We start from the raw sequence: 143,569 nt of genomic DNA, 5'->3' as shown, positions 1-143,569 counted from the left end.
AACTAATAGGCACTTTTTTTTACCATAACTTTAATATATGTTACAGGTTAAAATGTTACAGGTGAGTGCAAGTGATCACCATGAAACAATTGTGTCACAAAAGAAGAATATGAAGTGGACAACTTTTAATCACTAGAACATAGTGAGCAAACATAGAGTCTTTTTTGTTTTAAAGAAAATATTTAAGTATTTACTTGTTTCTATTACAGTGTTTTTTTTCATGGCTGTGATCCACAGTCAACGCTTCAGACAATGTACAGACAGAGGCTTCAGGGTCATGGCTCACTGCACATCTTAAACAGTTGCATTTGACTCAAAGTTGAATGGAGTTTGAGGGAAGGGGATGAGATCACTCCAGGCCTATTGGGGCACAGTCAGCAAAACCTTCGCTACATTTCTCTCCCACACTGAGGGATTGTGTCTGGCCATGGATTCGGAAACTTTTGACTTGTCAGCATCTCTATAAAAGAACTGTTCCACTGAGATTCATGGTAACTTTGTAAAACGTTACATAAAATGTGTGGTTTTATTTCAATTCAACCCATCACTAATGGGCAGTTTGGTTGTACAACATTTTGTTGGAGACAAAGCTCCTCTGGAAGCAGAAATTATATTATTAGTTGAATCAAAGCCCTGTCGGGGTTAAAACCAAGACAACTTTGGCTGGCTTAATAAAGTGAGATTGAACCTTAGTTGCCAGAAACTACTGTTATAATGGCTTTTACTTCCTGACTGATCTTTTTGTGTGAGCATAGACACTGATGTTAAAGCTAGGTGTACTCATGTACTAGGGGAAATTTACAACTGATTATCCAAATCGTATGTCCTGAAATCAGCTCCAACGAACTGTGTGCAGAATTAAGGAAACAAACATACTGAAGTGAAATATGGAAAATGATCTTGTTATCATGCCATTGAACTGATTCTCATAGTCCCTGGCTGGACCGATTTAATTATTTTCCAGCAGTCAATTCTGTAGACTTTTTTCAATTTGATCAATTTCCAAGTTGAGTGTAGACATCCTGAGGAGCTAAACCTGGTCAGAGAGTTTAGCTTGACTTTGGCATAGTGAGAGCACAGAGGGCAGGCTGAAAATTTGTGTGTGAGAGGGAGGGGGGAGAGACTGTAAAATAGGCATGGCGTCTATCCATGTTTAAGCTCAAAAGTGCTGAGAGGGCTGGAACAATAAGAGAAAAAGAGCTTTTCTAAATGATTGAGTGTAACACTTTTCCATTCATGAATACGGTCAACATTTTGCAGCCACATCACATACTGGAATCAGTGGTTCACCACTGCAGCATCAGACGACGACCAGGCTTCCTAAGTTATAAAAAAAAAAACTAAATTCCATTTTATAGGATCGAACGGGACATTCTTCATTACAAAGGATTTAGGGCTGCGTCCATAAATGTGTTTTTCATTTTAAGCGGTAGTTTGATTCAAAGTAAGATAACAGATGTCAGTCTCTATGGAAACATTCAAGTTTCCATGAAAACCCTTAAAGAAGAAGCAGAGGAAGAAAATGAAGTATAATGCTCTCCAAAACATAGAGAAATGATACTCAAGTTCAATTTATCAGTCATTGGATTTGCTTGTAATGTTCATATTTGAACTAGAAAAACAACTTCTTTTTGGGAGACAAAACAGCACTCACGCTTTCTTTCCACAGATGGCCCCTTGGTACCAGTTACGACAAGTGCTGAAGTACTTCTTCTTGGTCCCCATGACTTGCTGGAGCGCACAGACATTGGGTCTAGTGAGAATGAAGGGTGAAAAGGGAAGGCGAGGAAGTATTAGTTAACAGGTAAAACACATGAAATTCTTTGAAAACTATAAAATGTTATAACGTTTTTTTGGACAACTTCTGTAAGTGTTTTAGTTTGAATAATTACTTTGCAATGAACCTCCTACTTCTGAATATGAATAATGACTCTGCTGGTTTCCTCCTTTTATATGGGAATTTATTTTAAATCAATAAGATTTGTATGACTTTTGCCAGAACTGAACAATAGATATTTATGAAACAATTGTGAATAAATTAAAATTCAGCAGATTCCAAACAGAATTAAAAATAGAAATGTGAAGAAATTACAAGAAATCATTTTTCTAATGGTCAAGGTTAAAGCTATTTGCATGCAAAATGAAAAAAATAAATAAACTACATCACAAGGGTGTAACAAAAAAACAACCTTTAAAATAACTCTAATGCAAAAATGGATAAACTTACCCCTGTGTTCTCGCCCTGATGCGACTGTGGGCAACTATTTTGTCATAGGCTGAAGAGTCAGCTTTGTCAAATGTAGAGAGCACAAAGAGTGCAAAGGCAGCTGCAAAAAGGAGCTTCATCCTCGATTCCTTTGCCTGCTCTTCCAGACCCAGAGTAACGGGAGAGGACTCAGAGCAGGGGTTTATATAGCACAAGGCTTACCCTCCACTCAGGGAGGATGGTAACATTCATGGACCACCCAGTACCTCTCAATAACTTCATTCTATGTGCAAATGTACAGGGCTTTGTGATAGTTTTGTGATCATTTATATTAATTACATATAGTGTCAGATCTAGTAATTTCTAAGATGTTTCAAGGTGCATACATTTATCATAAAGGAATACAATATTAAATCATTCTTGTTAATTTCACTTGTTTTAAGAATAAATTAAAGAAACAATGACATTACAGTATAAAGTCAGCACTTGAGATTAATAAACGATTATTTAAATTAAAACGCTGACATTGCATTGAGTTAAATAAGCTGGACTCATTATCTTAGTTTAAAACAACATTTGAAACTAAAGGCTTTAGTAAACTCAAACTTCAGCGCACTGCTGCAAAGGAAAACTCAGCATATTGTTGAAATCCCTGGAGCTGCCATATTAAGAGACAAATAAAATAAGCAGATGGGATAGAGAATCCAGATTCATCATCCCTGTTAAAGTGTCACTTTTTTGGACCACAAACAAAAAAAAAACATTGCATAATCTCTGCTGTGAACAAATGCCAAAGCACTGATAGTACAAATATTTCAAGATGGAGTTGCTCCACCTAGTGGTGGGAGTGAGTGCTGGCAGCGAGTGACTTCTAATTCAGCATCCCCGATTGATGCAGACAACATTTTCCACATAATCAGTTTTAACAGTTGAGAGGATATTGATCTTGAGGTAAAACACTATTTAAATTCTAATCAAGAACCAGGAAAAAAAGGTGATCTTCAGTCTGGATTTGGAGCTTTGTGTTCTGCTCTAATTCTAAATCAGAAACGTGTTACTTGTATCGCTTCTTACTGAATCTGGATAAACTTTTGTCATATTGTAAAATGCACTCATTGCTGCCACATGTCTCTTAAACGTCTTCAGGTCTTTAAAACACAAGGACACAGACATTTGATGATAAAAACAGAAGTACAAATTGGCTCAAACTACAAACGAAAACACTAAGGAGATAATTGTCTGTGAAAAAGACACGTGATTATACATCTGTTACAGATTATTATTGTAAGATGCTGCAGCAGGACAACAGGTGTCCTGGATTCAGAGAAGCTTTTTTTGTTCTAAATCTTTTCAGTAATGAAGAAAATGAGACTTATTCTTGCTTATAAACTTATGAACCAGAACTTTTTTTTGCCACAATTGAATGACTGTTGAGTGTAGCTGTTAACAGTAGATGTTGTTATTCACAACATACCCACGTGGCATCACTTAAACCATTCGTTCTGCCACATGCTGTTCATCCTCTTGACAAGCCAGATGTTTTGAGTAAGATGAAAATGCCCCTCTGGCCGGTTTAGTCAATGGGCTGTAAAAACAAGGAACTGACACAGTCAGGATTCAATACAGCGAAGATTTGAGACAGAAAACCAGTGAACGTTCTTAGGTGTGTGTTTTATGTGTGAATGTTTAACCAGCAACCAAGGAAGTTTAAAATGTCAGAAAAGAAACCCCTTCAGCAAACCTCAAGTACACTGAAAAAAACAAACACTTTTTAAGGCAAGCTGAAACGTCATTGGTCAAAGCTTTCAGAAAAGCACTCACACATAGAACCCTGACCCAACCTGGGCTTTTCATCTCTTCTCAAATCCCAAAGACTGGAATACATTAACTTTACAGTCTCGACATTCCAATACGGAGCCAATTTTTTAAGTACTACACGGACCGTACTTGCTTGCACGGAGAAATATTGGCATCATATGATTATTAAATGCAGCGTGTATTTTTCACACTTTGGATGTGGACGCTGTCTGAATAGATGACTTTCAGAGAAGAATGGATGAAGTTTAGATCCCTCGTTCAGTTTCCTGGGTTTGACTGTTGCTTGTAATATTCTTTTAGTGGGAAAGATTCATCAGCAATCTACATTTCGTGAGCTCTTCAGATATAGTACAAAGACCAAACGGTGTTTAGACTGGTTTTCTTAAGATAGAGTGACTTGATTTCAGCTGCAATAGTAGTGCAAATCTTGCAACTTTTATTGCACTGAAAAGCTCAAGCTGTTTATCTCTGAACTTCAACATCTGTGCAAATAAAGAATGAATAGCTACATTTACATGGCATTACAAAAATTAAAACCTATACATATATTTATTACAATTAAATACTATTATTGCAGGAATATGTACAGCAGTAAGAAGACACCCAGTGCGTTTGTGGTCAAAAAGCACACATCTTTTATCAACATATTTGCACAGGTTTGGAAGTTTTCCTTTTTAATAGTACAAGTTATAGGTCTCTATACATCATAATGAATATAACATTTTTGTAAAGCCCAGAGCAGTGCACTAGTTCTTTATCCATCAATAGATGGCGCTTGTTGCCTTGCAAGTATAAACATCTTCACCAAGAGCTTACTGCACTTCTAATCACAGAATCATTCAATCTCTCAGAGTTGTTTTATTACATCACTGGATCACTGTTAGTGGGGAATAAGCATGTATTCAGCATTTGAATGTTGATTATAATCAAAGTAGAAATATTATATAATAGATCATCAGGGCAGTGTCAGCCAAAACAATACATTGAGTTTTGTATAATTATTGTACTTTGAATACTTATACTAAAACTTAAGCTGCAATTTAACCAGTGTGGGAAAAGCTATGAAACGTAGCAGAGGTAATACATAAATAAGTTACTTTCATTACACATATACATCTTATACATCATTTGTCACTTCAAATATGGAAAAAGTTTATTTGGAATATTGTAAGGAAGCCTGCAGTTCATTGTTAGAGCTGCAGATTTAAGAATAATTTAAAGTTTATACCAAAGGCAGAGGCAGTTTACAACTGAGTGGGCAAGCAGCATATGAATAATGCACCACATAACATTTACAGTATTCACTGAATAAGAGAGTGCAGCAGAGCCTTAAGTAATGCTTCTCTCGTATCTGACAAAAGTCTCTCAGGAGAATTTCAAAGTAAACTGTGTATGTGAGAGGGACTATTTTGTGTTCAGATCCAGATAGATTCGCTTTTTTGATCAGTACACAAGATGAGAGAGAAGATTTCAGCAGTTTTTATTTTTTCTTTAATTCTGTAAGTAATTTTGTGTGGGCCATTTTTGTCTTTAATGGATAGGACAACTGAAGAGAGAGAGGAGATGTTGGGAGGAGAGAGTGGGGGATGAGGTCATATTTGAATGGCTGTGGTTTATACGATGAGGGCTGTAACCACTGCACTATACTTACGCCCCATGAGGCAAATGTCATGACAAAATGTCAATCAATTAAGACTTTTCACTCATTTGCATCTGCATTCTTGTGCCTTATTCGCTAAATCTTAATGTTAGTTAAGTTAATGTGTATTTGTTGACGTGGGGAGTAACATGCATCAGGCTGAGAACTGAATCAGTTTGTTTTTTAAAGATTTTAAGTGGGAAGCACTGCCTTTTAAAATTTTAAATTGAAGATAGAAGTCTATGTCATGAAATTGAACACACAGATGACAAGACGGACCTTACACCTGCAATGTATAGTATTTGGTGTACATTTTGGAGGAGTCAATCCTAGTTTGTGTTACAAGAACAGAATTAGAAAAGCTTTCCCTCACTAAAACCAAGTTAGAGAAGCAAAGGTGTGAAAAAGAAGCTGACCTAAATTGTATTTCATAGGCGCCACATCGCTCATTAATCAAGTGGATACAATATTAACGCATTGGATACATATAAACCTGGTTATTGTCTTATTCCTCCCTCAGTTAATTATTGTTTTGAGGTTTATTTTCGGAGAGGCTAATTATTTTTGCATACAGATCTTTTGAGTTTTACTCCTCACAAGATATTTTTTTTATTTGAAGCATGCAAGGAGTATAACGTATTTTCATAAACAGAGATTGAAGACAGTGATACTTGTGCATATCACAGTGAAAGGACAGTTCAAGGTGGAAGACGAGAGGATATATGCGGTAGGGTGTAAGGGAATGATTGGACTACATGCTCAACTTAATGAATTACTAACTTGCTTTAAAATGTCGTGAGCATCAAGTCAGAACTCAGACTCCTCATTCAGTGTTGTACATCTTCTGTAAGTCACTGACATGGTATGAAATGATTTACTATCAGTTAACCTTTATATTAACCACAGAAAACAAAGGTTATTTGAACTGATATGACGTATAAAACAAATGTACTAAACAGCTGTTAAAGAGGACTCGGTCTTGTGGTCATGAATGATATTGCTCCTCCTCTTTGACTTTGTTTTATAGTCGGGTAGGTCGTATCCTGTACTGTATTGTGTTTTATTGTTGCGTTTGTTTGGTACTGTTTTTTAAATGCTGTAGTGTGTGGCAATGACTTACTTGCTCCATACTTGTCCCAACATGAAATAAATAAACTATTTATCAGAAGTGAATTCTCCATTGTAGTCTAGTCTACTGTGATTTTAAACAGGTTGATGAATGAATAAAAGTGACATAATTAAAGGCTTAAATATACAACATGGGGTTACATCGCTGACTTGTAGATTCAGATTAATTGTTGTATTTTTTGGGCCCATTTTTTACTTCCTTTGCACGCTCCGGGGGTCCAGTCTCATGAATGTCCTGTTTTTCCTCATCCACTTTCTTTATGACTTCAACCATTACTTTCTCAGTCTGAAGTTGTTCTTGGTATTGTCCATCAGATAACAGTGTCTCTTCATCTGGAATCAAATTTAAGTCGTCACATTTCTGAGAGAGGAGTCTGCTCTGCTCGGACGCAGCATCTGAAACATTCTTGGATAGCTCGTTATACGGTTCTCTTTTCCTGGACAGAAAAACTGAACCACTGGCTTGCCCTTTGGAGCCCACTGGGCTGGTGATGTTGGCAGCTCTGTTGTCCTGGACAGTGGTCGTCACATCAAAGAAGCTCAGCTTTATTTGAGGCTCATCAGTAGGGACGTTGGGAGAATATTTAAAGGAGTTTCCAGCGTAAGCCAAGGTGGAGCTTGCAACTTGACCTCCAACCCCCCCTTGTGGTTTACCCTTCATCATTCCAAGGACTTCATAGCGGAAGCTGGAGATGTCCTGCTTAAGCTCCTTACAATATATACCAGAGATATAAACAAAATCAATATAAAAACAGGTATTTAAGAGAACTATTATGAGTAACAGCCAAATTACCTTAAAATTCTCTTCTGTCAACCCTTCCTCAGTCTTTGCATCTCTGATCCTTGAAGCAACATAACGCTTTACAAGGTTTCTTAAAACCTCCTGGAAAGACACAAATTTAAGGTAATTTGAATAAAATATCAGATTTCAAATGTAGAAATTCAACACCAACAGATCATAAAATAAAACAAATTACTACCTGATACTCATGGTTTAATCTTACATTTACTGCAGCACGTCTCTGCAATCAAAGAATAAATTGTTATTTTACAAAGCAACACAGTATAGCAGTAAGTGCAGGGCTCTTTCAGTAGAAGGTCTTCTGCTATTTAATATCATACTGGAGCACCGAGTTCATTTAGGAAGAAAAACAGGCAATATGATGTAATATTAATTATTTCGGAGTCATCTGTTTGAGGCTATGACACGAGACAGGTATTGAAACTGAATGCAATGCAGTAGAGAGAAATAGGGTCAGAACAAATCTACAGTATGAAAACTGCTTACCCCTAATGTTTCAAAGGTTTCAAGCCGTATTAAATGGGCTCCTCTAAACAAATGAGCCTTTACCCATCCAATTAGATAATACACTGACTTTGGACTGGGTATTATATTAAATGGAGATGGCAAAGTCCCTCCTTCTTCAAAATAGCTCATCCATAATTTTGTTCTTGCAAATTTCCACTCTATATCTGCGTGGTCCTGAAAGAAAAACAAACAGCAATTTATTAAAACCTTTTGTAAAGAAAAACAAGAAATATTAGAGCAATACAACTCTGAAGTAGGTAGGTCAGCCACATAACTCACAGCAATGTTCTGGTAGGAGTTGTTCATCATTGCAATAAGCATGTTCAGAAGTACTACCAGTGAGATGACATTGTATGTTCCAAACATGGTACTGCCAACAAACTCAGTGAATTGATGGTCTGGCTCCACATTGGTCACATAGAGGGAAATCAGGCCAAATACAGACCAAAATAATGACTGCAGCGTCTCGAACAGCCTGGAACACAAATAACAATACATCACATAATGCACTGCTGAATTGAACATATTAATCATGAACAATGTAGATTTGTCTGGAAAAATATTTAAGCATTTCAACTTGCGTGGAAAAGGCATTGTTCTGTCCACTGCAGCGAATACCCTTGCATTCACCGACCTCATCTGTCTCATAATAAAAGTAGAGCTGGTTGAGGCCATTGGCAAAGGCTAACAACACTAGACAGTAGATGAAGAGGAACTTGAGTATGTCGAGGAGCATGCGGCCCAGTGAGATCTGTAAGGGGCCCAAATGAGAGTTGGCAGTAAAAAGGCAGATGAGGCGAAGTGAGCTGAAGATGTTGGCGATGGCAAACAATGCCTCGGCCACCAAAGTTGGGTGCCACATGTCCCAGCTGTTTCTGTCTTTTGGCCCACTAAACTGTAAAACGATGAAAAAGAGAACAATTAATGCATTGAACCATTAGAAACAGAAGTTGTAAAAGTTGAACTTAAAAGTGATACCATGTATTTGAAATTTCTCCCTAGAAGAAATCTATGATTAAGACTGGGGATAATATATACGTTAGGTATTTAATATCAGGTGCAAATTCTTCAATTGAGAAGACTGTTAAACATAAAGTACCTTTACATAAGCAACAATCTTCAGAGAAATGGTGGCAAGATACAGGGAGTTCATTATGAAGTCCATTAAATTCCACCAGTCATCCAGGTAGTCTTCTAAACCACTATCCCACATCTGTTTGATCTCAGTCCATACAAAACCTTGGAGATGTTAAAAACAGCAGAGGGTTGAAATGAAATGTAGCAAACAAGCAGTGTGGTGATCTTACGCATTGGCATGGTCACAGTACACATCTCAGTTTGATATCCTTTATATATGAATAATACCAGTGTGCAGATGTACAATGGGTAAGATAGCATGAACTTAAAAAGCTGTTAATTGGTGTGTGTTACCTAGCACCCAAGGCAGGATCATCCATTCCACTTTAGTGGGTGCTGGGCCCTGAAAGTTGGAGTCAGCATAGGTTATATGCTGAGAGGCCAGGAGGAGCAGGAAGAGGAAGGTCAGGTAGGAGGCAGTGTGACAGATGAACTTGATGAAGGGCTTGCGAATGAATAAACCATAGCGGCTTGTTGGAATGATCAGATAAACCATGGATAATAATGGGAAGAGGAGGCCTATGAAGATACATGTGATGAGCTTTGCTGCCCAGTGTCGTCTCCTCCAACCCGGGAATTCATCATACCACCGGGATGCCAAGAGCTGCTGACAGTTTGGCTGAGCAACAAACTAAAAAAACAAGCGAGAGACAAAAAATAGGCATGTTGACAATTTCAACTCTCATTTCTTCATCATGCTGTTCAACTATTAACAAAAATCCAAAGCTGTAAAAGCTGTATTCCAAATGTACCGTTCCTCACAATTTCCAACCAACAATTTTTAAATGTATGGCTATCTTGGCTTGAATAGTTTACGTGTGCACAATTTCTCTTTTGAACTTGAAATAAATGATATAAATAATATGCTGGAGAATAAGCATGTCTCTTAAAATTTTTAGAACAGTTCCTCGCCACTTCAACTTCTCCTGTTTATTAACAAAACTGCTTACTCCAGCACCACAAGGATAAGTGTCTACAAATAACAGGAAGGAGGATCCAAGATTGAGTAATGTTGATCATAGTAACCTTATTTTATTTTGACTATTTCTAAACTGCTGCTAAACTGCTGGTTTATATCATCTCAGATCTGATTCTTTGAGGTCCTTATCTGACCCTTACAGGACGATTAAAGGGCCTGAATCTCAGCTTTATGGAGAACTAGAGAGCTAAAACAATAAATACTCTGTCCCTACGAGTATAAAAACCACACACAAAAGATTTCCAATCATAAGCAGATTGTAAATTACCAGCGAACAGGGTACTATCTGGACCATTATGCTTTCTTATACACTAATGTAACTTGAATAGTTTACCAACAGTTTCAAACTCTACCTGGTACAATCATAAAAGTAACAGCAGATGTAACGGCAAATGTTAATAGCATAGATGTGTCTTGTAAGCATGCAAAAGTTTCAAGAGGGCTAACATTTCTTAAATGTTCTCATATCCTTTGTTAAGAGATTATTGTCAAATCTGTTTTCCATCCACATTACCCTGCCCTCTGAGATTTGATATACGTATCCTGTGGACATCTGCAGATGGTGATGGAACTTAATTTCAATTTAACCAAGTTACAGCCAAATGGATCCCAATTATGGTAGTGTGATGAGCTCATCTATCAATGCAGTGTCTGACATCTCTAATGTTTTCTTGTGTCTGTGGTGAGATGTTAACTTGCCTTAACATGACTGGAGGCAAAAGGTGGCATCTGGTGGGACCAGGATTTGTCAGAGGACAATTTTAGAAGGTGAAAATTGCCCCATTCACATGTCACAACAATCACCCCTTCAAAACAAGGAGAATTCTATCCTAAGGCATATTCTTAATTTTTTTTACGAACTAAAATACTTCCTCTGTTTCACACTGCAAATTTTGAATGGATATCATACGCATTTACAAACCAATGATACGGTCTGCTCACCAAATAAAAGCACGCATCTTTAGGACCCTTTATGTTCACAGAAATGTACAGAAATCTATGAGCGGCATCTCAAAAACGCATTCAGAGAATGTGTAATAACTGACGATATGATTACTCTGGTCAGAGCATATCGACTGCAGAGTATCAGGAGAAGAGATAGAAGCATCTTTCTTGAACAGATTAAGGGATCATTTTGACACTAATAATTTGCACATCCAGTAAGTGCTGTTGGTCTAGGGTTTTCATAAGTGAAGTTCTTAATAGCAAAAAACCTCAGAAAAGCCAAGCTAAAAGAAAGAGTGTTTGTTGTTTGTCTGGTTGTTAGCATAAATTGACCTGAACATTCAATGTAACGTGCCTAAACACATGGCACTGGCTGTACACAACATCTTAGCATTGGCCACCTCTGAGAAGTTTGGAAATGGCATGAAAACAATGAAAACTTTTGTATTTAACTTGTTGTACGAGTTAAATAATAACCTTGTTTTAAAGGTTCTCCATGAAAAAACTTTCTGACTGTTCATTCAGTTTGGGGCATCTGATGCATAAATGGCTAAAAATAAAGACAATTATTTTCTTTCTCGAAATGTCACCTACTTGAAAATATGATCTCATGTGCAATGATATCTTCATAAGGTGCAACAACATCTAAAGTTACAGCTTATACTATGTAAGACTGTACTGAGTAGATTTGTTTTCCTAATACTTTCTTCTTTCAATTACAGTATGGATGTGTATGAATGCATGGCCGAACACATTTGTGTATGTGGTGACTGATGTTATAATCATTATCAAAGTTAATTAGCGATATACAGCAATTAATATTGTACACTGTACAATGGCACAAAGGCATTCTATTCCACATTATTTCATGTTGAAATCAGAACAGTGTTAACTCTCACACACTTTTGTTTGTTGATAATAATAATAAAGAAGACTTCTGTGTAAGCCTGGGTCATAAACCACCCTCTTTTAGGGCAAGTCCAAACCTTAAGACTGCAAAAAGAAGCCACATTAATTTATGCTTAATAAACTATTTTGTAGAATCTGGTCTTCCAACTGGGTCACAATCAAACGTTTTTGAAGTGGTCCAGCTTATGCAAGAATTAGTCATTTGCGTTAATATATAGTGTGTTCTTTGTGCTGCAGCTTTTCAGGTGAATGCCATCTTTTTTTAAGTATTCTCAACATAGAATGTGCAGCACAATATGAGACACTGTGCTGTTGATGTTTTTAGTATTATAAGTTGATGTGGTAGTTAACACTCTAGATTGTGATGTTCAATGTAAAATGTGGTCTGAAATGATCAAATCTTGTTCAAAACATCCATCTGTGGTCACACCAATAGCCACTGAGCCCTTGAAGTTCATCTTTGAAACCTTTTGCCATGGAGACCAACTGTGTCACATAGAGCTTCTGACTGTCACACTGATCTTCGCTTCACACATTTCCAACTGTCTCGTTAAAAATATTACAGATATGCCATCAAGCATACAACATCTCTTGAAATGCTGAGAAAAGTTCTAATCATACAATCAGGAGGTCTCAACCTTTAACTGTTCAAATACTTAACAACTGCTGTGTACAAAGAAGAGCCAAAAGCTCCAAACAGGCTATTGGACAAGTGGAACAAAAAATAAAACCACTGAGACCTAGTCTGTATTAAGAGTTAGGGTCTGTTACCAGGAAATCAATAATTATCCATCTTACAATGGATGTGTCATTTTTTAGTAGCTCTACTTTCCATCGAATGACAGAAGGTTGTCAGTGCATCCAGGGGATGAATACAAGATGTAAAATGACAGTAAAAGGTTCCCTCCCTTTTAAAATATTGACTTTGTTTTTCAGGGAAGTGGCCATCACTTATTCCATCATAATCCCCAATTATGCAATTGTCATGGGACTGTCTTGAGAGGGCTACAGTAATGCACTGCTAAAAGACAGCTGGGCAATTACATGTTGTTCTCCCAATGGACATCTCCACCCTTCAAATGCCATTTACAGCTCATCTTGGTTTGTAATTGTTATCGAATCAATGTTGTGCTATCTGTAAATGCGATATTTCTTGTTGTAAAACTACATCAAGTAAACCTACAAACCCTCAGTTCTCAGTTGCTCGTGTGTGTGCGTATCTTGCCTGTGGCATCTTTTCCACCTTGAAGATAATAAACTGACTGTAGGTGATCACAGCCAGGTGACATCATCATCATCATCAACAAAGAGCTTACCTCTTTCTGACAATATTTGATAGCCAGCTTCAGTCGAGCTAGATCGTTATTGCTGTCATCCGACAGAGGGTTGATGTCGTCTCGGTAGTTGAGGACTATTTCCAATTCTTTGGAGCTTCGGGTCTGGTCTAAGAGGTCCTTAGCAAATTGTTTACAAATACGGGACAGCTCCTCGTACTCTGCCTTGAACTCATTTTCCACTGTGCTGAGCTCTATCAGCTCCCAGCTGAGTTGAAAAGCCGTGAGGAAAGGATCCTCACTGGAGACAGCTATGAGCGATGGGCTGGCAAGGGCCTTGTAGATGTTAAGTCGAGAGCGTGAGTGACGCAGGCCGTCCACATCTGAACTGGACCGGCACTCTACACAGTTACAGCGCACAGCATGTGGCTGAGGTATGGAAACCCCTCGCTGCACCAGCAGTTTGATAATTTCATAGTTGTTGGTGTGGGCTGCAAGGATGATGGGTGTGATGTCTGGAGTGAAGTCTGAAAACTGTTTGTCCAGTAGCATGGGGGGGACCTTTTCAATGAGCAAAAAAGAGGAAGAGACAAATAAACTGACATGAAGTTACAGTACATTTTAAATTACAACTTTAACCTACTATTTCAACCACCAACAGAAACAAATAGTTGATTGGGTTTATCTGTGTCTGCTCTTTGACCATAGAATCTAACAGCAAGCATGCAGGTAATGACTTGTGTTTCAAAGGGTGTCAAAATATCACTGGGACTGAAAACTAAATCCTGTTTTTTACAGATTTCAGATCAGCACCTCAAAAGGAATCAGTTCTTTTCAGCAGAAAACAGAATACTAAAACAACTATATAAACATAGACGTCTGATCGAGTGGAGATCATGTAATTATTTCTCCACTTTATCTCTTTCGCATCTACACTAAAGAATGAAATGACTGAAAAACTCTCACTTTAATTCACTCTGACTTCACATTGACCTGTATGGATATTGAGTGCCATCCTAGTAGTTTATAAGTCTGGTAAGGGCTCTTTGTATTTGAAGGATGGCAAATTCTGTTACCAGAATCTTTAACTTAAATCACATTACTTCTTATATTGTTGAGTTTGTAGAGTGCTCAGGTGTGAATAAATAGGACCAGCTGGTATTATGTTATCACAGATCTACATTACCTGTTTTTCCCCTCGTGGTTTCTTGTGGTTCAGCAGCAGCTCCACAGCCCCCACCACTTCTTTGCGGATGGCATGTAGCAGGGCATCACCCACATACACATTAAAGCTGAGCAGCAGGTCAATGATCTCCAGGTTCTCGTTATCAATTGAGATGAGCAGCGCTGTCCGTCCCAGAGAGTCAATGCAGTTGATGTTGATCCTGAAGTAGATCTCAGCCTCCTCCAGAGCCTGTTTCACACTGGCATAGTCCCCTTTTTGAACAGCGCCCAGGTAGGCCTTCTCCAGAGCGGAGAGCTCGGACTCTGCCCGCACAATCCGCAGCGGGATGCAGTCCCTGTATGAGGAGTTGTCAGCTTTCCTGTAATAAAGCTGTGACATTGCTGCTACAGCATCACAGTCGCAACTGAGAATGGATGAGAAATAAAAGGAGAGGGCGAAAACATGAGATCAAGTTTCAGTTCAAGCTTTGATTATTCAGACACAGCAGGACATATTCAACTTTGATCAATATACTAGCTAGTTAAAAAACAAGGATCATAACAGAAGGGAGCCTAAGCTTTAGGGGCCAAGACAAGATGCAGATAGTATTTATTAGAGATGATTACTGGATGATCACTGCTAAATTGTCTGTCCAAACCATGGTGTATTTAAAGGAGAGAATTTTAAAATGCCATAACATTTTTTCTAACTAACACATGCATTTCAGTTGTGAATTAGCTCATAATGATCTTCAAGGCATTTTGGCCAGAAACATTAATTTATAGTAATCATTCAAATATTATTAACGTACACTGTTTAAGTGGAAAAACGCAAAACTTCCTGTTGAAATCTTCAAGAGTAAACGCTAACAGGAACACAATATTAAACATGTTAAGCTGTTTTTTAGAAGAAAGAACATCTTAAACAAAGTTACTTGTTGACTTCCGCGAGGTAAAGATAAGCGCCAAATAAACACAAACACTTTACCTTTGCCCTGCTGCTCTGTAGTTGTAATTTCGTCCAAAAACAAGCAGAAATTTTCGACTGTCAGACAGGAAACTTGAATGATCGGATCCTCATCTATGACTGAAGTCTCCACTGGAGACGCAATGTAATTTAAGGGCATGTCATGTAATCCCCTGCCCACCCCCTTTCGCTCTCATGTGTTCGGCAAGGATATTCAGGATTATATTGCAGATTACTAACCTACTGTACACATTTCTTTACAAAATACACGCCACACATCTGTTGGGACAAGAAGTGACTTGCGGGAAATGTACTCGTGAATGAGCCGGGCGAGTCAAGGACCGATTTAGCCTTTTAATGTTTGCTTTTTTACAGCACACCAGGAAACTGTGATTGGTGGAGCCAAGAGTTGGTGAGTTGATTATCAAAGGTGCTCAGGAATATCGACAAATAAAAAAACCAAAACGGGATTCAATTATCAATTAAAGCAAATTTTAGGCATAATAAATTCATGGACGTTTAGATGCACACAAAAAGTCCCAACAACAACAACAACAACAACAACAAACATGAAACCACAGTCACATTTAAAAGTTACTATGGATTTAGAAAATACCTGAGCAGCAACAAACGAGAGAATATTTCTACTGGCATTCTCCCCCCTTCTTTGAATTGTCAATACGGAAATTATTCACTCAACTTCATATTTTTTTTGAATATAAAAAGAAAGGCGACAGACAGGGGCGTGTCCAGACTTTTTGACCAGGGTGGCCAAACTAGGCCACAGTCTGATGCAGGGCATTAAGCATGTCTGCTACGCATTAAATAAATGTGTTTATTTACCCATTCTCTCTCCAATGGACATACAGTAGGCTTAGCTATTTAAACTGCTCGTATTAAAGAATGATAGCCTACAGATGCGTTTACTTTTAACTTTAGAAAGTGTCACAGCATAGTGGCAAACACAGCCTATACATCTTAGATTAATTCCTCAGGACTCAAAATCAAGATATTTGTCTTAAGTAACAACTTAAAGTATTAGCAGATGGAAATGCAAAGAAAGCCACACACAGGCTGTCAGGTCACAACCCAAATAGATTATTTTAACATGTCCCACATGACCAGGCAAATAGCCAAAGGGGTGGAAAATCTGATTTTGGTGGGTTCACTTCTGGACTGATGACTAAACATAATCAGCTCTACCACAGTACAGTAGTGGTCGACCAAATAGTTAAAAAATGTACTTACTGCTACACTAGACACTATTACACTACCTCTAAACTCCATTCACAGACTTTGTATAGATATAGGAACAATTTATTTAATTTTGGGTGTTGAAATTGTTCTTTAAGTTAGTATTCAGGGTAGTATTGTCGCTTTTTTCAGCAGGTTTAGCTGTATACAGGAAAACCATCCATGTGTAGATCATAAAGGGGAAGAACAGGAACTCCGAAGCAATGCCTAGAGGCTAATATTGTCAGACGATAGCCAACTGGTTCTCCAATAATCTTCAATCTTCCATAAATATTAATCAATTAATCAAATATCATATTTAGCTGAAAAGGTCAGCGGCCATCAGTCACTGAAACATCATTATATGAATGAAAATTATGATTATCAAGCAGTTTGATGTATCTGATCTTAAAGGGAGAATTACTTACACATAATGATAAACAGTGTGTTTATTTGACTGGAAACGACAGCAAACCCAACACCTGTTGTTACAATAGTAGTGGAAGGGGGGTCTTGAGCACTCCATTTAAAACACTAAGCCCATCATATGTCCCCCTCCAAACACAAAAAAGTTTATTTATTTATTTATTTATTTTTTGTGGAATTTTGTTTTTAAGGCTTGAGGGGGGGGAAACTGACAATGTCATTGTTTACTAGTATCTTTCAAGCTGATTGAGTTTATCTAAAGTGAAAAGTATGATTCTGGACCTTCATGACATTTAAATGGTAAATGTTATTTTTTTTTACAATAGTTTCACCAGTTTAAATCCTGTTTAGGTAAGTTTACTCCCCAGTACTGCAGGCTGGTATTACTGCCTTAGTAGGATTCAGTTATCCAGACCTGCACACACACACACACACACACACACACACACACACACACACACACACACACACACACACACACACACACACACACACACACACACACACACAAATACACAGAGATGCAAGATGATGTTTAATGTCAGTCTTTCGCTGGCTAGTCTAAGCCTGCACAGTTGCTAAGAAACCTCTTGCGAAACCCTTTCTTGCACGTCCAAAGGCGAGAAGAACAAAAACCCCTCTGTGTGTTAGCGTTCTTTCCCCGCCTTGAGATATAACTAATGTCAAGTCTGCGTAGAAAAACGTTCATCAATGACTCTTTGAAAAAAAAGTGCTTTCATGTTCGCTGTTTATTCTCATAAAAAAAAAAATAGTTTTTACAAGATATGAAGAAGCCTATCTGAATGCAATCTTCTCCTTTGGGTGCAGCCATGCAGTTTCCCACAAATAAAACTAATTTGATCAATTTCAAGTGACCAATTACAATAATGCCTTACACGTCAACAAAACACAAAGTCAAGTCAATGTCAAAGTGATGATTTTACATTCTACATTTGCTTTGAATCCTCTTGAGACATTAGATAATTGTTGTCCATTTTTTTACCCTGTATTTGCAGATTTTAACAATGACGACTAATGAGCTTCACCGAGTGTGTCAGTTAGTATGAATCACAAGTTTTGCTTTCAGAATTTCTCCCTTTCTAATTAGCATGGTTCAGGCTCTGGAGAAATCAGTGTGCCTTTGTGTGACTTTCCATGCAAGAGGACAAAGTGTGTGTGTGTAAGATCAACGTCCCGTCCTCTGAATCAACAGATTGTCTCACTTACAGGAATTGTACCCATTATAATCGTCACTTCAGTTATTATCTAATCAAACTCATCGCCAATCATCTGAAGACAATCTGGTTAGTGTGTCATACCAGCTACGATTTATCCAGCCAGCACGATGGGTTTATGAACAGACACACTTTTCAGTGTAACATTTCTCTTTATGAATGTGTTGTGTGAACTCTTTGCTATTAAAACTAGGCTATTGGTTATCATGTTTTAATGCAACAAGTTGAAATGGATCAAATAATATCACCATGCTTGTGCCATTCCTATTTTAAACACAAAATATACATTGTTGAAACCACATTCAACATCAACATCAACTTGACATCAACATTTTCTTTAAGGATGGAAAACAAATCAAATCAAATCAAGTTTATTTGTGTAGCACATTTAAAAACAGCTTCATCTCACCAAAGTGCTTTACAGGAAATGCGTAAAAGCAAGAAATAAAACAAATAATCTATACATATGCACACATACATATATATATATACACATATACATGTACATACACATAATACACACACACAAACATATATACATGCAGCATACATACATATCACAAACACTACATATACCTGGGAAAACAAGGACACAAGATGTCAGTATTAACCAAATTAAAGCCTAAACCAAACTGAAACATAAAGGGTGTTGTATGCACATCAGTTTAATAAATGTCTACCCCTATATAAGTCTCTCTAAATCAGTGAATCCTTCTTTTTTCCACTTTAAAACATGGAGTTTTATCTTCATAAACTCTGCCTCATGGCTTGTTTTTACGTTATTGTTAGGAAATGTTATTTCGACTCATACTTTCGGACCATTGTTTTCATAATCGTAGGCAACATGACATAAACCAGTACAAATTAAAAAACACTGTAAAGCATTTTATGCTCTGAGAGAATATGGGCGGTGGGAAATGTTGTAATTCTCAGGAAAGGCCTTGTGATGGGAAGAAGATCACATTGCAGCCCAACCACAACTGAAAATGTGTAAACATCTTGACATCAATAATACATAAAAGCTTCCTGTTTCTCTGCTCTTTCATCTGTGAGTTAGATTCACATTCGTCTGCTTAGAGTCAACATTTATTTTCATGCCAATTGAAGCCAGGTTTCGATTGGTATTTAGTCTGATCAGGGCATCCTTTTTTGTCCGTCTGAAGTATCTTTTCCTTCCTTTATTTATTAAACTTATTTTTTTAATACAGAATATTTTTTTGTTAAACTAAGAAAGCCTCAAAGTATGACCAGCTACTGTATATTGTCCCTGTGCTTTAGATATGCAACCGTAAAGTTAACTTAAATATCCTATGTAGCCCTCACATTCTTTAAGAGTAATATCTTTTTTAAAGTAAAAAGCAATGTTTAAAACTTCATATTATCCATAAAAATCATTCAAAAGTAGATATGTAATTACATTAAAAAGTTTCAAATGTTGGGACCAAGTGTGCTCATGAGTTACAGTGAAAGAGATGTGTTGCACAATGAGCAGATGCTCCGTCCTCCATTTATGTCCTCTTGTTGCTTTCAGTGTTACAGATTTGAGGCAGCTGCAGTTCAGATACTTGCCCCGAGGAGCCTTCAGCAGAGCATCTTTTATATCTCCTCCTCCTTACAAATACATTTATTTTTAGACATTTGACATTTGAGTGCTGAAAGTTAAGGTCAGATTATATAATCATCTCATGTACTGTGTTTTTGATGCCCTTCTATAGAGATTTTAATGGACAGAGCTGACATCAGACTGCAGAGTCTGTGACCTGTACTGATTCATATTTCCTGCTCCTAGTCTAGACAACATATCAGGCAACAAACAAAGGTAAATCTTCTTTACTTCATCTTCAATCTTTTTTCTTTCAGGTAAAGGGACTCCTCCTCCTACCTGTATATTAGCCTTTCCAAATGTCATTGACCAAGAGAGCTGGCTCTAATGGTACTTCTTCAATCAAAACATGTATGAAGCAAACTTTAGACTTAATGTCACTCATTTTTAAACCACTGTCACCCACACACGTTCTCTATTTGTAAATGTTTTCGATTAATAACACAATTTATGATTACGTTCATATGCCACTAGGGGGCATAATGAGACTTTCTTCTCTGCTAAATCCTAATGAGTCTCATTTGGTGCCCAGAACTCCTAATGAGATTTATTTTTTGTTTGTTACCGATTTATCTGCGTTTTGGTGAAAGCTTCCTGCTTCAGACGGGGGAAAAAAATGGCTGTCTCCCCATGTGAGTGAAAAACCTTCCCCGAGAAGGCTCCCCGCTGAGTGAATAAACTTCCTACATAGGTCTATGTTCTGTGAGGTTTAGCATATCTGGGCCAAATGTTTGTTAATGATGTTTGCTATTGCCAGAGAGTCTTCTGACCCAGTTCCAGACATGTTTATTACTGCTTTAACTTTTCTTAAGTTTGTAATGACTCTCACTTTCTCTTGCCAGTGCTTGGGGTTTATGTCTTTAATCTGCATATAATTAGTAAGTAAAACTGTGTAACACTAAGAAATAAAAAGGGTATTCTCAGTAGTAAACTTTGGATTGGGTTTTAGATGTACAAGCTGCCAGCAATTACCAAAGACGTATAAACCACCATGGTTTTAATATGAAATGAAGAATGTACAATGACTTGTTGAAGCAGTGTTGGCAGAAAGATTAGTGATAATCCTGTCAGTTTGAATACATGTGTTTTAATTCATAATCTGGAGAATAGTCAAGAGGTTTTTTCTCCGTAGACTGCAACATAAGGTTGCACTAAATGCAGTGTTTTCTGACAAGGGAAACCAAATGTGATTTTTTTAGCTTGCTTTGGGGAGTCTTTTCTGTGATTTACGCTACAGCTTCATCTGATTTCAAGTCTTTTATGTGTGAGCACTTCACAAAAAAGCTTTAAATAATTTTACATCTTAGATCAGAACACTTACTAAACTTGTGCCTGACGGGTTTGACTTCACAGGAGGAGGCCCGTCTGTGCTGTACATGGGTGTAGAACACATTCAGCATCACAGTCCAGCTCTCTGTCAATTAGTCGTAGTATGTATTGGCCAGGGTTCGACCCTGCTTCTAAAAGTGAACACTGATGCAATAGTCAAGCAGGCAGCAGAAATTCAAAGTCATTAGACAAGGCCTTGAACTAATTAGGCTTGAGAGTCTTTCAGGAGCAAGACAACACAGCTACAGTATTTAGAATACCCACAGGGTGAACACAACTGAACTGGACAGGTATGGCTTTAGTGTTCAGCAATGATTCATATTCTCACTTAATGCTAGAGCTGAATGAAGAAAGACATTAATACAATTTCTCTACGCTCTGACTAAACATGTGATGAGCTATGTTTAGCTTGAGAAATCTCATGTTTATGATAAAAACAAAGCTTTTACTGTATTATACTTATCTACTGTAGAAAAATCAATCAAGCTTAACAAACGCAACACTCATTTTTTTTTTTTAATTCTCTACATTAACTCTACTTTGATTTTGCACATTTGATTATGTGTTCTTTATTTTAAGTCTCATACATCATTTCGTAGCTGTTGTCGTGGTGTTTTAAATGTATGACCCATCCACACAGCGTATCCTTTGCATCACACTAGATGTATAATGTGATATTGCCATCTTCTGGCAGTTACAGTGAAGTTTATGATACATCATCCTCACAGCTGTTGGTTGGATCATATTGAATTATGTTTGCGAAATTAGTTAATTTTAGTTCTCTGTCTGCTTTCTGACATGTAGAATAAATCGGGACTTTTCTCAATTTACAGGAAAGAAATCGGAATAGTCGTAACTAGAATTGTCTTCAAGTACTTTGCAAGAATATAATGTGTTTGTTTGCTTGTTATCATAAGGGTGAAGACAAATGGAGGTTAGAGGTGATATTTATGTCTGTCTGCATTGTTATTCACCAAACTCAACAAGATCAGCAGCTCCCTCCACCTGGAAACAAGTACCATTTTGTCAGTTTGTGTGCTGGTGCTTATTAAAACTGTCAAAGAGGACGTGTGTGTGTGTGGTACCCATGTATTGTATGTGTGCATGTGTTCAGTATGGGGGTAAAGGGTTAAAAATGCGGGTCTCATAGCTTAAACTCCCATCTATCATGTAGCATAAAAAGCACCTTGTTACAACAGTTAACTCTAACAGATGACAGCTGACTTATGCGACTTGGGGCTAATGGAAAGATTAAGTCAATTACAGCCTGGCAGGGGAGCTTAGAAATATTTGAGACATTCTCCAGATTATTGGAACAATAGGCACCCACAAAGACGCTGTCACTCGGTGGCAGTACATTTTAATATGTCACAGTAAGTCTGACAAAACGTACTTAGTTCGTCTTTCTCTTTAAAATAATTTTTTTATGATAAAGTCACAATGACGGAAGATGCAAGACTTTCTCTTGAAGTCCAAGAGAAAGTCACTGTCCCCCCATGTGCAGCGTGTGCAGCTTTTTCATGAGCATCCAGTGAATGTGCTCTGTTTCATCTAGTTGATATTGCTGCTGACTTAGTCCCCAACTTTAGATCAAACGGAGAAGAAAGAGAATGCATTCAGCTCAGCAGAAACTAGAAACTCAAAGGCTGCAGAGAGGGGTAAAATGAAACATCAAGGAAGGGCATAAAAGCAGCTGTTAACCACACACAAGATGAATCAGTTTAAATTCAGAGGAAACATTTGGGGAAAATCCTCATTCCTTTCTAAAATAATTACACTGTTTTTTGATTACTTAACTGCAGGAGAGATCAGATGAGTTTTCTCTCAATGTAAAAATTCATAGGCTGCACTTTTGTTTTTCTGCAGAAATCCCCTGATCAAACTGTCCTGCTGACAATGTGCAGATGTCACACAGTGACTCCCACCAGGTGAATACTCATTTGTCTTTCCGTTTGCGCAGTATAAATGAGTTAAGCCCGCAGGGTGGGCATACATGTTAAGTGCCTCTCAGCTTTAAAACTCATCAGGAGAAGGAAGGCCTGCGGCACAACTGGCAGCAATCCGATTAAATGATGTAACCTTTGACCTGAAGGCGACCACGTCTCCACAGGAAGCCCAAGATTTTCAGTTTTTAATAACATATAAAAGCCTGAAGTTGAAGATGTGGTTTTCCGTTATGGATGAAGGATTAAACGTCAGCTGGTTGTCCTATACTTGTGTCCTTAGCTGCCACTGTGTCACTCAGGTGAGTTAGAATATAATGAAAGCAGTTTTGACAGTGCCCTGTTGGCCCTACAATTGCTTTTGCACTGTTAGAGGCTTTTGGGCACAGCATTACACATCGAACTTCATTAAAATCTCTCTGTAACATGGTGCCCTAACAAGAGTGCCACAACATCAAGCAATTAATTTCTCACAGACGGAAACGCCGATTTGTTTGTGTTTCATATGTTTGATTTTGGCAGACACAAGGTTCATGTAATATAACAATTAATCTAAGGTGGTTTGTGCCATTTAATCACTTTAAAAAGACATCCATATGTTGTATCTAATTTAGTCTTTGAACACAGAAATCTAACAGTTTACAGAAACCCAGTGGAGAATAAAAATACTCTTATTTCCCCTGTTGTCATCCTGTGAGTCAAACTGATGTCATATAAATACAGTATATAACAAAAGTATATTAGCAGTTTTTGTATGAAATATCTTTAATGGCCCTCCTAGAAAATGGAGACTTTATTGCATTACAATAAAATTATTTGTATTCACTTTGATCTTTAGCCAGTTTAAATAATACTTGTACCATGCTTTCAGGGAAATACTACGGCATCCCTGAAAGTCCAAAAACATATTGATATTCATATTAACATTTGATTATCAATTTAAAGTGACGTAAACGTTGATTATGTTTATTTTTCATGACAATTTTTAAGTTTTTTATACAATTTAAAATTCTATGTTGACTCCAGACATCTTCGCATTCTGTTGTTGAGGTTTGGAATCAGAAGACAAGTGGATATTGTTCTGCTTACATCCTAAGTGCTAACAAATGAGTCCCATTAGCACCACTCTCCGTTTCATTTGTGGTTTTGACGCCTGAAGATTCTGAAGATGAACCTCTAAAGCCTGAGGTTGTGCCCTGCTCTAAGCATGGTCAACATAATGCTGCCTTAAAATACCACTTCTGACACACACACACACACACACACACACACACACACACACACACACACCATCAATGAACACACACACACACACCAATTTGTGTTCCCATTCTTATAGTGTTTCTCTGTTGTTTTGAAGTTCTTGGATTTATCTTCTTTGGCTCATTTGTTCCCTACAAAGCACAACGTTGAACGTATTTATTTAAAGCATGCTGTAAATAACCAAACTTGACTTGTTTTGTAAGCAGAATTATTGCTCCGGCCATACATTATCGTCTTAATACATGGGTTTACACACTCACCTGGGGAATTAAGGAGCGCAGATAAACAATATGATTAAACTTGACTGGTTCAGCTGCCTTTTTACTTCTGCAGTATCCCAAGAGAAACATAAGGTGGGAAAGATGGATTAGGCTGCTGGTTAGGTGTTTTTGTGTTTTCTAAGGGGTTACACAGTTTACTTATTAGAGCAGAACTTCAACGTAGCTGCTGCTACCATTGCAGCTTCAGCCATCACCAGAGCAGTCCCTGACAGAGACGTAATGAACTAAAATAGCCTTAATGAGATCAGGGAGACTGGGCTTGTATTCTCTGGGGAATAACCACCAACAAGAATAGTGCTGGTAAGTCCAAGCAATTGTTTGAATGGAGTCCCTTAAGCAACACAGAAACAAACATACAAGTGTCACCAGAGGAGGCAATTATCAAAAGCATTTCTAGAAAGAGAAATATTATTCATGGAAAGATTATTGATGTGTATCTTTGCAGTACAGAAGAAATGGAGCAAAATGCATGAGAATGTATTAGATTATCCATGTTTTTTTTTTTTACCATAACAGTTTTATTTCCCTTTTATGTCTTAAACTAAGCAGTGCTTTACACTGAAGAGCTATACAATATGCATGTAGTGCTATTTAATTTAATATAAAGATTTAAAAAAAAAAAAAAAAAAGATTGTAAAGAGTTTGCTCGACTGCAGGTTTGATCTCAGAATGAACAAATCCTGCAGCACCTCAATATGTCAGGTTGACTTCAAGTCCATTCTCACAACTCCATTCTTATCGCTGTTGATCTTGTTATAATAACAATGAAGTCATTGGCAGCAGAGCATGCAAGACCCTATAATGTTTCTCCTGTCTTCATGTCGGTGTATAGAAGACAATGCAGCATGTTCAGTGCAGAGAGACTTTAAACTTGGTTTTGCTGCAAACAACAGGATATTTTTAGATTACAGATGGTTCTATAGATGCATCTAAAATGATTTCATTCTTTTCTTTGATGCAGTGGGTTTCTTTGGGCTTGCTGGTAGAAGTACAGTATATTAATCCCTCACTAGAGCCACCACAAAGCAAAACAAAACGAGTTTCTGGGTTTAAGCATAGAAAAACTTTAGAAATGAGCTTCCTAAAATATTCGTTTGTCAATCTAATAAAATGTATGTGGTTTTCATTATGAGGAAGCCTTGGCATTTTAGCAAAGCCCGCTTGCGCTATGTACAGTAAATCACCTGCTCACCTGGGTAGACCGACAGTTCTATCTGCTTAGAAGGATTGGTCATTTACAATAAATTTGATATAAATGTGATCTGACAGAATATCATCAAACTTCCCTTGCCTCAAAAATAAGCCTGAAGGTTTGGGTCTGATCCAATTCCCTCTCTGCCATGGTTGCTGTCAGTGAGTTCTATTCATCTTCTTTTTCATTTTCTCTTGTAACTAGGAGCTGTCAAGGCCTGCGGGGTTTGCCTTGCAGTTTGCTTGGCTATATTTATAATTGGACCCTGTCAACAGTGTCCAGTGCAACTCAACTGCGCGCTTTGTTATGGCAGCTACTGTGTATAGATTTCAACACATGCCAGCTGAGAGACAGTTTGTGTGTCATTAATGCACAACTAGGTAGGTGCAGACACAATGGCTGCACCAGCAACTTTGTGGATGGAATGAAAATTATCTTTAAAGGAATCAGAGGGGGGGCACTGTTGAAGTCAAATTCTTTCAGGCAATGTAAAACTCTAAGGATACATTGACAGGGGAGCAAAGGTATGTGTGTACATGTAATATATACAAAGGCAGTGAGGTAAATCAAACATACAGAGCTGTGCCTGTTACTCTTTACAATGAATACAACAGTTGTGTTTGAGGGTTAGTGATGTATATAGTTAGAGTTAGTAAAAACAACATAGCAAATTCAGGGAATTTCATGGTTTAAAATCCAGCCCCATTCTCAGACTCCCCTATATAACTAACTAACTAACTTTGTCTGGATTTGTGTGGTTATGACCTGGATGGGCAGGGGTCCTCGCTGTGCCTGCTCTTAATATAAGTGATTCATTTTGACCCGTCCTGCTGTGCTTCACAATGTCTTTGTGGGTGTCCTCTAAATCAACACTGGTTCTACAGATGAGTAGTGCAGCGAGGGATCATGACCGGGCTTGTCAGGAGTCAGAGGAGAATGCTCTGCAGGGGGAAAGCGTCTGACACATGGAGGTCCAGAGTGATGAGGGAGCGGCATGGCAGGAAGGAGGGCATTGTTAGTGGTGACTCAAATAACGAGAACTTTTGACACATGCTATGAGAGTGGACTGTTGGCTATTTTGTAGGGTTAAATCTGTCAAGTGATGTACATGACTGCATACACGCCAAACCACTTTATGTTTTCTTAAGCAGCTATTTGAGTCCCTTGTCAAAAAACCCCCCCAAAAAGAACAAAAAAACCATAAGGGCCACACTTATGCAATGCAGAACCTATTTTGTGTCAGGAAAAAAAAGCAGTTGTTAAATGTGCACTTCATAGAAGTTAGGCCTATGGTGGTGTCTGTTTGTCATAAAGGTGTGTGGAGCATCCTCCCTCCTCAGCAGCTCAAACCAGGAGAGGGAGACAAAGCTTTTCTCCAGTTCAATTATGAGAGAAGACTTCTTTGTACGGCTGTACTTCTGAATGCTTTACTTTATTAGAAGTAATGTTCTACAATATCTTAATGTTATATAACAAAAGTTGATCATTTTGAAATATAAAGTAGCCCAGAGATTCGTTTTGCTTTAGAATTGTAACCTGCGCAGTTCATTTCCCCTTTCTTACTATTGGCTATTCATCTTGCTTTTTGCACCAACATCACCTTATTCGCGTATTTGACATTTTCCAATCTGAGAGATGAAGACCCCCACGCGGCATCGTTTTTTGTCTTCTCAAAGTGACACAAGCAGCGTCCATTTAAAACCTGACAAACGAATTCCAGCGGAGATATGAACCAATGGGCTGAGAGGAGGGCGTAACTCTCCTTACTCCAGCATAGCAGGAGTATGAAGTTTAGGTTATCAGTGTGCAGCTGCTGCGAGAGAATGGTGCACCTTAGTGTCCATAGGTGTGTTATTTTATCCCACCCTGATTTTTTATCTTAGCAACTTTAACCGCCATACGTAGTTTGAAGGGTGTGTGCACAAAGTTCAGCGTGTTTTCTCCGTGGTTCAACACTACAAATGGCTTGGATTATCCCCTCGCTGCTGCACGGGACTGGCGCTGCTTTATTGCTGCTTGCTGTGATTCTGACAGGTGATGCCGTTGCGCAGGTTTTTGACAGCTATGGATTATCTTACGCCTTGAGGTCTGAGCTTTCTGAGGACACGGTATTGGTCGCCAATAATGGGATCCGCGTGCCTTTCGGAAGATCAGTGTTCATTGATCCCATCAACGATTTGGTTATTCAAGTTCAGCCTGGTGATAGATGCAGCATTACAGTCCTGGAAAATGACCCCTTGTCCCAAAGACCCGGACACCTGTCTCCGAAAAAGTTTCCGTGTGAATTTGGCCCCAACGACGTGAAGTATTCCCACTTTGGCTCCAGGAGTCCTCCGAGGGACAGAGTGAGATTACAGCTCAGGTATGACACCCAAACGGATACAATTATCATACCTTTTATGATGGAGGTTGAAGTAATTTTCACGCAGCTGGAAGTCCTCACCAAAAACATGCCACTAGCTGTAGAGACACTGCTTGGCACAAGTAACCCCATCGACAGAAGAATTTTAGAATTCACCTATGACAGAAGTGCACAGCAATGCAAAATAGCGTCTCTGTCCAGTGGCAGCGTGCTGCCCAGATATGGGAAACTTGAGGATCAAGGCAGCCTGGGAACAATGGTGGACTGTGATGAATTTATTCAAATGAATATTCGGTATCAGCACACTTTTGCTTTGAAGTCACCAAACAGAGATTACATTCCCATGCTTGTGGAGTTAAGTGATAAGGAAGGCAATTTGCTCAAGCAGGAATTTTTCCAAATTTTAGTGAGGATTAAGGACGGAGAGGAGAACACAGCTCCAAAACCCAGCTTTGTTGCCATGATGATGATGGAAGTGGACCAGTTTGTAATGACAGCAATAACCATGGATATGCTGGCTGCAGAGGATGTTGAATCTAATCCTGATGAATTAATTTTCAACATCACATCGACCCTGTCCTTTGAGGAGGGCTACATAGTGAGCACAGATGATAGGAATTTACCAATAACCTCTTTTTACCAAGGAGACCTCAAAGACTTGAAAATCGCTTACAAGCCCCCTGCTGTGGATTCAGATACTGAGCGGATTTTCCAGATTGAATTTGAGGTTGTGGACACAGAGGGGGCTGTGTCAGACCCCTTTGCTTTCATGATTGTTGTTAAGCCAATGAACACATTAGCCCCTGTAGTAACCAGAAACACAGGCCAGTTACTGTATGAAGGTCAGTCCAGGCCTCTGTCCAGTTCACAGAATCTGGAAATCAGCGATGAAGACAATGTAGACAAAGTCAAAATCACTGTCATTGATGGGCTGAGGCATGGAGACTTAACTGTTCTGGGCTCAAGGAGGAAATTTTTCACCCCATCTGACCTCGACTCTGGAGTTGTAATTTATCAACATGACGGCAGTGACACTTACAGTGATAATATTATCTTCAGAATGACAGATGGCACCAATGAGGTGGAGTTTCTGTTTCCCATCACGGTTGTGCCAACTGATGACGAGCCTCCGATAATCAACGCCAACACTGGTTTGGTATTATTTAAAAACCAAATGATGCCAATCTCCTCACTTATGCTCAGTGCAGCAGACATTGACTCAGAGGATTCCTCTATAAAATTCACAATAGAGCCTCCCTTTTCTACAATTGGGCAGGTGCTGCTGCGTCAGTCTGAGGCCCCAGAGGACCCGTCAACCTGGAAATTTAATACAGAGGATGAACTATATGAGAAAATAGTGACTGAATGGCTGCAGCAGGATATTACAGATGGTAAACTGTATTACAAGCACATTGGGCCTCACAGCACCAGCACAGTCATGGACCAGTTTGTGTTTAGAGTGCAAGATGACAATGACCCACCAAACCAATCACATGAGAGCTCTTTTATTATCAAAATTCTCCCTGTTGATGACCTCCCACCTGAACTGTACCCTGGCACGACTCTGCAAGTGACTGTGCACGAGTATCAGATTACTTACTTCAGGAAGAAATTCCTTCGTTACACTGACCTGGACTCAGAGGATCGGGATCTCAAATACACAGTCATCCAGCCACCGACAGATACAGATGAGAACAGTCCTGTTGTACTTGGAGCTCTGGTATTAACTGAAAAGCCAAACACTGAAGTCACAACGTTTACACAGGCACAAATTAACCATCATAAAATAGCTTACAAACCGCCTGATCTTGAGCTTGGAATTACCTCTCATGTTTTGCAGTTCAGGTACACTGTGGAGGATGTTTCTGGAAATATTGTAGAAGGAGTTTTCACTATATTCTTACAGCCTGTAGACAACAAGCCGCCTCAAATAACAAACTCTGGATTTACTGTGCTTGAACGCGGCACACATATCATAACAAGTGCTGAGCTGGACACTTCTGACACAGACACAGATAGTAAACAGATATCCTTCACTGTAACTCAGCCTCCACTGCATGGCCAGATCCAGTTTACATTCAGCGTCATGACTAAAGGAGACACATTCAGCCTAGAGGATATTGGAAATGGCAGAATTTCATACATCCATAATGGAGATGAATCTACTGTTGATTTAATACAAATAGATGTCAGTGATGGGGTCCATGTCGTCCCAATTACTATAAAGATAAGTGTGAAGCCAATTGATGATGAGACTCCAAGAATTAGTCTCCCAGCTGGTACAATTGGCTCCTATATAGATGTACTGGAAAATGGAGCGACAGAAATCACAAGTAATGTTATTCAGGGAAGAGATGAGGACACTGATGACCTCCGTTTGACCTTCATTGTAGAGGACCCTCCATCATTGGGTGAAATTCTGGTGAGAGGCGTCCCATCTGGCACTTTCACTCAAGCTGATATCATAAATGGCTTTGTAGTCTATGCTCATACCAGTGGGGAAATAGGCTTGACTACAAAGGAGGACTTTTTCAACCTCACATTGACAGACATGTCTGATGAGTGGACTGTTGGAGGGAATAAGATCACAGGTGTCAGAGTCCATGTAACTATTCTTCCTCTGGACAGCCAGGCTCCAGAGGTCTTTGTGGGGCCACAGTTCACTGTTGTTGAGGGAGGGAAGAATGTAATTCAAATTCTTCATATAAGCACTGACGATGTCGACACCCCCAGCGATGACCTTCTTTGTACAATCATTGTACAGCCGACGTCAGGGTATGTGGAAAATATTTCCCCAGCTCCGGGCTCAGAGAAATCCAGGTCCGGGACAGCTATAAGTGCTTTCACCATCAAGGACATCAGACAAAATCACATTTACTATGTTCAAAGCATTCACAAAGGAGTCGAGCCAGTAGAGGACAGGTTTACGTTCAGATGCTCTGATGGCATCAATTTCTCTGAAAAGCACTTTTTTCCGATCTCCATAATCCCCTCTAATGATGAAAAGCCTGAGATTTACATGAGAGAGTTTGTCGTTATGGAGGGCATGAACATAGTCATAGACACTCCCATTCTGAATGGTGCTGATGCAGATCTGCCTTCTGATCAGCTCACATTCATTATCACTAAACCCCCAAAGCATGGATTTATTCTCAATCAGCTCACTACTGGCACTGTACCGGTCACTAACTTCACCTTGGATCAGATCAGGGAGGCCTCCAGTATTGTGTATGAGCACGATGACTCAGAGACCACGGAGGACAGCTTCGATATTGTTCTCACGGATGGAAAGTTCAGGGTGGAGAAAACAGTGATCGTTATGATTATCCCTGTGGACGATGAGACCCCGAGGATGGCCATCAATGACGGCCTTGAGATTGAAATTGGTGATGTAAAAGTCATAAATAGCAATGTTTTAAAAGCTACTGATCTGGACTCTGAGGATTCCATGCTGACTTACATTATTCGCTATGGACCTGGTCAGGGTTTTTTACAGAAGACAACTCCTTTTGGGACATTACAGAACGTCACAGTTGGGATGAACTTCACGCAGAGTGAAGTAGATCTGGGTTTAATAGTATACATTCATAATGGGCAAGAGGGTATCAGGGACCTGATCAAATTTGATGTTACAGATGGCATCAACCCTTTAATTGACAGATACTTCTATGTAACAGTGGGAGGCATTGACATGGTATTCCCAGACGTGATCAGTAAAGGTGTATCCCTCAGAGAAGGTGGCAGGGTTAGTCTGACAACAGACCTGCTCAGCACCAGCGATCTTAACAGCCCAGATGAACACTTAGTTTTTACAATCACTAGAGCTCCCATGCGAGGACATCTGGAGTGCACAGACACCCCTGGGATGCCCATCTCATCCTTCACACAGCTCCAGCTGGCTGGAAACAAAGTCTACTACATCCACACTGCTGACGATGAGGTGAAAATGGATAGCTTTGAGTTTGAAGTGACAGACGGCTACAACCCTGTGTTCCGTACTTTCCGCATTTCCATCACTGACGTTGACAATAAAAAGCCTGTGGTGACAATCCATGGCCTTGTGGTGACAGAGGGAGAGAACAAACTCATCACACCGTTTGAGCTAACAGTGGAAGACAGAGACACTGTTGACCGCCTCTTGAAGTTCACAGTCACTCAAATCCCGGTCCATGGTCGTCTGCTTTTTAACAACACTCTGCCTGTCACCTCCTTCACAAAGCAAGACCTGAATGAGAACATGATCAGCTACAAGCATGATGGAACGGAGAGTGCAGAAGACAGCTTCTCCTTCACAGTCACTGATGGCACTCACACAGACTTCTTCATCTTCCCTGACACAGTGTTTGAGACTCGAAAGCCCCAAGTCATGAAGATCACTGTCCTCCCTGTGGATAACGGGGCACCGCAGATTGTGGTCAACAAGGGAGCCCCAACTTTGAGGGTTCTTGAGACTGGTCACTTGGGGTTTGTGATAACCAGCAAGACACTTAAAGCAGAGGACAGAGACAGCATTCAGGATTCTGTGACCTTTAGAATTACTGTTTTCCCAGAGCACGGCTACCTTATCAACCTGGGCAGAGGAAATGCTACAATCACAACCTTCACACAGGGTAAGAGAACATCATTGCAGACAGCTTTGCAATTCCTTTGACATACTGATAGGTTTGTTATGTACTACAGTACTTTTTTAATTCCCCTGAGCCCAATCCCAAACTAATATAACATTTACTCACTCTGCTAAATGTACCCCTCTCTCATGTCTTTAAAAATGTTGAGTTCAAATGCAAAGGTTTTTGTTTTGACTCAAGAGACTGCCTATTTACAGAGATGAAATATGCCAGTGCCTCTGGCTGACCAACTCTCACTAGAGGAGTGCATTTTTCAAACAGTGCCTAATGTTTTCACTTTGGGAGAGAGCTGGTGGTGATTTGTCCATTACCAGAATATTATTTTCCAAACACAAGGGGATTACAGAAATTATGATATATCATAGTGATTTAATAGTCTGGCTTCTAACAGACCACTGGCTTTGCAAACATGAGTATTTCAAGCAGCACAATGAGATGTATTCGTAAATACCAAAAATCAGGGTAGCAGAGGCACTCTACAGCTAATTCCTTGTATTCACTACTTATAGTCATTGTGAGATGCTTTTCCCTCGAGGCCTGTTCAATATTTTAATAGTTCTCACTAGAGTAAACAGTATATTGAAACACCATCTCCCGGGCATTTGAAAATTGTGGCTTTGCATTTTGATGTTTTAGTCCATTCAAAAGGAAATGTTTTGACATGAAATATTGAAGACATTAAGGGCTGTTAACCTCAAAATCGTTCAGATCCAGGGCTACAAAGAATCCTGTCTGGTAGCATACTATCAGGATGGAAAACCAGCCCGCTATGATAAGAGTCCAGACAATCACGCAATTCTGTTTTCAGGAGTCTAATAGATAATACAGATTCCCCAAAACTTACATATCATCATCCTGCCTTTTTTTAAGCAAGGCTCAGAAGTAGTTATTGAAATAAATATTCCATCAGAAATAAATAAGGCATATTTACCCACTTGTTATTCAAGACAGATGACATGTAATCTTTTATGAGTAGAATATCATGGATATTTACAAAAATGTGTCTCCTTTTCAGCTGAAATTGATGACATGAACATATGCTATGTCCTGAGGGATGGTGACAACACTACAAATGACATCTTCTCCTTCTCCATCGAGGACAGTGGTGAGTTACTCTTTTGAACATGTTTTCCTCAAAATGATACTACACGGTGAACCCACCATTAATGAATGTCCTGTTATCCTTTATGAGCATTATGTAACCTAGTCTCACCCATGGCCGTGTGTACAAGGGTCTCCTGATTTAGAAATGAATGAGTGTTTAAAAAAGTAAGTAATAAGTAGAACAATTTGTCGAGACCTTCCTTCCTACGTAGCTATGCAATCAGGCAGGCTTAGGCACTGGTCTGAGGCAACTGCACTGGTGTTGGCGATTAGCAGACGCAGCGTGCCTGACTGTGTGCCCTTTTTGCTCCCCTTCAGCTGTGATGATTGAGCACAAAGGACTTCTCTAATAAGGGCCCTCTTTTCCCACAAGCACCTCAGAGGGCCCCCGTACACATTTTCTCATCTCTAGACTCAGAACTATATGTGGCTTCAGTTGAATAATAGACAGGTTAACATCAATGCCAACAGGTGGATGGGGCGCTGATGACTGATGTCTTGAATTATCAGTACCACTGAATAAAGGTGTGCTACCTGAGCAGCTGCCAAGTGCAGGGCCCATGCAGAGCTTTTTTTCTTTCTTGCAGTGAGGCTCAGCTGATACATTCATTATTGTTTCAATTGGGTTATTTGTCATGATCTCGTTGGGCTTCTTTCTTTGCTAGATGCTGGATAACTAGGTGGTACAATCTTTCACATTACTTTTATCCTTGATATGAAGTTTCACAACAGCAAATAGTTACGTGCTAAAATGAAAGAAAACTTCTAATTGGAATGGTCGGACACTTTATATATCTTGGGAAACTGTGCTTTATAGTGGCACATAAATTGCTTGACAAATGGATGGAGAGTTTTGTTGGATGACCCATCCATAAGGACTCGACACCTACTGCACTGCAGCTTGTGAGGCAGTCAGTGAACATTTTTTAATAAGATTTAAGCTGTACTGGTGGCTGCCCTAAATCCCCAGACAGAGCCTTGGGCTCTTTGAACAGTCGAGCTGGGGAGGAGCTGATGGTGTACACTGGCACACAGCTGCACTCTGTCATGTTCAGCTGTGGAAAACACTCTCCTCCTTGCTTTAGGTTCATTGGGAAATTTACCAACTGCACTTGGCTTTTTTTAGGGTGAAAAGTTACTTTAAATGTTGCAGCTGCTCACTGGGATTTAAGAAGTCAATGCTTACAGCTGTGATGATCTGAGTAAATACCTGAAATGTGTTTATGCCATTCTGGAGTTGGTCAATGTGATCACATTAACAGGATTTGAATTAGGGCTGCAGCTAAGGATGACTGATTATTATACTTTTTACTGGTTACACTTTCAGTCTTTAAATGTCTAAATGATGTCTGCCTTTGTCTGTTGGTTGACTGATGGATTCATCGGCTGTCACTTTGCTTCTTTGTGAGAATGAGTCAGATGTGCTGGGATTAGAGCCCAACACAACTGACTGTTACATAATTTCTACAGGCTCCTTTTTCAATCAAAAAAAACAATGTGTCTTTCAACCCCAATTTATCACAGGGTGGGGCACTCCTGGCATGTCTTACTGTAATAGGACAAAGAAAAGAAAGTGCCAAGCCATTCATTATGCTAAATCCAGACACATAAGGCACTTTGACTTTTGACCACAAGGTTGTTTAAGCTGTTGAAGCTAACCGTTTCTCTAACAGAGAGATTGTCTCGGTACAAATTTCTTTCTAGTAGCAATGCACATGAATATGTTATTTATACTTTAAATAGTGTTCAAAGTTTGAATATATATCTATTTTGGAATCTACTCTTCCTCTGTTGTTTGCACAGTTCTCTGTTAATTTGGCTGCAATGTTGACCTTGATTTAAGATATTCTTGTCTTATTTTTACTGATAAAAAGGTAAATAAAGCAAGATTGTTTTGGATTCTTTTTTTGTTGAACTTGATGGAATATACTTTTGTTATTTTAACTTTAGCAGCAGTTACCTTTTCACTCAATTCACCTGGATGCATCAAACAGCAGATGGCCTCTTTTTTTGCCACAAATAACAACATGGCAATTGGCCTCATCCCAAAATGCTGATTATTTTTAATCAGCATATGTAAAAAATAAAAGAAGGATCCATGGTGTGAATAACACCCTGCTTATCATACAGCATTGGCTTTGTATTGATCTAAAATCAAAGACATTCTCACATGTTCTGTTTTCACTTTATTTCTGATCCACAAAGGATAGCAGAGCTTATTTTGTTTGAGCAGCCAGCTTGTGTGAATTGGTATTTGTCAAGCCTGTCATAGCTTTGATTGAATAATTACATAGAACTGAATTTACACTTATTAATCTGTGGTTGTCTGTTTACTGTTTTGGAGTAACATCACACCTGGAGGGCAAAGACAAGAACAGAGGCGCTGGCCAAAATCCTCTTTTATTACTCTGAAAGTGCCGTGGTTGGAAAAAGATTGGTATCTGGACATGTGTGTGTATTTGTGTGTGCGCTGGGGATGGTGCTGTCATTCATGTCAGTTAATTACTGTGTGTTGGTGTTCTCCAGCCTTCCCCCTGTCTCCTGAGGATCAGTGCATTCAGGTGAGCTTACCTGAGCACACACATGCTCTGGCATTCCCAAGCAGTTGTTTGTGGAGCTGAATCCCTGTCTGCTTCTAGATAGTCAGTCAGCATCAGGGATGTTCCTATACTGACAGACACACTGCTGTGGCTCCCCCCCCCCCCGTTTAGGGACTCCCTGCTCTCTCTTTTTTCCCCTCTTTGCTACAAAGAGGAAGAAAAGACAATTGATTGTTCAGTTCATAAAAGTATACTTCCTCTGAGAGGGATCGAGACATTTTTATTATGTAAAGGGCATTCAGTCTGAAAATCAATAAGTTAGATTTGTAGTGTAATGAGTCTGCAATGCACAGAGCAAATTCCTGGCTGAAGCATTTTTTCTAACATGGCAGTCTTCAAAACAGAGAGGAATTGTTCTCCTTTTCAGTTTCCATCACATATCTGCAGCACCCACTTTACCAAGCAGGTTTTGTTTGTTATTCTGCTTCATGTAACAAGATAAATTCAAGTCACTGTGAGTACCTCGGCTTAATAATTTCACCGAACCATATCAGCCTGCGGCCACATCTGCCATGCAGATCTTCTACATCTTCCATGTTATCAGCGTGTAATCGCTTGTGACACTGAGTGCATACCTGAATCCATCTCTCTCGTTTCCCCTCCTGCCTAATCCCAGGTTAGGAGGGATTATCTTTCTCCCTATAGCGTGCAAGAGCACAAAAAAGTTAGGCAGAACATGCAGACACATGCAGTTATGAGGTTAATACAGACTTTGTGTATGCTATAATATTACCATCACAGTGCAGGTGATGACTCTGCAGTTTCTCTGTGTTTTTCTACCCTATTATTAATGAAATTGTCTCCCCTACACTTTTCTTGGGGGGTAAAACATTCGTCTGTCCTTGAGAACTGAAGTCTGAATCATATGCATAAAATATGTTGAAGGCAGAAAATTACATAGCCAGCCGCGTTGTCGAGTTTTAAAGGGGATTTTAGGTGTTATTTTTTCCTCACAGGCCATCTGTTCTTTAGCTAATAAAATATTAGGTAGTTATTTTAGTGTAATGGGCCAAAATATTTTGTGAGAAAACATCTGGGACCTGACTAAAGGAGCCATCCCTGGGTAACAGCTGCTTTATTTCAGGGATGAAAAACAATAACAGAGAATTTAAGCTAATGGTTTTAGATGGAGAGAGATTTACTCCTCTCTCTGGTCCCTCATGCCCTTAGTCCCCAACTTTGAGACATAATTTTTCAATGGCCTGCAATGCAGTGATATTTGCAATATTTAGCACTAGTCTTATTAATGTGTGTGAAGAGCAGAGATATTAAAGCATATCTTGTTATCAAACCATTTCAGGACCCTGCGCTCAGCAGTGAGGGGATGAAACATTCATTCTGAGTGGACAGACTTGAGTCAGTGCTTTTATGCTTCGAAAAATATTAAAAAGCCATTTTTTAAGATGAACTTATTCCACAAAGCGATATTTATGGCAGTTTTCATTGTGTCCTGAATTATTGAATTTGCAGATGAACGCTATTCAGGTTTTTATATCCCTTGGTGTTTCATGGCTCTCGAAGTGTGGTTGGATTACTAATAGCAGATGTCTCTAAGTATAATACTTTTGTTTCTAATGTTGTTTCTTTCGTCAAGAGTGCAGATTACTTCTAAACAGTCCACATTCAGGCAGAAAAGATGAAGGGTGTAGATGTGTGTTTGCAGGGACAGAAAAAGTGAGCCATGAATGCATTATTCATAGTAAATGTTTGAGAAAAGCACTGACAATCTCTTAAATGTTTTCTATCACGGAAGTGTTTGTATATTATACTAAATGGGGTAAAAACTGCTGAAGCTTGTACCCTTTCACAAAGCCCTCATTCCCCTTTGGTAGCAGAAGGGAAACCCATGCTGATGATTCCCTTTCATTGTCTTAATTAGCTTCCGAAGTAAGTGTGCAGCTAAGGTCAAAAAAAGAAAAAGACAAATTCCCAAAAGTATAGAAATCCCAGGCCCGGGCTTGTTCCCTGGTTGATGATATGTGTCGTCATCCCTGCCTTAGGATATCAGTCTAGCAGAACTGGGCTGGTTCAAGCACTGGGTTAGTAGAAAATCCTTCTTTTGTGGATAAAGCTTGCAGGCTGAAATTTGTGTTATCAGTTTTGAGCTTCGAGAGTCAAGAGTCCGATTAACTGAAAAAAGCTTATGGACAAATTATCTTTATCACTGGAAACAGACGAATGTGAAAAAGATGTGCAAGATTGAATATTAAAACGTAAATGTTCAGCAAAATGAAGCCAGCTGTTTATCTCATCGATAATTAAAGAAAAAAGAAAATCTCAGTCCTCTACCTAAGCATTCCATTTTGTTTCTTTATTTTTTGGCCTTAAAATATCAACTAATTAAATGAGATTGTTTTGATGAATCTGATTTTCCATATATATTCCATATTCAAGAAAACAGCATTCAATTCCCGGAGTCAGGGATGCTCTATTTGCCAGTGTGACATCTCTCTTTTCAAATGCAGTGGCAGAGCTTTTGTTCAATGTAGCAAAATCTTTCTGGATAATGTGTTTTTGGCCCCTGAGTCCCAGCAGTGGGCCAGAGCTGCTCGTCTCAGCCCGGCTGCATGATAAGCCTCCGACAGCTGGGTTAAGGCTGCAGTGTCATAGCTCTCTCCAGCTGAGCCCGGGTTTCAGCACTGAAGTTTGATGCACTGTGCGCTTCCTTTGCAGTCTTTTCATGCAATATCCTTCACAAGTGCATACACAGTTGTGCACACAAACCATCCGCCATCTCTCCATCTTGGGGCCAGCTGCATGATCCCATAATCAGAAGTGAAGCTGGCAGTGCTGAAATGTTGCATCAAGATGCTGGGCATCAACTGCATTTTAATTGTTGTCTTTGATTTCAAGCTGTTGTCTCTTTTGATTACAGTGCTGTTATGTGGGCCAGGAAAATACCAACTCCTTTTGTTTTTATATCATCAGCATCAGTTTGCCATGAAGATGCAAAGCGTCGGGAGCAGTCATACAGAGGGAAATTGAAAATGTTACACAGTTTGAAGGCAACTCTCTTGAGAAGGTTTGAATTTGATACACTCCATGTTAAGAGGGTGTCTTGAGAGTAGCAGAGCTCTCATCTCATAAAAGGTGTGAATGAAACCGTTCAGGGATTGAGCGTGTGAGTGTGCGTGTGTGTGTGTGTGTGTGTGTGTGTCACAACCACATCCACCAGCCACTTTCCTCTATAAGTGGAGGCTGATAGGCAGGATATGCGAAGGCATCTAGCTGAGAAATGGGAGGGAAGAGAAGTCAGAGGAGATGAAAGCTAGAAGTGCTCTTTTGGTCCTAGTATCGGTGTGGGGCAAGGCATCAAGCTGCTTCCTGTCGCCTGCAGCAAAGGCATGAATGTGCTGATGTGTGGATCACTCTCCAAACACAGCCTGTGTTGACAAGTTCTGAGGACTCTAGTGTAGTTGGTGAATTACACCGGAGACTTGATTAATCTCAAATCAAAAATAGACTAATCCTTTTTTTTTGCTTTTGAATCTTTTATATCTTTGAGGAACATTTGAAAAAAAAACATGTCTGGAACTATGTCCAGAGCTAAGATCAACCTGTCCTGCAATAAAGAAAACTGAGGAATGTCCTGCAGTCTAAAATCAACTAGACCATGCCTGGGCTTATCTTGGTTTTCCAGTCCATGGGCTAAGAGTTACATATTAGCAGGCAAATGGGAAACAAAGATAAGCTTCAGGGCGCAGGTCTAGACAACTGGGCTATCTCATACTGGGTACATTTAGCCCCTTAGATCCCCAAGTAATTGGCAGAAGCTATTTAAATTAGCACAACATTGTTCTGTTGTACTTGAGAGATTGTCACTGGTCATTCTGGTAGGGAAGGCAAATCTAGTGCCATTGGGGTCTTGGGAAACCTTCAGGATAGTCAGCAATAAAACATTAAATTTTCACTTATTTTACAGAACATTCAGATACAGAGTACCTTTTTTTTTTTAAAGGCATTGAGTTAAAATGCCAGAGATAGATCAGTAGCAGTCATTGCAGCATCTGTATGCCTCCCGTGTTTATCCCTTTTGACATTTAGCTTTTGTCCTTCAGATGGAATGTGTTTTTTTGTGCGCCTCTGAAACTGAACTCATCACATCTTATTACTTGATGCATTTCTCTGGGGATCCAGATGTTTGTGCTCCGCAGTCCAGGCCGTGCATCTTGATGGCATCTTTGAACACTCATGGTCTCAGAGAGCAGCTTTATCATTATATTTTTATTTTGTGGAAGACTTTCTGACACGTTTGATCCAGTTCAGAGGACATTTAGACGTGTCAGGGTTGTAACATAGTTGGAATATCTATCTCTGCCTCTCGCGTCTATCTCGTGAACAAGTTATTTTAAAAAAATGTTTCCATACATTATTAGAACATAATAGAGTTCATGTGTAATGCTAATAGGTAAGCCTCACGACCTAAACTAAACACAATCTTTCAAACTTAACAATCAGTATTTATTGTGCCCTGAGGAAGATTTGCATTCAAATATATTTAAATACACATCAGTTTAAACAACATTAGCAGCAGCAGAAGAGCTGTTGGTAGAAAGTATATCACATTTACTCTGAGGAACCATGGTGATGGTTGATTTAATGACCTTTATAATGCAGAACGGATCCCCAGGCATTTAGTTAGAAGTTCCTAACTCGAAGGCTAAACTTCTTCATAGCAAAGCTCACCCAGCATTACACAATAAATGGGACTCAGACATCTTTTCATAGAGACACAGTTAGACAGTACACCATAAAAGGTCGTCACATCACTTACAAAATGATGGCAACAAAGTGAGAATTCTTGAGTAATATTACTCCAGTAAAATTCACGAGTAGGTTAAAGTGCCACAACTGAAAGTAAATAGTATAGAATAAACTGTTTATGATTTAATAAGAAAATGCCAAATGACGAGATATTTAGCCAAAAAAATGTTTTTCAATCAAAATCATTTTCACAAGGAGGACTGATTTATTTTGACTGATTATTGTCATGTGCATGAATGAAGTGTGTGTAGGTGTTATGAAATAAATATATTATACAAATACATAATAAACATAGTAATAGGTACTGTAGGGGAGGACTGCAGAAGCTTAAGTAACTTCAGCACACATGGGCCATGGTGAGTTATTTTAAAAGTGAGCTGTAATGAAGCCACACCTCCAAGACAATCACCATGACAACAATGCATTGAAAGCACTTCATGATGACACTACAGGGGCCTCACAACCTACGACGTACAGATGATCTTCTAAACTCTGACATCTACACCCACAAAATCAGAGTGTCTTCCACTGTGCACTAAAAGTACTGAAGGGTTTTCACGATGAAACATATTCTACAACAAAGACATTCAAAGGTTGTTTTTACTATTATTTAAATTCAGGGGAAATACTTGCTGCTTTAGTGTCAAAAATGAAATTGTGTAAGCCTCCTTAGAGGTAATCTTCTTTAAACATACATGAACATATTTTTGAACCCTGGGTCTGCTCTACTGCACAGACGAATCTTGAGTCCAATATAACAAGAAGGAGACAATACCAGCACTAAATCCTAACACATTTTCTCCCCTCTGTTCCAGAATGAAGACTAGCATTCTTATCTTTAACACGCAGGTTTGCACAGTTCTACTTGAAGGCCCCTTTTCCCCAGTTGTAAACAAAAAAAACGAGAGTCATTTAAGAGTTCTTTAGGAATTACCATTTGAGCTTTTCATGGAGCAGTTTCCTCTCGGGCAGAAAGCCTTTTTACATGTGAGGATTTGCTAGTAACAACTGTGAAATGCAGCTGAAACATGTTGTTCTAAATGAAAGCAATTGAGGCCCTGAGAACAGCCTCGACAAACAGTCAGCTCTATTAGTATGGAGCGCATGAGGCTCGGGGACTGAGTTGGTTTTATATTCTATGGCCTCACACTGCTGCTTTCAGCAAACAGTCCGCCATTATTCGGTCTGACAAGAGAACAAACACAGCGCATTCAAGGGTCAAGAAAAAGCACGTCCCCCTCTCTTTATCGAGTCTCTTCATCCTGCATCCTTATGTTGCTTTGTTTTTTCTCACATTTTAACACTTCCGCTTGTATCTGCTTGTTATTTTACTTCTTCTGTTCTTTTCTATTCGGTCACCAGCAGCACTGGAGAGTTGATGTTCATTGAGAGTGTGTACTTTCAACAATGTAAGCCTTGCAGCTTTTCAGAGTTTATCTCTTTAGACTAGTGTGTGTATATCTTTGTCTTTGTTTAAGATAAGAGTAAATCCTTCTTTCCTTTTGTATACTTTTTATGACTTGCATATATTATTCTAAAAAGTCATGTAAGGTGCCAATATTCAAAGCTGAAGTGGTTCCAGATATATTTTTCATGGTTTTCCCTTTTGCATATAATTTACTCTTTTTCAGTGAGTCAGAAATCTGTTAAGTAACTTAAGCCTTGTGGCTGTCAGGGAGTTCATACTGTACATAATTGACTGATACTTTAATGAGCGAGAGACTCTTAATTTGAAATCCTCAATGACCTTTACAAGGCGAGGAAAGGCCTGCAGCTGCTAATTCAGCCTTTTGTTGTTATTTCCCCTGCTGCTGAGAGTTCCAGCTTTTGCTCTCTAAACTGTAAGGATGATTGTTAATTAAGACACTTGAGGCTGCATCCTCTCTGACAGACAGGAATGCCATTCAAGGGCAATCAAGGAGTACTTTGTCAATCCTCACCTACACAATTGAACAAAGCCACAGCCCAGACTTTTATACCCATGGGGTCTAAGAAATGCACATTTAATCTTTTCAGCTATTTGAGAAATAATCATCATCCTGCTGAAGAAGGCCAGGCGAGAAAAGGTTGAATTAGACACTCTGAATGTCAGTGTTATTACACTGTAGATTAATCAAATGCACCAAGTGTATTTAATAGGGGCAGGAAGATGTTTTCTCTAGTCTGTCAAGATTGAGTTTTTTATTCAAAACCATTTTGTTGGTCATAGAGGCTTAGCCAAAAAGAAGAAAATGCTTCGGGCTTGGTGCAGAGTGTACTATAGTAACTTGTCCCCACATAGTCTGAACAGCCTGTTTTCAGCACTAATGATGTTGCCATGATCAGGGATAAGTCCTGACTGTGGGCACTTGGCAGGACACCATGTGCCCCTGTTTGAAAACCAGCAACCCGCGACAGAGCAGATCATCTGCAGAGTCGAGCATGCAGTTTGCAACTTGCTAATCCTTAAGGTGTTGCAGGATTCTGTTTCAACTAATATTTCCAGGTGAAGCTAATAGGATTAAACTTGAAAACTTGAGTGTTTGCATGTATGCAATGCCAGTTATTTCTGGACACCAAGAGGTAGTGACCCTAGCAAAAATTCAGAGCATAGTCCATGGAGTTCATTTTCAATCATTTATTCGCTCAATGATTTGTGGGGTTTTTTTCCATGTTCCTTGACTACTTCAAAGATTGTCTCTCCAGCTAATGTGTGGTTTTGTTTGAACTGTTTTCTTCAATGGATGACAAATGACATCATTGTGAAGACCCTAGAGCGTGAAGCAGACTCCATCGATGGGAGTGACCTCCCCCTACAACCACATTGTACAGTATTTCCTCTGACACAGTTCTCTGCTGGGCCACACATAAAGAAGCCCCAACTGAAGTTGGACTTCTGGGAATGTGTCACTGCCTTTCCGCACAGGCGAGGGTGCTACTACTGTGTGAGCCAGGAAGAAAGTCAGTCCCAGCAACTACTGCCTGCTGCTATTTGAAATCAAAAGCACACAGTGTTGGAACAAGATGAAGGTTTTTGCTTTGTTAAGAAGGTTTTTGAAAGTCAGTGATAATGTGAAGTATGAAAACTGAAGCACAGCAACCCACTGATTCTGACACTTTTTAATGATGGATCAAAGTGTTGAGTGTTTTACCCAAAACAACTTTACACTGATCTTGGTTAATGATATATTCAAAATATATTTGTTTAAAGATTTCTGTAGTTTCTGTGATCATTGTACTACCTCCTTTATGTATTGATTCTGAGCAGTCAATGCAATATGTTTTCAATCTTAGTTTTTTTGGTTTTGCCTTCATCATGTTGAACAAGTAGAATAACATTTACATGATCGCCTACTTCCTACATAAAATTGCAGACATAATCCAGAAAGTCTGCTGAGTTTAACATAACACACTAAAGGTGAAGTAGTTAAACACCTCTCTGGTTTTGAATCTCTTAACCTTCTACCTATAGACTTTAAAACATTTTTTATTAAATGAATTCATGATAGGGTCAATGATAAGGATATAAAATGATCTCGCCATTATAGTTTTAAATAGTCTTAATTTAAACTAGAGCAAAAAGTGTTGAATCACCTCTAAAGTTGTGGTTCAGATGTTAATCTCAAAGAACTTTCCCCGCTGAGAGCAAAGCCTCGCCTGCTTTAAGCCTTGCATGGCTCTCTGACCCAGCACTTTTGTTCAGAACTGCCGTTGGCCTTTCTTTCAGGCCACTCAAATGTCGCCTCAGAGTGACCACTGTGTCAGAGTGGACACAGAGGGGACAGAAGGCGGAATGGCAGCCCCTGCAAAGCAGCCACATTTATGGCAGAGCTGTTCCCTGAAAGGCTGTGGTCATAGAAAAGGGTTTAGAGCCTGTGAAATCATAACAATTCAAAGTCTTTCAAGCCACAGCCAACTCGTTACTGCTGATACCAGGCTTAGAGTGATTAGACCATATCTCTCCCCCTCCCTCTCTCTCTCTCTCTCTCTCTCTCTCTCTCTCTCTTCTGCCATGTGCTTTCTTTCCTTCAACAGGATTATCATATCCCTTTTCCCTTAATTGGAGAGATGAAAAGTATGCTGGTATGATCTGGTACAATATGAAAACTAAAGACAATGTATTTTGTGGAGTTGTATTAAACTGGGATTATGAAATGTACTTTCAGTCATAAAAATGAAACTTCATTGTTGTTTTTCTTTGAGCCACTTCATGCCATTGGTTATTCTCTTCCTTCAATTTAAAGTTAGCTGAATATTTGGTTTCTCATTTCACGACCTAAAGGAAGTACAAGCTTCAACAACTGAATGAATTCCTTAGGAAGAGTTTTAAACTTTTCAAATCAAAAGTTGCCCTTGAGACTGGATGTTACATTACAATATTAACATACACTATGTAATTCTTACATTGAAGGATACTGTGACAAGCCTTACTGCCCTAAGGCTTTAAAGTGATAATTGGTTGCTGCACTTGGTGCTGGAGGGAGTGTGCTTAACTGAATTGCTCATCCGCTGTGGATCATGAACGACTACCAACAAGTTCACAGAGATCTGAAATTTAACTTGAAAACCTTGTTATGGACTTAAAATCAAAAATCTGAATGATACCTCAGAGAAATGGTGGTCTCCTGGGGACCTTGAATATTATTACATAATCATTAATCAACATTAAGATTACAGTCTGGTCATTATTTACTGGGCCTATATTCAAATATTTATTAGTGAAGGATCCTAGTATCTAGGGCTAAGGTCAAGGTTTACTAGCTTGGATAGTTAGCTAGCCTTAACTTCTCAAAAGTAAGTTGTTGTTAGTATAATTAATCTCTCTTTTTTGTTAGTGGGATAAATTTAGTGAGAGGCCACAGCTCTCAAAGTTAGTGCTTAGCTGACATTACTAATTCATGGTATTCCACTGCTGCTAATGCTAGCTATCATCACTAACTTGTCAATCAAGGTTTGTTGCTCTCAGCAAACGCTACAAAATTATACCCCTTCCTTTCCTTTTCTCCAGCATCAAAAGTGCTGTAACCTTCTGAGTCTTCCAATGCAGTTTTAATGCAATTCTTGTCTTGAACTTGCTCTGTTTTTCGCTTACTTGCTGAGCCTAAAGGAACCGTTGCTCTACTGTTGATGTGGCATTAATAATATTTCAGGAGCACAAGTCTTTTTGTTGTTTTCACAAATGATGTTTGTCTCAATGGCATTTGGAAACAACGCCCTGTGAATCACACACCTGAAACTAAACTAAAAGCCTGTGAGCACCTTGCATGCACAACTTTTTACCTTTTCATCTTTTTAGCACTGTTCCTTCATGTCTTCATATGTATGCATTAGTTTAGTTATGCAGGTCATGGAAACTGTTAGCACACCAAATGTGTTTGCAGCATATGGTCATTTAGTATTTTTAGCTGCATTGTGTCTATTGAACGGGATTCACAGGCCGGTCCCAATTTATCCTGCTTAATCAGTGGGTTGCTGGCTTTGTGGGCAATGTGCCGGCTGTCTCTCTTCCTGACTGAATGAACAGACGAGGGTCCACGAGGCATCAATGCCCTGCGAGGCTTGACGGTGACCAAATAAGGGCCGTCTGCTACATGTATGCAGGGAGGAGACAGAGGCACCAAGTTGGCACAGTCCAGTCTCTCACATTCTTTGGCCTCCTTCAAAAGGCTTCTGTCCATCATCACGCATCCACTAGCGCAGAAGTGCAGCTACATGAGGTGTTCAAAGGTTTCGGTGAAGAGGTGTGTGTACAAAGCTGGTTATTCTTTAGTTAAAGTAGTCGAGGCACTTTTATTTAGAGAAGATAACACAAGTGCCACAAAACTTCAATCAGCAATACAGGGTTTATTCATTCATTAGATTTTGTATAAAAAGAATAGCACTTACATAGTGAATAGTGATATGTAGAAATACAATTTAATACATAGGCCTTTTCACAAGCTTCTGTGCAACCAGAACATCTGACTAGTCTCTTGAATATAGCTGGCTACATTTTCCTATTGTTGATTCTCTAATAAGATAGTTTGACCAACAAGTTTCATCTCACTCTCCCCGTACATTTGACAAACACTCCGTCTGTGTCGACCTCAGCTCAGCTGAGTGCCGGCTTCAGTGTTCGACAAATATTAGTAGAAGAATTTAAGAATAGGAGAAGGATTGTATTTTAATGCACAGAGATGGTAATTGTCATTACCATGTGTCTTGATAGCATTATTCAATTAATATTCTAACATGTTTGGTTACGATAAAATGACTTTCTCATTTAAACACATTGTAACACACACAGTTAGTTATGTGTTACAGAAAACATCCGCCTCCGACATACCTTGAGACGCATCACAGGTTGCATTGTTGACTACTACTTGTATTGATAGTTATACGTTTAAAATGGGGTAAAACCAGTACTACAAAACCTGCCACTTAGTCAAAGAGAGAGCAAGACAGATACAGTTTAAGTTCAACATAAGCATACAAAATAATCGACCTATTTTGCTGGACTCTCTCTTTATATATTGTGTGTTTGGTTTTTAGTAAGTTTTGTGACTTAAGTTTTGAATATGACATGAAATCTGCCAGAAGCCACCAACTTTGGGCTTTTAATGACAAGATTTGTCCCGGACTGAAAACTCCATGTTTGTGGAAATCCTTGTAATATACCCTGAGCTTGCATATGACTGCTTTGAGCAGATTTAGCAATGTATTCATTGCAAATGATGTATGCTTCTGCATAGGACTGCAGTGCCTTGCAGAGACTTGAACATAAGAGACACATATATTGTTCACTGAATTCTGTCTCAGTGCCTTGAGTGCAGGTTAAAGATTAACTTTGGTGTTTTCCTTGGGGCCTCTTTGAAGTGGACTTACTTCAACCCCTGCTTATCTTAATTAGAAAGAAATCTGGAGGAGTGAATTGGTCCTCTGGAAATGAACACCTCCACTCTCCAGCCCCCCAGAAGGCCAAACTAAAGCTTTACTACATCTTTAAGACCTTTTTCAACTCAGTATTTTCTTATGTCATGGTGGAATTGTATTGTAGTATAAACTGAAAGTGCTGCTTTGCTCCTTGGACCTCCTGGATATGAAACATGAATAATTGATGGAACCACTTTATGTTTGTGAAAACTGTTGAAGGCAAACAGGTGTTTAATAGGATTCATTTTGAAAGGAAGGGCTGCCTCTTTGAGGTTTGGCTTGATGTGTTGGCTGTTTCTTGAGTGTCATGTAAATATTTATGCAAAACAAGTTGCTGTTTAATGCTGTTACTGAAATGGTATTTGGGATTAATCCCACCGATAAATGGTTTTCAAATGTCTCTGGCTTAGTGTTTCATCACATCATGCAAATCATTCATGTATGTAGTATTTCTCATTAAAATAATGTTTTAAGATCTGGAGTATCAACTATGTTATAGCTGCCAGCGTGTGAAGTCAGATTAATAGACCTTCTCTGGTTCCATTACCTCAGTGGAAGACGGCTCCTTCACGTCTCAGAGATCACACATGCAGTGTTTACTGGTGGCATGCGTGCCATGCTGCTGGCTTTAATCCAAACGGAGTAGGGAGGTCCTGTCATACACAGGTCACCTGTCTCCATTAGAAGGATGTGGAACACACAGGAAGCATAAACCCAACACTGTGGGAGACCGCGAGAATGTATCACCTGGGACAATTTCTTGCAAGAACTATTCATCAAGTCTCTCTTTACTACCTGAAATAATACAATAATGAGTCAACATCTACATTTGTTCTATTTGTTGCTGCACACATTATTGGTTCAAACATTATTCATCTTTGAAATATTTATTTTCCGTGCAAAAATTATTCAAATTTCTGTGCAGAAATCATATTTCTTGTTTTTTTTATTATATCAAACCTAATTCCACAAATCTAGCCAAACAAGCTTTCTAGCTATTGCATGCATATTCTCACTGATACTGCAACTTGGTTTTGGTGAGCAGAGGATTTTTATTTTATGTGTGTCAAAGTGACGAACACCAGCAGGAGACCAAGCATATCACACAACCTATAAAAAAAAGCTTTGATATTTAAGGAAACCCCACTTCTAAAAAGGCAGTCTGTCAGAAAATAGAAGTTTCACGAAATGAAACATAATTTAGTGGCATGCAGCCTTGAAGGAAATGTTGAGACAAATTCCTCTGATAGTATGAAGTGTGACCGAAACAAAGCTTTTAGCCATAATAAGGTCAGCGACTCATTAGCAACATTCAACCGTGTGGAAACGTGTGTTCCTGAAGATTTCACTTCCATCCTGAACGAGATGAAGCAGTGCTGGGTTCAAGAGAATTTCTTGAAAAGTACACAACTAAATGATTCAAGCATTTTGTAAATCTTGCAACGGAGAGAAAATAGAGCAGCTTCTTGTCTTGTTTTGCTCAAGCTTCAAAGCCTTTTGTCCCAATTACAGTTTCATGTTGACAGAGTCTTTCTGAGGTTCACCCTGAACAACAACCAGAAGTTGAAAGAATACCAGTATCTGACTTTCGTATCCTTTTACCCCCAACATTTCCAATGAAGCCTCAGGAGATCCTCAGCAGGTATACCTGAGGAAAAGTCATTTTTCTGTAGCTTCCAAATACATTTTTAGTCTTCTTCTGAACTTTCATTGTGGACATAAAAACATTATTAAGGAAGAATCAGTTGTTCATTTTGTATGGCTGTAATGACTCTAAATACAAAAACAACATGTCAGGGGCATTGGGATCCTATTTTATCTCTGTGAGGAATTATGTACACTATTACACCTTGAGAAAAAAAAACTCTTAACAGGTGCAGAGAACATTTAACAAATGCACACACACACACACACACACACACACACACACACACACACACAAAGATGTAAATGTATGCACCCTCACACATAATAAAACACCCAGGGTAAATGTGTGTTCGTCTCACCAAGTCTGTTGAGAAAAGGAAATGAACACAGTGGAGCAGTCAGCTGGACGTTACAGATTTACTGACCAGAACAGCCGGGTGGGGTCGGGGTAAAGACTCTCACTCGTCCAAAACACAAACAACAGCGACACACTTCAACCCCTGAACAAAGTCCCTGCACACTCCCGTCAGCTTGAACTTTTATTCTACAACTGTCAGAAGTGCCAGATGTTTAGTGTCTCAGGCATCTGTTGCTCAACATCCCTATCCAGTTCACCAGAAGGCAGTAGATCTAAAATCTGGTGGATGTGAGCAGATTTTTTGGATTACATTGTATTATCGTTTAGAAAATATTGCACTATCATTTCGACTATTTAAAGCTCTGGGTATGACAACTGTAGAATATGTTGTGGCTTCTGTAGCAAGTGTGTATGCCTTTGCAGATGTGTTTTGTCCGTGTTTGTGTATGTGTGTGTTTGCGTGTGTTTGATGTCTGTTGTTGTGGTTTTCTTTAAGCTTTTTACGGTCAAAAGGTAGCATAAGATACCCTCCAGGACTACAGCCTTGGCCTTTGAATTCAACTTCAAAAGCTGTGGGTAAAGTAGCCAAGTTCAGACAGGAAACAGGCACCTTTTATCTTAATTAGAAATGAAGCAATTAGACTGCACAAACTCCCTTCCTTTTGCATAAGTGCTATACCCCCTTCATACCACCCACTGAGTGCTGGCTAAGACTTCCCAAAGTCCAGTCCTTAAGGTATCCAGAGACGCATTGAGGCATTGGAAATATGCTCCACCCCAGAAACAAATAGCTATGTTACTTTTTAAAACCTTTTGGGGTTTTTAAGTCCCTCTCTGGCTTTTTTTAAAAAACTTTTATTCTGTTCCACGGCTGTGTACTGTAGTAATTTCTAAAGAGCTTTTTTAAGTAACATTAACACAACTGTCTGCTTTTTGTTTGCAGGAGGAAACAGACTGAAGAACCAGCAGTTCCGTCTGAACTGGGCCTGGATCTCTTTAGAGAAGGAGCACTACGTGGTGGATGAACAGGTCAAGTTCCTGGAGGTGGTGCTGAAACGTCGTGGCTACCTGGGGGAAACCTCCTTCATTAGTAAGCAGACGTGTCTCTGATTTCATGGTCTGAGAATACCATCAGAGGTCACTGGAAATATTCACAATGTTATAAATGTATTGGACAGCTTTTAGGGCTTGCATTATTCTTTCTTGTGGAAATAATTATATATATATTTTTTTTTACATCATTTTAGTGAAAGTGTGATTTAGTGCCAGATCAGGGTCCGCACCATTGACATGTTTTATAAGACGGATACAGCAATACAAAGGTTGAAACTAAAACAAAAAAAAGTGAAATAACATTAATACCAATATCAAACATTTTTAATTGAAGTTATCATAGGATACCATAACACCACATAATACTCCAGTACTGCTTTGCAGCTTAAACATCAAATTTCATGAAATGATCTGATACTTTTGAGGTATCACTATCACCGCCATTCAAACAAGCAAAGAAACAAACAAAAACATGTTGAACTAAAAGTCTTCTTGCCGAACAAAATTAGTCGGGGATTACCTTAAAGCATTTCTGTTCTGTATTTCCTAACTTTTTCAAAACCTACTTTAGGCAGAGTGCCATAGGACAAAACTGATTGGACACAATTACACATGCCTCACACAAAAACACACACACACACACACACACACACACACACACACACACACACACACACACACACACATTAACTTTTAGGAGGCAAGACATGGCGTAAAAGAACGACGTCCAATTGGTGGACGTTTAAGCAAAAGAGTTTGCAGCTGTACTGAAAATGTTTGCCTTTATATCAATGCTATTTGTAGAATTCACGACCCCCTCCTGCTCACCCTCAATATATTCCCCTAAATATTTTCTGCTAAAAATTTACTAGAGGGCTGGCGGACAAAAATAAATCCCAGTGAAGTTGGAGTGAAAATTGGGCTGTTTGCATTCACACATGCAGCTCACATCTAAAATTTCAGGAAGTTTTCAGGAGTTTTGTTAACATTTTAAAACACTAGAAGGTTGGCTTAGACACCCTTAGGGGTCACACAGGTCATGACCTTCCAACTGTCTTGTCTGCCAGTATTTATGTTCCAATAAGACAAAGCCCAGGACGATCCCCCAGAGACTGCATGCACACATTAAAAAGGTCACTCAAAGTTAGTGGCCAGGGAAAGGCGCCTCTCCAAATGTTAGTCCAGGCAAACTACCAACTGGAACTAAATGAACAATAACTGTACCCTGCCTCTCACAAATCCTGCCTGCTGCGAGGATTTATGAGTGGCAGGAATTCTAACTGCTCTAACTGCTGGCACCATTGGCCTTTTTAAAGTGTCGCCATTTATTCTGTCTATAAGAATGAGGTGTGATTAAAATGACCCGGTGTTAAAGGTCAAATCCAAAGAGGATCATTTTCTGTTCTGTCATCTGTATCTCTGTATGCCTCAGGATGTCAGACTAATGAAACATCTCTGAGGTGATATGCAAATTCTGCTGACCTTTATATGCCTCACACTGCAACGTATATCTACTCGACCTCATTAACTCAGTAAAATAGAAAAATACACATTTAAAGACAGATTTTTGAATATGCTCTACAAATATTATTTATTTATTCACAGACAGAAGTGGACTGTAAAATCCATGTGAACACATTTTGTTTATCCTATAGATAATGTAAAAGAACAAAAGAAATGATGATTGAAAACTGAAATGTGTATGTGATGACTGCTCGATGATCCCTTTGCAGATGAATAATAAACAACATAGTGTTATACTGGGAATGAGGATAAGGGCAAACAAACAAATAATCACCCCTGTTTGGCATTACTGCTGTTTTATTAATGCTTGCATTATATATTAAAAGAAGCCTTACTTTGAGCTTTGAATACACTTGCTTTTCGTTGCCTGGAGACAATAATGTCCAAAATGACTGTTCTGTGCTTTCAAGTCCAAACCCTAGCTTTATCACAATTTACTTTTCCTATGATTGAGGAAGGATGAAGGGGAATGATAATGGATGCGGGCGGATGCTGTACCTCTCTGTGGTGATGGAAAGCACACAAAAGAAGCTATAATTTCATTCCTTTTTTTCAAGTCAGAACAATTTTGTTTCACAATAAGAGGAAAAAAGTACCAATAGTAAAAAAAAAAATATATCTTTCTAAATCCTTGAGTGGTGAAAACTAAAATATTACTTTCATGTCTCATGAGAGCCAGTGGGTGCATCTTCACATCCTCAGGCCTTGATTGTTTTATTGTTCACCACAAACAGCAGTCTTAATTAACAGCCTAGAAAATATTCGGATTCACTTTTTTTAAAGCAAGGACAAAAACATTTGCTGATCAAATGAAAAAAATTAAAGACAAGAATTTTAGTGTTATACGTTCCTGTGTTGACCATTGATCTCTTTCTCGTAGTGATCATTTGAGTTTGTCCTTTTTCTCTGCTATTTTTTAAAATGGGAGCGAGAAAGTAGCAAACTGTTTGAATTAATCGGCATAAACAGGAGACCAGAGCAGCCCAACAATTCAAGCCCCCCATCTGTCTCAGTGTTGCGATGAGATAGCGACTGTTCCCAGGCCAGTGCCTTCTCATGAAGACTGAGGATTATCTGAGTGAACGGTGATCAGAGGAGCCCACTGGTGGTCCCTTGCTTCACTGGTCAACGTGCACAATGCAGGTGGCACAGGTTTGGAGGCTATAGTGAGCCCACCTGCCCTGCAGCCTCAGAGCGACTGCTGAGATCAGGTATCAATCCTACCCAGCATTGTGCAGGAGATAGCGTCAGGAGCAAAGCTTTCCCATCTCCTCTTCTAGCTACTCTTTGAAGACTGCTGATTTTTCAAGCTCCATTGAGCTTGACTATTTAATCTCAGCACATATGTGCAGGGTCCTTTTCCTTCTGTCCGCACTTGCATATCAAAGAACAGTTTTTATTTTAATCAAAGAACAGAATAGTAGTTTCTATGCATTTCTAAGTCTGTGTTTTTTTTTGAAGATCTTGTGTGAGGTCTTGATGTGATTTTTCAGTTTTCTCTTCACTTTCTTCCTCCTCCAGTTCATGGATGTTGTGAACAAACTGTATTTTGTTTGTTTTTAAGCTATAGGTAATTTCATGAATTCTTCTCATTTGGAAGCCTAAGGGAATTGGCAACAATCTTGTTTCTATTTGTTGCCAGACCCTTGCAGCGGGTTTTGTGGCCATTTAGCGAAGACAATGAAGAGTCTGTGTGACATTTCACCGGCCCCTGTGCCCCGGCTCAGCAGGAATCATACCAGTGTCACAACTATAGGGACTATAGGCCCCATCAAACTGCTCACATGCTGAAGGTCAGACAACTGCCAAGACCAGGCTGACATTAGGGGTAATTGGCTTTATTCCCTTCAGGACCATTTAAAACAGTGGAGGTGAGAAAATAGAGCAAAACGATTGCAGAAATTGTCAGACACATTGGGTTGTGACTTTTTCAGGGTCCCTTTGAATCTTACTAGTTATAGTTATGTTATATGTTATGTTACACAATGCAGGTTCCATACTGGATGTGGACCGGCTCTTTGCATTGGCAGGGTAGCTGGAGGGGAACTGGACTGGAGAATTTTCACCTAGTCTAAAAATTTTTTGGGGGATTTGGAGAAGGCCAAATCTTGTCCCCTTGAGCAGTCCTGAGGGAGGTACTTCAGGAAAATGAAGTATCTGGGTTGTTGCAGAGACCCATCAGGTCTCTTTATAAACAAAATTAGTTCTGTGTCCGTATCCTCGCCGCAAAGTCTGCATGTTCATGGTGAAGGAAGAAAGAATGACATCCTGTACAAGCGGCTGAATAAGTTACATCTGGGCTAACTTGTTTGGTCTGCTACTCGTGGGCCTGGCAGAAGAAAAGTGCAAGAAAAGTGATTGATGTACCACAGATATCAGGACAAACAAACAGCTTTTAACTGAAACATGAATTAATTGAATGGTAGATTACGAAATGTTAAATGTAACCCTATAACCAACCATAAACAAGCAAGGTGCTGACATTATCTGATATGAATGATGTATGATATTTCACATAAACTACCTGATAAAGATAATAACCCTTTTTCTCCGTCTCCTTCCAAAGGCATTGGAACAAAGGACGGCACTGCACAAAGTGACAAAGATTTCCGGGGGAAGTCACAGAAACAGGTGCAATTTAACCCAGGGCAGACCACAGCCACCTGGAAGGTGCGGATCCTGTCAGATAGCGAGTACGAAGTGTCAGAGAGCTTCCAGATCGTCCTGTCTGAGCCCGTGATGGCTGCCCTTGAATTCCCAGATATTGCTACTGTGGAGATATTGGATCCTGATGATGGTCAGTTTTGATTTCATTTTCAGGGACTTCATGTAATTTCAAATGTGCATTTAATCATCTTCCTTAAACCGTCTGTGCTAAGTTCCAGTGTGATTCCAAAGCCATACTCCAGACATAAGTCCTCCTTTTTTACCTTCTCTTTTTGGCATTCTAGAGTTTATTTGCTGATATGCATTCAGGTCAAGTCAAGTGAACATTATTTATATAACACATTTAAAAACAACCAAGGTTGACCAAAGTGTTTTACAAAGTAAGAAGGTCAATCAGAAAGCAGAAACACACAATACAGGTCTTATATTTGGTGCTACAGCAGAACTTTTTTTTTTACTTTCCATCCTTGTTATTGTTCTCATCACATAATTCAGAAGAAAATAATGTTTTGCTCAAATTTTCAAGTATCATTGAAAATTAATTGTTTAAGAGAGTATAAAGTACATTTTATTTTGAAGGAAGTGCACATCCTCATTGACTACCACACCCATAATACTAGGTGGCAGCAACAAATGATATAATGATCCAATCTGGCCTTTCTCTGTATGTTAAAACAAAAAAATAGAACAATACAGAATAAAGGTCCAGGATTCCCTTCATGTTAGCTGTATTCATGTTTTTTTACTAGAGAAGCTTCATGCTGCTCCGTCTGTCTGAGTGCATCAGAGAACAAATATTAAAAATGTATTAACATGAAACTCTACGCCAAGAGAAAAGTAACATCTTGAAACTCTATATTAATTATGAAACTAGTCATACATTGAGCATGCGTGTGCTGTCTCCCTCCCTCGAGTGGAGATAAGCAAGGTCAAAAGGACGAGATAAACAGGCCGACTCCCCCAACGTGTGCAATGAGTGCTGAAAGAGCAGATGAACTCCAAGCAGCTGGACGCTGACAGAAAACTGCATGACATAAATATTGATAATGCTTCTCCTTATCCCACAGCGCTTCATTGTGTGTGAAAAAGGGAAGAATTTACAATTCATTCCAAATAGCATGTTTAGTTGGCACTTTGTTTCGCAAAACATCATTCTCTGGAGCCCAATCAACCAGACTGGCAGCTGTCTCTCTGCAAGATGTTACTTTTTGTTTCTGTATGCCTCAACAGACGTTTAAATTCAGCCTTGCCTTTATTATACAATTTATTGTTTATGGTTTCTATATTTCAACACATTAGTGCCACTCAAGGTCAAACCAACTTTGAAGGCTTTTGAAATATTTTTTTCTTTCTTTTCAATAATAGCAGAAACATTGATCAGCCCAAGGGCAGCTACCGTGCAAAGTAGAGTTTTCACACCAGACAAGCTTAAGCAGCTCAGACTGAAAAGAGTGAGAGTTTTAAAAACAAGAAGTGGAGAACGGCCACATCGTTCCAAGCATTTGTTTGCACGGTCCACAGGACAGGAAAGGAAAGGTCAAGTTATGTTGACTCTCCAACACCTTGTTAATGATGGTGAGGGAGGCAAAGCTCCAGACTGAGCTCTGTGGATTTCATGGATGAAACGTTACAGCCCTATTACCTTCCTAGTTGTCATATGCAGCTCCGAGAAGGAGGGAGACAAAGAGATGGAGAGCTGCCAGTAAAAAAAATAACAATTGTTTAAAAGCTCTCTGCGTGCAAACGAAGCAGCCAACCTGTACAGGCAACTAACAATTGACGTTTGTAAACCAAAACAAATGTGTTTGAAATCGTTTGTTGATTTTTTGTTATTCTCTCTAGGATTTCTAACTCTGTTTCTAATCAGCATTTTCTTACAGAAAAAATTATCCACATCCTTCTGTATCACTAACTGGGTCAATTACCAGAGATGTCTCTCCGCATTATCAGTGTAAGCAGCCTCTAGGTTAGAATATTTACTGCAGATGAATCAACAGTAGAGGATGGGTTTTAATTAAACATGAAGGAAGCATCATCAGCGGAGCTGTAATAAGAGGCGTCATTGGTCCCAGTGTGTGAGCTGTTAGCCTACATGATGAAAGGTTTTGATTGAAATACTGTCACATGTGATTTGATGTTGTAGGGTTTTTACTTTTTCTTCATCCCGGATCATTCAGTTCAATTTAGTTGGCATTCAGTTCGCCAGAGATATGATTATGCCCAAGAGATTCCTTCATATCAAAAGTCAAACAACATTGAACTTAAAGGTATTTCACTCAAAATGTATCATTGCAAAGTGATAAGCTAACGTTTGATGTTGATTTGTCTCACATGCAGAGTCGACAGTGTTCATACCCTCAGCTACATACAGCATAGAGGAGGACATTGGTGAGCTGCTCATCCCCGTGCACAGGAGTGGAGATGTGAGTCAGGAGCTCATGGTCATCTGCTTCACACAGCAAGGTAACACAAGAATGACCTGTTTGTCTTCTCCTGCTCTCCATTTACTTGGCCACCATGTGTGTTACTCATGTTGATCCCCACTCTCCTTTGAAGCGATATCAAGACTTAGACAGAATGACTTTAACTTGTATCAATAAAAGTTTTCTTTTGTTGAGCAGCATGCACTAAAAGTGGCTGTGGTAATTATAATAATTCTCTTGGTAACTAATAACGCTTAAAATAATTTGGTAGTTTTGACTTGTACAATAGAAAGAGGAAACCCCAAAAGCGTATCCTCTCTCCAATAATTACCCAGTGGCTGTTGTCGTTACATAATGTTATCTTTAAAAATGGAGACAGATGAGCTGATACTGTATCAAAGAGTTTCTGTGAAATGTAAAAGGAAGACAGAGTAAAGGTCCCTGTCACTTGTTAAAGAGAGCTTGCACTGGGTTCTTGTCATATCATCCTGAGGGAGTGTTTCAGTGATGCATGTTAACATTTAGCATGAAAAGAAAACTATTATAGAGAACAGAGAAATCATTTTTATGTATTGAATTTTGACGGTGAAATTGCTTTTGCATCATTAACTTTGCTTTCTGTTGTTCTGTTTTCCTCCCACTCAGTTTCAGCCACAGGCACCGTCCCGACCGCAGTGCTCTCCTACTCTGATTACATCTCCAGGCCCGAGGACCATCACAGCATCGTGCGCTTCGACAAGGGTGAGGAGGAGAAAACGTGCCGGGTTGTTATCATCGATGACTCCCTGTATGAAGACGAGGAAAGCTTCAATGTCACCCTGAGCATGCCCATGGGGGGCCGTCTGGGCTCGGAGTTCCCTACAGCCAGAATCACAATCATGGCCGATATGGAAGACGGTAAGATGACATTTCACAGATCACAAGTGTGAAATTGACTACAATGCAGTGTGAAGTCTGTGCAGGTACAAGAAGTCAAAAGGTGTTGATTATTAAAACTTTTTGTCTTACAGAGAGACCTTTCATTTTTAAAAGGATTTTCACATCTCATTAATGTCTCAAGAAAAAGCTGTTGGAATGTATTTCTAGCTTAGAAGAGCTTTTCTGTGATGTTCTATTGGGTTTTTTGTGTGCAATGGACAAGCAGTAGCTGAGAATAAGTTTGGAAAAAGTGTCATAAATGCATAATATGTATTCAGCTGCACAAGTGGATTCAAAGAGAGGCATTCAAAGCCGGTGGGCAGACAGACAGCAGGTATGTTGTTGGTGTGCAGGTGAAGAGTGTGTTAGGATTTTTTTTTTCCTGGTTGTGTTTGTGCTTGTCTGACAATATCTCGGAGAGAGGGTGTTTGAGTGTGCGAGCCTCCTTCCTGGGGGCGAAGCCTTTATCTCATATCTGCAGGCTCAGACTGGAGGGCTGATAGTCTCCCATATCTTCCTGACGCCTCTTTGTTCCACGGCACCTGACGACCATTCCTCAGTTCTCTATCGCTGCGACGATCTCCGGAAGCACTGCTGTGAAGTCAAGACTGTATGAATGCACGCAGGCAACCCTGAGCTGAAGAAGCAGGATGATTGCGGAAGCATCTTTTTTTTTTGCTCAAATCAAAACCCCGGTAGAAGCTGAATAATTGCTGTGATGACGCAATATACAACTCAGCACAAGATCTAATTGCTTGATTTAAAAAGTCATAAAATCGTCACCTTAGGGAATGGAGTCATTTTATCATTAGATAGATGTTAGTTAGCTTCATTGAAATGTATTTTTAATCTTCTCCCACTGCTCAAATAACACCAGTTAGAATCTCCATGTGGCACGAGGATAATGATCACGAAGAGATCACGATTGAAAGGCAGTTGTTGAAAGTTTGACCTTTGACAAATATGTTTTGGTCAGTGACAGTGGTCCTTCCATTTTACCTTTCCTGAAGAATTACGACTCCTGAAAGATTCCCATTCATTTATGACAGCCTTCAGCAGCACCATTGAAGAAGAATCGATCTGTTATGTTCCCTCCTTAAGAAAAGTACTTGAACATTTCATGGTTGGTTTTAGATCCAGATAAAAATCTGAACTAATGATGAGACTTACCTGTCCGTGAACCTGCTCTAAAGAGGCCTTGTCTTCAGGGCTCTTGCAGCAGCAGTTCTCAGACTGTCTAACAGGTTTTTTCTCTCTCCTTCTGTTCCCTGGGGAACTCAAAGCAGACACACTGCAAGTGGATTTGTTTGCCCTGCTCGAGGAAGGAGAGGGGTTACGTGATTGTGTCCGGTGTAACCTGAGAGTGAGTACGGGGCCTTTTGACCTCCGCTGCTCCTGGGTATTGACTCGAGACTGCCGAGACAGCTGCTGAGACACACACGTTTTTAATAGGCTGTACAACAGTCGCTCCTTACAGCACTCGGGGCTGTTTCACAAAGATGTGCTTTACCGCTGAAGATATTCTATTTCCAGACAGTCGCACACTTTTTTTATGGATAGCTCTAACAGTGCAAGTACTGCTTGTCTTTACAACTGCCAGAGAGCATATTGATTGGAGACATTATTGATTGATCTCTTAGTATAACTGTCTTGACAGATTTCAGTTTCTTGCCGCTCTCATTGAAGGAGGCGGACAAATAAAAGCTCATAGATTTGTGAAACTATAATGGATAAGATAAGCCGGCTTGATGTTTGCTTTGGAAGTGGTCTCAGAGGAATAAAGGCGGCGGGTTAATGGTTTAAGAAACTATTTATTTAGTTTGACAGTTTCCTGTTACAGATAAAAAGCAGATTCATGTTGAAGCGTTTCCTAATTTCACAGCTTTACGGAGAGTTGTACGCTGTCTGATTTGCAAACTTAAAAACAATGACTTGCCTGTGTAGTCTAATTTATGTATATCTATTACACCAGGAAATGTTTTCACTCCACCAATGTGTGATTTCCTGACATGCCTTTGCCTTCATTAGAGGTCCTCTGTGTATTATCACAGAAACACAGGAGAATAGGAGGCTTTGTGCATTATAGGATTAACATGGCTCACGCTGACAACCAGCATTAACAGTCTGTACTCAGGTTTATTCTTGCCTTATCTGTAATCATGTTTTCTTTGTCTCTGCCTTTGTCAGGGTGGCTGAGATATAATCAAAATCACCTTATGCATATCAGTTGTCAGAAAGCACAAAACGAACAAAGGTGCCCCATACATCAGGGCCAGACTACAGCCTGCTTTTGTTCAATCTTCTTTTGTGTGCATTTTATTGTAATCCTCAAACTGTGATTCAAACTGTTGTCAAGACTTTCAATAAGTCGAGGAGAGAGACAATGCCTGGAGCTATTGTCCTCCAAGTTGGCTCCTTATTAAATCAACACGGATACCTGACATCAGATCAACTGCTTGGACACACAATGAGACATGCACACTCATGCCTTAAAGCACACACAATATAAGCGTGAAGTTGGCTCAGCAACACTTCCAAAGTCTAATTTGGATTAGGTGCTGGAGGTGTTTAGGTTGCCTGCATCCACTGAATAAATAGAACATGAGGAGCGGGTAAGGAATAAGATGGTGTCAAACCTTCATATCTCCCTGAAGGAGGTGATAATGAAATGGCGGGAGCGCTGATGGTGAAGTAAATGGTAAATAACTCTAAGGGAAGAAAAACAAGACAAATATCCTGTTTGGAAGAGCAGAACGGCGGCAGCAAATTTATCCGGATTCAACTTCAGCTATCCTTGCTTGGTATTACTTTAAAGGACATAATCCAGCTTGAACTCCACTCAGGTGTATATATATGGAGGGGAGGCAAACTGGGGCATAACATCCTTCTTTGTCACCCCTCTTAGCAGTAGCTGTCCAGAGGGGTTGCACAGGATGAACTGGTGCCTGGCTGAACACCTGTCTCTGCCTGTGAGAGGTCTGTGCGAGGGTTCCCCAGGAGGGCTTCAAGCAGCTACACACAGTCGTGGGCTCGAATAGTTCACACACCACTGCTATCAGCAAAAAGGCACGCTGCAGTAGCATATTATAATGAAACTTAAAGCCAAAGGGCACAAATGCACATGCACTCCCGGCTCCATGCAAATAGAGTCTTGGCCACCTACTGAGGTAGAAACCACACAAGGTGGAGCTCATATTGTCTGCCAAGGCTCTGATTTTAATCTGATGATTTATGGGGATCTTAATTAGAAATGTTTATAGCTTTTAGAACTGAATTAATTGAAATTTGCTGCACTAATAACCAGTTCAGTAGACTTGTGCTAAAGAGGACAAGGCATATTTCCTTTCCAACCAAAACATTAATTTCACTAATTAGCGCACCTTCACCCGCAGAGAGAGAGTATTTAAAATCTGCTTTGTTTGGAATGAAAACAACCCCACTCTTTCATGGCACTGAATTTGATATCTCTGCTTCAGAGAGAACTTTGTTGGCAAATCATTTCAGACAGAAAATGTAACCAAGCTCAACCAAAACCCACCTGGGTGGTCTGTAGACTTTTCCCTTAAGTACTGATTTTTTTCAGCTCATTTTAACTTTAAATAAATGTAGTCCTTAACCCTTCTCTATGCTGAAAGTTCAGTCATAACACTATATGGATGGACTCTGTGGACTAAATCCTCTGTCATTAGCTGTATGTAATCTACGTTGAGACTCTTAAAGTCATCACCATAACACTGAGAGAAAAATCCTTAAAATCCTTATTGCTGAATACATTTTGATTGTGTATTGACTATGTTTAGATTTCTAATTAGAGACAGAGATAGTAAAGCCATTGTTTTCATTGTATTAATGGTGTTAACTTTTTTTTTTTAACAGAAGATGAATTCTGTCATTCACGGTAAACTTTTTGACATATCATAACAAAATCGATATGTTACATTGTGAGTGAAAGCATAGACTAAAGTTTTAATCACCAGTTACCAGGGGGCATTAAGGTAGTGTAAAGTTCAGCATTTGCCCGAAGTCTCAGAGATCCTTACAGGATCCGCCTCCAACACGTCCAGACCCTTCTCCAAACACAATTGTCAGTCTACATGGGTCTGTTCGCTGCGATTCTGATCCCTGCTGGTTGTTCAGGTTGTCTGCTCAGCAGGGGGTGGATTTAGTAGGCGTTGTGTGAAACCTTGCATGTTAATAGTTTCTGAACATTACTCTGCAAAATCAAGGTGCAAATAATCAGCTGGTGTTTTTTTTTTTTAACAAGGCTTGATAACAAGGGAGGGGTAGAGTTTCTGAACTGACTGCATGGTCCATTCTGTCTCACTAGTGGAAATGTATTTATTTCTGCATGTACCAGATGATCACTGCTATAATTAGGTTGTTTTGCAGCATGGAGAAAGAGCACAGAATGGGAGGAACAGGTTTTAAAAGATGATGTAGATGCGAGCATGCTCATGCTGTAAGAGAGGGCCTCTCAGTGTAGATGTGGATATTACAGGAACAAGTTAACTACTAAACTCAAACAATGGAGAGGAGGATGTAAGACAAACAAAAGCCATAAGAATAGATAAACAATGAGGGGAAAAGAAGGAGTGGTAAACACACTCCAAATGATATCATAACACAACTCTTAAAGCTCCTGTGAAGACTGAAATGAATACTGATGCCCCTTGTGATCTACAAAGGCAAATGAAACCAGCAGGCTGTAGAAGCAGCCTTGGTTTACATTTTTCCAAAGAAAACATTTTCCAATAAGTGAGAAATTTTACTGTTAAAAGAAAGAAGGATAGGATTGTTTTTTAAACACTACTTTTACATGAGCTAGACTGAATCCGAAATGAGACAAGAGGCATTTCTTTGTCCGCAGGCAGCGCCATGAATGAACCTCTAAACCCATGCACTTATAGACAATCAGTACCATGGAGCTGCTGCTGAAGCTCACTGTTAAACAAGCTCATGCCTGATGTTGATATTTGATTAGTGTCTACAGCAGCGACATGAACCATCTATTCTTTTTTTCTGCATTAAAGTCTATCTTCTTGCAACTCTGCGTGTGAGTAGGTTAAGTTTACAAGCTTCCCATGCTTTCTACAGTAGCATGCACAAACAGCTGCTACCCCAATAACACTTGCTATTTTCTCAGCAACACATCTGCACACAAACAGCCACATCCTTATAGTTTCCATTCTGCTGCACTGGGTTTTTCAGAAACTTGTCCTTTCTTGCAGAGGTAATTGCTGTTTGATTTTGACTCTGCATCCGTGATTTTGTGTGTGTGGGGGTGTGGGGTGGGGGGGGGGGGGGGTGCTGTAGGACATGAAAATGCTTGTAGAGCAGTAGTCATGTATTTATAGTCTTGTGTCAGTTGCCTGTAAATTTTTCTCTGGTTCTGAAGGTGTGATTAAGAGCTGTTTTAAAGATGGGCGTGTGCAGCGTATCCTGGATTGCGATGAATCAAGAGGGGAACCCATCAACCCTGTAATTATGTCTCACCTGGATTCTCATTCATCCAGATATAAACAGATGTCTAGATTACTTAAGCAGAGAGGTGCCGACTTTAATCAACAGCCTTAAGACGCTCGATCCAGCACCTTCTTTGAAAATTGTGAATCTCACAGCCATTCAATGATTTGAAGTTTGATTATTCTGTTTCAATATGGTGCTGCTGCTTTTGTATGCTTTTGCTGTTGGAGGGAGATTTCTGAAGCAGAGGCTCAATTGAATCTCACCATTAGAGAAGCCACTTAGCTCTGTGGGAACGTCATGCAAAGTTCAAGTGAAATCAAGCAGTCAGTGGGAGTGTAACAGTCCCCTTAGGGATGCCTGAGTCTCTCCTGGTGCCTCTATATGTTCACATTCTGCATGCAACAGTAAAGAAATGTCCTTTTGTACAATATATTGGCAGCTGCATAATTATCTGTTCTCTGTGACATTTGTTTTAGATTTTCGATTTTCTTAAATGGAAACCAAGTAGAATTTGAATGTATTTTACTTCATAATAGAAATCATAAAAAAAACATTTAACTTGATCTTCTATTCGTTAAATAAGTAGAAGGAAAGAAAAGTTTTGTACCACACATCATTTTACATAACAGAAGTCTAAATGTGGAAGTTGTCCGTTTACATCCAGGTAACCTTAGATGTGATGTTTGGCGTAGACGGCTGCTGCTGATGGAGCCTCGGAGCCAGCGGTTTACCTTTCAGTTAATGGGCCGTAGCTCTTTGAAGCTCACTGTTTGTATGCTTCACAAACCTTATCTGATTACTTGGCGTGTACAACAGGTCCAAGTTCCTGGCTGCAAACCTCAGGCTAGTGGATCTGATTACTTCTCCTGTTGGGGACCGAGTGCAGGCAGCCAAAACCATTTTTGTTTGGTTTCTCTGTGGGGAGAAATGTTGGCAGCTGCACGCCTCCTGATACAACACTCTTGTTCTGCTTGTGCGCTCAGGATGGATTAGACAATAAAGGTTATTTGTCCTTTGCGTTTAGGAGAAATATTATTTTAGCCACCGGGATGACTTTTCTGAGCACCTCAAATCCCAGGAAGGCTTTTCCTTCAAGACTGTCTCCCTTCAGAACTTGTCTTATCTTGTCAGTGAGGGGCTGTTGCTGCATCAGAATATGCACACTCGTCTGAGACTTAGATTACTTGAAAAACTATGATGTGTAGAGCAAAATAATAATTACTTTGCTGCCGATTGGTAATTGCGCCTGGCAGCAGTGTTGACTGACAGTTAATCTGTTTTTATCCTGCCTTTTTTTTATTTTGGTTTCATCAGATAGCATAATAATCTAAAAGTGAAAACAGTATGTATTTGTTTTTGTGCAATGCTTTTATCACCCATTTCCATTTCCACATCCCCGGTCTCCTTTTTCTCCCTCGCTGTGTGATGAGAGACTCTTAACTACCATTTTGTAAATCTATTGTCATGGAAACCATAACTTTACCCATGGCCATCGTCATTCAATTAATTTATTCAGTATTTGGTCACAGTAGCTCTCAAAAGCACATGTTTTCCACTGCCTTGTGGTGACTTGTTCTCACTAGTCATGAAAACAAAATGAACTGGATGCATTAGAATGTGTTTATTTCCTCAGTAACAACTGCGATTTTATCTCAAGCTAGTTATCGCTTTTGGTTGCCCTTATTATTTCTCCATCACTGTAATGGACTGTGATGGACGCCCTGCTGTTTGAGTCCATAAATAGAGTCTTTGTGGTGACAGTTGTTTCAGTGTAACAGTGGTTGACTGCACCACCTTAAGGGCACGGATACAGAGGTTGAAGCCCTTAAGCCTTTGTTGCACGAGCAGCATGACATGTTGTGCATTGCTGCGAGAACACCGGCTCTGAAAGGGTTAAAAAGAATAAAAAGTGTGTGCTGGCTGCAGTGGAATCTCAGCTCATAGAACACTAATTGCGGAGAGGCAGGCCTGGGCTGGCACATCGAGCTCTACATCCCCCAGACCTCCTGTCGGGCCTCCTGTCTGCCTCTTAGACCTGTCTCTATCCAAGTCAGATCCACCAGCAGACTCATCCACAACAAAACCAGGAAATGCAGCTGCTTTTTATTTTTTATTGATTTTTTTCCGGCTCATTCAAGTTGCACATGTAAAAATCCCCCCCAAAACATCATTCCAGGAAATAAGAAAGTGTTTGTTTAGCAGCTGTAATTACAGCGTTTCCTACCTGCCTGCTGGTGTTTGGATGGAAACATGTCCTCTAGTTCTCCTGTAATCAGGGGTAATCTTACTGAGCATGCTAGCTATTACAGATTCAGCGCCACAATTACAACTGACACATCCTGTTGTGAAACTACAAGATGATTATGGATTACATCCCTTTATGTGTTTTCCTCATTTCTCTGTTGTTTTTTTCCCAGCCCCCGTCTTCTACTTTGGCAACACAGACTACCACGTGGATGAGAGCGACGGCTTTGTGGAGGTGCAGGTGTGGAGGACGGGGACTGATCTGTCCAAAGGAGGAACCGTCACCGTGCGCTCCAGAAAGACGGAGCCTGTCTCAGCCGAGGGTACGTGTACCATGCGTGACGCCCTTTTCTGACAGCCTCAGCTTGTTTCTGTTTAGAGAAACGTCACCCGCAGAGAACAATAGTCTTAAGTCGTCACCCTGTCACTTGTTGTTTTCCTGAGCTCAAGAGTGCGGGGAGACGTTAACGCCTAATATGTGGGGTGGATGGCCTGGGGAATGTAAACATTGTTTCAGGTTAGAAGGCAAGTCAGGGCTCTTCTGTTGGACCTCTGCCTTGTAGGCATCGGATACTCACAGTGTGGTGAAGATAATGGTTGTTTGAGTGAGGATGGAGCTTTAGGAATGCATACTGATTGTTCTACACATTGGTAAGAGCTTTGTACTCCAAGAACTGCTTGCTATCTTTTCAAACCTTCCCTGCAGCCTCTATTATCTCCTCGCCCCAGGCAGCCTTCTCTGCCTTGTACTGATTCCTAACATCTCTGCTATGGCCCACATTATAACTGTAAAAAATAACTAGAATCTAATCATATGCAGCATGGTGGAGAAGCAAGCCCACAATTATGCACATAACTGGGTCACAAGTACATGACAGGAGCCTGTGGCCAAAGGGCGAGCTTTCAATGCTCTTCAAAGAATGGCAAATTCATAACCTGTTTGCGCTCAGGGAGATATCTAGTTTCTCTCGATTTCTCTTTAATCATGAAACAAATTCTAACTGTTCACTGCTATCAACCACGACAAAGTAGGCGTCATTTTTTCAAGCATGTGGGTTAGGTTCTTTTATCTTGCTCGCTGCCTGAACACTCAAAGATGAATTATGAAGTAACATGAGAACCGCTGTCTGAATAAGATCAAGCACTGTAGTCCATTTGCACTCTATCCATTTCTCCAATAAGCACTCTGATCTTTGAAACATGTCTGACCCATATTGTGTTGTGGAGCAGCTGGTGTGGATTATGTCGGGATCAGCCGCAATTTGGACTTTGCACCCGGGGTCACCATGCAGACGTTTCGTGTGACTATTCTGGATGACCTGGGCCGGCCGGTGCTGGAGGGGCCCGAGAAGTTTGAGCTGGTGCTTCGAATGCCCATGAATGGGATCCTTGGGGAGCCGAGCAAGACCACCATCCTCATCAATGACTCTGTCTCAGACTGTGAGTGAAAATCAAAGTTTGTATCAAAGCTATTTAAGCGTATTACATTACATTTCATTTCTGATCTTAAGTTTTGGGATGGATTCTGTTGCTTTAGTGCCAAAAGTGCAGTTCCGTGATGCTGCGTATGTGGGCGAGGAGAACTCTGGGCAGATCTCAGCTACTGTTTACCGCAGCGGTGATATCAGCTACAAGTCCACAGTGCGCTGTTACAGCAGACAGGGAACAGCTCAGGTCATGATGGACTTCAATGAGAGACCCAACACGGAGGCTTCCATCATCACATTCTTACCAGGTGCTGTAGGAACAGCCAGCAGACACCTCTTTGCATGTGTCTGTTTCATGTTAGAATGAATTACCCGTGGAGGAAATAACCGTGAAATGATCCTTTCTGTTCACATCTTTTTTTTTTATAGGAGAGGTTGAAAAGACTTGTGTTTTGGTGCTAGTTGATGACACAGAACATGAGGAGGAGGAAGAGCTGCGTCTTGTGTTGGGAAGTCCCAAGAGTGAATCTCCCTTTGGAGCTTCTGTTGGAGCGCAGAAGGAAACGCTCATCAAGATCAAAGATGATGCTGACAGTAAGAATGCTCGGTTTTCTTGTTGCATACTCTTGGAGTAGAATGTTTGCCTTTTAAGTTTTCCCGCTTGCATACATTACATTTGGAAGAGACATTTGACGACATTTGCCTGTGTGCTTTCCGCCAAGTTACCTTGAATATACCATAGTGTCTTTTATGATTTAACCATCAGTGCAGCAATCGAAAAATGTTCACAGAAATGGGATTTCATTTGTGTTGTGCTGTAATATACAAAGTCAAGTTCACGATCATGATTGAACCTTTTATGTCATGCTTTCTCAGAGTCCATTATTAGGTTTGGAGAGACCAAATTCAGCGTGAATGAGCCAAAAGAAAGTGGGCAAATGTCTGTGGTGAGGATTCCAGTACTGCGTGTTGGAGACACTTCTAAGGTCTCTGTGGTCCGAGTCCACACTAAGGATGGATCTGCTACCTCTGGGGAGGACTACCATCCCATATCTGAGGGTAAAAACGACTGCCAGCTACTTATGCCAGGACAGCATTTATTCGAAAACCTGATGTAAAAAAAAAAATAAATGTATCATATCTCTCCTTTGCAGAAATTGTGTTCAAAGCAGGTGACACAGAGCACATTGTGGAGGTGGAGATTTTATATGACAGTGTCAGAGAAATGAGGGAGGCGTTCACTGTGCACCTGAAGCCTGATGAGAACATGGTGGCAGAGACGAAGGTGAAATATATGCAAAATTAGCATATCATTTACCGGCCAAATGAGCGATTACCTGGCTAGGTATCGCAATTTGTTCTCCGTTACTATACACCTAATATATCCTGCTTGTCAATCAACAGATGAGCAAAGCCATAATCTACATTGAGGAGATGAACAGCATGGCCGATGTCACTTTCCCCTCTGTGCCAAAAGTGGTTTCTCTGCTTCAGTACGACGACATCGACAGAGCCAGAGACGCTCTACCCATCGCTGGATATCCTGTCATTTGTGTCACTGTGAGTCCCAAGTGATAGTACCAAAAATATTTCGGGTTGTACTTTCCAGTCAATCACTCTGCACATGTTTCATTTAGCTTGTTCACTTTCAAACAGCTAAATACTGTTAATGAGGCAGGATTTAGCAGATGTGCTCACTTTGCTCAATCATAAGCTCCCTCGAGTACTCATTGGGAGTACAGAGGAAGGACTTTAGCTGCTGCAGGAATATTCAGATGCCTTTCACTCACAAGCACTATTTTTTTTTTTTTTTTCCTTTTTCCAGGCGTGTAACCCAAAGTACCCAGACTATGACAAAACAGGCTCTATCTGTGTGAGCGAGAACATCAACAACACCCTGACTCGTTATCGTTGGCTTGTTAGCGCCCCCACCGGCCCCGATGGCGTCACCAGCCCTATGAGGGAGGTTGACTTTGATACCTTCTTCACCTCCTCCAAGCTAATTACTCTGGACTCAGTCTACTTTCAGGCCGGTTCCCGGGTTCAGTGTGCCGCGAGGGGTGTGAACTCTAACGGGGATGAAGGTCTAGAGCTCAGCAGCCCCATTGTGTCTATCAGCAGGGACGAGGGTGAGAGCAGCTCATTTTCTAGTTGGAAATGTTTCATGAGTCTCTCATGGAAATGGCTCAATATGATAAGCAGCTGCTGGCTCTCCCGCTGCAGTACAAGCTGTCCTTGCTCTGACAGAAAATTGCAACATGAATGAGTTTTCTGTGGAGGGTTTTGAGGAAAACAAAACGTTTGATGTTTGTTTGTTTACGGTGTGTTTGCAGGAATGTGCCAGCCTCGTGTTGCAGGCACGGTTGGGGCAGAGCCGTTCTCTGCTAAGCTGCGGTACACTGGAACAGAAGACACAGACCACCCTAACCTTATCAAACTGACTGTTACCATGCCTCACATTGATGGTAAGAGCACTAAATTCAATGTTTCATCAGTTAAAATATTCAGAGACAAAAGTATTTGGTTTAAGAACCATCTGAGGTTGGGTGTGTTAGAAAACATGGCTCCATATGTAACTCATTAACCACATTTATTAAACAACAAGCTGCTGTTGTTCATTTTTCTTTATCTAATGGTAATCTAACACTCCCATGCTTACACTTTCTGACCACTATAGGTATGCTGCCTGTAGTGTCCACCCGGCCCCTCTCTAACTTTGAGCTCACCTTGAGCCCTGACGGCACTCGTGTTGGCAACCACCGCTGCTCCAATTTGCTGGACTTCTCCGAGGTCAAGACTCGCTACAGCTTTCTCACTGAAGCCACAAAAAACCCTGAAGTAATCGGTGATACGGCCCCTTACCAATTCAGCACTTCCCTCAGGGGCTCCAGTACACTCCGGTTCTACAGAAACCTCGACTTGGAGGCTTGTTTGTGGGAATTCAGCAGCTACTACGACATGTCTGAGCTGCTCAGTGACTGTGGCGGTACCATCGGGACTGATGGACAGGTAAGAAGCCCCACCTTTGAGCTTCAGCTTACCTTTGACCCCATTTGTCATCTCTTGTCGTCAGGTGCTAGGAGTCAATTCAGTAAAGAAGGAGATCTTCAGGATAGGAATGTGCACTCAGCAGTTACTGGTCTTTTCAGTCCTTTAACTAGTTTTTTCTATTTTCATTATAAGCTACTCCGGGTGTCATTAATCATTTACAGGCATATTAAAACCGTGCTTGTTTTCCTTTAAGGATCCTTGAGTTAACACCAGCAAGTTGAGAAGCCATCCATTACTGTCTCACGTCAACCTCTGTAATAATGACTAACCCCACACCTTCCTGTATTTGACTTGACAAAGTGGCAAGTCAATAGCCAGCAGTCTCATAAAAACCTCTGTTTGTCTGTTTTGCTGTGAGTACAATGTGGTGTTTGCAGCAGCAGCTGGTATATGTGGAGTGGTGGAGATCTTAAAGCCCTCGCATGCCTCCCAGCTTTCAACATTTGCATTCACCTTGGAAACGTACTGTTAGTTGACTTGCCGTTAATTAAGGTAGAGCGTTGTTAAAGAAGGCTGGAAGAGTGCACGGGGCGCATGGTGGTGAAAACCTCCACTACAGGATTAGTGATTAAAGCCCTGCAGCACTTGCAGAGATTTTTTGCTGCTGAAAGTATAGAAGAGCGTTTATTGGTTTAATGGGAGTTTCTCATTTTACATAGCTCCAGGTTTTTCTTCAATAACAAAGTCGTCACCCAGGTGATAACAGCCTTTTTTTTTTCAACAAGTGGAACTTTGATGCCTGTATCCACATGATGTGAAAGTAATTGTGGCCCTTTATAAACATGTCTTAACAAGAAAGTAGGCTGCTGTGAGTAATTTAAACTTTACCTCGGCCCGTACTGTTACCCTGAGATATATAAAAAAAAGACTATAGAAATGCTACCTCTTTCTTTGCTGATAAGTGACCATATCAAGCAGAGATTATGCAACAATATATAAAAGAAAGTAAGGGCAGGTTATGAAAGAAAAAACTGAGTTTGGCTTCAACATTCTCACAATACTAAAAAACAGACATCGGCAATAAAACCTTGTTGTCGTCCCTGCTGTCTTGCCATCAAGGGGAAAGTGGTATACATTCAGCTCTTGTAAGCTCTGTATGTAGATTTTGTTGCTATGGTTACAGTCGAAGAGGCCTAAAGATGGTATGTTAATGCATAGACTAGGGTGTCACAGGTTCAGTTCCAGGATTTGTAAGGAAGGATCACTGGAAAAGAGAGTGCCTTTGTTTGTGGGTGCCCTGTGACCCTGGGTGCTCCTCTAAGTGGGCAGGCGGGCTGAGCGCAGACAGCTCTATGCAGTCCGAGGCCAGTGTCATGTCACCGTGTAGGGCTTTAGAGCCCAGCTTAACAGGACCCCAGGAATCTATTAAAGCCCAGCAGGTTGTGTCAGAAGGCCATCCTGGAAATCATTTGCCTGAGCTCTCATCGCCCCCTCAGGCATAGGCACGTCTCCACATGAAGAGAGGGCCGGTGCAGGCAGGTACCTCCAACAGGTCAGAGGAAAGTGCAGATACCAGAGAGAGCTATACCTCAAAGGACTTTCACCACTCTGAATTCTTCGACCATTTTACGGCTGCTCTTTTAAAGGAGGACGGTTTAGCTGCTCAGTACACAGTGCATTCTGTGCTTTTCTTTCATTCATCAATATTCCTCATGATTTATTTTGATGCAAACTTAAGACAGCGGTTCTTAATTGTAAAGTTATTTAGTTAAAAAATGTAAAATGCCAAACTTGACGCCTTAAAAGTAGAATATTGTTCTTCATCTTAAAGTTAATAAGTCAAATGTGCATGAATTGCTCTGACACAGCATAGTTTGTTCTTTACTGCAGGTGCTGAATCTGGTCCAGTCCTTTGTGACCTTACGAGTCCCCCTTCACGTGTCCTATGTGTTCCACTCTCCTGTGGGAGCAGGGGGCTGGCAGCACTTTGACTTACAGTCAGAGCTGAGACTCACATTTGTATACGACACTGCCATCTTGTGGAGGGATGGTGTTGGTAGCCCACCAGAGGCTGAACTACAAGGTATGATATGTACCGTTTTAGCATTAAAACTTAAGAAATACTTGAAAATGTGTCATGGTCTGTAAATGATATATGTATAGAAATAAAGTACCCATATTGAAGCTTCCTTTAATGGTCTTTTGCAGGAGCTCTGTATCCAACCAGCATGCGTATCAATGGACATGGACGACTGGTAGTCAACTTCCGCACTGAGGCTCGATTCAGAGGCCTGTTTGTGTTTTCACATCCAGGTACAGTATGTTGTAAAGTGCATTTTTTTTATAGCTGGTCATATTAGTTTGTATAAAAGTTTAAATAAAATGTGTTAATATTAATATGTTATGTGTAGGAGAGTGTTAACTGCAAATTCAAAGGTTCTAACCTTGTAACTGAGCGTGCTGATTATACAGTTTAATATATTTAATTGATGTTTTTTCCCCCCTCAGCTTCTCCTCTCACCTCTATGGTCATGTGTCCGGACCACCCGGGTTTGACCTTTAACCTCAGTCTTGTGAGGAATGAGCCAACCTACAACCAGCCCATTCAGCAATGGACATTTGTCTCTGATTTTGCGGTGAGGACCCATTTTGTATTCTTGATAAGGGAATGAAATTCTCTTTGCTGTTTTCACATCTAATTTTTCATGATCATTTTTCCCTCTCAGGTGCGAGACTACTCTGGTACATACACTGTGAAGCTGGTCCCCTGTACGTCCCCTCCCAGTCTGGAGTACACCATCCCTCCTGTCTGCAATCCCAGAGAGCCTCTTACCTTCGATGTGGACATCCGCTTCCAGCAGGTGAGATCTCCTATGTATGAAATTTTGATGAGGTTTATAAATGGTGACTGTTATTGATTATCTTGGGGAAGGATCTGAGAGGAAATCCTCCTTTTATTCTAATCCAAACAAGTAGTAAACAGTAATTCTTCTTACTTGAAACAACCAAACATTTAGTCTACATCCCGTTTTGAATGTTTTTAAATACACCTGCAGTGCTTTGTGTCCAGATTCTACTGATGCTAACATCGACTTCTCAGCCACAGTGACAGTTTAGTATAATAACAGTAATCATGTTGATCTGACATAATACCTTATCCCCTTTTCACAGAAGATGTTAAGTTTTTTACTCTCACTGACTAATCACAAAAACAATGAAGTTAAAAGTGAATAGAGCACCAGCTGTCAGAAAATGAAGCAAATTCTCAAATTTGTGAAGCTTAAATGTACAGCTCTACAAATGTCTGTATGATGATCCTAAAAATGAGACCTGTGAGTGAATAAACTTAACATGAAAGAAGGATTGTGAGGAAACACAATTGAGACATTTTCTAAAATTGTGTTACATCCACACAAAGATTGAAATGTTGTGTTGATAAGAATAAATGTTTTTATTTATATTGTAACATACATCTTCTTTGTCCTCTACATGTCTCTAGGTCAGCGACCCTGTGGCTGCAGAGTTCAGTCTGAACACACAGATGATCTTACTCTCTAAGCGGGAACTCTGGCTCTCCGACGGCTCCATGGGCTTTGGACAGGAGAGTGACACTGCGTTCTCACAGGGTAACTGCGTGAACATTTGTGGAAGTTCTTTCTATTTCACTATTCTTTGGACTTATCTCCACTTTGAACATCAGAAGGGAACTCCTGCATGATAAATATTGCATGTGGATATAGCACAAATATCCCCCCTTGTTGTAAATAAGGACGTAAGAGGCCTTTCATGTTTTTCAAAAAAACTAGCCCTTAGTCATGTTTTTTATTCTCAGAAAATATCTTTAAAATCGTGTTGTAAGTTCTGTCCAAGTGAAATGCTCTTGTTGTTGTTTGAGCTTTTAATGTTGTCAACATCTAGTCTAAAGTAAAAAACATATTTTAAAAATAATGCATCAGTGGATGATATAAACACTTTTTATTACATTTTATCCTGATAAAAACTCTTTCCTTTTCCCTCAGGAGATACAATATATGGAAGAGTGATGGTGGATCCAGTGCAGAACTTGGGTGACTCTTTTATTTGTAACATTGAGAAAGTGTTCCTGTGTACTGGAGCTGATGGATACGTCCCTAAATACAACCCCAGTAACTTTGAATTTGGCTGCTTGGCTGATGCCCCGTCACTACTCTACAGATTCAAAATCATTGTAAGGCCCAGGAGTTTCCTCTGATTATTTCACACAGGAACCTTGTGCACGTTCACACCTAACTCTTCCTTCCTGTTTCGTCCTCTCACTTCAGGATAAGGCCCAGCCCGACACTCAGGCCCGCTCATTTGGAAATGTAGCGTTCAAAGCCTTCCTCGCGGTGGATGACGCTGGCGCTTTAGCTCTAGTGAGACAACCTGGGTCTGATGGTTTCAGAGTGGACTCCTCAGCTCTCTTCCAGGTCAGTAAAGGCATCAACTAGATATTCATAGTGGAGTAGCTCTCGTTCTCATATTTCACAAATTTGGGACGCATTCCACTGGTTGTGCTGGTATGTTTTTTTTTTTTTTCTGGGAACTTGTGGGCATCCTGCTGTGAGAGAGCAACTGTGAAGAGCAAGATGAAAATATTCTGTGCAGAAAGTGACTTTAAAAACTGTTCTTTTTAAGTTTTCTTCCTAATCAGCTGAGAAAAAAAGACTCACTGATCTGAACAATCCAGTCACCATGACCTTTATGTCGCCTCTGATCTGTGATGACAGGATGACTCAGACTCTCATCTTTTCATTGAGTGCAGATCTCCTTCTCTGGTCAGCACGTCTGTGTTTCTTGGCTTGTTAAGAAGAAAAAGCCAGCATACATTTTTCAGTACAAATTAGTATTTTTTCAATGTCTTGTACAATAGCTGTAGTGGACATACCGCATTTTTTTTAATCCATATTTTTTATTTAACCTTTATTTAACCAGAAAAGAAACTCATTGAGGTTAAAAATCTCTTTTTCAAGAGTCTCCTGGCCAAGACATGCAGCAACACATTAACAGAGTACAACAAGCAGCCAAGCATTCAAATACAAAATACATTAGACATTAAAAGACACAAATAACAAATCCGAAACAGCAAATGTTTGTCAAATATCATCCACGAATACATCAGGAAGAACATCTACAGCCAGATGTATCCGCCTCCAAGTCATTTAACCTCCTCTTAAAAGCATCCAGCGAGAGAAGTTCATTAAGTTTCAGCTCTTTTTGTAATTTGTTTTAAGTAAAGGGAGAAGCAAACTTAAAGGCCTTTTTCCCCAGTTGAGTTCTGACTTTTGGAACAGACATATTTCTTTAATGCTTGGATAGATTGTTCTGCACATGTTACATTTACAAATTTTCCCTGCACTCATGTTCACTTCATTTGTCTGTCTACTCGCCGTTATATTGTATAGTTTCTGCTTATAATATGTCTACACTCATGCACTTTAACTTATGTCAATACTGCCCATTTACAACTCTGTTTTTGCACATTTACATTTAATCTTCCATATTTAATCTTCCTATTTAAGACTAGTAATGCTAAATTAAATCCTGGTTGTATATATTCATATTCTTAGTTTTGATATTTTTAGTACTTCATAATAGGCAGATCATTTGACAGAAGCTGCATTTGTTAATAGCATTTGTATGCTATCCTGTCTTTCTCTACAGGTGTCTACAGGCAGAGAGTGGTTCATTCACACCATCTACACCGTCCGTTCTCGGGACAATGCTAACCGCGGCATAGGGAAGAGGAGCCTGGAGTACCATGTAATGAGCCCACACACAAGTCTGCTTCCTAAGGGTCAACATCGCAGCAGAAGATCAGCCAATGATGTGCCAGACATAATAGATGAGATTGGCGTGAGCAACAACCGCGGCACCAACATCCTTCACATCGCGCTGGACCGCAGCAGCCAGCAGAGGACGAGCCCAGAAAGGGAGATCTTCACCAAAGGGATCATCCCCCGGGAGCTGAACCAGAAGGACAACAGCGACGACAGACTAGTGTTGATCATCGGGATCTTTGTAGGTCTGCTCCTCACAGTGCTCATCATCATACTGGTGGTGTTACTGGTCCGTTCAAAACGAGAGAGGAAAGACGTGCCGAAGAGCTCGAGCAGCAGAGAGCCCATGATGACACAAGCCGTCAGTAACAGTGACAGCTCTGAGGTCTAACAAACAGACTCACGCTTGAGAGTTTTAGTTGATATATGTTGTTTTGCAAGTGCCTCACATTTAGATAAAATTGAAGATTGTGTGAAGCAACACAAAAAAAAAAACAAGAGCTTTGATTCTATTAAAAAAATCTACTTGAAATATTGCATCTCTTCCACGGTCGGGGAGGGATCGGGACGCTCACTTGGACACAGACTCTGTCAGCGGCTGTTTCACGGCACTTGTCACGTTTTCAGCACTCCAGTTTTGATTTGCTTTTGAAGCCACTTGATCCAAATAAGGTGTTACTTTGTTTCCAAAGGTGCTATAGAAGATGCCTCTCAACTTGAAGGGCATTTGGTTTACTGAGTAGATGTGGGAAGGTGGATATCTTTCATATTGTAGTTGCTAAACAGCAGGCTTTGTATGTTTGATTTGTAGCATAAAGACACTGTCCATAGGTATTCTTACACTGGATGAACCTGCCTGTCATTATACTGATAATGACTGAATTATTTGTCATTAGATGCAGTGCGTGCCTAAGAAAACACATCATTTTGAGGTTGTGTAACATATGTTATGTTTTTCATTGGATCAGTAACACTTTTTTTTTTTTTTTTTTTTTACATTTTGTCATGTGCTTATATTTTTGCATGCATTTATTTTTATATTTTAGGACTGTTGGAAATTGTAAAGAAGAAAATCTGAAAACTGATTTTTTTATGGATTTATTACAAATGCATCTAATCTGCCTTATTTCCACCATTTCACCATAAAAACAGTATTTATCTGTAGCTAATCGATATTGTAAAATTTCCCCTTCTATAGCGTTGTCGAGTCATGATTTTAAGATCTATCTGTGTCACATGGTAGTAAAGCAAAGGGAAGTGAAACTGTTAGAGTCTGTAGTTTTGACGCAACTTTCAAGACAGCTGGTCTGCAATGTACAGTGTAGTATAGTAGCAGTTCCATATCCTCTATTTCCAGCAGGAACAACTCTCAATTTAGGCTTCACTGCTAATTTTCTAGTAGTAGACTACAGTAGCTTAGCGGAGACAGCCGGGACGCCAGATCCCCCCCAACAACAGGGCTATGTGCTGTGAAATGTTAAACCTTGAAATATGGTCGAAAACGTTTAGCAGAGTTCACTTAAAGGAAATGAAATGCTTTACCCACAAACCCTTGTTTAATTGTCAGAACTACTGTCCTCTCCCTGATTCATGACTTTAAATGTATTTATTTATTTGTCAATGCTTGTTTTGTATGCAGAGATTAATCATTCATCATTTCCTTTTTTTTTTCAATTTGTTTTGAACCTGTCTTTCTCAAACTGTATTATACAAATTGTTAGTTGTCTGTCATTGTATTTTCAAACCACACTACACATACAATAGCTATGTGACATGTTTGTATTCAACCAGTGTCCACATGAAATGAACATTAAAGAAGCTTTCCATGTATTAGTGTTTTCTAGATCCAGGCACTGGATTGCCATAAAATCTGATTACCTCATACTGCTGTATATCTACGTAGACACTATACTCATAGACACTCCTTCATAAATGTAAGGGTTTATTTGCTGTTTTCTTTTTAAATTGAAACAATTCTATGCAACCTGTTATATCATGCATTCACTCAATGTTTACCCCAACTATGATTTGGTTTATTCAGTGCACAGTTCGCTCGCTAATCTAGCTTTGACACTGTATCATTGTACTGTGGCTGTTTAATTCCACCCTAAAGCTTTGAGTTCTTTCTGAGCTTCTTTATGCACATGTATGAATATACATATGCACCACCTATAAATGTACCATTTGAATGTTTTGAGAATGGTTATTGTCAAAAGATGCATAAAGTATGTGCTGTGAGTATTTGTAACTTAGACCAGAAGCACAACGTGGTCTGCAAATAAATAATTTTTCAAGAAAACATGAAATGACATATTCTTTGATGAAAAACGATAATAGCTCAAAGCTTTTAGTGACCTGTGTTTCAGATTGTCTTAAGAAAACCTTGTTAGCAAATCTTCTATCTGCACAGTCAATATATAGTACTGCTAGAAAATGAGTGCAAAATCACCAAATCATCCTTCGCCATACCTGTGCACACTTTTACAACATATTTAGCATTATAGTGGAATTCAGGGAAAACTCTAAGCAAAGACGTGGATCAAATTTAAGAAAAATCACTTCAACATACTTCCATTTGGTGATTTATTCCCTAATAGATGTTTTAGGTTATGTGTCTATGTTACATGTCCTTTTCTTTCACACTGCTTGGGGCTGGGGAAACAACATTTCATCTTTTTTATGTATGCAGAAACATAAAGAAAATGTAAAATAAACAGAATCTTGACTAAACAATGTGCTGATTCAATAGCAATCAAAACAAAGAGTCGGAAACTCAGTAAACCATGTGCTTTTATTACCAGTGCATATTCATAGAGAAAACAAAATCGTTTGTTTTGGTGTGACACAAACAGCTTCAGGTTAAATGTTTCAGACACATGTCAAAAAGGTGAGCCTTTGACTCTTTAAGGGAGTCAGTGGGCTCCTGTTTGGCAACAAGTCATACAGAAGATCAGGTGCATGAGAAACGGCAACTTCCTGGTTGAAGAACTGGTGAAGCTGGGTCAGTCCAGTCCATAAATCCTGCAGCTTAGAAAAGACTGATTGTTGGTGTTCGGCTGTTTAGCACAGTTCTAAAGGTATTTACTTCACACCAGGAAGTTGCCTTCATCCTGCAACTGGTCTCTCTTCTGCTGTGGCACCAGGTTTTCTTATGACATTACACAGAATGAACACTAGGGGGAGCAGGAGCAGAAACAGATCTACTTGCACAGGTTTTTCTTGGGTGTCATGGCTTGTTGTTGTGCAGGCAGAAACTTGAATTTGTGTTTTATAGCTTGAAACGGTATCATAGGCAAGTGTATCCTAATGCGATGGGATTGTTATAAAATGTCATATAATAAATGATCGTATTGTTATTTTGTAACAGTTTCCTATGTGAAAGCCAGAAAAATAACGCTTTAAAACAGAATTAACATCCCAATATTTTCTATGATCCTTGATCTCTACAAGTTAGCAGTTCTCATGTACAACTCCTAAAGTCTCTTTCAAGATCTGATACCAGAAAAAAAAAAAAAAAAGTTGTTACACTGATGTGTTGATTTAGGTTTGATGGATTTCCTGAGATATGTGTTTATTTTTTTGTAATGAATAAAACTCTATAAAACTCTAAACTGTAACAGGCAAAAAAAAAAAGCCTCCACAAGTCAAAATGCTTCTACATTAATTCTTAACTTTCCTTTTTCCACACAATGTTTAGTTTGTAGCTTTGGAAAATAGCTGCTCATATGCACAAACATTGCTCTTTTCATTAGTTGGGGGGGGATGTTGATTCTGCCTTAACGCGAAATTCATCTTTCAGCTAAAGGGGTCAGGTGAGAAGCTCTAAAGAAAGAAGGAGAGAAATTTAGAAAAATAATTTGTAAAGGCTAAGCTAGTGTATAAAATAAAATAAATTAGCTTTTTTTTTCCATTTTTTTTTTTTTTGTTCTCCCTTTAAAACAACAGATATTAACAAAAACATTGTGCTGATTACATTAGCAATAAATATGACACTCTTCTTTTTTTTTAAGCATGTGCTGTGTATGTTGACAAAGCACACCTCCTAACAGCTGCCATACACAATTTTAAAATCCCGGAGTCCTTGACTGCTGCTCTCTGAATAGCCAAAAGGCTTTGTGTTTCAAAATCATAGCACATACATACAGAGCGATCTAATATACACAATATACATTTATGTATATACAATACATACAGCAAATCAATGCACAGATGGTGGCGACATTTCTATGTGAGTTACCAGTAAGTGAGAAATTGAGCATTTCATTGCCAGAGAAGCGTATAGCACTGTTCATTTCACTGTAAGCGTTAACTAGTTCAAGAGAAAAGCAACTGATGTGTACACTGTGTGGTTGGCTAGGCATTAAGATAAATCAAAACTTCATGCATTTGGACAACTTATGGCTCATTAAATACTTTAATCTATCTCCTACCCTGCCCAGTCTCTCATAAGTTGGAGTTTATTAAATACCATCAATAGGATCTAAAACAGTCCAAGAGAAATGTTCATTTCATGTCCTCAGGATGCTACATAGCCAAACTTTCAAAACACCCTTAAATACACATGATAAGGAGCGTAAACCCAGAATTAGACACATAATAATAATAATAATAATAATAATAATAATAATAATAATAATAATAATAATAATAATAATATCAGGAGATCAGCTGATGTGCACATCAAAAGGCTATGTTGTAAAGGTCATTGCACCCTGTGGAATACATTGGTTGTGTTGTTGTCAGTGTTTTCAGTGTTGATGATGGCTGGCTCAGGTCTCTACTGCAGGTAGCGGTAGACCTTGAAGCAGTGATTCCCAGAGTCTGCGACCGCCACATGACCATCAGAGGTGAGGGCCAGGCCCTGGGGGCCATAAAGGGGGTCTGCTGTTGTGTTGATATAAGACAGGAAGGACCCAGAGCTGTCAAACACCTGGTGGGTTACACAAAACAGAGGGAAAAAAACTTAGAGGGTAATTACATGCAACTCTGCTTGTTGCTTTAAATAAGATGTATTTTTCTTTTACCAACCTGTATCCGACTGTTGCCCCAATCAGCAACAATGATATTTCCATTGGAGTCCACAGCCACGCCTGTTGGTGCATTGAACTGACCGTTCCCTTCTCCATGGGAGCCGAATTTAAACAGGAACTCCCCATCTGCATTGTATACCTGCAGGGGAGATCAAACAGGAAACATAATGAGAGAGGGACACTCTGTCATCAGAAAGGTCAGATAATAAAAAACATGTTGAGAATATCAGAATATTAAGGATATTACTCAAATTATCTAGAACAAGACAGCTTATCAAAGCTGTTTAACTTTAGTTTGTCGTGTCAGCTGTTTTCTATTTACGTCAATATTTATTATTCACCCTCCTTGCAATGCAGCTAAACTATAACAAGCATGTACACACATACCTTGACTGAATGGTTATGGAAGTCAGTTACCACGATTTCATTTTTGTTATTAACAGCCACAAAGTGAGGACCTGGAAGCAGCAGACGTTGAGAAGAGGAAAAGAAAGATGAGTCATCGGCTGTTTTGCAACATACCAGAGGAAGTTCCACACTCCTTTTGGACTTTAGACAAGACACGCAGTGATCACACAGAGACTCAGAGGTGACGGGGGGCAAAATATGTGAGACATGAAAGAGCTGATGCATCAACAAGTAAAAAGAACAAAGATTCATTCTCTAGGTTCACATCCACAGGAGATGAATTACTTACTGAAAGCAGGGCCAGATTTACTAAGCTTTTGTTCCAGTGCAATGTTTGCACCACTTTTCTCTAAAAGAAAAGAAAAGAAAAAAGTGAGAAATGAAATGGAAAGAATGGGTAAGATTAAACTGTGCACGAACATCTCAATAAGGGATTACATTAATGCATGGAGATCTTGCAATCAGTCATTTTGGTTCCACAAAAAAAAGGCAAAGAACTGATTCTAATAATCACATTTCTTTACGCATTAATGTCTTTACAGCTCTGTCTTGTACTAAAACGATCAGCTGCATGGTTTTAGTACAATATTCAAAAAAGCATCATCGCATTTATTTAGATTATTAAACAAGCAGCTACACATGCTTACAAAAGTAAGACTCTAAAATAAGAAACGTTAAAAAAAAACATGCCATTCATGTACGGTAAGAAACATAAATAAATAAAATATGTAAATCTGGCCCAATCACATGCCTGAAACATGAAACGTTGCTCAGAGTGCATCTTGTCTTCCTTTTAATAGACATCATAAGTGAAATTGATCAGAAGTCCTTGTATTTAGTATTCTTGTACTTTATACCTGCAAAGTGTCTGTCTGAAGTCCCTCTGGCTCCAAACTTCGTCACCAGCTTCCCGTTTGATTGGAAGATAAAAACACAGCAGGCCTTATTGTCCACCGTGATGATGTGTCCGTTCTTATCCACTGCAACACCTTTAGGTCCCATCAGTCTTCCGGCGCCTATTTTGCTCTGTTACAGAGGGACAGTTATCTGTTCAGTTGAGCGTTTCTAATTTGTGAAGTGAAAAGAATGTTTTTTTTTTCTCTCTGAGACCCCTAACCTTGAACTTTCCATCCGAGGAAAAGATGCTAATCCATCTGTTGTCGTAGTCGGCTACAATAATGTCACCGTTCATGTCCACTGTGACCCCTGTGGGGCGCTGCAGCTGCCCTGGTGAACGACCTCTGACTCCAAACCTCATCTTGAACAGGCCATCGTTTGAGAAAACCTAGAAGAAGAAGTCAAGTGTAAATTAGTCCAAAAACTAATAAATGAAATACTTTATGACAGTTTTAATGCAGCTCACTGACCTGTATACACTGGTTGTTGCTGTCTGCCACCACAATCCGTCCATTACTGGAGGTGGAGATGCCTTGTAGGTTAGTGAATTCACCTTTATCTTTCCCCCTTGTTCCTATTATTGGAAAAAAAAAAAATCAGGATTCTTCAGTACTTTGCATGTGTCAAAATATTGTACATAATCATTTTGTTTGGACTATCTCTTGATGTTCTGCCTTTGACTTCGTCTTTTTAAAAAGAAACATCATACAGCCAGTAGCTCCCAGCCGTTAATTCACCCACCCACTCTGTAGATCAGTTCATCCTCGATGGGGTTTTCCTTCTTCTTGGTGGTGCTGTACATGCTTGAGGGCCTGCGCACAGCCTTCTGTCGAACATGACCTCCTCCTCCACTTGGAGACTTCACTCTTCTCTTCACATCATCCGGTGACTGCAGGACATCTGAGGGCTTGACAGCGCGCAAGCGGAAAGGACTCCCCCTCACAGGCTGCTCATACAGCAGTAAAGAGAAGGTGAACTCTCCCTCCGAGCGGATCGTATATCCAACCTCGTAGGTGCCATTCTTGTTGTCCACCACTTCAGCTTCAGTGCACGCTCCATCTGCAGAGATGATCTCCGCCCTCAGAGCAGCATTCCCAGTCTTCGCCAGCTCGCCGTCTTTATCTTTAGTCGTGACTGTGACAGAGGTGTGCTGGCCAACCAGTGCATGCCGCAAGCCTTCACCGGTGGCAACACTAGTATGACCTACAGTCCCTGTTGTGATCAGGACTCCCAGGTTCTGGATGGAGCGCCTCAGGCCGTCTGTCTCTACCTGGCACTCCAGGTGTCCATTTTCATGGGGTTGCTCAGGAAAGGTGTGTCGCGCAAGAGCACTGACCCGCTCCCCCATCTGCTTCTGCACCAAAAGGACCTCAGTGGCGCTGCCGTGGCTCAGAGCCTGCTCTGTGAAGTTACAGCTGCTCTGGATGTTCTCTTTGCCCTGGAGCAGAGAGCTCAGCTGGGCTTGAAGCACCTGAGAATATCACAGGAGAAAGGGTCAGCTTCTACTTAAAGTTGGAACATTAAGGAAGAAATGATGCTCTCCAACCACAATAAACGAATCAGTAAGGCCTCTGACCTTCTGCTTGGTGCTGCAGATGTTTTCCACCTCAGTAATGAGAGCAGTCTTTCGTTGGTGTAAAGCCTTCTCCAGCTCATCAAAGGTGTTACTGATTTCAGCCACTGCGCCATTTTTTCGGTCCGTGAGCTGTTTGGAGATCTCGTTTACAAGCTCAATGGCAGCCGTCAACTGAGGTAGTCTGAAAGAGGGGGAAAAACAAAAAGAACAATGTTAAATTTATTAATTTTTTTAATAAAATATTATAATATCTCTAAAACGCAGCACATCATTCATTCTAGATTCAGTTTTGTAAATGGTACCTGTTACGAACTGCGTCCAGCTGATTCTTAAGAGCTGATTTATGCTGTTCCAGCACATCTCTCAGAGGAACTGTCACATGTTCCCTGTGTTCTCCTTCTGTACACTCCAGACACATGGCGGTCTCACATGACTCGCAGTAAAACTCCATCACCTGCAGGTGGTGCAGTGGAGCACAGTACAGGTAAACATGATATTTCTGTTGGGTAATTTGCTGATAAATTTAAAATGATGTCATGACCGAGTGGTGGATGTATCTAATCAGCTAAATAAACACCCAGTCTTTCTTAAAGCTTACCTTGCCCTCATGGTTGGGACAGGAGAGGGGCTGACAGGCGGTGGCTGCACTGGCTGACTCGAGGACATTACAGGCCTCAGGTCGGCTGCACTCTGGGTCTCGCTGTAACACCTCCATTAGGTTTGTGATGAAGAAGTTGTTCTGCAGGGCTGCCACGCCCTTCTCTGGCAAAATGGAGGTCTGTCTGCATACTGGGCAGGACAGCGTTAAAGACTGAGGAGGGATATAGTTCTGAAGACATCTGCACAGATGAGAAGACAAAGAAAATAATAGAAGGAACCTGCCATTTAGATCCCTTAAACAACAACATGGAGTAAAAATCAAAAACTAGTGAAGTATAGTAGTATAAGTAGACAATAAGATTCTGGTCCTTAGAGTTTTATTTGGGCACAAAAACGAGCTCCAAAACACTTAAACACTTGTAATATCTATTCAATGTCAGACAAACAGAGCAGTCGAAATCTAGTGCTCCCTGCCGGCCATAAAAAATGCTCTTTGCATTCTTGTGGCTCACATCAGAGTGGTAAGTGCTAAACATCATGAAAAGCCACAATGATGAAACAGAGGACTGAGTAAGTTGTGTCAAATTGGACCATTGCATCACTTTAATGGCTCCTAGTGATTAACAAACTTATTGCAGGCAGAGCAAACACAAAAACATAGAGATGCACTGAACTATTTATCAACTTTCTTCTGTGCCTATTCTCAAATAAGCATACATTCTGGTAAAAGAGTTCAAAACAGCTCATTATTATTTGTCTCTATCACAGTTTTCTGTAGTTTGCGTATATCTTTTTGTTTGTCAGTGTCTTGTAAAGCACTTTGAACTTCACTTGATGGACAGATAATATTGAGTCGTTTGATTCTATGCTTACTTTTCACAGAAGGTGTGCAGGCAGGGCAGAACCTTGGGGTTGTGGTAATGGTCCAAACAGATGCTGCAGACTAGGAACTGCTTGTCTATCTGCCGGACCACAGGGCTGGTGCTGCCGGTCTCACGCTTAGCCATAATGATGGACATTCAAATGGGACACAGGGACCACTTAGCCTGCACACACAGGGAGAGAGAAAACAGAGGAAAGGTCAAGAAAGCCACGAGGAAACATTCAGACAGGGTGAGGAGGGCGTATCAGAGCAACATCCCTCTGCATGGGCAGGAGGATATGAGTCATAATGCTGATCACATCTTGAAACCTCATTGCATTCTTGTATCTGTGAGCGTGTGTGCTCTCTTTATGGAACTGTGTCAGTGGGTTGAGCTTCTCTTTTCACAAACACCCTTACAGCCAGAGGTTGTTTGACTTCATAAATACAAATCCTAATCACGTTAATGCTGTGGAAGAAAAATTTTCTCCCCTGGGCCAAACTGTCAGCTGTGACAAATATGCCGTCTAGGAGCCAGCGTGTCTGTGAATACAGTGCTGTTTAAAGTGCACTTTCTTTAAGTTATTCTTTCAACAGCAACAAAAACTTTAATGCATTTTGTGCAATATGTCACCGTTCTCTTTTTAGTTGTTTAACTGTTGTTAGACTCCAACTGCTTCAACTATTCACATCAGCTTTACATGTATTATGGTTATTAAAAATATTAAAGTGAATCTTAAAGATGCTTAACTTCCACCTCTTTAATTCACATAATAAGTTCTTCCTGTTTCATTGCCGTTGTTAATGTTAATATTAGACTGATTGGTCTATTATCACATTTAGCTGTTTCTGCTACTACAACATACTTTGAACATTATTACCGACATTGTGGCTATAAATCTATCTTATTCATTGTTGTTGTTGTTTTTGCTCCGTTTGTCTCTATCCATCTATTTTTTTTCTCCAGCTCCCTTTATCCCACTTTCCAAGTCCAACACAGTCTGGGCAGAGGGCTGTCCAACATGAGGTTCTGCCTCTTGAAAGATGTTGCTTAGTGCAGTGCTCACGATGGATTCATGTTGTGTCTCTGCAGTAAATATAACAAACAGTAAGGTCTTTTACCTGCTCTTTTGTTAAGTGTCTTGAGATAAGGTTTTTCTTTATGAATTGGCACTATAAGAATAAAGATTGATTGATTGTTGGTTCAAATCCAGATGAGTGGATGTCTGCTGGCTCTCTGTTCAGGTTTCTGTTAAATAAAATTGTATCAGTGGGTCAGGCACAGATTATCTCAGTGTGCCATCGACATGTCGTACATCTGTCATCTTGCTCATAAACACACAAGGATTAGAAGGACAACAACAATTCAGACGGACAAAACAGCATAAATCTCTACTTTCTCTACTTTTAGGAATCTCTCTGCCATGGGACGTAACATTACGATACAAACAAGTTAGGGTTCTTTTACCCAGAGATCCTCTGATATATATTATCAGGGAAGTGAGGCACAACAATAATAGAGCACATCATTAGCCACTGGGTATTTGCACTGGCAGATGTGTCTGCTCTCCCTTCAGACAGATTTCCATCACAAACAATATGAACTGGGTGGCAGATAAGGCAGTATTGTACACAACAACATAGCTGTAATTAGGTGTAACATTGTGAATCTGCTACAGCATTGAGGATTAAATGAACAGGAAACTGTTTTAACTAAATCATTTAATTCAATGGCTGTGTTTGTAAACTGGAAAATCACATCGTATTGTATGTATCTTATCGTAGGGTATCTTAAAAGCCACATGATTTGGAACTAGCTATCGGGCCCTGACCAGCTCGGGTTGCAGTGGCGCTGGTAGCCTAGCTGTGAGTGCGTGCTCCCTATGTACAGAGGCTTAAGTCCTCGAGAGCGGGAGAACCTCTCTCTCTCTCTCTCTCTCTCTCTCTCTCTCTCTCTGTCTCTCTCTCTCTGGTTTCCTAAACAGAGTCAGAGGAATAGGAACATTGCAGTGTAGAATGGAGGCTTTAAAAACTAAAAAATCTTTCAGAAAAAGAGGTTTGCATTCCTTCATAACATCCTTTAGAAATAAAAATAATGACTGAGATTTCACACTAAATCTCATTTGCAAATGTTTGGGGATGCCAGGCTTTAAAACAATCTTGGGTGTAGTATATCAGAAACAGTGAAACATCATTGCACACTTACAGGTAATATATTTAATATAGCTGACAATAGGTTCAAGCAAACCATTTTGGCGTATGTATATAAGCAACACAGGAAATATAAAAGACTAGTGCACAAAATGAATAGCTGCTTATTTTCATATTCCTCTTGTTTTTTTTTCATCCTCAGAAAACACACACAAACATTTCCTCAGTAATTAATGAGAACTCACCCATCTTCTCTTTGTGCGTCACCGCCTTATGACTGTTCAAATGTTCAGCCTCGCCTCATCTTTCATCCACTACTCCGACAGCGGGGTTTGTAATTTTTCCCTTGAGGTTGCAACAACAGAACTGCTCCCTCAGCCTGTCCGGGGATGACGTTAGCTGTTAGGCCTGCACATGAACTAGCACTGGGAGCTAAAGCTTCCCAATCTGCCTTTCAGTTCTGACAATCACAGCTAAAGGCCCCTTTTGCCTTGAGTGTAAGGAGAGGAAGAGGAAGCTTTAAAGTGCCACTCCCCAAATTCCTCCGAGTTCCCTATCCTTGACTCCCAGCTGGCTGAGTTCAGGCACCACCTGTCTGCCGGTGGATCTGTCTGTGTGAGTATGTGGGAGATTGGGGGAAATGCACAGTGAACGGGGTTGAATGTCTCACATGAGTGAGCAGGCCATGGAGGCAGCTGTCCCTCTGAAACACAGAGCTGAGAGCTCTAACAATGACATTCCAGCTCAGCTAAACGCCCCACATCTCTTCTCTGCTTCTTTCTATTGTCCTCTCATTCTTCTCTCCTCTCTCTCTACCGGCCACAGAAACACACTCACAGCATCAGCAGGCCTGCTCTCAGAAACCGACATCCTGCAGATTGGGATTTTCTCAGGCACGCAGGCCCCATTGTTGCTCCTTGCTAAGTGATTACAAGGCCTACTGACTAAGGAGCTGCCTGGCCCTTTCACTGTCCACACAACCAATCCTACCTCGACCCTTTCCACCTCCCCCTCCTCTCGCTTCCCCACAAAAGCCCTCCCCTGTTTGCGCTGTCTTCCTTTCGCATTGGACTCTGAATTACAGCAGCTGAACATTGACATCAGGAGGAAGCTTAAGGAGCCAAACCTTCAAGCTCCACCCCTCTTGGCTGGCTTGCTGCCTGCCTGCCTTACGGGTTACAACAGTTCCCCCGCCTTCCCTTCCCTTCCCTTCCCTTCTCTTCCCTTTCCCTCCCTCTCTGCTTGTCCGTTCTCCCAGCAGCCTCCTCAACTCAGTCCCTCCCACTCGCCTCACCGCAGACAGATATGTCTTTCAAAACTGTTTTTTCCTCACAGCCGCTCTAAGTAGTTTTGATTTTGCTCAGTATAACATAATAACAGCAAAATAAGCATTTTAAATAAACAGAAAAGACCAAAACAGCATTTGTTAAATCACTGCAAATGCTTTAAAACATACAGTTTACAAGGCTTTTTAGTGCCTGTATGCTAAGATATGTGCATCATAAAGCCTTTCATCTAAAAATAAACAGAAGCAATTCATGAGTTAAAGTACAAAAATAGATCTGATAGATATATCAAACAACCACTAATAGTGACAGTAGAGATCAGACTGCAGACCTGAATCTGGTGCACACTGTGATGTTAAAAGGCAGCACGTGATGAGATCCTCTTCAAAGCCCTGTCACAGGAACTGCATGATCAGCACTTCATACAGATGAGGTCAGTTATCAGAGTCAGTATGCATCTGTGTTTCTCCTCTGTTCTGTATCTGTCACACTGCAACATGCCACATGAGGACAGTCCACCCAGTGTGAATGTTGACTGGAAACTGTACATCGCATCTCTGTCCACTCTCACCCAGAATTACACTTAAGTAGCTTAATGTCCTCCAGCAGGGTCGAGCCCTGTCTGCCATCTGGATTACTGTGACTACAACTCCAAGCCTTATATCACACATCACACCCAGTCAGCCCAGACCTGCGTTAAAGCAAACAGCCAGAGTAATTCATTAACTCCGTCTAGCCCTGATTATCATCATTCAAACGCTAATGCCACTAGTGCATTTTTGACCTTAATTGCTTGCCTATGAACCTGACTATAAGGTCACATACTTAAAGTGAGTTGTTTGTGGGCTAATGGGGATTTTAAGTATGAGTGGTTTACGTGGATTTCAGCAACATGGCCTCAAGTTAAGAAAAAAACATCGATCTAATTTTAATCTGTCTGGATTTTGTATGCAGCATGACATGCTCTTTAACTCTCCGACAAAGTGCTGCTTGTTCAGTTGCTGTTGGCTTTGTACTCAAACTAGTAGGCTGTTCTGCAAATTAGAAATGTAAGGCTTGTTTGTCCTCCAAAAATATAAAACAGGATGATTAATATCTCCAGTGTATTTCACTACTTTGTGGAGTGGTATGTATAAAAGAAATGACATTTTTTAAAGCCTCATGACTAATAGATGGAATAAGCGATGTTATCTTTTGTGGATGAGAAAACGTTCCACTTAGAATTTGTCAAAAAGCCAGACTGAACAGATGATCTACTTCTCTCATCCACAGCTCTTTAATAACTTATGAGGACTATTACATAACGGTCTGCGGAAAGACCCTACAAATTATGACCTCTGCAGTAAGCCAGGCTACTCCCAGAGTGGGATCTCTTTGATGCTCCACATAGAAAAATGTTATTAAAAATTAAGACCGTATTCAATTCAGTCAGTCGTAAATCACTTGCTTCCAGAAAACAATTTTAATTAGTTTAAAGCTTTTTTATCTTTAAGGAAGAATTTTATGGAAAAAAATATCCATGGGATAAAATAGGAATTCTTCTTTAAATTGTCAGAGTTTCATGCTGTCAGCAGAAATATTTAATCTCAGAAATCCCCCAAATCTTCAAACATTGCAAGCAAAACCAACACTTGTCTTGATATTTGGGACTGCTATAATCATTGAAACTATGTCCAATTATAATAATCAGGATGTTTTTGGATTTTTCCTCATTTAATGACACAAAACACATTTATGTTCAAAGTAATTAAATGTATTTTACTGTCTACTCTATGTAGTCAAATCATTGCCATATGATTCCACTGAAAGCTGAAGAATGAAACATTAGTTAGCCTAGGTGGAAAACTGCCTGGCGACTGTAGACTGTAATTTGTAGATTGTTAATTTCATTCCCTAGCTGTGACGACTCCAGATTCCAGGATGTTTGCACTACACAGGCCATAAAAAGGATTTTTGCCTTCCTCTCCTCTTTCCCTCTGTAGCACTCAAACAAATCTACTTCCAAGTGCGTCGAGTATTTCAAGTCTGTCTGTCTCTGTCCTCTTCTCTTTACAGTTGTTATATTATATGGAACATTATCTTGAATAAGGATTAATAAAACAATCTGGTTAATCTGACCCTCAGTAGTGATATCTGCTGTGTGTGTGTCACAGCAGGGACGACATCAGACTAAAGAGGTTTCCTAAAGTTTAGTCGAGCCGTCAGCTGCTTGCTGGACTTGTAAACATTGGCCAGAGTCTGAGTGACCTGAAGTATGAAACGTTGGCCCGTAATGATGTGCTGTCAGGATTGTGTTCAAATATAGACTGTAGTTTATGTTTCCATCCACATCTGTTGTGTCCCTGCACATGTGTCATCATGCATTCATTGTTCCTGTGTACACTGAGCCTGAGCAGAAAGAAGTCTAGTCCCTCATTTGAAGAAATGTACTGGTTTGGACAGATTTAGTATGTTTTTTAAAGAATCCATGTAGTACGCAATGACAGAGATATTTGCAATTAATAGAATAAAGAAGAGGGAGAAGGAAAAGGGAGACTAATATTTGACAGTTAAGATTTGGACTGAGTATTACCACTAGAGCTCATTTGTTTAGTTACATTACAACACACCATTGGACATCCTCTCTACATCACTGTGAGTGTCACATATCCTGTAAAGATCTTCATTTTCAATCTTCCTGAGGATTAAAGTACTAATGGTTCGAAGAAAAAAAAACAGCAAACAAATTGCAGCAATATGTGATGACACTAATTCAGACACACAACATGCTTGACTGACTGCATTGTCCCATTTGTGGCAACTACTGTATATTCAAAAACATGTGCACTGTTGTACAATCATGTAAAAAAAAACAACAACAGTGATGTATTCTGAAAGTACATTTCTGCGTTTAGAGTGTTGAGGGGTTGTTGTGGGGCTAGTGACGGCGCCTGGGTCGACATGATGATGACTTGTCAGCCATTATTCACTCAGCACGTAAAAACCTCTGCTCCTCAAACTAACAAGCTCCCCTTACAGCTCACTGCATCACATGAAGAACCTGTCTCAATGCATCAGTCTCTGTCAGACCGGGCATGGTCAGTGATGACGGGTTTCACATAATTAAATAAAACAGTCTGTGGATATAATGTATACAGTCTGTAAGAATAACACACCCATTTTAGTTTCATGTTATATATTTAAATACTTTCTTTAACTGGGCTCCAAGTTTATATTGTTGTATTTATCTGTTTTACCTGGACGAGTCTGATTCTTAAGAATACCTTAGGATACAGATGAAATTCCTGAATAAAATATCCTGACCAACTGTAGAGGTCCTTAACTGTAAAGAAAAAGTAGTGACTGTAATTCAAATGACCAATAAAGCCATCTCTCATCTGCCTTTGTCTGCAGACTGATAACATGTGACTGCTAATGAGAGACGACGAGAGAAAGTGACCACATCATGCACAGCACAGTAGTCAGCAGAATTTTTAATCAACGCTGACACAAAAAGAGAGTCAGGGGGACATCTGTGTCTCTCCCCGTGAGCCCACCATCACAAAGGCAAGCAGGACACAATGCGGCATTGGAAGGCCGGGTGTCTGCAGACACAACATGCACTGCAGATTTATTAAAGGTCGATCGGTGCAGCGTGCACATGGCCCCTGAGACCCTCATCCACCTGCACTCAGAGCTACTCAGACACTGTGGCTTCCTGTATGATGGTTCAGACGGTCACATGAGGTCTCTGCTTTATTGTCCTCCGCGGATATCGTCACAATATTTGCTCAGCAACATGATTACCATAAGTCAGTCAATATTTAATATGGATAATTTGTGGCAAAGAATTTACAACAAGCGATTGTTGAGAATTAAAGATTAAACATAACAATTATGTGATCGGCCTATACATCCCAGGTAAACACTCTCTACTAACTAAGATTATTATAATAATTAAAACTGTACAATGGAGCTAGGATGAATGATGTGTTTACTTTAATGTATCTACAGTATGTGATGCAGGTATGATAGGGAACTTTATAACTGTTTTAAACTACATTATTTTGTCTTTAATGGAAAATACTTTAGACAACTTGAGTTTTTATTACAGTTTGTATCCTGTCATCTCTGATGCAGCTACATTTTCTGTCATCAGGCCACGTCATACTGATGACGCCTTATAATCAGAGTTTAAAGATAATGTCCTCATGCAGCGAAAGTGCTGACTCTGATGAATGATGAACGAGCCGTAACAAGTGGCTCAGGAAAACCCATCTGAAAAGAGGACACTTAAATAGTGTGATTGCCTTTGATCAAGCACAGAGCTGCAGCTCATACATTAGAATGAGCAGAATGATCAATAGCCAACATGCCTGCAGGAGCTGGTCAGAGAAGGAAGCATGACCAAACTATACAGATTAAGAGATTGAAAATAGAAAGTCTAAATAGAAACGTCCAACAGTTTATTAAAAATAGTTCTACAAAGTTAGAGGTACAGTAACAATGCTTGTTGTGCAGTAAAAAAAAATCTGTATTAGAGCAGTTTATTAAAACAACTAATTTCTAAGACAAAATTAACAATTTTAAGCAATATTTCATTTATCAAATTTGATTTTTTTACAATTTCAAATCAGCTCATTTTTAGTCATGTATGTTGTTTACAGGATGATGTAACCTGGAGATTCAGTGATAAGTAAACACATCACTCTTTCTATTCATTCATCTGTGTTCCTTTTTTGTGTGTGGGTGCATGGCAAATGAATTTCAGAGGGTGCAGCTACAGCTTCAATACTGACAAACGTGTCTGTATTCCCTGTTCCTAGAGTCCTTTAAATGGCTGTCCTCAAGATTTAGATGTGGTGAATCAGTCCAGATTGAACTGTTCTCATACGCACGCTGCAAGCCCCTGATCTGAAACTCCAAACCCGTGTATACAAACTGACTGAAACCTGAAGCTGAGACAGACATGTAACTCCTGCTAAGTATCTGCCCTCAGGCACAGCATCCAGGAGAGTCTGCAGCCTCCCAGTGACCCAGAGAAGCCATCCTGCAGAGCAAAAACCAGCCCAACATCTCCATCATCAGCTGCTCTCGTCAAACATGTAACGTTCAGATAGTTCTACTCACACAAGAGCCATCTTCCAGAACAAAAGATCAATCAATAAGGAAACCAGTGAACCATCTATCTACTCGCAGTCTGGGACAGAGCAATTGAAATGATGCACTGGCTGCTGTTGCTGCAGTACAATGCAACACAAGGACTCACAGAATGACATAAGCAAACAGGATGCTGATTCACATGTGGCTCACATACCATATAGCCTCTTAGCCCTACACCCATTAGAAATTCAGATCAGAAGGCCAGTGAGAGATCACTAATCCTCTAAACAAAAGAGCATGTATGCTTGATTACAGAGCCCAGCCCTCAGACTGCAGCACAGATGCCCACCTGCCACAGAGCCGGCCAGGCCCGCCTAGGAGCTAAAATGGAGAAGTGTGTGGGCTGGCTGAGGAGGCATTGAAGAATCACAGCAGTGTTTTAGTGCAACAGTTGCCCTCAAAAGAAGCTATAATCATTGACTTCATGTTTTCATGACAAATGAACATACTAACAGTAATAAGGTAATGATACTCTACTTAATAAGTACAGTCCCTCTGAGATTCTCCAATACACAGATGCTGGGAAAGATGGTATGATCAATAATTCATCTGCTCCCATCCCACTCATTGTATTGTTTAGGTTTCCACAAAATGGCACAAACAGGATGAGAAAGCAGAAATACGACACCATAAAAAGAAGTGAAAGAGCAGGTCGTACTCACATGAATTCCCAACAGGAGGGAGAGGAGTGTCAGCATAGCGGGCCGAGTGAAAGAAAGCTTCCCATTGTCAGAGTCCCAATCCTCCACAACACAATCCACAGACCGGGGCGACAGAAAGGAAAGGGCAGGGTCTGTCTGGGAGAAGAAGGGACAGTAAGGAAGAGGAGAAGGGAAAGGAGGAGATTAGGGGAGTGGCCAACAGGAAGCATTGGTCTGACGGCTGATGGGAGGAGTTAAAGAGCCCAATAACAGCCTGAGGGGGGCAGGGAATATGCAAACCCATGAAACCTCAGGAACTGTTTGAGAGAAACAGTCTGTCTGGTGCAAAGGGGTTTGGCTTGCTAAGATACCACCCAGTTCCCTTAAAAGGACAAAGGATGCAGTTCTTTTTTTTTTTTAAAGCTTTGAATTATAAGGCTGGGAAGAAGAATGGGAGGTGAATACAAAAGGGAAAAAAACTGCTAAATAATACAATGAGGCAATAATAATAAAAAAATAAACAGTTTCACATTCAATTTTAAAATTACATTCTCTCTTTTTAAAAACCATGAGGCCGGTTTTTATGCAACTGGGCTCTTTCTTTTTACAGAAAACGGAGAAATGCTGAGTTCTATGTTAAATCTTTAGTCCTGCTAGATGTCAGGGCACTTGATAATTCAGCTGGGATTTGTAATAGTGAGTGCTGTAGCTAGCAAGAACAAATGATTCAAAGGAAAGATGATGATTAAAGAAAAAAGCAGAATCTTCCAATCGTGTGTGGTACTAACAGGGGAGTGGGGGATGGGTCAATAAAGGCTCAAGGTAAAGATTAATGAGGGGGGACTGACAGAGAAAAGGATGCCACTGTAATATAATGTGAATACACTTTGTGAGACTGCCGTTGTGCTGCAGGCGTCGGGGAGTTTGTTGGGGGGTGGGGCTTGGGGAGACAGTCATCTCTGGGTCTTATTCTGCAATGTGGAGTTGCCATGGCAACTGCTTCCATCGTATTTTAGTCAAGATGGCTGCTGCAGTCTGGCAGCAGCAGCAGCAGGTAAAATAACACACACACCGTCGAGTCTTATACCCACTAACTATTACAGATGCAAGAATCTCTTTTTGATCACACGTTGTGGGTGTATATTCTCTTTTTGAACAAAGATGTGACAATACAAATAATCCAACGAGGTAAAGGCTTTAGTAGCTCCATATGAATGCCTTGTCACTTTAAAACAGGCCTCCTAATAAATGTAACTTTACAGCTGCTTGTATAATGTTAATATGCTAAAGGCATTCATTACATTAAGGCTTTCTGAAACTGTCAATTTTTCATGCTGTTTCAACAATACATACTGGGTCTCATCAATAAAGAAACGCACCCCTTGTCTTAAACGACTCTTCTACACACTGTGTTATATTCTGTCATTAAGAAACACCACTGCTGTTTTATGTTGTGAACATTCAGTTTCTAAAGTGGGATTACAATAACCTGTACATCTCAGCGTGCTGCAGTTACATATTTGTCATATATGTTCTTTAATCTTTTTTTTACCAGCCTAATGAATAGAGTTTAAATAACAACAGTAACATGTTGAACATATTAGGGACAATACTATTTATTTCAATGTAGTTTCTATACATCTCTGTCTTATAACCAATTCCTTACACAGTGATGAAAAAAAAGTGTCAAATCGTTACAGGCAGATTAGAGAAAACCAAACTAAAGCTAATTTTCAATCCCTCACTTTTAAAATTCAGTCAGACAACTGGACATGGTCCTAAAAGTTGATGATTGCAACTCTACTTGACTGCTCAGAGATGCCAGTATGTCAGCTTACATCTTGAACGCCTGTTATTGGCACAAGCTGTGGCCTTGGTGACCCGTGTGGCTTGATGAACAGTTCGTGTTGCTGCCCGTCTGGCCGCAAGTGAAAATTTAGGTAAGCTTGTTCTTCCATCACCTAAGCCACCAGGTGTTGGGCCTCCAATTACAGCAATCTCCTCTAAAGTTAATACCCTTCAATTTGCCACCAAGCGTCCACGGTTCAGCTCTGCCCTCAACAGGCTGCCTTTGTAACACTGACCCATTTAAGCCAAAATCAATGGCTGAATTGAGAAAGACCTGAAAGCATCCACAACTTCATTGAATGACATCAATAGAGAAAGAAAAACAAAGAGGCAAAAACAAAGGCATTCAGCATATACCTTGACATTTAACAATAATGCAATCAGCTATATTTGATCAAAAGTAACAATCAATCCTTAACTTTACAGTTTGACTTCTCTCTGCTCCCTTATCCTCACATTCAACATCCACTTACTTTCTCAATACATTCTGCATGGTTGTTTATCAGACAAAGAATGCACAGTCAGTATTAACCCATTAGTAAAACTGAATAGAATAATGTCTTGTCAAGGAAATAAAAAATGTTGTCGTAAGTTTGATCCTTTATTTACAAGACCGTGTGCAGACTGCCTGAGTTAAACAACACACATCTTTCCTGAGCAACAGATTACCATGGTACGGTTCCAATCTGCCATCTAGTGGTTAAAAGCTAAATTGCCTTTCCACATCAATAGTTCCTTCAACACTTTCCTTTAACCTTCCATCACCTCCTAACAACCCTGATAACAATTTACCAAAATAACATTAAATAAAATGCTACAATGTAGCTTTGGTGAGTTAAATACAAGTAAAACTAAAGTTAGATGTGCCTCCCTGACTTTCAAATGTATGTCTCTAAAAACCTACACACTGGAATCAGTGCAATTCTGGACAGTTTCCTTGCTGTTTGTCTGTTTGCTCATATCTCCAAGGCGTTTAAAAAAGCTAAAAAATAATCCAGTTGTTTCAGTCTTAATCCATGTACTCTTTGGCGGAACATTTTCACTACTTTTTTGCACGTGGTTGTCTTTGGGCTCCATTGATTTTCCCTCTTGGCATTTTTCCCCCTGCCCTTCACCTGGCACATGGGCTACAGAGACATTTGTTTCACTTTTCATTGCCACTGAAGGAGGATTCTGGTCTTGCTCCCCAGATTTTTCAAAGTCATGAGATTGATCAATAAAGTCAAACACTTGTTTTGTGGAATTGTTTCCAGCACCCTCTGTAGTCAGTGTCTCTTTCTCCATTTTGGCAGATTTAGGAGATCTGACTGGATGCAGAGCTGACACATTGTCTTCATTTCCCTCAGTTTTAAGCACTTTGGAAGGTAGAGTATGGCGGCGGCCAAGGTCACGTATAGATGATGGTTCAGTATTGAATAAAAACCGAACTAAATCCTCATTGGTTGGGTCTCCAGGATACCTATCGGCGTCCTCGTCAACGGTTCTTTGACGAAGCAATTTGGTACGTGGACCAGGAGATTTCAGATTTTCCAGAGAATATTCCCCAGATGAGACACTGCCACGGCTGTTCTGAAAACGCAAAACTTTTCTAGATGCTTCACGTAACTTTTGGGCCTCCTCTTCATTATTGTCCTGTAGATCTTCCTCATCTTCAGTTGTGGCTGACAATGTCCTGCCTGAGGAGGAATTGGTGGTTGTCCTATTGGCAGGGTGTGTAAAAGACTTGGAGTCCTCTTTTCTGGATGTTTTCATCTCCTCTTCATGAGGAATGCCACTTTTTTCTTTGTTGTCCTCACCAATGGGCTGGATTTGATTTTGTGAAGAGTTCTCTGTAAGTTCCACAGCCGAGAGCCACTCTTTCCTGCCTACATCTGGCACTCTTAAAAGCCCTCCCTTCTTTTGATCGTCAGCAAGGAGGTTAGCCTGAGAGATGATTTCCGATAGGCTGCCATTGATGGGGCTGCCTCTTGAGGGGCTTCCATGAGTGGATGTGGGCCTGCCGCTTCTCCTCCGAGAGACACGTTTGGATAAGGAGGTCTGTACTAGTATAGACTCTAATGCAACTCCATCCAATTCTTTGTCTCTACTAGAGCAGGTAGCTGTAGACCTGCGCTTGGCAGCACACTGCAGTCTGTCTCTGTGTCTCCTCTGAACCTCTGCAACCTCCCGAGACTTGTTTTCCTTCAGAAAAAACACATAATTAATAGATCAAGTAGGGTTTATTAACCTCACCTAGGTAGAACATGCCAGTACGATTGCATACCTGCATGGCTCGCATAAATTTCGCACAAAAGGAGTGGAAAGTGGAGCAGCACTCCTCCAGTTTGAACTTGTTTGGGTCTTCACAGAAGTACTCTGCCACAGAGTCACTCACGGCCTGCATTTCCTGAAGATCAGACTCTATTTCTGCCAAGCAGACCTCAGCCTCCTAAATAAGACCAAAATCAAAACATCAGAACATATATCCACCATTTAAAAATCACCTCAACCTCAGTGTTTCAGCAACAGACTTCTTACCTTAAGAAATTGTTCCATTTGTGCCTTTAAGTCTTCCTGCTTCAGTGTGTCTGCTTTGGCTTTTTCTACGTTCTTTACCTGTTTTCTGAACTCTGCTTCAATTTCGCCTTTATTTATTCTGCAAGACCAAAAAACAAGTTATTTTCAGACTAGATAAAAAAGAGGGTTAAAAATGCTTATAGCAATCAGTAAGAGTTAGGTGTACCTTGCTGCTGCTTCAATGTGTTGGAGTTGTTCTGGAAATTTAAGCAGAGCCACGTCGGCCTTGTGAGCTTGCTGTGATAGAGATGAAAGTCTGTATCAAAATCACTATTCACACACATTTTTGAAGATTCAGTAATAATGGTTTTACACTGAAATGTGATCAAAGTAAAAGTGACTTGCCATCACAACATAATGCATAAGATTCATTCCAGGTTTGTTTGCCTTGGTGTCCGCTAACTTCAACAGGGAAGCCATTCGGAAGCCAACTGCACTCCCTGCATAGCCACCCTGTGTTTTAAAAAGAAAAAAAAAATAGATTCAGATATGTTAAAACACAAAGGAAAGCCATCCAACAGTCCACTATGACGTGTGTGTGTGTGTGTGTGTGTGTGTGTGTGTGTGTGTGTGTGTGTGTGTGTGTGTGTGTGTGTGTGTGTGTGTGTGTGTGTGTGTCATAAACTCACAGCATTCATGAAGTTTCCAGTCTTCAACACCAGGCGAATGACAGAATGTAGATTATCAGACTCCAACAGCTCTAAATGAAGTCAAATTAAAGTCTCAATGGGTGTCTTACTTTTAATATGTACTTATACTTGTTTAAAAAAAAAACAATACCTGTTCCTGCAGCTGTCAGAGTACCAATGAAGGCTCTGATTTCATCCATGAGAGGGAAAAATTCCTCTTTGAGCACCAAGCTGCTGAGACGCTCTTCATAACTAACAGACACAGTTTCCATCGTCAGTAAACTTTCACTGACATTTCCTTTGCAATATATTGAACACACTGCGACCGGTGACTCACCTGGATGTCTTGACCAGCATCAACATAAACAGATCTGCTTCAGGGAGAGCCGAGGGCTTGAGCTTGAAATCCACTAGCTGCTTCACCTGCAGTTTTTAAGAAGCAAAATAAAACAACCCACACAATTAAACACATTGTTGTTTTTGTCAGGAAAATCTTCGAGCACCAATGTCGTAAGATTTACAGAACATTGTTGCAGTAGCTGTCACAAGTACCTCTCCTTCATCCGGCAGCATCTTGCATAGCTCCCTCAGTTTTCCCGAAGCAAAGTTGCGACTATTGCCTGATTTAATGTCTTCGATCAAGTCTTGCACAGGCCTGTGGAGAGAGGTGCGGAGGTATCAAACCTCAATTAAAAAAATGTCAAGAAGTTTTTTTACAGAATTGGGATGTGTCAATGTTAACAACACACTTCTGCGTCTATGGAAAGTTGGGCTGCTGACACTAACAAGCCTCTACCTGCTCACACAGCGTTGCGAAACAGTAACACTTATGATGTCATTCATCAGAAAAACATAGCACAGGACTGTAGAATGTTTGACGTCAAACATGTTTACATATCTGTCGGTTGGAGGCCATCTTTAACAGCTTTCCTGTATCTTTTCTATTTCCTGTTAGATTTGCCACACACGCCAATAGCCTTAGGAAACACATTCACAATAGCTCACAACAAATATTTTGCTGCTAGCCACAGTAAGGTAACCTGTTGGAGCTGTAGAACAGTGTACATCAAACCTGCTGAGACATGCAGGCTTTGAAAGGCTTGTCAGCACGAGGCTAATCTGTCTGCATCATCCTGCTCTGTTTTACACCAGGATATGGACAGATTATTGTGCAAAAACAATCACACCTTAGGAATACTGACTCACCGCTTGAATTGCTTCAGGAAAATTCCAATGTTCATGCTCCTCTTGGAGCTGAGGATGGAAACCTGCGAGAGGACGGACACAAAATCTGGATATAATCAACTTGTCAGCCACTAAGATAATTTCACTATTAGCCTGAGCAGAGTGTCTTTTGTGTCACAGCTTTTTAAACAAAGCAAAGGTTGAGAATTCTTTGAGCTGATAGTATTGAACACTCAGGGAAAAGATACCTTGTCGTGCATCACTGATATTTTAAGTGTCTTTAAGAAAAAGAGACGTAGGCCAAAGAAAAAGTTTTGCCAGAGATTTTAACTCACTTTTGTTACACAGACAACTTTGATTGTGTAACAAATGTTTGTGTAATACATAAATAACAGGGAATGCTATGAATAGATATGCAAAAAAAACGCCTTTGTTGTGTTTTTTTTGTTTGTTTCGGAAAGCCCTATCTCCTAATGTATGGCAAGAGCTTTGCTACTGATCAAAAGTAAGAACAGAAGCTGCTATACCAAATAAAGCTGCATGAGCTCACAACTCCACCTTCCTTTAGCAAACAGATCAGAGGAATAGAGACTCCACCCTTCCTATTGAACAGCAGATCAAAACACAGAGTAACTAGGAGACATATTAGGTCATTTCTCTGATTACTATTCTGCTAGTGTTTTTTTAGTATTTGCAGAGAAACATTGTACAGGTTCAACAGCATGCATAGAAATAAAATCAATACAGGTTGAACGAACTTGTCCCGGTTTCTAACCATTATACAAAAAAAAATGACGAAACATTTCAGGTGATTGTCACAAACCTTTGGGTTAGTGTATGACTCTGATTAAGCAAAGACAGCTGTATTCTCAAGTGGTTTGTGCTCACCATGTCCCCTCCTGAAGCAGCATTAGGCAGACCTCTCAGACTCTGGCGGTTCAGGGCCGTGGGTTGTTGCTGGGCCTGCTTGCGGCTGAACAGCTTCTCCATGTTATCCGTATCCAGCTCATACTCTTCATCAGTTTTGTCAGCTGTCCAGATGTTGTGCTTTCCTATCACACTGTGTTTGGGAAGAGTTTCCCAGTTAAAATTCCGCATCCTGGACCTCCTATGGCCCCCCTTTCCAAATAGGCCTGTGCCATGTGTAGATGAAGGGAGGCCAGGGGGAGGAGGTGGTGGAGGAGGAGGTGGAGGTGGTGGAGGTGGTGGAGGAGGAGGAGGAGGTGGAGCCGGGGGACCCCCTGGTTGCATCTTCTGACCAGGAGCTGTCAGCAGGTTTTGGATGCTGTCATGTTCTTAGTCACACACACAGGCTGGTTAAATTCCTGTGAGAAATAAGAAGTGCAAATGACTGGTTCTGTTTTATTGGACTGTGTCGTAGTTGCGATGGAACAACTGTCATCAGTGTTGTCAGCTAGGATGATTTATTCAGTCTTAAAGAAACAGAGCAGGGTGGAGACTTGATTGTAAACAACAGTGTTCAGCCACCAGAACCTTACATTAACAACTGTAGTAGTTTTATGTGTTGTCAAAAAACAAATCCATAAACTTAAGAATCATAATACAGATATATTGAATATTGCAAACGTGTGCTATTGTTAATTTGGACTTGAGAAGGTTGGATAAAAAAAAAGCTATTGAGCATAGAACCCATCAGCCTACAGTTTTTGTTAATATAATAAAAAATACTGTTCAAAACAACGCACATAAAGACTGAATTGTAAAAGCCTTGTATTTAATTTAAATATGCCATTCGCATGAATCTTTGGTTAATTGACCCCCCCCCCTCCCCCAAAATTGTCGTATAATGCAATGCTCGTTGCTCGACATTACTATTACCAGGTATAAAAAACAACAACATACTTTTGCTTTTGGTTCCGCTGCTGCTAAACTCTCCGTGTTTCTTTGTTCCTCGACTTGTCCCTCCGCCGTCTTCTTGTAACTTCACCCTCCAAAGTAGACTGACAATTATCTGGATAAAACAGGAAGAAAGTGTCGAAACTCCCTGCACGAACACGACGACACGCCCAGGTAACTGACTCTATGTTCGTGGAGTCCACACCTTCCCAGCAGGGGCTTTTTTTAAGGACTTCTGTGTGTTTCTGTCTAGAAGTCATGAACTAATGTGAGCAGTCCACTGGATACAGACTCTTTCAGCGTGACTGACACTGATAAGAAAAGAAAATTGATTGGTCCAAAGGCTGGACTTTTATAGGAAAACTAGACTACTTATTTTTTTAACATTAAGAAACGCCTTCATTGATAATCTTAGGACTGGACGGATAGCTTTCGTTTTTTGTTTTTTTTTGTTTTTTTTTGTTATTTCAAATTGCGTTGTCTAATACAGCGAAAACATTAATAAAGCTCTCTTATAGCTCACTCAGTAATAAGACATTTGGTTAAAAAGTGAGCAGGTGGTCAGAGGGGCTTTTAGCAGACGGCCCTTCAGCTCTGTCCTAAACAAGATAAGGACATAAGAAGTTAGATAAAACACTTTTGTATGCAAATCACTTGATTCTACTAACGTGAGTGTCAACAAGACCAGCTGCTCCTCAGCAGTACAGCCTACACTGAAAGAAAAGTATAACTCTCTACTCACACTGAAAAAAAGACTAACTTTTTCAGGATTAATTAAAAATGATATTTGATAATAAATTACAACACACATCAAGTACATTTTACTAGGTCTAGTAGCTATAAATTCATTAAATACTTGTTAAAATCAAGTAAAATGTACATACCACTGCACTTTTGTTACGGATGGAGGTAGCCTGTGACCTCCAGTGCTTCTAACGAGCCTATCATTGAGAGCACCTTATTTTTGTTGTTTAATGAAGGTGCTATTTTCTTTTTGTTTGTTTCCCTGTCTGTGACCTCTGTCCTTCAGATCAAGCGACAGAGGTCACGACCATAGGTCACGACCTGCAGGAATGTAACACTTATAAGTAATCCATACTTTATTTCAGTGAAGTTAGTTTATTGGGGATATCTATCTATTTTTTATTGTAAAAGTGCTTTTCTGCTTGTGAAAACTGCTGTTGTTAATCTTTGTTCGTTTTTTGTTTTGTTTTGTTGTAATGTCTCTGTATTGTTGTTGTTGTGGTTTGTTGTGTATTGTGTTAATTTGCTGGTCCTTGTAATTAAAAAAAAAAAAAAAAAAAAAGTGCTTTTCTAAAATTTAACAGAAACATATTTAAACTCAAGTCTAGATTCCCTGTGTAAGACCATTTCCTTCAAGTTGAAAAATAGTAACTCCTTGAAAATGTAGAGAGAAGTTTCCCAAACACATTACATCAGAATTGCAAGCCAATATAGTAAAGGTCATTGTGCAACTGTATCTAAATCAGAAATTAAAATGCTTTTCTTTGCTTCTTTTGTATCTTATAATATAACGAATGAACTCCCCTCTCAACAAAGTAGAACAAAGTTTGACCCCTCTGAGCTGTGCATAATTTTAAAATGAATTTAGTTAACAATGGAGCTCAAGCTCAATCCTGTGTTTTAATCTGATATTCTGCTTTTGATCTGACAACATACAAGAGTCCTGTTCAGAAGGAGTTGGAAGCTTGGAACAAGGAGTCACCATCATTATGTTGGTCATGTGATTTCAATGTTGTTGTACTGCCATGTTGTTAAGTTTTCACCTGCACACACCTAGTGTACACAAAGAACACATCCGGTTTATTGAAGCCTCTGTAACTTGCTCTGTGAATGTAACATCAGGCTGAACAAGTTTAGCTTTATTCAAAATCCCTCAAATCCATTTTGGCTCACAGCAACACTTAGTCTGCATCAGAGTAAAGAAACCAACCAAATATTCAGTCATACACACAGAGGTGCTGCAACTTGTACTGTCACATAGAAAGTGTAGGTCTTACATTTTGGCATTCCCATTTACCGTGCAGTCATGTATATCATATACTGTGCCATGAATATGAAGTGTGTATACAGGAAGCCTCAAAGTAAGCAAGTGGAGGAGAAAACATACACACAGCAGTGAAATGCATAGAGGCCACAGGATCAAAACATTTCTTAACTAATCAGACGGTTTGGGAAATGTTAAAAAAGCGTTTTCTGATACTGTTTGGTGTTTTTGACAGCATCAATTTGAAAACATTGCTGGAATGAAGGAATCCATCAAATAATAAATAGAAGAATATAGTTTTATCCATAGATTTTCATCACCAATGCCACTTCTCAAATAAGAAATAGAAGCAGGCGTATGAAACTTAAACAAAAAATGAAATTGCTGCCAAAATTGATTTTTTCTTCAGACCCTCAAGTCATGCTCAGCTCTCATTCCAACTCCATCAGTTGATATTGACTGATCTGAAGCTGCCCCATCAGCTGATTCCTTTCACTGTTAGCAAATCTCTTACAATACGCTCCCAGACTTCTTTTGTTGCGTCTTCTGCAAGCTGCTTTGCAACACACCTCCATCCGTCCTCCTCCTTTTCATGCTGTGTATGACTCATTCATGTCATTTCCGTTGTCACGCTTGCTCTGCCCTGTACATGTTTTGGCTGCTGCTCTCCCAACTTAAGCCTTTCCACATGTGGGAGGACAGGGAGGTCCAGAGAAGAGCCATACCAACAAATATAGTCAGTGTAATGCAAACAAAAGCTTTCTTTGACAGAAGGGGTCCCAACTGAAATACAATGAAGTGTTTAATGTTCTGCTATAAGTTATAGTGATCTGAAGCAGACCATCAAATAATGAGTGCATTGATTATCAAATAACATAATAAGTCATGGAAACCGTGTTAGAGATATATCGTTGTATTTTCATGTACATACTGGTGCCATACATTTGACATATATTGTGAGCTTTCTGTACATAATCTGTGAGCGCATCCATTCTCCAACTGAGATCTGTGTCAGCTGCACAGTCAGGGGAAAACAACATCCAGCACTTTATTGGAAATGCAGAACAAGACAAGGACAATCAGATGGCAACAACTGAAGAGGAATGGACAAAGAAATATGATATTATTAACAGATTGGTAAATAAATATACTCTTACATTCTGCACTTGAGGAGACGCTGAGACTTATAATGTAACGTAGACTGCATGTGGTGTCGTGTTCAGAATTTTCTTTCACCGTTAAGTAAAAAAAAAAAAAAAAAAAAGACGTCAGAAATGAGTCTCACAGGAATTTGTCATTTTCCCGTCATTTAAACTTTCAATATGTGCTGCAGTTTGATTTATTGATTTGTTTCATGATAATTAAATTACTGAATGTGTCACCAAAGCATCCCTACCGTGGATCGATGTCGAACAGAAGTGTAGCATCTCCTGTTGAGGCTTATTTCCATTTGTAAACTCTGAAGTCCACCAGACACATAGTAGTGCCTGTGCTTGATTATCAGTAAGAACATATCTGAAGAGAAAATCCTTATATATTCACACTTGATATATTTCCCTCTGGCCATGTCAAGCATAAACTGGCCATTCAGACAGATCTTCAACAAAGCAATAATGAAATCTGCTTAACTTTGGAAGATTGTCTGACGATCTGATCTTGATTTAATTGAGAGGAAATGGTTCAGACATGCAACCTCAGAAATAACAGACATTTCTGAGGCGATTTCATGACATGTTTGACATTATTTAACTTATCTTAACTAATCAGATTTGTTGAATTCCTCCAATGTGATGTACTCAGTATATATTATAGATAACACTTTAGGCAACATAAAAAAACAACAACAACATAATTCATGTGCAAAACTGCCGAGGCTTTCTACAGAAATAGAAGACGACACTGTACATAAATAAGAAGTGATATCTTATAAACGGGTGCTTTGCCTAAAGAAAGTAATAAAAAGTACATGTGTGACTAAAAAAACCCATCTCATAACCAAAAATGTTGTTACATCTATGTAATAAGTGATACTGAAAAACATTATAAAAGGGATGGGTCATGTTTTTTCTTTTATCACTGGCAGCTACTGATCCTACAGTATCTTCCTTTATGGGTTTAATCCTTGTCCCTCTAACCACAATGGTCACTGATCAATATGTCTCTGTATATCTCAAACGGCTGGACCTTGCACGTCCTCACTACTGCTCCTCCAGCCAGGACGGCTTGTCTGATCCTGGCGGCTTTAACTTCACGTTGAACTGTATGAGAGTTTGTTCCAACTGCTGCTGGTTGCCAGCAAAATAAGCTGAGATAGCATTGTGGAAGAGAAGCAGCTGCTTGTGCATCACCTTCACCTAGGAGGAAAAAAAAAAGAGAGGAAATAAAGTGTCTGCAGGAAACCGTCACCTGCGGTCATCTATTTACATTACATTGACTAACATCTCAGATGAGCTCTGCAGTAATTAACCTTAAGGCAACATGCAGATTACTGTGTCTCTGAGATCTTCTCATTCATGTCAATCAGGCTTTTTAAGAGCACTTACGCAGTCCTTTATATAATGCAACTTATGATGGCATTGATCATACTCATTTTTCATTCATTGGTTCTTTTGTGCTTGTGACATTCTCTTTCTCTATTGCAATTATCTATTGATCTATTTATCTATTGCAATTAGTCGTTTTCACCTCTGACAATAAGGAGGAACACAGTATTAAACAGTGATGAATAATAATTCAACTTTTTTCTTTTTAAAGATACAGACCTTATTTTCCTCCAGAAATTTGAGCTTGATGGTGACATCGCTACGCAGCCTTTCAAATTTGTCTCTGTGGATCTGATAGTCATGCTGAGCCATATCGATGCGGACCATGGTGGCTGCATCCCTCGGGCCCAAACTCAGCTCCTCCATATCAGACCGATAGGCATCAAACTCTAGTCTGCGGGCAAACACAGTTGAAGCTGTCACAGGCTCTGATCACCAGAAAAGCTCTTCAGACTATGTTTCTGAACTCTGAAGCAGGATGTGAAGGTTTGTTACCTTGCGTTTTCATAATGCCTGATGGTCATCAGCGTATCGTCCATTGTTTTGTTGACCAAGGTGTCGATGCTTGACACAAAGAAGCTAATGGCACCGAGCAGAGCCTCACCATTCTTGCACAACAGCTTTTGTGTTTCCGCGTTGTACCCGAACTCATCCTGCAGAGAAACACACACGCTTTAACTTCTAACTTCTTTTCCCATGTGATGTTTTTACTTTCCCATTTCCAAACACTCTGAAACACAGTACCTGCAGCTCAGGGGACTTCTGGCTGAGGTCAGTGAAGGTGTCGCCCAGAGCCTGTTGAGTCTCCACCATGCTTTGAAAATGAGTGATGAGTGCAGTGGCCAGTCTCAGGATGTTTTCGTACTTGCTCTTGGTGTCTCTTAACAAGTCAATCTGAGCCTCCAGCTCCAGGTCTACTGTTCGGGAGCCTCGGCCAAACCTCTCGGAGAACATCTGCTTTGTACACTGCAGGGGGAATATGGACAGAGATGACAAACCATTCATAAAGAACAATCAAAAATCAGAGTTGAAAAAATAAGATCATCTTTAATCATCATCATCATCAACTTTTATTATTAGACTCAAGGTCCATTTTAAAAGACATACAATACAAAAAATAAGTAAAAAAATAGTAAAAAATAGACAACACACATATACAATAAAAACATTCCCACCTCTTATAAAAGGCACTTATTCCAAAGTCTCCAAAGGTATGACTGGTAGCGTACTGCACTATAACTTGGGTTTGACAGCAGCATTATAATTACATTCTTAGAATCATTCAAGCAACCGATAAATCTGTACATCAGGTTCCTCAATAAAGCTTGTAAGGCGTCAACTCCTGCATACACAAATAGCTCACTTGCACTACTCCACCTTGGTTTAATGTCTATGTACTCCTGGAGATTTTAAAACAAAGTAGTATATACAAGTATACCTTATATGTGTTTATGCCCCATTTCTTTACACTGTCCAACTTCTCAACAGCGACACCCCGAGAAACTTCCTCAGTAGAATTACTCAAGTTATGGTTCGATGATCCTATCAAAGAAGAAAGGACAAAGCTCACTTTAATGGATGTCATTTGTCTAAATGTAGCAAGGTATAGGTTTACAGAAATAACAAGGGACATGACAAAGAGTGAGGACAGCGTGAACATGGTGATGAGCATGGTGGTACCTGGATGCTGGCCTGCCTGCTGGGAAAGTCGACTGGCTGCAGACTGGCTGTTAGGCAAGCTAACACCCCTGGATTTCATGCGAATGTCTGAAATGAGCATGGTGACGATAAAGAGTGAGGATGAGATGAAGACATCTGCTGAAATATGTGTCAACATGCACAGTCGAAACAGCAGAGGGCGTAAAGTAGCAGAAAGGTGTTAGGGTCCCTGGTGAAGGATACGGAAAGAGTTCCACATCAACATTTCTCTTTGATGAACGACAATCCACCATGCAGCTTTCTCATGCAGGATAAGACATTTATTAAACGAAACGATGAAAATGGACTTCATGGGATGAGAGAAACAAGCAATAACAAAACAGTCATCCAAAGTGCATATTTTCAGTACAGAAGAAGAGATTGGTATTAGACAACAACATTTAAGTGACGGCCCTGTATAGTCAGGTTAGTGCAACCCTTATTTTAAAAGAAGTCAAATCATTTCTGGTTACTCAAGCTGTGAGAAATAGAGGTTACAAGCAAGGTTTTTTTTATTCATCTCCCTTGGTCAAGCAACGCCAAAACCTCTTTTAAGGGGCAAAAACAGACCAACACATGAGGGTTAACTTAGAGAACAACAGAAGGTTTGTCAGATTACAAAGCCACCTGATCCTGGTGCAGGGGCTCGTCTTCTGTCCAGATACTCAGGGTTGAAGCGAACTGCAGGGCCTATGGGATATGGACGTTTGTAATATGAACCAGGAGCCTTAAGCTCTGCAGCTCTCGATGCAGCGATACATCAAAACACTTTCTTTGGTTTCCTAAACGGGCATTAAGTACAGACCACAATGACTTACTTCTTAATTCATAAACTTTGTTGAGCTGGCCATAGACGGTAACGCCTGGCAAAGTAATTGCAGGGTCATCTATGATGATCTATGACCTTCGTTTACTAATGTAGAGTTCTTAACATACTTTAAAGCTAATATACAGTAACCCTTACTTAATGCACCTTTAAATGTAAGACATCTTTCGAGAGCAAAAAACATCTCTACTAAAATAATGTCAGAAATGAAGTCTGGCCGTCAGTTCTTTTAGCAGTACCTTTGATGCTGCTGGTAGGAATGATGCCCCCTGCAGGGCCTCCATAACCTCCTGAGACGATGCTGGTTTCATTCAGGTTGGGTCCTGACACCATGACTTGCTGCAAATCCTGAGGGATTTGAAGCACAACACAAGTAATACATATGTTTCAGAAGGGATAATATGTAACAATGTCTTTAATCATCATGTTCTGTAATCAGGCAATTCAAAGAGCAGCGCAAGAAAATTCAAGCCTTTTTGTAATTCATACAAATGTTTCAATATATTTGAGCCTTGAAATCTCTCACTACTTGATAAGTATGTGTATAATGTGTTATATATCAGGGCTGTCAGCATTAATCAAGGTTTGAAATGAATGCACTGATATTTTGAATCACGATTAATCGCATGCTTTTGTGGATAAGTCTCAGCAACACTGCTGCATCTTTGAAAGTCTCCTGTTTACAAATCTGTCAGACGGCTCAGCTCGTAGGTCAACCTTAAATTACATCAACGTTTCACTTTTTTATTATTCCTGTGAGCTGTTTTCATAAAGTTTTTGATCATGAAGTTTCTTTTTCCGTGTTTAAGTTAATATCATAAACTTTGATCTACCAGGAGGGGCCTTTATTTATTTCAAAATAAAAGCAGGGTTGAATTCAAACAGCAGGTAAAGCACTCTCAGTTTAAGACAGAGCAAAATAAAAAGCCTAACCATTTCAAAATAATGGAATTTGAAACATGCGATTAAAAAATGCGCTCAATCACGATTAACTATTTCAAAATTTGCAATTAATCGTGATTAAAAACAGAATTGTTTGACAGCCCTACCACAGTATATGTTCAAAAATGGGAAAACTATTTTGTTGAAAAGTAAAGAAATCTTAGTTGCTTTCATTTATGTCAGCTGAAACTAAACAATGCAAGTAAACCTACACAGAGATCACACCAACACATTGTTTCTGTGCTACTAGAATAACCTGTCTTGCAAAGGCACTATGTATACTCTTTGTAGGGCCACTAATTCTGCAGCATTCTCCACCATGATTTGCTGTTTGAGAATGACAGTGACAATGAAAGTATGAGTTTTATTCAGTGCTTGACAAATCTCATATAGTCAAAGCATCCTTTTACAGTTATTGTCAGCATCCCTCCTTTTATATACTGTATGGTCATTACACACTATATGCAGCTACTGTACCTAGCTGCAGGCCTGTTCATGGTTAGGTAACAGCTGGCCCTTACAACAGCCTAGCCCTAGACTACTCTGTCTTCTGAACATTATAGCAGACGACAAACTGTACAGAAAAATGCTGAAGCAGATTAAAAAAAAAAACATTTTCAGAAAAATGGGAGAAAATGTCACAGACCTGCTCCAGGCTGTCATCCTCAGGCAGAGTCCCTGTGTCTCCATTGCTGTTAATGGGGATCTCCATGGTTGCAGCCTTACTCATGATACTGTCAGCCATAATGAAATCTGTGCAAGACAGCACACAAACACTGACATTAAGATGGGATCGTGCATGCACACCGACAAAAGGGAGACAAACAACATCCGAAAAGTGCTTACATTGATGCTAATGTAGTTGGCTAGTATCAGCGGTGCTGATGTGGCTGTCTTGACAGCTAGCTTCCTCTCCACTACAGCAGCTTGATATTGGAGACCAGTCCAGTCGTCCGAGGGAGAAAATCCCGTCGTTCACACAGAGAGCCCCACTTGGTATTTTTCAACGGGAAAGCACCGTTGTGTTCAGATATCATTCAATGCAACATCCATGATTATTTCCCACACAGCGCTCGCGTTATCTGCCAGCCTCCATGAAGGGTCGGATCCAGAAAATCCCTGCATCCAAGCAGGCTAACAGCTTTAGTAGTATCACTTCAAAATAAAAGTTTTCATTATTTTAAATCTATTTTAAGATACATTATTTGGCTTCTAAAGTAACGCAAATCTTATGAAATAGTTAACTGGCGCTGTTTGGAGTGTTCTTCTTAACAAGCAAGAGGCCGGAATCGTTCTCTAATGAATTGATGCTCTTATTTTGAAGGTACATCACCTTTAACGAAGCATCACCGTCAGACTCCCTCCCCCGCTCCATCTTCCACGTCGTTCAGTGCTGACGTTGCTTTATCCCTCGACTCTAGTACTATCCTGCTCCTGAAGATGTCACTAGAAGCCCAAATGAAAATACAAACTGGCAATGGGTTTCATTTCATTTCACTCACACTAACTCTTCTTTAGAAACTCCTTTAAGGCACTGGCCTCTCAACTCAAATGTTAAGAGTATTTATCTTTTGAAGGAAGGCTGATCCGTTTTGCACGTTGTATTGATTGCAATAGCTTTTGAAATATTACTGTATAAATACAATGGTTTGTTTTGAGCTGTGTAAAGGGCCTCAAGGTATAGGCCTACCTCGGCATAGTTAAAAGACCACGCTTCTAATTATTTGCCTCATTTGTTTCAATCAGGGATGCAAGGGAAGTGCACATGTTCTGTAAATGTAGAAGTTGTTTCTGTAATTACTCACACTCTGAAAAAGAAAACACACCCTCTACACCCACCCACAATGTGTTACTGCATTAAACTGATTAATTTTCCATTGATTTGCTGATTGACTGCAACTGACATATTTTGCAAAAACCTTGAATTTCATGATCGGATCAACTCTTTTTGCTTCTTCTTCCTCATAACTGTATACTCATTCCTCTTATTAGGCTTCTTCACATGGCTGACTTTGACTCCATCCCAGAGATCAAAGATAACAAAATGATTAGTTACCCATGTTTCCTCCTTAATCCACAAATCAACATGTCAAAGGTTATTGGACTGGCAAGAAATGTGTTCTGCTTTTGATCCTCCTGCCAAAAATCCAACATTTTGTTTAATATTACTTTGGACAAGTATGTGTAAACTCATATTACTGTGTATTTAAGTGTCAGAAAACATTATCTGTCTTGCAATTCTTAATACAACTTGAAATCTGATGAAACTCCATGACATTAAAGAGTGATAGTGCTTTTTAGGATTTTCAAACAGTGCCTGACCCCGGATAAACCCTGAACTACACTGGCAGTCAGTGGGCTAAAGGTGATAATGAAGGATGTATGGAGCAGCACAGAGATCAAAAAGTAGCAAGCCACTTCGGGAGCAGCGACATTTGCTGTAAATCAGCAACGTATGTCATTAGTCTAGTAGCTTGTTCTGATGGCATGCCAATAGGGGGCCAGCCAGCGCCATGTACCACTTACCTGTCACACCAGTACTGACCATCTTCCACCACCATGATGTATGTAAATGAATACCAGTGGTCTTGCTTTACTAAATATTTTACTGCTGTAAATACATTTTTAAACTTTATTAACCATGTAAGTGCAACAAAGGGATGTTTTTAAAGAAATCCAACCTTTGATAAAAAAAAAAGTATGTTTCTTTGTTATCTCTGTGATGATAATGAAGACATTTCAAAGACATTTCAAAGACAAGTCCTGAAATGAAACACCATGTCTGAGGGAACTCTGACAATAGCTGATGTCTTATGCCGATGATGCAGGATCTGGGAAGTCATGTAAAAACAAACATGCATTCAAAAGGTACTAATAATTGTTTCGCAATTCTTACTTTTTCAGACTTTGCTTCCAGATGAATTCCCAGTTGTTTGGAAGGGGGATCTGTTTGTTTTGATTTTATACTGAAGTTGTTTCTTCTAAGTGAGGACAATAAAAGATTCTATTTGCTTTTGAGCTGAAATAAAAGAAGCAGCTCTATAAAAGCACAGGCTCCAGTAACAACATCTGACTCAAAGACTGTGTGAACAAGCCTGTGACCTCCTCAAATCTGAATCCAGACACTGCCAAAAACCTCATCGCCATCTAAGACTTAACAACCTCTGAGACAGATAATGATACATTTTGATAATGTAAAGGCCTTAGATTTGATGTAGTTTAATGTTTAATTGTGTAAAATAAGTCATCTTAATGTCAGCCAAGACAACCCACACAACCCAGAGTAATGCTTTCTACCTGGTCTGGGAAAAAGATGGACACAGTGCTTAAAGAAAGTAGTATGGACTAGTTGGACATATTTGGAAAGGCTGTAATAGTGATGAACAGTGTATGTAGGAGCCTGCAGCAAGTCTGAATTTAGGAGGAAGAATCTTGTTTAAACCAAGTGTTCTGACTCACAAGCTGCTGTGTAACTATGAAAGTGTTATTGTATGTCTGGGGACTTCAGAATGGAGCATTATGTTAGAGTTCAATTTAAATGACTCTGGATACAATGACAGGAACCAATAATAATGGACATTCTGCATTTGTTGACTTATGCAGAATGAGTTAAAGGTTAGTTCTGTCAATAAGGCTGCCACGGATCAAAATCAAGATCTCCTTCACATAGATCGATTCTAATAAGAACTTTAACAGTCAGTAAAAGGTATCATCTTCATTACAACACCTTTGAAAAAGTTCATGTGTGTTTTTCATATCATACTAGTGTACATAGTTTGATTTCAGATAGGTTTCAACCCTTTAGCAGTCCTAATTCATGGTTTGAGAATTTGCAGGGCACTATAAAGAGTGAGATTGCTAAATTGTAGAGCTACAAAACAAACAATTGCATGAAAAAGTAAGTAAACAGTACACAGAGACTAAACAACTGCCCTTTCGTGCATTTCCTGACCGCAGCCTTTTTGTGCCAACCAAAGGTAGCGTTCATGAAAACAAAATTAACAACTTTAACACATCAGTGAAAATGCCAACAAGCCCTTGTGGGATTTACGATTCTTAAATTGCCCTGTCGGTTTATTTGCGGCCTCTGACTCGTCGTCCCTCTGATTATGCAGGTGAATTTAATTAGAAACATCACAGCAATAGTAAAGCCTGTGTTTTCTGGGGCTACTGCTCTCACGCCATATAACCGAGGCATAGTTCTCACTGCTGCAGGAGTAGAGAGGACAAAATCTGCCTTCAAAATAATAAGGATTTCTCTGTACAAATACGCTTGTTTTCTTTTTCTTTTTCATGTGTTAAGATACTGCTTTCCACAGTTGTGTGGGACTGAATTTAAATAATAGAAGCGCTCCCGACAGCTGTTTTCTCTGAAATTAAAGCTTTCAGAAATGGAACAAAGTATCTCTTTACCAGCAGAGATTCAATTGAAGACACATCTGTCAATCAAAATAATGCTTCATGTCATTAATTGTTTAATTTTCCCCTCTTGAATATGTTTTTCTCCCACACTGAATCTCAGCTCCAGTATAATCCCTTGTAGAATAAATTCATAATTACTCTTATAAATATTGATTTTTCCTGCTTATTTGTTGTCTTTCCCGACATTCTACAACTGACATTCACAGCATCTAAGGATCCATTATGATGATGAATTGCCGTTTCTCCGAGAGAGCATTGATTGAACCACCAACTGGGAAAAAAGGTTGACAGACTTTTTTAGCAGGCACATTAAAGAAACTGTAACAATTACTTCCATATGCTCTCTCCTGTAAAAACGGAGTGCTGTTTGTAATTCCCATGAAGTTAGGATGCAGTTCTGCTTTCCCATGTTTTTCTGGATTCTTCTGTCTCGCTCTTGTTTGCTGCCGCAGCGCACTAGGAACTGTGTGAGGATGAATTCCCCTCCCAACATCTGGAAGCGTGCTTAATGATCATTAAAAGCTAGATGAACTATTCTCTGAAATGACAGGGGGAGGGTTACAATGTGGTTCAAGTCTCACACTCCTACAAATGCATACGCTAGCTTTGTGACATGCAGCACAGCCTCAGAGGAGACCCCGCCTGAGACCTTTAAAACTTAATTTGGTCTTGTTCTAAATTTATAGGCAACACTAAATTTACATTCTCCTGTGTGAGCTGGTGTCTTGAAATTTCTATCAAGGGTGAGAGCAGAGAGAGCATGACAAGGGGTGTATACCCCCCCTCCCCCCACCACCACTGTGCTTGTTAAATGAAAAGGTTAGAGCTACATCTGTGATGTTTTTAACATTAACATGCTTACACATGGGAGACTTTGTGATTAAACTCTGATTTAATAAGCTTTAAGTACCTAATTGATGGTTGCAATCTCGTACAATACTTGTCAGTACTGCTGCACATATTTTATTTGAACTCTACTCCAAAATACAAAACAAATGGTTTTAAAATTCTGACCTCAGTAACAGCCGGCTGTTTGTGGGCCATGAATAATGTGGAGGTCAAAGGTACCATGGCTAAAGGATGTTGAGTCAGTCACTCTCTTCAATTGGTAAGTCAAAACATACCATTTCAATTATTCTCTCACCAAAGTGGAACTAAAGCAACTAGAAGACCACTGAAATATGTAGCTTTGAGATAATGGCAGCAACAACAACCACATTAATCTTACATTTCTGACCGCTGTTCTTGTCCTCAGAAATAATCTGTGAATAGGTTATAGATACTAAACAGCAATATGAGTCTATTGGGTCAGATTAAACACTAACAACTCCAATTCTGTACATAAAGGGATGGATATGTGTTTTTTCACCAGACTAGAAAAGTGTCATCTGCAGACAAAGACATTTCACTACAATGGCACCATGTGGGATGCCATGCAGAGTTCAAGTGAGAATCTGTGCCTTGGCCATAAAATATTACAAGTTATGGGGTAAATACAAAGAACACTAATAAATGTGTAAATGTCATACTGAGGAAGAAATGCTCAGAGAACAATCAGAGCTCTGATTCCAGATGTATAAAAACTCAAACAAAACACATGTAGAAGGGATTTGCAAACACTCATGATGCCTTATTTACCAGAGAGAATAAAAGGCTAGTTTCTACAAACTTAAATTATTTCACACTGAACCTTTGAGCAGTTTGAAACTTTGCTGGAGTCTCATTTCTAATAAATATACATTAAGAAAGGTTAAATATTTCAACATGTCTGTATCTTCCAAATGTGATGATCAGATTATACATTCTGGAAAAAAAAAAAAATTCAACCCAACTTTCATATTTATTCTGAAAATTCCCTTCAGCACATTTCACACAGAAGTACAGCCCTCAAAAACGGTCTTGCACAGTAGTATATCTGACCTCTGTTATTCTTTCTTTTCTTGATCACATGGGACATGATTCTTCTGGCACACAGAAAGTGGAACAACACCTGTAGGCGTTTTGCTTTCTAAATCACAGCAACAGGCAAGATGTGATAAAGCAGATGTGGAGCTGAGCACCGTGTGTTTATAAAGATCAGTTTTCACCCTTTTTCACCATCAGCTCCAACCGCTGAGTCCCTTCAACCTGGTTCCCTTTCAAAAGCTCTACACACCAAATACTAACACTGTCACTCATTAAGGTGCAAGCTGCTGCACAGATGTGCCTCTGTGGGTTAATGGCTTCACTATAGGCCCTATCGGCACTGCACCAACAGCTGAAGTCGAGGTTTTGCTTAGCTTCTACACTTTTTATGAGGCACAGTAGATCCTGACTGGTGTGCTGAATCACTCAAGAGTGTGAATCTGTTTGAAATCAGGAAGAAGAATCCTGATACATTTAGGAATAATCTCGAATGTCTCTCACTGTGGCACAATAAGTTAATACGCTTATACACTTGACACAGTAGCTTAACAAGAAGAACAAAAATGGATAGAAAATAATTAGAAATTAGAAAGTTAAAAACATGTGGATTGGTACATTGTTTAAAAAAAAGGTTCATTATGCTCCCTCTGCTGTATATGCATGTGCTGCTTGCATGGTGTAAAAATTAGGGTTGTATGAAATAAGAAATAACCCCTGAAAACGTTCCAGTTAACAAATGTTACATTACTTGAAAGAAATGAAACTTGGACAGAAAGAAAACCATCAGATTGTCTCTTGTGGCATATTGAGTGATGTAGCAGTATGTCCACATATCTGGAGATGTTTATTCCATACAACGGTTCACTTTGACTGTCAATGTGGCAGGGAGACAACTGTGGTCAGTTCTAACAGAAAGAGTCCCCAGGGTCGTTTTGATGCTCTTTGGAAGCATTAGAAGCTATGCGGTTTATTCAGTTTCAATTAAAAGTTTCTGACAAGGTGGATGGAAGTGGAGTCCTAAAGAGGCTGCTACCCTTGGAAACGGTCAAATACTTGGCAAGGGGTAAAATGAGCCTATTAATTTTTCTTTGCATGGGCTTTAAGGGAAGAGTCATGATTCACCTCCCACTCTGCGAATACTAAAGGATACACTTTGAAGTTTAAACAAGAATTGCAAATCAGTGCAGCACTTCCTCTGCATCATAATTCAAGATAGGATCACAGGGGCCGGTAACAGCGTTGAAAAGATCAACTCCAACTCTGCAAATCCAAAACCTAGATCAAACCCTGTATACTTCCTACACTTTGCACAAAAAAGATTTACTGATTTGCATTTTGATATAGCTGTAAAATGAAACAGTTTTTCTGTGATTGCTTTGCCCACAATTAAGATTCAGTGAACCTGTTGCAATGGTTGGCTGGATAGGGATTTCCAATTTTATCATCCTCCATTAAAACAAGATTAAAAAAACCAGAAGAAAACAGAAATAGAAAAGAAGGAGAGAACTGAAATAAACGAAACACAGTGTTGATGGGATGTTGACGTTCCTGCAGCAATTGCATTCCTACATGTGCCAATTGAGAGGAATAGCTTGTTCTGCAAGAGATTGGAAAACAGCCCAAACAGTGTAAGGAAAAGATGATCAATAATAAAAAATAAGCTCTTAAATATGACCTAGAAATGAGTCCACAGTCATCAAATCTATATTCCTTTTTCTATGATTAATGAACAGAATATTTCATTATTTATAAGTATCTTTTGCTTTATTATATACCTTTGATCTGTATCAGCATCTGGATCTTGAGTGAAACAGTACCAATATATCCTTTCTAGTCTTGCCAAATAGACATCATGACAATCAAACCTGACTCACCCTTAGATATGTATGTAGAAGTCTTTCCATGTGGCCTGTAAAGCATGAACTCTAGCAACTCACCTGTAAAACTAAGGTCGTTTGGCTGTTGATAGTATAAAATGTAGTGCTAAATCTTCAGTTATAGGGGCTCAAAGGTGGAGCAGATTACCGTTCCCCTTACCCCAGTACACACAAGGTCTTGGAAATAATGTGTCTGGAAAAATAGTTTGAGGTTGTACTAAAGTGTGAAAAGCATTATGCTGTTAGGGTTATCTATGGGTTAGCAATACAATACTGTAGTACATGTGTAACAATGACTTGTTTGGCGTCATGTAAAGGTGTACATTATAATAATAACAAAATGCTTGTCATCACAGGAAAGTGGCACACAACAATCCTTTTGCATTTTTTTCCCAAATAGTTGGTGGAGGCTTTTAGTGACCTCGACTCTTAACAGGTCTGAGGTTGCTTCTGCAGGTCATGGCTTGTTACGTTCATTGTATTCATTCTCATATATGAAAGAACATAATTGGATGTAGCTTCACAACTGAGGGCTAAGCTTCTTTTTTTTTTTTTCTTGGCCCACCTTTACATTGATGAACATATTCATTTTCATTATGAGAGTTTTTCCAAGGCTTTCTTTAACCTTCCTCATTGCAAACTTTTCTCTCAATTGGAGTTCGAAGCACCAATCAGCTTATGCTTAGGTCAGAACATTTTTGAGATGATGGGAGATGTATGTGTTAGCTTTACTGTGGGCATCTGTGTCCCCCCAGTTACCCATAACTTATGTTTCCTTGTGGGATAACAATGACCACGGCAAAGCACTTTTACACTACATGTCACATTCACCCATCACCCCACGTTCACACCCTAGTGACAGAGGATGCGATGGATAGTGACGGTCAGAAAATAACTTATCACATTCACACACTTCTGACTGCATCCAGAGCAGTTTGGGGTTCAATGTCTTGCCAGGACTCTTGGACATTTGTACTACGGGAGCTGGGATCAAACCACCAATCTTAAAATTGCTATTTAGAGATATGGCAGTGAATACATTCAGAAATCTGGGAGAGAGTGGGAAATGACAAGCAGGAAAGGAACCACAGGTTGGATTGGAACCATGGTCGCCCGCTTTGAGGATACAGCCTCTGTACATGGGGCATGCACACTAACCACTAGGCTACCAGCACCTCAAAGTGTGTCACATGTTAAAAGAAAGTTGAACTTTGCCACTATTGCTTGCTAATGTTGTCAAGTGCTTCGCTCATGGTAGATGAATGTTAGGTCTCTAAATAAAATAAAACAAAGAGAATTAAAATCAATTAAAGATTGATTGACTGGCCGGCTGGGTGATTGATATTCTTACAATATGGTTGTGTTGTTAAAAGGTATTGCTTACTATGCTCTCCTAGATTGTGCACTGAATAACCCTTCCTCTTGTCATTTCTTGTACCTTCTGGTGACTCAGATGAAACACTATTTGAAACAATTGCTTTGCTTGGAAAACATGTCTCTGATGAAAGGGAGTTGGAGACCCCATTCTGACTCTGACCTGCAAGCAATAACAATAACAGCACAATGTTTCGCCCCTGCTGGGAATCTGTGGTGGATCTGGTGTTATCACTGCTTGGCTTGGCATGGCATGGCATGGCTCAGAAAAAGACGACTGACTGCTCAAGGCCAAGTTAATATCATTCCATAATATTTCTTAAGACTAGAACTATCAAACTGTTACCTGTAATGTAAGTAATGATTGGACATTTGCTGTTGAAGAGATGGATGATGTGAGCTTTTTAATACCAGCCAACATAGAACACTATAATAGTAACACTAACACACAAATTAAACCGTTTAATGTTGTCCATATGGGGAGGCCTAATGTGTTAGATTAAACTCCAGTCCTGGTGTGGGTTATTGTTCTGGTAACACTTAAGTCTATTTTTATGCAGGGGACTCGTATGAACAAGCAGGCAATATGTGAGGATATCAATGACATTCTTGTCTGAGTTTAAAGTTTCAAACTTAATAGTTTCCTAAGAGCAGTAAAAAAAACTTTTGCAATTATGAGCCATAACTTTTATGGGATGCTGAGTGTGTAACTCCAAGATCCAAGTAGACCCTGCAAAGTGAAAAGCTTATGATGATGATGATGAGAGAAAATCTCCATAACATCAATATTTTTGAAGTGAATTGCAGTGTAAAACACATAATCGTCCACACGCCGTAGACACTATCTATTAAGGTGGGGAATCAAAGTGAAAGCAGATGGGACTTTAGGCTAAAATACTTTCCACTTGAAGTAGGCCGCTCGTGTTCAGAGCTCTCTCAGTAGCTGGGCTCGTTCCAGACATTTGGCTGGAGGAGTCAGTTCAAACTACTTGGCTCCACTGCTCTCACCACACTGTTGTTGGGTAAAGCCCTGATTTACAACTAAAGTCCTCCTTCTGGACTGGCCGAACCCGGGGCAGAGATGAAGAATGGCATCCAGGAATCCAGGCACAGAAGAATATTTTCATGGGTAGGCCTATATTGTTGCTAAATTGTACTGCTACAACTGGAAAGCAAAGCAGAAATCTTACAAAGAAGGACTTACTCTCAGGAAAATAAGAGCATGACCTCAGACATGTAATTTGAACTTTTAACTTTACATCAACCTCATTACACAAGTGATTACTAAACATGAAATAGTATAATAGTTTTATTTAATGTGGAAAAAGCTTTGTATGCTAATTTATTACAGCTCCGGCAGTATATTCATTTATCACATTAGCATAGGGAGGAGAGAAATAACAGGAGAGATGTCAATCAAACTAAGTCTTAACACATACAGGGACACCAACACAGTCGATTAATTATGTCAAATCAGGCGAAGTAAGAAAACACATGTACAATGTGTGTGCAATGCGCAAATTCATCCGCTCACATTTCAATTTAACTGTCAGGTTATTTCTCTCTCCAAAGAAATGGGTTACGTTTATCAGCAATTCTCCACAAAATCCACGACACTCAAGCACAGTGTACTTTGTTCTTTAAAGTCAGCAGGCTGCTCACAGGCAAAGAGGAGAACGCACAAAGCCTGCGGTGCACGATTGTATAATGGAAACTGGAGAGGCTCTTTCACGCTGCTCTGCAACACCCACATGTAAACAGCTATCAGAAGAAAGATCATAGCTCCCGACCCAACCACCAAACGAATGTGCCGAGGGAATGCAGTCTATGTCTGGTAAGATGAGACAAACTTGGTTTATAGCAGAAGACAATTTAGTCTGAAAAGGCCCTAAAATGCTTACAGAGTAGCTCTTGATAGATTTAAGCTTTATTTTTGGCTAACGTAATGCTTCTTCTCCTTGATTATCATTTAAACGCGCTGATAAGCAGATGACCCAATTAAAAAAAAAAAAAATCACTGTTACTTTTTTCTCACATGTTGTTAAGAGGTGTTAATTTATCATCTAGTAAATTTACAAGACTTGTGGCTTGTAAAGCCATTTGAGACCACTGACAAATAACCAGCAGCATGGTGGTCATAAAAACCTCCCAAGTCTCCATATGGTAACAAAACTAACAGTGAGCCATTTTCACAACTGAATACAAGGTTAAAAGTCCTATAGTTTCCATCTTTATATTATTTAACAATTTACCAAGTCATTATACAGTACCATTTTATTTTGAAGTAGATATTTTGACCTGTCCTTTCAAATTTTTCTAATAAGCAAAGGTTTATTAATCGGGCCGGTGCGCAACATTTAAAACACCATGACCATTGAAAACCCTTTATTTTTTTATTTTTTTTAATCTTATCAATTACACCTCAAGCTTTCCTGCTACTACAGGCCAACATGTCTGCTAAACAGTCAGTTAACATGAGGAAATATGGTTCTGCCTGTTTAGTATAACAGAAGGTTGCTAATTGCAGTAAGTTGCATTCATGTATCCCAGGTGTAGCTCAGTTCTTGATTCGAAGAAAAGCCAACAAAGCTCCTGTTTCACATGCAGGATCAGCAAGACTGCCAAAGAGCTGAGTCTTTTTCAGCTGAAAAAGCTTCCAGGAGACTGCAAAAAGTTCAACGTGGAAAGTTAAACAGATTTTTTTTTCAGCTAAAATATTTGATTTTTGTGTGTACTGAATAAAAATTACAGTGACACTAAGGGCATTTCAAAGCTTTAGCTGAGGAAAGCACACTAATCACTACCTCCTCTGTGACTGTGCACCTTTGTGCTTACATCCCCATTCAGTTTAACAATCTCACGACTCCTATTGAGCTGTGAGGATAGTGAGACTCCGAAAAAAAACACTTGGCAGCTAAGCATTGCCATATGTTCTCGGTACATCGTGTGCACTATAATAAATCCTAAAAGCCGTAGAGAGTATGTGTATTTGATATAAACATCATCAGGGATCATCATAAATTATTGTTGCCCCCCATGTAACTTTATTATTGTAGCCTCCCCACTTTTTTCACAGCCAAGTATCCTATGCAAATGAGAGAAAGTGTGCTGTGACTGATGAGGTTAAGTATGTCAGTCCACTGTTAAAAACTCACTCACAGTTCTGCTCACGTCTTGTGGGACCATGCTGGAATCCCTCCGGCTTAAAGAAACTAACACACGGCAGATCTTTACCGTAGTCCATGCTATCAACACAGAGCTGCCTGAAACACATAATTACTCAAAACTAAACCCTAAAAGGCAACAGATCTAAATGAAGGTTCTGAAATCTGTTTATCAGTCTGCTAGCAGTGTTTAAATCCTAATTGCCTGGACGTCCCTTTGAGGCCTTGGTGTAATGTGGAGTCAGGAGGTTAATCATGTTTTAATCAGGTGGTCAAGTGGAAAATGTGCATCATTGTGTTGGCCAGTGGAGTCCGACATCTGAACTCTTTAAATACATTTTTAGAAGTGCCTAAGCCTATTGTTTAGCACCAGTCCATTTCTGTTTGTTTTTATTATCTGTATCTCCAAGGCTGTTAGAGGGTCAGCGGTCACAATCTGTCAGCAAATGGCAGGTCAATTATTAAGCTGCAAACACGTGATACAACACGATTTGGAGGCTGATTATAATAATATAAGTGATTTTCAAGATGTTGGAAAGTGTGCAGTTTTCTGTGAAATAACTGTCAGAGCTGTCAAGTCCTATCAAACATGTGTAATGTTAACAACTGGAAACCAAGTGAATCTGAACATGTGAATGTTTCAGCTGGCTAACTATGGAAATCTGAGGAACATTTCATAAAGGAACGATGCAAACGTATACTTGGATAGGATGATTGTCTCCTGGGGTGTTACCTGCTTTAACTGTCTGTGTTGAAAGTGTTTTTGACATTTAGCGATGAAAACCAATAAACCTTATTTGATATTCACAGATTGTTGCCCACAAGGACAGGATTGTGATTCCCATTGGCTTTTTATAATTGCTTTCTTGCACAAAGACTTCAGTTTTGTTTTTGTTGCCAGTTCTGAATAAATCTTCAAGCAGAAGTTATTGGCAGAGAAAATCTAATATTTTCCAAAGTAAAACTTGTACAGTTTAATATACGATAGTTTAATAAGAAGAGAGATGAAAATGACTCATGCCTTCTTCTGGTCTTTTTACTTATGCCTGTCAGTGAGTGTTTTCATAGTCCCAGATTTATGTCCCTTAGATGGATAGTGCTGGAAGGCAGAGATATCTGTAAAAGCAGGTGTTGAGAGCTGAGATCCTCAGTTACAACATTTGGATTTTAGTGTTGGTTTATCAGACCAAACCTGTCTAGAAAGTATGTTGATGTGCCACTATGAAGCCACTTTTACCCTTGATAGTTTATCACGTTTCTCCCTCGGCACCTGTATACTTTATACAGGAGAAGCAGGCTGTCTGATGTTTATATGGAGATACCTTTAAGATTTCAGTACATTTAATGTTTTTCTCTGAAGCAGCCTGAGGCTGTTCTTTGAACAGCAGTATACTGACCCCTGTTTCTTCTCATGTTGATCCTCTAAAGAATAAGGGAGATAGACTGCTTGCATTCTGTCAATCAATCTGATTCTCTGATGGTTGTTTAACACCAAGCCAGAGTTAAACAGAGATATCAATAAGTCACTTAACATGGGGCAGAATGGGAACTTTTGACTGTTGTCTAATTCTGTTTGTTGTGTTATACTCTGTTTTTCTGTGTATGAATGTTATTTGGTGGGACTTGTCTGTTTGGACAGTAACGGTGCTGTGGAAAAGAATTCCCCTCAGGGACAATAAAGTCTAAAACATGTTCAGTTTTCGTACAATACAATCTGGAAAAAAAATCCTCATCAAAATTAGATCAATGATTAAATGATAAAAAAAAAAATGTTTTAGTAAGTGGGCTTATATAAATCAGCATGTAAAAGGTAGTAAATATATTTCATCATAGTTTCCTAAACATCGACCGAATCTGATTGTGCATCAGATATTTTACCAAAACGTGACTGTCATAACAAACTACAGAAGAGGATTGGGTTGTGCGGTTAAAAACTCTGTCGATAATTGAAAGAATTTGATGGCGTATCCTAGTCTTTCTTTAATCATCACAGAGCAGAGAGTTATCTCATCCTTCATCATTTGATTTAATCTACTGTTATCATGTTTAATTAATCTTAGAAAAAGTCCTTGACCACATGTTTTACAATAATGAAACTGTCTGACTGGAAATGTAAATGGAGCCTGATCATGCATAACAAAAGTTGTATGGTAATAAGTTAAAGTGTAGGAGGTGAAGTCTGTTGAAAATGGGAGGTTTGGTCTTATAGCACAGAACATTAAAGGTCTCTATCATCACTCAGTTCCTTTCGTTCGGGATTTTGTACATATACTTCATATTTCAGACCATTTTGCATATGGGGCATTTGTAATGGACACAAGAGGTCTTGAATAGTAAATAAACTGATACTGTACAATGAGATATTTGGCCATGTCCTCTGCTGATGCACAGTAAGCTGAAATAGAAAAATAGGTCTTTGTTTTGAAACAATCAGTTGAGGGCACCGTGGTTTTCCTAAATTTCTTCAAGAAATTTCCCATCGCAGAATCTGTGATGGGAAACACATCGTCATCAGTGCAGCAGTGCACTGCTGTGAGTCATTATACTCTATAACCACAAAGCTCTCCATTTCATTCATGTCATAATGTGTTGGCCCATCAGACTGACAGACTGCTGCATCTCTGGCCCAAATTGGCATAATTACAACTTGTTGTCATTATAAACTCTGATTAGACGTCAGCCTTAATAGCCCAACTTAAAAGCCGTGACATCATCATCATTTGAATTTATTATATCTCAGACAACATCCCATGTTGTTTTGTTGCCTCTTTTTAAACAGAACAAAGGAAATGTTAATTTGGCGTAAACAAAGATTCTTGTCGACAGTCAACAAGGATAACATATGCCTTTTGTAAAACTATCCATAACTTTTGTTAATTGTTTTGCTGTCAATTGAATTGGGGGGGGGGGGATTTTTCACAGAGCATTCACTACACACCTGGGAATTTTGTTTCCATCCAGAGTCATCACATTTTGTTTTGCAAGAATAGCTTTGGGGGAAAATGAGTCAGACATTTCAGTGTTATAGCACAGCAGTTACTCTTCTTAAATTCACAAAATCGGAGCGGTTTTGACCCTCAATTGTAACTATATTGCTCTAAAAAGAGGGAAGAATATATTCATCTTGTCAAAGAATAAACGCCTCATACATAATTTATGGGATTCCTGTGTCATCGCCTCTCTCCTCCACAATCCGCTGCACACAATAACTGCAACAAATCATCAAGGCAGAGTGGAATTAAGCTATGGGTTGCAATGCAGGAAAGGCTTCAACAAGAAGCCTACCAAACAATGCCTGTTGAAAAAGAATTAACAGTGAAGGATGAATTAAATGCAGTAATTTAATCATGGTAAATTTAAAGACAAAGTAAAAAATGGGGCGAAACAAATCAAACTAAAGTAAAGCTCGAAACACAAGCAGATGGCCTAGTAATGGGAAGCAGGTCGGGCTGGTTGCTAAGTGACAAGGGCTAAGAAGAGGGTCCGTAGTTTTGGCTGTGGTTTTGGAGGAAAAACACTTCTCCTCCCTAGTCTGAGCCACCCTCTCTCCCCATAGTGCTGTGGTTGTGACGCTGGCGGGGCAGGACAGGAGGCAGGCTCGGCCAAATGAGAAACAGACCCCCTTCACCCTCGTATTGCCTATTTCTCCCTGTGGCTTTTTTGTTTTCAAAGAAAAAAAGAACGCTCTCCAAAAATAGATTTGGGGCTCGCGTGCCAATGGGTTTTGAAACCTTTTTTTTCCACTCCCTCTAGTCACGCAAGTAGCCTGGCGAGACCTTGAAGAGAGGGCCGGGGAAAAAACAGGACTCGTAAGAGACAGGACGATCAGAGGGGGGAAAAGTCTCTGCGGAGTGTTTGTTAAAAGGATTGTGGTAAGCTGTGGATGGAGCATCCCTGGAGCCAGGCCTCTGCTCAGGGAACAAGAAGCGGAGACTTCCGTGCAAGCAGCAGGTATGAGGGGTTTATGGGTAATCCAAGCATGAGCAGAGAGACCTCTCTCTCTCTGGTCTGGCCTCATTTTAACTGGACGGTAGCCTGGACCTCTCTAGCAAAGCAGTGAGTGGTTCTTACCTAAGGGCCTGCCGACAGAGCAGCTCACACCTGAATGCAAGGATTCCCATTTCCATAAGTCCACGTCCTTCACTGTGAATCACTTCTTATTTGACTAATCCCTTCAGCTGGAATTACATCTTTTCATCCGTCACATCATACACTCTTATGTCGTAAAGATGAGATCACTGCCTAGATTGTAAAAGAGATTTTATCTTGCTCGGCTAACTACCCCTGAAAGTGTGCCTGTATTGGAACCTTCTTTATAGAAAGGGCTTTTGAACTTTAGACAGTGAGAAGGAGCCATGGCACAAGCTCTTCTGCAGAGGCCATGTTAAAACCATTATATCCTGCAGTCGTTATAGTCATTAAGCCTTCGGGGCAGCAAAAGTTCTCTGCAGCTAGAGAGCATCAAAGTTCTCTGGAACATCTGAGTAAGGGTTGATAATTGTTCATCTTTAATGTCAGGTAGGCATGTAAACAACATGTGACACAGTGTTCCCATCCTAAGCCACAGTATGCTGAAATCAGCAGCTACACTGGAGGATTTCAGTCACTCTCAACACTGCTCTGTAAATGCACTCTCACATTATCTGTACTTTTCTTGGAATTCTTATTTTAAATTATAGTTAATTATTTCAATGATTTGAGCTTTAGAGTACCTCTATAACTTAGAGTTAAGGAGACTGAAAAATAACCCCAGCAAACTTGTGTAATGCATTAATTTCACTTTTAAGATTCAGTACTGTTAAAGCATGATTGGCATTCATTCGTTGTAGTTCTAAAAACGTTGTGAAGATTTCTGGCTTTCAAACTTCCCTTTTATACGAATTTAATTGAAAGTCTTGAGATAGCCAACCTTCTGGGTGATTAACTTGTAGAAGTCTGACCTGTGACATTCTTGGTGATCAGTTACTGTTTACTCACCTGCTGTAATAGTGTACAGGAACCTCTGGAACTCTACCAGGCTTGGAGCCATATGGACTTGGCATGGGGCTTGGGCTTGGTGAGCCAAACCAGGAGACAGGTTAGTGGGTGAGGCGGAGACTCACACCCATGCTCACAAAGTTCATAACAGGGCAAAGGTACAATGTGTGTCGAGGTAGCAGCAGGTCCAAAGACTTAAAGCCAACAAACCAGTAGGGAACAGATGTGAGTTAACTTGGGGCCAGGTGGATGTTCTAGGAGCCAGCAGGTAAGTGTCCACAGGTTGTACACAAAGACAAAAGTGGCAACACAGAGAGAGTCAGGGAAACAAGTTAAAGCCAAACAGCAGAGAGGCAGGGGCAACACGTTGAAGAGCTGAACAATCTTGCATTAAAGGAGAATAACAATCTGGCAATTCACTATTTGCTTGATAACACATATCAGGCAGCTGCTTGCACAGGTGAGCTGAGTTGGCTGATGAGGTGGGAGTGGCCAGCAGGCTGTTAGAATCAGAGTTGAGAGTAGTGGAAAATTACTGAGAAGAGGCAAGTGAGCAGATGAGCAGAATGTGACTCCTGCCAGTGACTGGTGAGAAAAATACATTTCAAGCCAATAATGACTTTTCACTAGCCAAAGAATATACCACATTTTTAGTTTTAACTACACTGCAGTTATTTAAGGTGGTCTATTAAACCAAATATGACAAAATCAATGTCCTGATGTAAAATAAAAGCTCACTATGATATGTTATGGGTGTAGTTTGTAATTCATCATGATTTATTATTTTTGACTGTAAGATCTCCATCATGTGAAGCTTTCAGATGTCTGGAGAATTCAACACCACTTCTGACCTTTGAAACAAACTGTGTCCCAGTATGAATACATGCATCTATACAGTACTATATGCAACGCACATTAAACACTTTACGCACTGACAGTCAAACATAAACCTAGTATGCGAAGGTCATACACAATCTAAAAAGACTAAAGAGAAAACATCTTTCTCCACAGATATGCTGTCAGTTAACAGCATGGTGATTCCACAGCGGAAATAACCCAATTCTTGTAATGTGTCGCAAGAAAAAGAAAATATTGCATTTATTCAGAAGGGTGTGCTACAGGTGACAAAAGGAAATCATTCAACAATGCATGAAATAAGATGATTAGCATATTCTTTGATCAAAGTGTGAAACTGATCAATATGAATAACAACACTTTTGTGCAGAAGGAGGTTTGAGGATTTCAAAGGCTGGATGTTCCTCTGTGGGGAAAAAAAAAAAGCTTAAAGCTTGAACAGCATGATCGCAGGTAGCTCAGTGACCACAATGAAACAGAATACAAATGAGAGACGATACATTTATCAAGAAAATTTTGATTTTCAATGATGATAACATTTCATTAACATAATGAAAGATAATGGCTTTTACCTTTGCTGCTTTTTGGGCAATTTGATTAGCAGCACCAAATTAAAATACATGACTGTATTAGTTTCTATTTTAGGCGTTGTGTTGATCAGCTCATGATGGTCTTATTATTTTAAAAAACAGAAGAGAGAGCGATTGATGCTAGGGGTGATTATAAAATACTGCTCATAAGCAAAAGAGAACGCTAACATGGTGGAGACATTGTTGTGCTGGTGATGAAGAATAGTGAAGTCAAAGAGGGTGGTTAAGAAGAGGGCTGTCCAAATGAGCTGAATTAATACTTAATTTTAGAATCTTGAGCAGAAAATAAGCTACTTCTGTGTTCTTCGGGCTCACCTTAGCTGTAGCTGGTAGGCAGCTGCTAACTAGCAGGAGTTGTCAGCTGTTGTTACCATAGTAACGTAAAATTAATCTGGTTATCCATGGGTCAACATAAGTAAATAGTTTTTTACCAGGAGTCTTTTTCAGGTGAATTTGGGTTTTGGTTGTTTTATGGTTTTGTTTGTTAAATACACCCACGTGTACATTTATTAACACATTTTACTTCTATACCCTGCATAAGTAAATATTTTTTTCCGTGGGGTGTCGGTGCATGGCTAGTGGTTTGTCCGACCCATCCCAGGTTCAAAACCAACCCGTGGCTCCTTTGCCGTATGTCATTCCCCAATCTTTCTCCCTGATTTCTGACTTCATCCACTGCCTTGTCTCTCAAATAAAGGCATACCCCCCCCACCCCAAAAAAATAGTAGTTCTACTTCAAAAAGTGCCTTTGGCTAAAAATGCCAAGCTCAAGACTTTCTAACATGGTTAGAACCACTGGATGCTGTGACAGTATCTCTTTCTGCACTCCCACGGCTTATTAAGTCAGTGTTTCCAAAACCTCTTCAATGAACAGAAAGAGTATAATGTTATAATGACCAGTAAGTCACAAAAATATGACGCTAAGGAAATTGATTTTCAGTTTCTGATGAGCATGACAGCACTGACAACTCAATAAGAGGCACAGAGGTTGGTGCAGAACGTCACTGCAGGAGATTGCATGTTAACAGAGCTGCCTACACTTTGTGTTGACGAGAAAATGATAGATTTCATCTGGTTTACACAGAGCCTTTAATTTAAGCTTTGAGTAATGACTTGGCGTATGCCCTCTCTCTCCTATCATCTGAGTTCTGTTGTGTATATACTGGCCACTGATCTTAGGTGCTCGGTTTGGGTCACAGCATCAATCTCATAACCTGAGTCTGCTATGACAGTCAAGCTGAGTGTATCATCACAGGCTGTCCAGTTCAGTGAGCTCCGCCCGTATGCGTGTGTGTATTTAATTGCGCAGAAGACCACATGGTTTAAGTTTCAGCTCCATAAGGGGCTGAGGCAGGCCCTGGAACAGACAAAATACACTAGTCCAGTTTCAGCTCTGTTTCATCAGGCAGCAGGAGTCTAGCCTCGGGAAAAGTGTGAGTGATGCAATGAGTTCTCATGACAGGTGGGGTTGGGTACTTAGAAATAACACTACTTAGAAACTTTGTTGACATGCATTCCTTCTAATATGTGAAAAAGTTCAAAAGAGTGCTGACAAATACATTTTAAGAGGAAAAGTTTAGATTTCACGACTTGAACTTTCTGCTGTTTGATCAAAAGTTCACTGGGGTAAAACAAGTGAGTCCTTTTGATGTTTCTGTTACATCATGCTTTCATTCGAGAGCTCCCATTTAGTTTTAAACATAGATGACAATATGAAAACATTCTAGTAATACTAAACCGTGGCTTCAGACACAGACATTTCTCTACTTTGCTTTTGCTAATCAAGCTGTTCTTAAGAGTTATACAACCTGGGGAATAGGCATTGAGGCTAATTAGTCAGAATGGCGAAAGAGACTGAAATTTCCAAAGCAGGAAAACAAAGACAAGTAAAGCCAGGGACAACAATAGAGATGTTATGATTTAAGAATGGGAAAATGATATGCATACAGGAAAAAGATAAATATCTGAAATTAAACCTGGAGTTTGGTGTGGTCAGTGTTACATGATGAATGACTTCTGAGCTACAAAACATAATGTGAATGAGATCTTTTGGCAGAGTGGATGAATAGGCGGTTAAACACAAAAGCAGGACTGAGAGAGGTCTGGCTTCATGTAGGTGTGGCGTTAAAAGAAAGTAATTAACTGACTAAGGTTAATCTGAGAATTGAATGCAAAGAGAAAGCTTCAGAAGTGTGTGGCTGCTTTCAGAGGCCTCTGAAAAGCCATTACTTCACATAACTATGGTATTGGGATAACAATGCAGTGTAACATCATACATGATTATTATCAGATTTCAAATAACACTTAATGGCTATCATTAAACCAAATCTTTGTTCAATTGAGATATGTTTTCCTGGGATTGGGCAATTCTGGGAGTGAACCAGGCTTTTTGAGGCCTCTGAGAAAACAGGGATGTCTGAGTTCATATAAGGTTACAGAGTAGTGCTCGTGACTTAATGTCTAAGTCAACAACACATCAGCGTTCAGAGGAGACTAATTTATAAACCCTCCGAGCAAAACACTGCTCATGTTTTTTTCTCCTTAGTGTCATTTCACTGCCCTCATGTTCGACTTCACCGTTTGTGAGTACTCTCAGAACGGATACAAAAACCATGCACAGCTAAATATCTTGATTTCACATTAAAACTATTATCATATGATTTATTTTCGTATAGTTCCACTGGGTGAGAAAGACAGATGTGACAATGTGTTCTCATAAGTACTTTAATCAGGCACTTTTTGCTCAAAAACATTTCTCTGAAGTGTAAAAGTGTGAACATTTGGAGGATTTTCTCTTTTATGGCACCGTTTTGTGCAGTTTGGACAAACATTAAATAAGTGGCAGCTAACACCAATCAATAGAAAACAATACAAACATCAAGTACCTTCATTTGATCAAATAGGTAGTGTTTCTATATATTTGGCCATGGTCAAAATAGCATACTTGTTAATAATTTAACAAGCCTCTCAGCTTCTCAGGTCAAACTATAATAAATAAAAATACTGTTTAATGTTAGCGTTACCTTAGACAGTATTATTAAGCCAATAAGCAATATTATAATTTTTTTTAAAGAGATAGAAATCCACGTTCAGGTCATGTAAGGGCACTATGTAATTGTTAATGTAGACATTTCATTTTGTAAAGGCAACAAAAACACATTCATGGATGTATCTAAGACATAGGCATCTGTGTACAAGCATTTTGTGAATCATGGCTAAACATGTACATGACATGAATTTCTTTTAATTAACTTGGAAACATTCTGGTTGTGATTGAACATTCATAAATAAACACTTTCACTCTTTAAAAAGTAACATTTTATAGTAATCCACATAGTATTCTAGTAGTGCTATAGAACATATCAGGACAAATGTGGTTCAAATGACATTCATTACCATTTTTTTTTTTTACTCATATGCAATAAATCTGGACAAAAATGGAAATGGCTACTTTTCAGAGTTTGGGCAGTTCTGATTTAGAGCCTTAATGTTTCTTAAACATTTGACTAATGAGCATTAGATGAGGAGACAAATGGCACAAACTTGCTCACACTCTGTGGAATAATTACACCGCAGATAAAGCAAACAGTTTTACATTTATCACACAGCTATTTTCACAATGCAAAGTGAAAGCAGTAAGGCTCACAGTGAAAAGTTAAAGCCAGGGCACCTGAAGGACACGATCACTGGATGTCAAATTCAGTCTTCACAGAAAATGCAGAGACCTATGTCGAGGACTTAAACAACTCAGCATTTCACATTCACGATTACCTTTTGATGTGAGATCAAACACAGGACTGTAGAAAATCTGATCACACAACACTCTATTCTGACTGATGTTTCATTTGTTCAAGCAAGGACATTTCCTCCTCTATTAATATTTACAATAATCCCAATTCAAAAAGCATTTATGAAGAACTTCATTTCAAACCACACGTTAAACATTACATGAGATTAAATCGATTTACAGTACAGTAAAACAAGTATACAGTACAATTAACAAATATACAAATAAAGAAATATATTCTGAGGTTAAGCAACCTTTGACACTTTAATGCCATTTCTTGTCAGAAACCACTAGAAGTATAAAAATATAGACAATGCTTTGTACAAAATATTGACATCATGTATGAATCTCCGTTTGAATGTGCAAATTAACACTGATCAACAGAAAAAAAAAGGAGTTTCTTAATCCTACACACACACACTCACGTTCACTCACACACATACACAAAATGCTTTGTTCATTTTAGCCAGTCATGTAGTTCATTTTTTCTTCAGTAAGCACCAGAGCTTCAGCTATTTGGACTTCTAAGTGTAACCTTGTTTACGTGTTCTCTTAAGTAAGACAAAGGAAAAGTGAACAGCATTGACTCCTTTCAGTCTGCAGCCTCTGTGGTCATACAGTAGAAAAAGTCTGAGACAGCAATGACTCAATTTGAAGTCACTCTCAAGAATTCTTTTCTGGAACTTAAATCCTGAGCTCCGCTTCCTCAATGTGTTCCAAATGGTGTTCAGTTGTGCTGATCATTGATGCAGAGGGGCCCTGTGAGACATTGAAGGGGGTGATAGCAGGAGACCGTGCTGCCAGTGGTGAGAGAGAGGGGGAGAAGCTTGGAGACATGGCGACTGAGGAGATGGATCCCTCAGCACTCAGGGGAGATCTTCGAAAAGAAGCCAAGCTAGGATAAGTCCTCCCCACTGCAGGCTTTGGAGGGACGGTTTTTGCCCCAGGGTGGGCCACAGAAGTTATAAGAGGCGGTGGGTCGATTCTTGACTCGGCCTTTGCTTTGTGATGAAATGACCTGCGAGGATGGGGGGGAGCGGTTTCATCTTTTAAACGTGCTATTTCAGTAAAAACATTTGCTAAGGGTTGAAACTGGGGACACCAGTTTAGTAGATAGTCCCAGTTATAGCTGCCCCTCAGCTCCTCATCACTGGCCACAATGGCTGTCAGGGAGCCGTCCACAGCAGGCTTCCCATCCTCTGGGAAAGTATAATCTTTAGGGTGGGAAATGCTGAGTCCCCGTCCCACACCCACATACCCAACCCCTTCATCCCTGTAGACCGGCACCTGGCCAGCTAATAATGTACTATTCACACTGCCTAGTTTTTTCCCTCTGAACCAATCTATGGATGGCTCACAGGAAACATCTGAAAGCTGATCTGCATCCTGCTGGATTCCAGAGTCAGGACCTCGGGCAGAAATGCGCTCCTGCATGGACGAGGAGATACTTGACACTCGAGGGTATTCATTTATCATTCTGATCTCATCATCTTCTGCTGCCTCAGCCTCCGCAGAGCCCCGCCCACTGGAGTGGGAGGGATCCAGTGATCCTCCCCGTGTGTACTGACCTCCACTGCTGCCGCTCTGAGTGGCCACGTATCCAGGAAGGGCCTGATGATAAATCATTTCATTTGCTGCTATTTTCGTTTCTTCAAACTTGTGCAGCATGGTGCCTGATGCTGGTGTTCTTCCACAACCTTTTTGGTCCTTCGTCTTACGTCTTAATTTAACAAAAAACAGTGCCACAGCAATTATTATTAGTATGACTATAGTTCCAAGAGAAACTGCGATGACACTGATAAGCAGCATATTCATGTCTGTGGAGAGTCCAAAAGATGTGTGGGTCACATCTACGGAAACTTTGGCTACTGCTACACGGGATGTCTCTAAAGGACTCTGAGCAGTCACTTCCAGTGTCATCAGACGCAGCTCTCTTTTAGAGCGACTCGTGTGTCTGCTGTAGCTGTCCATTATTAAAGAAATTGCTCCTGTTGATTTATTGACTTCAAAATAAGGCGAACCGTCTGAGAGGGAATACAGGACAATGCCGTCCACGCCTCCGTCTTCGTCTCTGGCTTGTACTTTCCCAATAATCTGACCTTTCTTTGCTCCCTCAGGCACTTCAAACGAGAACTCTGAGGAGGTGAAAACAGGATCATATTCATCCTCCCCTGTGACATAAATCTGTACTGTTACAGACGCAGAATAGTTTCCAGCATCCATGGCAACAGCCACAAAGCTGAAGGAGTTAACTTTCTCAAAGTCAAAGGTCGAGCGAGTCCGTACCTCCCCGGAAGTTTGGTTGATGATGAAGGCCTCTTTTCCCTCATTAGAGCTGTCTAACAGGTAATACTTTAACTGTCCAAAAACACCTCTGTCGTGGTCGATTGCATGCAACATGGTGACTAAGGCATTCTTGGGTTGGTTTTCCCTGATGCTCGCAGTTAAAAGTTTGAGGGGAAAGAAGGGCTTGTTATCGTTGATGTCCTTTATCTCGATAATGACTGGGGCCAAAGAGAAGTGCCCTTGACCATCAGTCGCCTGGACAACAATCGTATGGGACAACTGTCTCTCACTTTTCAGAGGTCTCTGCAGCCTTAAGGCTCCTGTCCACCGGTCCACCTGGAAAAGGTCCGTCTCATCTCCTGAGCTTATGGAATACTGGACCTCTCCATTAGGAGCAGAGTCTGGATCTGTGGCAGACAGAAGCAAAATCTCTGTCCCTGCTGCTGCACCTTCACTCAGCACCACACTGTACTCTGCTCGGCTAAAAGCAGGAGGGTTGTCATTGGCGTCTGTAACACTGATTAGGATAGGCACGCTGGAGCTACGCTGAGGGATTCCACGGTCTGATACAACAACAGTCAGGTTATAACTTGGCACTGCCTCAAAGTCCAGATGCTCCACCAGGATCAGGGTGCCGACCGTCTGGAAGCCCTGGCCCTCCAAGAAGCGCACACTGCTTTCAATCTGGAAGGCATTACCAGAGTTGCCACTTGCTATGGCAAAATCAAAGCCACAGTTGTCCCGTGACAAGTCTCCATCCACAGCTTCCAAGGTCAGAACAGTGGATCCAGGAAGCCCATCTTCACACACTGTGGCTCTGTACTCTGACTGGTGGAAGATGGGGGCATTGTCGTTGACATCAGACACCTGAACCTGGACGGTGGCTATAGATGAAAGGGGTGGAGTGCCCTGGTCATGCGCCTCAATAAGCACCAGGATGGAGGGGTTCTCAAAATCAAACTCTGTTTTTTGGTTGCTGAACAGAGTGCCTGCAAAGTAACAAAACAATATTGTCATAAAAATGAAATAATAATAAGGGGAACGATTGTTAAGGGTAAGGTTTTGCATCGGAGAATAGAAGATGGAATACCTTGAGGTCAAAAGAGTCTTCTTTTATAACATGCTTACTTTTAGATGCTATCTTAACCAAAACATCTGAGGCAAATAAAATTACATCTGCCTTTGCAATGACTTTAATGAACAAAATGATTAAATATTTTGCAATGCCTGTTGCAAATATGTCCAAACCCATAAAGTTCATCCAAGTAGAGCCATTTGGGGATAACATTTATATAAAGGGTAATAGAGTGGAGCTCTGGAAAACAGGTAAAAAGAAAACACATAAATGTGTACTCAGTAACCTCACCGTTGCTAGGGTCGATGTAGAAGACTCCCCTAGTTGATGACATTACTCTGTAGATAATCTTTCCGTTCTCCCCAAAGTCAGAGTCAGTGGCTGTTACTGTGACGACTGCACTGCCTGCTGGGAGGTGCTCTGATACAGTCACCTGATGAGAAACACAATATACATTACAGTGATTTCAACAAGTTAACAAACATGCTAATATTCTTAAAGATAGTGGGTGTGGAGTTGTGAAGACCAGTGTGGGAAGGTAGCAGTACCTGATACAAGTCTTGAGTAAAGATTGGAGCATTATCGTTCACATCATCCACCAGAATGGTGAGGTTCGCCTCGCTTTGATGTTTAGAGTCGGATGATCGGACGGTCAGAGTGTACCACGTTCTCTCCTCATAGTCCAGAGGGCCGGTCAGAGAAACCCCTCCTCCAAAGCGATGGATCCCAAACATGCCCTGGTTGTTTGTTTCCAAGTGTAGTGTGTAAGAGAGGGCTGGCCCTGAGTCCACATCATTTCCTGTTACCTGTGTGATTACTGTGCCAACCAGAGTATCTGTATGTGTGTGAACATAATGTAGGGAGGCAGAAGAAGAACAAACACTTGAATTACAGATTAAAGGAACCACAAAGTTAAAAAAAAAAGTTGAAAAAGTTACCACAAATAAAGACAAGAAAGACAAATACTGTTGTGGAAAGCCTTGATCTTACAGACAGGAAATGAATAGAGGAAGTTGGCAGTCGTTTTTTTTTGTATAACAGGGTCAGACTTTTCTCACTGAGCCGCTCTGAGCCAGCTGCCAGGCAGATTGAGAGCAGGCTTTAAGAAAAGATTACTGACTTACGTCCACTGTGAAGATGACTTACCCTCAGGCACTCGGATCTCTCGTGGCAGAGGAATCATGGGACTGTTGTCGTTGAGGTCAATGATGATGACAGTCAGGGTCGCAGAGCCAGCTAGTCGTGGGGTTCCCCGGTCTGTTGCCGTAACGACAAGCCTGGTGCCAGAAAATGAATGTCAGTGACCGAATTTAAACTTGTATGAACTTGGTTGCGTAATATTATACTTAAAAGTTAAAAACTTAAATGCGAGTGCTGAAGTTTTTCCTAAAGTGTCTATTTGAGTTAGCACCAATTGTCTATGAGGAGTTTCTCAGTTGAGTTCGCCCCCGCTTTGTTTGTGTAATATTACAGCCACATAGCTCTTAAAGATACTTCTTTCAAAAAAATAAGATTCACTAGTTTGGTTTTGGTTGCTTTTTTATTTTGAAACTATACATCTGGAATTTGTCGAGTCTTACTATAATAATCAAGTGATTAAAAATCCATTAAAATAATATATTATCTAGAAGGCACTTGGCAGGGTCTGATAACAGATAAAGACAAAAAAAAGCTTAAAGGATTGGACTCACTTGGTTTGTGTCCAGATCTCTCTGTCCATGATAGCTGCAGTGGTGATGCTGCCGGTCAGTGGGTCTATCTTGAACAAGCCGCTCATGGATGAGGACCTGATGGAGTAGGTCACCTGACCATTTTGACCTTGGTCCAGGTCATCTGCAGCAACCTGAGAAAGTTAGTTTGGAAATGAAAATATTGAAATGTTTGCAACAGCTGCTTAAGTGCAACATAAACTAGTGAGCAATATTCCACATGAAAGTCAAGAGTTCACAAGATATGGCCTTCTACCGGCCTTCACGGCACAAATAAAGTGTATAGACTACTCAGTTCCAGAGCCCTGAAACGATCAAGATTTCTGATATTTGACTTCTTTGTACAGTACAACTAAACATGCAAACATCAGCCAATGACCATGTAAGGGAAAGGGTACTTCACCTGGATAATGGGGAAATCGTAGCCCTGTGCCTCTCTAATGTAGGCTACATAATTCTGGAGTTGGAAGCGTGGCAAGTTGTCATTGACGTCCTGCAGGATTAAGTTGACAGCCATGTATGAGCTGGAGGAAGCGGTCTCAGCTTTCACCACAAGGCGAAGTTTGGGGGTCTCCTCAAAGTCTAGACCCTCAGATTTCTGGACCCAAATTTCACCTAATTGACAAAAATAACTATGAGTCACATTGTGGATTTGAAAAAACATCTTATTGCAGGGTTTGCTGCCATCTCTGCACTTACCAGTAATGGAGTTTATACCAAAAGATTGGATTCTGTTTCCACTGAAAATACTGTAGCTGATACCAGTTTGAGAGCCATCTGGGTACTGGGCCTGAGTCTGTGTTACTACTGTGCCTATAAGGAGAAAAACACAATTTGTGAAACATTAAATATCTACTTTTTCCTTTATACTGACTTCACTGACTCTCATGTATATAAGTTAAAGGATTAGATAAATAAAAACCTTTAGCAGCGTTCTCCTGCAGACTGACATCTCGGGCCATGCGAGAGAAGCGAATCCCGCTGTAGCTCTGCTCCCTGATATAAATGATAACCACCCCCAGAGAGGACTGAGCTGGGTTGCCCTGGTCCATGGCCTGAACTATCAATGTCCTCTGGCTTTGGGTCAGAGTCTGCAGCTTTTCTGTGGCCTGGATATCTCCTGTCAGTGAGTTGATGGTGAAGCCCCTCACAGGGTTGGCAAAACGATAAAACACAGAGCCGTTAGCCCCAAAGTCCTTGTCTTCTGCCCTCATGGTGGCCAGCACTCTGTGGTTGGACAAGCTGCTGGCAGAGATGTTCAGAATAAGGGGGTCTTGAATGAAGAATGGAGCATTGTCGTTCACATCCTGAATGTAGACAGTCAGCTGAGCAGTGGAGTTCAGTGGGTTCACGGGGGAAGAGTCAGTGGCGTACACCTCGAAGGTGTAAGAGGCGGTTCTTTCTCTGTCCAGAGGTGCTGCGGTGATAATGCGACCAGTGTTCTGCTCTATGATAAACATGCTTCGGGAGCCACTGCTCAGAAAGTACAGCACCTGGCTGTTGGGGCCATGATCCAGATCAATGGCTTTCACCTCCAGAACCAGTGAGCCAATAGGAACATCTTCAGAAATGTCTGCAGTGTAGCTGCTGCTCTGAAAGTGGGGGCTGTTATCGTTTATGTCCAGAACCGTAACCTCCACTGTAGCTGTGCTGCTGAGGGGAGGGCGACCCCGGTCCTGAGCTGTGACTGTTAGCTTGTACCCTGCCTTCTTCTCCCGGTCCAGAGGCCTGGCAGTTGAAAGCACACCAGACTGTCTGTCCAATCTGAAGTCTCCAGATGGATCGCCAGCTGCAAGAGTGCAATTACCAATGGTTATAAAAAGCTGTGACATGCAAACCCAAAGGGGCAGCTGATCGGATCATTTAGAGTCCAAATAGTGAAATAAAAGAACTTCTCACCAGTTATTTTGTAGTTAATCTCCCCACTTTCACCAGCATCCTTGTCAGTAGCTCTCATTGTAAACAGAGGCAAAACCTCCAGGTTTTCAGGCACCTCTATGCTGTAGAAGAGACGTCCAAAATGAGGGATGTTGTCATTCTCATCGAGCACTCTGATCCTCACCGTGGCTTTGGCATAATTTGGGGGAAGACCTCCATCCTTTGCATAAACTGTGAATACATGAAAAGATATAAAAGCATTAAAAGAGACTTTATACAGATGTTGAATGCCACAGGTTGCTATTTTAAAAGGTTAAATCTAATATGATGTATTTCAAAGCAAAACTATCTCCATGCCAGCGTAGGATAGCCAGAGGACGGTACCTGTTAGAGTGTAGTACTCCTGGAGCTCCCTGTCAAGCGACTTGGTGGTTGTTATGACACCTGTAGCTGGTTCTATTGTGAACCCATCCTGTGAGATACCACCAAAAGTCACCTGTCCATTGGTTCCTAAAGGGAAACAGTCACTTTGGTTATTAAAAAGAAAAGCTAGAAAAGGAGAGATTAATTCTTTACCTGAAATCATTTGACAAAAGAAAAACAGCTCATAAAACATGTAATGATCACTCAAATCATGAGCTTGCATACCTGTTTATTTGTTGTTAGCTTTGCTGTCTAAGCATTTAGCAGTGACCCCCCCCCCCCCCCCCCCCTCATGTGTCTGGATGCCAGATTGCGTGCTAACACAAAGAAGTCTGGCAACCTCACCTGTTTACTTCACTGATTGCTTTTGGAGAGAAAGTTTATAATCCTTCTATTTTATGTGATTCTGACTAAGTCCAGGAGAATGTGCAGTTTCTTTACCCAACCCCCAACCTACTGAGTCGTTCTCAATTAAAAACAACTGTTAATGTAAAAGCCGAGAAGAATAAAAGGCATTTGCTAAAACAGCACAATTTGATAGCTATTACCAAAAAAACTGTGTTGGTTTAAACCAGGCTACATTTGGCTGAAATGTTTTTAAGATGTTTGTCTGATTGGTTAGTTAGAACTTTGACCAACCCTCTGGGAGAGCCCTGTTGTTGAAAAATAAAAAATAAGTAAGAAGCGACAAAGACTGTGCACATTGTTTTTCTCACCTTGGTCCAGATCAGAGGCAAACACTGTCAGCACACTAGTTCCTGGAGGCTGGTTCTCTGAAATCTGGGCGTCGTACTGGCTCTCCTCAAACCAGGGCACCTCATCGTTAACATCAATCACATGGACACACAGCAGCTGGCTGGACGAGTGCGCCGGTATCCCATGATCCTCGGCGACTATTGTGAGGTTAAAGACGTCCTGCTCCTCGCGGTCCAGAGGTTTGAAAATAGACAGAGAGCCTGTCGAGAGATGAATAAAGGGTGAAACGTGAGGAGAGATTTCCTGTATGTGTGTGTGGGTGTGCTTTATTACAGCCTCACAGAAGTTTCACAGGACAACACACAGTAAGACAACATGCTATCAAAGGCCATAAAACATGCAACTTTCCACTGTTGTGTGTAGTCGTCAAGTGATTTCAAAAGCAAGTGTGAAAAGTTGCCGTGTGAGGGCCAAATCAGGGCTAATCTCCTGCACACACATACAGCTCTGCCTACCTGAGTGCTACCACCACCACAGCTCTAACAGCCCCACAGTCTGGCCACAGTTTACGAGATTTTCCATTGGAGAGTGCTGCAGCCATCGAGAGAGAAGCAGTAAACACACACCCTAGACACGCAACAGCCAGGCCTGCCGTGCTGCGTAGAAATTAGGGGGCACTCTTGCCTTTTCATTATCCTGACCTAAGAGGGTTTAGCTTGCATTGATTCAATTTCAATTTCATGCTTTAAAACGAGCTACAACTGTTAAAGAAAGAGAGCCAGGCCTGCTTTGGTTATAGCTTTTTTGTGCATGTTTTCTCTTTGTATCTCACTAGGACTGAGATAACTTGCCCCTAAGACTTTAATCTGGTAGGAATTACAGGCAGGAATATTTTCTCAAAATCTGACTCCTCTGTGATCGTGTAGTATTCCTGGTCACAGATAACACATGGGCAGAAGAAAGGCAGAGGGACACAGGAAAACGTTTTTATTTTGAATGTTTTTAATTCCAACATCTTAAG

At 40.1% G+C, this 143,569-nt stretch overlaps 7 protein-coding genes across 13 annotated transcripts in view; 1 reads left to right on the top strand and 6 right to left on the bottom strand.

Moving 5' to 3' along the window:
* Positions 1–2,390, bottom strand: part of postnb (periostin, osteoblast specific factor b) — a 12,190-nt gene extending 9,800 nt beyond the window's left edge. For both annotated transcript variants that reach the window (XM_020634896.3, XM_065960340.1), the window contains exons 1-2: positions 2,228–2,390; positions 1,655–1,753 (exon numbers count right to left, since the gene is read on the bottom strand). In XM_020634896.3, the coding sequence (XP_020490552.2) occupies positions 1,655–1,753; positions 2,228–2,346 (218 nt within the window). In that variant the 5' untranslated portion in view covers positions 2,347–2,390. The remainder of the gene's footprint in view (positions 1–1,654; positions 1,754–2,227) is intronic.
* A 2,279-nt stretch (positions 2,391–4,669) lies between these two features.
* Positions 4,670–15,668, bottom strand: trpc4b (transient receptor potential cation channel, subfamily C, member 4b). Its single transcript, XM_020634850.3, has 11 exons — positions 15,497–15,668; positions 14,531–14,933; positions 13,387–13,905; positions 9,532–9,868; positions 9,200–9,339; positions 8,682–8,995; positions 8,380–8,575; positions 8,080–8,274; positions 7,772–7,813; positions 7,585–7,674; positions 4,670–7,500 (listed from the first exon to the last, which is right to left on the bottom strand). The coding sequence occupies exons 2-11, from the start codon at positions 14,906–14,908 to the stop codon at positions 6,955–6,957; spliced, it is 2,757 nt and encodes a 918-aa protein (XP_020490506.2). The 5' UTR covers positions 14,909–14,933; positions 15,497–15,668; the 3' UTR covers positions 4,670–6,954.
* Positions 15,669–27,798: 12,130 nt separating this feature from the next.
* On the top strand, positions 27,799–77,343 carry frem2b (FRAS1 related extracellular matrix 2b). The gene is made up of 24 exons (XM_020634846.3): positions 27,799–32,952; positions 33,986–34,075; positions 51,278–51,424; positions 55,478–55,708; positions 57,916–58,041; positions 58,647–58,898; positions 66,803–66,952; positions 67,860–68,069; positions 68,167–68,364; positions 68,486–68,650; positions 68,933–69,115; positions 69,211–69,341; positions 69,461–69,616; positions 69,882–70,185; positions 70,390–70,521; positions 70,734–71,065; positions 72,938–73,130; positions 73,256–73,360; positions 73,556–73,683; positions 73,774–73,908; positions 74,547–74,673; positions 75,067–75,254; positions 75,349–75,495; positions 76,730–77,343. Exons 1-24 carry the CDS (start codon positions 27,942–27,944, stop codon positions 77,234–77,236), a joined length of 9,348 nt encoding a protein of 3,115 aa, XP_020490502.3. The 5' UTR covers positions 27,799–27,941; the 3' UTR covers positions 77,237–77,343.
* A 2,274-nt stretch (positions 77,344–79,617) lies between these two features.
* On the bottom strand, positions 79,618–95,618 carry LOC109984759 (tripartite motif-containing protein 3). 2 transcript variants are annotated; one of them, XM_065959976.1, is made up of 13 exons: positions 95,460–95,618; positions 86,230–86,402; positions 85,355–85,595; positions 85,059–85,210; positions 84,757–84,937; positions 83,922–84,651; positions 83,651–83,754; positions 83,401–83,568; positions 83,141–83,309; positions 82,573–82,632; positions 82,263–82,333; positions 81,874–82,014; positions 79,618–81,775 (listed from the first exon to the last, which is right to left on the bottom strand). In XM_065959976.1, exons 2-13 carry the CDS (start codon positions 86,373–86,375, stop codon positions 81,623–81,625), a joined length of 2,316 nt encoding a protein of 771 aa, XP_065816048.1. In that variant the 5' UTR covers positions 86,376–86,402; positions 95,460–95,618; the 3' UTR covers positions 79,618–81,622. The 2 variants fall into 2 exon arrangements, with proteins under 2 accessions (XP_065816048.1, XP_065816049.1); XM_065959977.1 differs by lacking the exon at positions 95,460–95,618 and adding an exon at positions 88,615–89,356.
* A 1,420-nt stretch (positions 95,619–97,038) lies between these two features.
* LOC109984787 (FH2 domain-containing protein 1-like) lies at positions 97,039–103,778 on the bottom strand. 2 transcript variants are annotated; one of them, XM_065959979.1, is made up of 11 exons: positions 103,520–103,778; positions 102,545–102,981; positions 101,678–101,739; positions 101,024–101,126; positions 100,809–100,894; positions 100,623–100,723; positions 100,472–100,542; positions 100,009–100,295; positions 99,804–99,921; positions 99,550–99,714; positions 97,039–99,467 (listed from the first exon to the last, which is right to left on the bottom strand). In XM_065959979.1, exons 2-8 carry the CDS (start codon positions 102,905–102,907, stop codon positions 100,152–100,154), a joined length of 930 nt encoding a protein of 309 aa, XP_065816051.1. In that variant the 5' UTR covers positions 102,908–102,981; positions 103,520–103,778; the 3' UTR covers positions 97,039–99,467; positions 99,550–99,714; positions 99,804–99,921; positions 100,009–100,151. The 2 variants fall into 2 exon arrangements, with proteins under 2 accessions (XP_065816051.1, XP_065816050.1); XM_065959978.1 differs by lacking the exons at positions 100,472–100,542; positions 100,623–100,723; positions 100,809–100,894; ... (2 more) ...; positions 102,545–102,981; positions 103,520–103,778 and having other exon boundaries at positions 100,009–100,152.
* Positions 103,779–106,418: 2,640 nt separating this feature from the next.
* On the bottom strand, positions 106,419–112,668 carry LOC109984732 (arfaptin-2). Of its 4 annotated transcripts, XM_065960641.1 has the most exons (10): positions 112,377–112,668; positions 112,177–112,283; positions 110,828–110,936; positions 110,390–110,452; positions 109,745–109,831; positions 109,503–109,606; positions 108,809–109,030; positions 108,560–108,717; positions 108,284–108,458; positions 106,419–107,875 (listed from the first exon to the last, which is right to left on the bottom strand). In XM_065960641.1, the coding sequence occupies exons 2-10, from the start codon at positions 112,273–112,275 to the stop codon at positions 107,720–107,722; spliced, it is 1,173 nt and encodes a 390-aa protein (XP_065816713.1). In that variant the 5' UTR covers positions 112,276–112,283; positions 112,377–112,668; the 3' UTR covers positions 106,419–107,719. The 4 variants fall into 4 exon arrangements, with proteins under 4 accessions (XP_065816713.1, XP_029133376.2, XP_020490503.1 ...); XM_029277543.2 differs by lacking the exon at positions 109,745–109,831; XM_020634847.3 differs by lacking the exon at positions 110,390–110,452.
* Positions 112,669–133,402: 20,734 nt separating this feature from the next.
* LOC109993355 (protocadherin-16-like) overlaps positions 133,403–143,569 on the bottom strand; it is a 13,233-nt gene continuing 3,066 nt past the window's right edge. The window contains exons 3-13 of the mRNA XM_065960540.1: positions 142,569–142,808; positions 141,814–141,939; positions 141,451–141,660; positions 140,474–141,340; positions 140,251–140,364; positions 139,955–140,166; positions 139,534–139,685; positions 138,989–139,119; positions 138,391–138,677; positions 138,134–138,275; positions 133,403–137,756 (exon numbers count right to left, since the gene is read on the bottom strand). Of these exons, the coding sequence (XP_065816612.1) occupies positions 135,166–137,756; positions 138,134–138,275; positions 138,391–138,677; positions 138,989–139,119; positions 139,534–139,685; positions 139,955–140,166; positions 140,251–140,364; positions 140,474–141,340; positions 141,451–141,660; positions 141,814–141,939; positions 142,569–142,808 (5,072 nt within the window). The 3' untranslated portion in view covers positions 133,403–135,165. The remainder of the gene's footprint in view (positions 137,757–138,133; positions 138,276–138,390; positions 138,678–138,988; positions 139,120–139,533; positions 139,686–139,954; positions 140,167–140,250; positions 140,365–140,473; positions 141,341–141,450; positions 141,661–141,813; positions 141,940–142,568; positions 142,809–143,569) is intronic.

The sequence above is a fragment of the Labrus bergylta genome, chromosome 11 (genome assembly GCF_963930695.1).
Source record: "Labrus bergylta chromosome 11, fLabBer1.1, whole genome shotgun sequence".
In the NCBI taxonomy this organism is placed as follows: Eukaryota; Metazoa; Chordata; class Actinopteri; order Labriformes; family Labridae; genus Labrus; species Labrus bergylta.
Note: the sequence above shows the minus strand (reverse complement) of the source record. Positions and strands in the feature narration are given on the sequence as shown.

Bases quoted from the DNA above. Each gene is read 5' to 3' on its own strand.
- LOC109984787 (XM_065959978.1), bottom strand. The intron at 99,468-99,549 runs GTATGCAATCGT...TTTTTTCTGAAG, and splicing joins AATTTATGCGAGCCATGCAG to GAAAACAAGTCTCGGGAGGT.
- LOC109984732 (XM_065960641.1), bottom strand. From the start codon at position 112,275: ATGGCTGACAGTATCATGAGTAAGGCTGCAACCATGGAGATCCCCATT. The intron at 108,718-108,808 runs GTACTGTGTTTC...GTTTCTCTGCAG, and splicing joins AGAAGTCCCCTGAGCTGCAG to GATGAGTTCGGGTACAACGC. The intron at 107,876-108,283 runs GTCTGTATCTTT...TTTTCCTCCTAG, and splicing joins AATTTCTGGAGGAAAATAAG to GTGAAGGTGATGCACAAGCA.
- trpc4b (XM_020634850.3), bottom strand. From the start codon at position 14,908: ATGTCACAGCTTTATTACAGGAAAGCTGACAACTCCTCATACAGGGAC. The intron at 7,814-8,079 runs GTAAGCAGTTTT...CTTTGATTGCAG, and splicing joins AAACCTTTGAAACATTAGGG to AGACGTGCTGCAGTAAATGT. The intron at 7,675-7,771 runs GTAGTAATTTGT...GTGTCTTTCCAG, and splicing joins GATTAAACCATGAGTATCAG to GAGGTTTTAAGAAACCTTGT.
- LOC109984759 (XM_065959976.1), bottom strand. From the start codon at position 86,375: ATGTCCATCATTATGGCTAAGCGTGAGACCGGCAGCACCAGCCCTGTG. The intron at 85,596-86,229 runs GTAAGCATAGAA...TCATCTGTGCAG, and splicing joins CTGCACACCTTCTGTGAAAA to ATGTCTTCAGAACTATATCC. The intron at 83,310-83,400 runs GTTAGGGGTCTC...CCTCTGTAACAG, and splicing joins CCTCGGATGGAAAGTTCAAG to AGCAAAATAGGCGCCGGAAG.
- frem2b (XM_020634846.3), top strand. From the start codon at position 27,942: ATGGCTTGGATTATCCCCTCGCTGCTGCACGGGACTGGCGCTGCTTTA. The intron at 58,899-66,802 runs GTAAGATGACAT...TTTTTTTCCCAG, and splicing joins CATGGCCGATATGGAAGACG to CCCCCGTCTTCTACTTTGGC. The intron at 75,255-75,348 runs GTAAGGCCCAGG...CTCTCACTTCAG, and splicing joins TCTACAGATTCAAAATCATT to GATAAGGCCCAGCCCGACAC.